The sequence below is a fragment of the Ictidomys tridecemlineatus genome, chromosome 11 (genome assembly GCF_052094955.1).
Source record: "Ictidomys tridecemlineatus isolate mIctTri1 chromosome 11, mIctTri1.hap1, whole genome shotgun sequence".
NCBI lineage: Eukaryota > Metazoa > Chordata > Mammalia > Rodentia > Sciuridae > Ictidomys > Ictidomys tridecemlineatus.
Window position 1 is genome coordinate 119,543,136 of NC_135487.1, and position 138,934 is coordinate 119,682,069.

The 138,934-nt window shown below is 48.5% G+C and overlaps 6 protein-coding genes and 1 long non-coding RNA gene across 19 annotated transcripts in view; 3 read left to right on the forward strand and 4 right to left on the reverse strand.

The window, feature by feature from the left end:
* Positions 1-1,395: 1,395 nt before the first annotated feature.
* Positions 1,396-13,007, reverse strand: Casq1 (calsequestrin 1). Its single transcript, XM_005339372.5, has 11 exons — positions 12,747-13,007; positions 10,630-10,714; positions 9,764-9,864; positions 8,713-8,824; positions 8,313-8,386; positions 7,835-7,965; positions 5,962-6,007; positions 5,395-5,449; positions 5,073-5,173; positions 3,990-4,064; positions 1,396-2,036 (listed from the first exon to the last, which is right to left on the reverse strand). Exons 1-11 carry the CDS (start codon positions 13,005-13,007, stop codon positions 1,878-1,880), a joined length of 1,200 nt encoding a protein of 399 aa, XP_005339429.1. The 3' UTR covers positions 1,396-1,877.
* A 375-nt stretch (positions 13,008-13,382) lies between these two features.
* On the forward strand, positions 13,383-37,648 carry LOC110599555 (uncharacterized). Of its 3 annotated transcripts, none has more exons than XR_013428140.1 (6): positions 13,383-13,542; positions 17,267-17,448; positions 25,200-25,322; positions 27,628-30,039; positions 36,953-37,063; positions 37,236-37,648. It is a non-coding gene; the product is annotated as an uncharacterized LOC110599555 (long non-coding RNA). The 3 variants fall into 3 exon arrangements; XR_013428141.1 differs by lacking the exon at positions 13,383-13,542 and adding an exon at positions 13,609-16,118; XR_013428139.1 differs by lacking the exon at positions 13,383-13,542 and having other exon boundaries at positions 16,959-17,448.
* Positions 16,659-50,162, reverse strand: LOC101966280 (sodium/potassium-transporting ATPase subunit alpha-4). Of its 3 annotated transcripts, XM_078027192.1 has the most exons (22): positions 49,920-50,161; positions 49,298-49,357; positions 48,344-48,547; positions 47,436-47,549; positions 44,469-44,603; positions 43,855-43,972; positions 40,624-40,892; positions 38,295-38,493; positions 37,951-38,060; positions 37,611-37,745; positions 33,848-34,037; positions 33,539-33,711; positions 28,804-28,940; positions 28,288-28,438; positions 27,718-27,886; positions 26,079-26,233; positions 25,811-25,934; positions 24,292-24,437; positions 20,686-20,816; positions 20,476-20,577; positions 17,223-17,314; positions 16,659-16,964 (listed from the first exon to the last, which is right to left on the reverse strand). In XM_078027192.1, exons 1-22 carry the CDS (start codon positions 50,070-50,072, stop codon positions 16,936-16,938), a joined length of 3,096 nt encoding a protein of 1,031 aa, XP_077883318.1. In that variant the 5' UTR covers positions 50,073-50,161; the 3' UTR covers positions 16,659-16,935. The 3 variants fall into 3 exon arrangements, with proteins under 3 accessions (XP_077883318.1, XP_077883317.1, XP_077883319.1); XM_078027191.1 differs by having other exon boundaries at positions 16,659-17,314; positions 49,920-50,162; XM_078027193.1 differs by lacking the exons at positions 40,624-40,892; positions 43,855-43,972; positions 44,469-44,603; ... (2 more) ...; positions 49,298-49,357; positions 49,920-50,161 and adding an exon at positions 38,893-40,473 and having other exon boundaries at positions 16,659-17,314.
* An 8,845-nt stretch (positions 50,163-59,007) lies between these two features.
* On the reverse strand, positions 59,008-84,763 carry LOC101966570 (sodium/potassium-transporting ATPase subunit alpha-2). The gene is made up of 23 exons (XM_005339375.4): positions 84,607-84,763; positions 79,852-79,956; positions 79,610-79,669; positions 77,556-77,759; positions 76,755-76,868; positions 76,370-76,504; positions 75,557-75,674; positions 73,388-73,656; positions 72,386-72,584; positions 71,910-72,019; positions 71,594-71,728; positions 70,533-70,722; positions 70,222-70,397; positions 67,619-67,755; positions 66,741-66,891; positions 66,478-66,646; positions 66,107-66,261; positions 65,774-65,897; positions 65,278-65,423; positions 64,937-65,067; positions 61,989-62,090; positions 61,771-61,862; positions 59,008-60,823 (listed from the first exon to the last, which is right to left on the reverse strand). The coding sequence occupies exons 1-23, from the start codon at positions 84,616-84,618 to the stop codon at positions 60,795-60,797; spliced, it is 3,063 nt and encodes a 1,020-aa protein (XP_005339432.1). The 5' UTR covers positions 84,619-84,763; the 3' UTR covers positions 59,008-60,794.
* Positions 84,764-99,292: 14,529 nt separating this feature from the next.
* On the forward strand, positions 99,293-106,199 carry Igsf8 (immunoglobulin superfamily member 8). The gene is made up of 7 exons (XM_005339376.4): positions 99,293-99,539; positions 102,487-102,864; positions 103,492-103,953; positions 104,313-104,720; positions 104,945-105,358; positions 105,632-105,762; positions 105,949-106,199. Exons 1-6 carry the CDS (start codon positions 99,491-99,493, stop codon positions 105,745-105,747), a joined length of 1,827 nt encoding a protein of 608 aa, XP_005339433.2. The 5' UTR covers positions 99,293-99,490; the 3' UTR covers positions 105,748-105,762; positions 105,949-106,199.
* Positions 103,294-115,578, reverse strand: Kcnj9 (potassium inwardly rectifying channel subfamily J member 9). 8 transcript variants are annotated; one of them, XM_021736002.3, is made up of 5 exons: positions 115,350-115,566; positions 114,176-114,274; positions 113,797-113,816; positions 112,260-113,227; positions 103,294-109,725 (listed from the first exon to the last, which is right to left on the reverse strand). In XM_021736002.3, the coding sequence occupies exons 4-5, from the start codon at positions 113,107-113,109 to the stop codon at positions 109,394-109,396; spliced, it is 1,182 nt and encodes a 393-aa protein (XP_021591677.2). In that variant the 5' UTR covers positions 113,110-113,227; positions 113,797-113,816; positions 114,176-114,274; positions 115,350-115,566; the 3' UTR covers positions 103,294-109,393. The 8 variants fall into 8 exon arrangements, 7 of the variants coding, with proteins under 7 accessions (XP_021591677.2, XP_021591674.2, XP_021591678.2 ...); XM_021735999.3 differs by having other exon boundaries at positions 113,797-113,948; XR_013428142.1 differs by lacking the exon at positions 113,797-113,816 and adding an exon at positions 111,385-111,536 and having other exon boundaries at positions 109,639-109,725; positions 115,350-115,578.
* Positions 115,579-126,288: 10,710 nt separating this feature from the next.
* The window catches only part of Kcnj10 (potassium inwardly rectifying channel subfamily J member 10), a 33,325-nt gene continuing 20,679 nt past the window's right edge, over positions 126,289-138,934 (forward strand). The window contains exons 1-2 of one of the 2 annotated variants that reach the window (XM_040287264.2): positions 126,289-126,541; positions 128,776-128,950. In XM_040287264.2, the coding sequence (XP_040143198.1) occupies positions 128,924-128,950 (27 nt within the window). In that variant the 5' untranslated portion in view covers positions 126,289-126,541; positions 128,776-128,923. The remainder of the gene's footprint in view (positions 126,542-128,775; positions 128,951-138,934) is intronic. The other variant, XM_005339378.5, reaches the window with a different exon arrangement.

A 138,934-nucleotide genomic window follows, 5' to 3' on the forward strand; every position in this document is an offset into this window, starting at 1 on the left:
CTCCATGCTCCCATATTACAAATACTTCCTGCCAGTATTTTTTGTTTGTTTGTTTTGTTTTTGTACTGGGAGCTGAACCCAGGGGTACTTAACTACTAAGCTATATCCCCCAGTCCTTTTTATTGTTGAGACAGGAACTTGCTAAATTGCTGAGGCTAGCCTCAAGCTTGTGATCCTCCAGCTTCAGCCTCCCAAGTTGTAGGAATTATAGTGGCCTGCCAAAACATTGGCCTGCCAATGTTTGTGATGTATCCATTGACTTAAATGTCCACTTTCCAACTCCCTTGCTTCCAACCAAGTCCCATTCTTCAATTTAATGCTTAGAAAAGGCTTGCTTCCTTTAGGAAGTCATCAAGTCCTGAGTCTTTTTCTTAATGTTTCTTCTTTTTTTGGTGGGGGAGGGGTAATATCAGGTACTGAACTCAGGGGCCACTGAGTCACATCCCAGCCCTATTTTGTATTTTATTTGGAAACAGGATCTCACTGAATTGCTTAGCACCTCACTTTTGCTGAGGCTGGCTTTGAACTTGTGATCCTCCTGCCTCAGCCTCCCCAGCCGCTGGGATTACAACATGCACTACTACACCTGGCTAATTTTTCTTCTTTTAACAAATGTTACGGAAAACTTTTTATGTACAGGCCTTGTGGAAATAAAGAAAAAGCCTGGGTTTGTCCTCATAGCGCTCATAGTTTAGTGGGGAATACAGAACTGTAGTGAAGAACTATAATACCACGTGTTGATTACTAGAATGGAGATATATAGGAAGTGCTTTGTGAGCCAGGCTCATTGACACAGGCCTGTAATCTCAGCAGTTTGGGAGGCTGAAGCAGGAAGATTGCAATTTCAAGGTCAGCCTCAGCAATTTAGAAAGATCCTGTCTCAGAAAAATAGAAAGGGCTGGGGATTAAGCTTGGATACAATCCCTAGTATAGCCAAAAAAGAAAAAAAAGTGCCACAGGAAAAGTGCAGATAGGGGACTGCAGGGGGGGGGCAAGCTTAGGAAGGCCTTATGGAAGAAGAATAATCAGGGTTCAGTCTTGATGTTCAAATAAGAGCTGCAGGGAGGGCGCTATCAAGCAGCACATAATTGCTTAATTACATATTGCTTTGTGTTTTTTTCCCAATTGTTTAGTGTGCTTGTCTTACTTCTTGGGGAGGCTAATCAGCTCTAGAGTAGGGACAGGCCTGGCACTCTCTGTTCTCCCAGAGCCCAACAACAGCCCTGGACAAACACCATGTGTTCAGAAAAGGCTTGTTGACTCGAAGCTGATAAATAATCCAAGTTTCTCTGGGATAACTGCCTGGAGGGAGCCCCAACCCCTCCCATCATTCCTCCCAAGGCACCCACACCTCAATCTCCCATCCTGCCGCAGGGGTGAGACTTCAACACTTGCTTGTGCTGCCCCAGATCTCTTTTATTAAGTCCTTGTATTTGACCTGAATACATTAACAGGAAACAGCTGAGATACAGCCCCAAACAGAGTACCCTCCCTTCCTCCTGGCCAGGGACAGGACAGTCAGGAGGATACAGGATAAGGGAGAGGGTTGGGGAAGATTGTGCATAGATGGGAGGAACGGGAGAGATAAGGCAAGGGGAGAACCCCAAGCAAGAAAATGGAGAGTATTGGAAGAAACAATAAAATTCGGGTGCGTTGTAGGATAAGAAACAAGTCAGATGAGAGAGGTGGGCTGGTGTTCGATAGCTGCTTTCCTCATTGGTTGAGGGGGATAGAGCTTAGCACCCAGTATTTAGAGCCCAGCTAACCCTGTGGTAGGATGACCTAGTTAGTGTCCCTGGAGGAACTCGGGGAAGGACAGGGAAGACAGGAGGGTACATGAAGAGCAAGGTGGGGCTGGGAGATGGTTGCCATAGCAACTAGTCATCATCATCGTCATCATCATCATCATCATCATCGTCGTCATCGTCATCCTCTGTGTTGATCTCACCCTCCAGCACGTCCTCTAGCCAGTCTTCCAGCTCCTCAGCGGAAGGCAGGTCCTCCTCATCGTCCATCTCCATCCATATGCTATCCGCCTAGGATACGGCACAGGTGGGGGATGGAAGCTAAGCTGGGCCCAGGTCTTTGAACTTGTCCTCCCACTCACCAGACACTGAACATCCTTCTTACAGCCTCTGTCCCTTCCTTTCATCTTTCAGTGGCCAGGGGAACTGTCCAGGTGAACGTGTAGGTTAGAAGAGCCACGAGTGGGAGTGGAAAAACAAGCTGGATTGGCAGAAGAACTGCCTGCAGTCCACCTCCCATGTTCTTGTTATACTGAGCCCCCAAAACCAGACCTCTCTATCCTGTCCTTGCCACAAAACCACTGCGGCTTTTCATGGCCAATGAAATCAACTAGCAACTCTTCAGCATTCAAGTTTGTTTGTTTTTGTTTTTTTCCTCCAGTAATAGGAATTGAACTCAGGGGCACTTGACTACTGAGCTAGTCTCCAACCGTTTTTCTTTTCTTTCTTTCTTTCTTTTTTTTTTTTTTTTGAGAAAGGGTCTTACTAAATTGCCCAAGATGGACTTGAACTTGTGATCCTCCTGCCTCAGCCTTAAGTCACTGGGATTACAGGCATCTGCCACTCAGTGCTGAGATATTCAAGGTTTTTCCTGCTTTCTCAGTACCGTCTTCAGTGATCACTAAATGCTAAAATCATAATAAGGTCTTGCCTATTCCCAAACCTGGTATTCATTGTTCTACCTTTGACCTTTTGAGCTTTTTCCTCATTTTACAGATGACTTCCCTTCACCATCACTTATTGAAATCCTTTACATCATGCAATCCCCCCCTCTTTTTTTTTTTTTTTTGGTACTGGGGATTAAACTCAGGGGCATTTGATCACTGACACATCCCCAGCCCTATTTTGTATTTTTTTTAGAGACAGGGTCTCACTGAGTTGCTCAGCACCTCGCTTTTGCTGAGGCTGGCTTTGAACTCGTGCTCCTCCTACCTCAGCCTCCCGGCCGGCCGCTGGGATTACAGGCATGTGCCACTGCACCCATTTTACAATCTCCACTTGTTTTGTTTTGTGGTGCTGGGGATGGAACCCAGGGTCTTGTGCATGCGAGTCAAGCACTGTACCAACTGAGCTACACCCCCAGTCCTACAACCTCCATTTTAATGCTACTCTCACTCAAACTGCTCTCTGATTCTCAAGCAGAAATCCCTTTACTTTCTCTTTGCCTTCCTAACATTTTAGTTCTATCTTTATTATGAAGTTCATTACATTCAACCTCATTACTAACAGAATGCTTGCCTACCTGGATAGATTAATTCTGTGAAAGCAAAGATTATGGTTTACTCAGTTCAACTCAATAAATTTTGAAATACCTAGTACATGTGCATGAGAATATTTCTGCCCACAGAACTTAAAGTCTACTGAAAGAGACAGGCAGGATACATAAATAGCCATTTAAAAGCCTTGTTTTTCACTGGGCCCTGTGGTACACACTTGTAATCCTAGTGACTCGGGAAGCTGAGGCAAGATCACAAGTTTGAGGCCAGCCTCAACAACTTAGTGAGACCCTGTCTCAAAATCAGAAGGGCTGAAGATATAGCTTAATAGTAAAGCACCCCTGGGTTCAATTCCCAGTACCAAAAAATTTTTAAAAAGGCGGGTGGGGGGCGAGGCTAAGGATGAAGCTCAGTGGTAAAGCACCCCTGGGTTTCAATCCCCAGTATTAAAAAAAAAAAAAAAAATCATGTTCTCAATCTAGGTAAGCTCCAACAGTGCCATGCAGGGAATGATTCCAAATGGAAGACCTCATCATGGAGAAGAAAGCATGTGAACTGGGCTTTGAGGGATGAGCAACTGATTCCAATGGTGAGGACAGGGGCATGTTCTGATCCTGAATCTCCCCCTCCATCTAGCCGTCCGACTGGGCAGGTCTGCTTCTTCTGGGAAGGGCTCAATTTCTAGCTAGCAGAGGAGAGGAGAGGAGAGGAGCTGGGGGTCAACCAGGGAGGAGGAAAGGAAACTCACATCAGTGACATTGACGACTCCGATTTGTGGGGCTGACAAGTCGATGTCAAATGTCTTCTCCCAGTACGGCACCAGCTGTGGAGAGATCCAAATAGGGCAGCTCAGTGGGATCCAGGACTCCAGGAGGGTGAGTGTGAGGGTCAGCCCAGGGATGAGGAGAGGGGATCAAGTTAACTGTCAGTGGATGGGGAGGGGTCCAGCAATAGGGCCTGAAAGCAGTGGGTAGAGCTAAGCAGAGAAAGTGGAAATTCCAAAGGGAAAGTATCAGGAGGGTCAGCTAGACACCTCCTTTTCAATGAAAAGTTGATTGGAAACCCCTGTTCTGATCCTGGATCTGCTCTGGTTGACCTCTGACTTCAGGCAAATCACTTCTCTCTAGCTCTCAGTCCCTGCATATCTACACTAAGGTAGTTTTGTTGTAGCTGTTGTTTGTTTTATTTTGTTTTTTTCAATACTGGGGATTGAATTCAGGGGCCCTCTACCACTGAGCCCCAATATCCCCAGTCCTTTTTATATTTTGAGACAAAGTCTTGCTGAGGCTGGCCTAGGAGTTGGGATCCTCCTGCCTTGGCCTCCAGAGTTGCTGGGATTCCAGGCATGCGCCGCCATGCCCAGATAAGGTAGTAATACTTGGCAATCACGGATGTTGCTACATTTCTGTTTCTTCATTCAGTTATTTATCCAGCTGTGAGTGCTAGGTGCTGGAGATTCTACTGAGGATAAAACCACCCGGAGAGTCGTGGAATCTCTGCTATGATTCTGTGATTGAGCGTGTACACTCATGTCCAGGGTTATGGTGCCCAGCTGCTTGTGAGAACTCTGCTTTTCTGGGAGTCAGTCTCCTCTTGAGAGCTACCTGTGTAGCCTCTGCTCTGGGAATTGTGTTATGTCCCCTGACATTACTTTGGGTCCTCCTCTTCCCTTTCCCACATCACCCTTGAACATACAATACAACAGGGGCAACCTCCCAAGCCCCCCAGCTGGGAGATAGTAATGGGGTTTCTGAAACAAAGCCCCCACTCAGAATGTGCCACAATGCAAGGTCCCATGTTAGGGTAGCAGTGGCTGAGCAGGGCCCTTTACCAGAGGGAAGTCATCAGGGTCAATCCAGATGATGCTGAGATCAGGGTTGTCAGTATTATCTTGGGCCACAGACTTGAGAGTCTCTAAGAACTCGAAGCCATCTTGAAAGGAACAGAAATGAAACGAGTGAGATGGGACAGAGAGGAAAGAGATACAGGAAACAGGAATCCAGATCTGTTTCCCCACCTACCACAACTCCACATGTCTAGCCCCAGGCTGCTTGCAAGCTCTCTGGAATGCCTCCCACAGGAGGCCTGTGCTCCTGGAAGCAACTTGCCACCCCCTGCCTGCCCCCAGGTCAATCCCAATGTTTCTCCCTCACCAGGATCAGCTTCCTCTGCAAAGGCCACAATGTGGATTCCATCCAGGTCATCTTCCTGTTGGGGACAGAGAGGGAGAGCAGGGGGGTGGAGGTACAGAGAGGAGATCTTACTGTACTCTGTAAGGTTGGAGAGCCTAGACAGACCCCAGATGTTCCTTGAGCCTGGATCGCATGGACCCAACGCTAGGGACCCCAGCCCTTTCTATTTATTTTGAGACAGGCTCTCAAAGTCACTCAGGCTGGCCTCCAACTTGCAATCCTCCTGCCTTAGCCTCCCAAGTCACTGGGATTACAGGCACTGGACCCACACATTCTTGTAATAATGACTCTTTTCCAAGTGACACTGTCCGTTTTGGTTCCAGAACCCCCACACCTCCTCCTCTTGTAACCCCTTGGGTCTCTGCCCTTGTCATCTTTATCCACTTAATGTCGGTCTCCTGATTTCCTGCCACAGTCTTCAAAACACAACCACCACCACCCCTTGCTGGCGCACTGTCCCTAGGACTTGCATCTTCAGCTATCCCTGCCCCCTCCTCCCAGAACCTGGTCCTAGCCAGGGACACTCACCCAGGTCTCGTACATACTCTCAGGCTTCAGTTTCCGAAGGGTTGACCTAGAAGAGACCGAAAGAGAGGTGCTACTCAGTGGGTGAGAAGGACCCGGAGGGTCCCCTATGGCAGAGGCTGCCTGTGGGTCAGGCCCAGGGCACAGACAGCATGAAGTCCAGAACAAAGCCATCTGGCACAGCCTAAGCCCTGGGCAATAGGCCCAGATCACTGTGGGGTTAAAGCGGTGGGGGAAGGGGTGTCAAGGGGACTGAAGAGAGACCTTTGGAGAAAGGTAAGAACTGAGTATCAGGGAATCCATTCATTCATTTATTCGCTCATTTACTCATTCAGTCAAATTGAGGGTGTGTTATGTTCTAAGCCCTGAGCTAGGTGCTTGGTAGAGTCGACCCAGGCAGACGTGTTCCTGCTCTGATGAAGGGGGCCGTCTCCAGTGGGAAAGAGTAAGTAGTATTTATACTGATGAGTGGGTATTTTCAGTTGTGGAGTACTGTGACGGAAGAGAATTACGTGGGGGTACAGGGCAGCATTTCCCAACCTCAGTCCTTCTCACTTAGGTTTTAGGGCCTGGTGATTTTTGTTTTCTTTTCTCTCTCTCTCTCTCTCCTTCTCCCTCTCTTTCATTCCTGGAGATTGAACCCAAGGGCGCACGACCACTGAGCCACATCCTCAGCCCTTTTTAGTTTTTATTTTGAGACAGGGTCTTGCTAAGTTGCCCAAGCTGGCCTGCTACTTGTGATCCTTCTGCCTCAGCCTCCCGAGTTACTGGGATTAGAGGTGTGTGCCATTGTACCAGGCAGGTCCTGGGTCATTTTCTGTTGTTGGTGGCTGCCTTTTACACTATAAGATGTTAAACAGTATCCCTGGTTTCTAACCAGGAAATACCAGTAATACACCCAGCACCAAATCTAACGGCAGATATTGCCAAATATCCCCTGGAGGGCTAAACCCTTCCCCCACCTCCCACATCCTTCATCTCCCAGGAGAATTAAATGAGCAAAGACTTGGGACAGCTAACTGTGGTGGCATGTGCCTGTAATCACAGCACCCCGGGAGGCTGAGGCAGGAAAATTCCAAGTTTGAGACCAGCCTCAGAAAGTTAGTGAGGGCCTAAGCAACTTAGCAAGACCCTGTCTCAAAATAAAAAAATAAAAAGGACTAGGTAGTAGCTCAATGGTAAATTGCCCCTGGGGGTTCCATCCCTCAGTAACACCCCCCCACACCCTGCCACGCACACCCCCCACACACAAGAGGACATAGCACAGATCAGGGTAAAAATCCCAGTTTTGACACATACTCCCTGTCACTGAGGTTGAAAAAGGACTTAAATATAACAATAGCTACAGAAGATACCTTGCAATTTTCAAGCCTGACCACACACAGGCACTCAGCATTCACTTATTGACAGAGATTATTTAAATCACAATCAATGAATTACATCACAATGAACTATACACATTGACAGAGGCCCTTATCTGTGTAGGGTGCAACTGTGGGGTTGCAAAATATTGTAGGAGCTGGGTGTGGTGGTGCACTCCTACAATCCCAGCAATTTGGGAGGCTGAGGCAGAAGGATCACAAATTTGAGGCCAGGCTGGGCAACACAGTGAGACCCTGTCTCGATAAAAAGGGTCAGGGAATATACCTCAGTAAGGAGGGCCTCTGGGCTCAATCCCCAATGCACCACACACACACACAAACACACACAGTGCAAAATTACCAGTGTATCTATCAGTGAGCAACCAGTGCTCAGAAGTGTGTTCATCCAGGGGAGACCAGCTTGCCAGTTAACTGAGGTCCCCCAGCCCGTCTCATAGACTGGGGCTCTAGCCTCAGAGGACCCTACCCTGCTTAGAGGGAGCACCAGTCCTCACCTCCTGTGCTCCTCCACAAAGTTGACAATCTCCTCCTCGCTGTTGGGTTTGTCTGGGATGGTCACAGGCTCTTCCATGAAGGCCTCATAGAAATCGATCTCATTCAGCTTCAGGGTCAACTTTTTTGCCACCTTTCGGGAGCAGATGCAAGGGGAATAGAGCAGATGATGCGGGGTCACAGTGGGAAGCAGTATTATGGGGGTGACAAACATTGGTTAGAGAACCTGGGACTTTGTCACTGCCACTGTGACACTGGACAAGAGTCTTAACTTCTCTGGTCTTCAGTTTGAAGGGTGGGTTAGACAATCTAAAGCCCTCTTCCCTTCAGCTCTAAAGTCTCTAGGGAAAAGAGGAGCTGGGTTTGGGGTGGGGTGTGCCAGCATGTAGGAGGGGACCAGGTCCCCTCAGGACTGGGAGAGGAGGCTGGGGGGCAGCATAAGGGTGTAGGGAGACCCAATATGGCCGCGAGGAGGAGAACCTTGCTGTCGAAGGTGGCAAAGAAGGGGATGTAGGGATGAAACTCTTCGGCCGCGTCCTCGAAGGCTTTGTAATCTGAGGGGGGAAGGTAGAGTCAGTCTGGAATCAGAGGCCGCCAGGGCCTCTCCCCAGTTCTTCTCTGGTAGGAGGGTTCACTCCGAGACCCACCCCCTCTAGTCCTTGGAGAGGGGGTGGAGCACAGAGGGCTTAGTCAGGGTGCTGCAGGGGCCTGTCTGAATCCCTGCCAGGGAGGTGAGGGCAGATGTTGGAGCCCACCATGCAGGAGGAAGATGAGGGCAGGGAATTAGGAGGCCAAGATGCTGGGAAGACGAGAAGTGGGAGGCAGGTCGACAGGTGAGACGGGGGCCAGGGAGGGGAGTAGGAGTGTGAGGGTTACCCACGCTCTGAGTCTTTGTTCTTGAAGTAGCCAATGAGTTTGATCTCGTCCTCGATATTTTCAAATGCCTGCAGCTCTCGTTCACCCTCGATCAACTCCACAGGGTCCTCCAGGACCTGGAAGAGCAGGGACATGGAAGGACAGTGTTTCTGTCCTCAGTGACCAGAGAGGGATGGAGGGAGAAGGCGGGGACGTGAAGGAGGGACGAGAAGTTGACAGTGTGTGAACTTGGGTGTTACGTGCTGTATGTTGTGTTGTGCACTGTGTGATGTGATTGGTGTGTTTTTTGTGTGATATACATATATGATGGGTATATGTTGTGTGGTGTGTTTGTGGTGTATCTGTGTGTGGTGTGTGTCATGTTAGATGCATGTGTGGTATGTTGTGCGTGTTATGTTGCATGTTTGGTCTATGACCTTGTCTGTCTTGTGCTGTGTTGTATGGTCTATGTGTTGGGTGTCTGGTGTGTATGGTGTGTATATGTGATGTGTGTTGTGTGTCCTATGGGGTGTGTGGTATACATGTGTGATGTGTATTATATCTGGTATGTGACATGTGTGATGTGTGTTCAGTGTGTGTTATGCATGAAATTGTGTTGTGTGGTATGTGCATAGTGAGCCATATGTGTTGTGTGTGTTGCATTGTGTGTGTTGTGTTCTGTGTTATGTGTGCTGTATGTTGTGTGTTGTGTTGTGACTGGTGTGTGTGGTATACATATGTGATGTGCGATGTGTGTGGTGTACATATGTGATGTGATACACATGTGTTATGTCTGGTGGCTGATGTGTGATGTGTTTGGTGTATGTGGTATGCATGATGTGTGTTGCATGATATGAGTGTGATATGTGTCATGTGGTGTGCATGTGTTTGTGTTGTGTGGCATGTGCTGTATGTCGTGTGGTGTGTTGTGTCTGGTGTACGTGGTATACATACATCATGTGTGTTATGTGGTATGTGTGGGGTGTGGGGGTAAAGTTGGGGTTAGCAAGGATCATCAAGGATCATGGGGCAGTGAAGTCTTCAAGCAAGGTGATCCAGTCCAGGGGAGTCCTCACATCAAGCAGAAACTCCACCAGGGTGTCAGCTGAAAACTCGCCATCATACTCAATGACTTCGTCTCCCTTGAACACATAAACGCTGTCCTCCTCCACGAGTCCTAGGGAGTGGATGGAAGGTGAGCCATGACCCCGGTCTTCCCACGGATTCCTGAGTCCAGAACCCGGTCACAGCCCACTCCACCATCCCATTGGACTCTGCATCTTCCACCTCTCCCTTTCTCTGTCCCACCCACTTCCACTGTCCCTTACTGCTACACCCCTGGTGTCCACAATCCTGGCTTGAACCAGGAGGCTAGCCTGGCCCCAGGGATCTCCAGGGAGAAGATGAGGGGATCAGCTAGGGTGTAAGGGGAGGCAACAGGGAGATATAGATTCTAGCAACATTGTGGTGCAGTCCAGCTATCTCCTCTGAGAACTCCGGTGGCTAATTCTGTGTCCTGCCCTTTAACATTGCTATTACTGACCAGATGACTTCATTATTACTAACCACCCCTCCCCCACCCACATCCGGAGTCTGGTCTCGAACGTGTGCTGCCCCCTGGTGGCTGGGCACTGTAACACCCAGCTAAGGTTCTGGAGCAGGAGGGGTTGGAAGAGGAGATTGCATGGTTTCCCCAGCCTTGCCTGGATTCCTGGCTTCCCCTTTCTCTCCAGAACCTGGCCCTGTGTCTAGGGGAATAGAAAGCCACCCCACCTCCTGCTGGGATCTGAGTACAGACTATAAGAACAGGCTGGGACTCACCAACACAAGTAGAAGAGTTCTCCAGCCCCTCAGATCCCAGGGCTGTCCCCAAGTCCTCCAGCCTAGGCCTCCCCATCCCACAGGCTGCTTCCCCTTCTTGCTCCTCCCTCCCTTCCTTTACCTAGTTTCTTGGCCACGGCTGCGTCCTTCTCAGAGTCCACCAGCCCGAAGCCAACACCCTTGTCTTCTAGGACTTGGGCTGCTAACTAGAGGGAGGGGTTAGAGTTAAAATTAGTCCATGGAATTTTTTCCCCCTGCAGTCCTGGGGATTCAACCCAAGGGTTAACCACTGAACCACATCTCCAGCTTAGAGTCTCATTAAGTTGCTGAGGCCGGCTTTGAACTTGCGATCCTCCTGCCTCAGCCTCCTGAACTGCTGGGATTGAAGGCCTGAGCCACTACACCTGGCTCTTGGAATTCTTATTACCTCTTCTCCCCACCCCATGGGTACAGGAAGTCTAAGAGTTGACCTTGGCCTTATGCTAAGATCCAGAGTATCCCCAAATTCCCTGCAACTTCACCATTTCTGCATTTAGTTCAACTTTAAGTTTATGAGTATTTATTGCTCAATTGTAGCATGCTTGCTATGTTGAACTTGAAAGCACTAAGCTTGACAATGTACAGTTCCTGAGGAATGCTGGGGAATCTGGCTTTCAAGTGACTGAGGGACCCTTTCCTCCTGTACTCTGTTCCAGTCAAAGGTCAAGCTCAGCGTGGGGATAATGTTAGAATCCCCAGATCTTTCCAAGTAACTACCAACACAAGAATTTTTGCTGGTGGGTGTGGATGGTCTGTTCATGTTGCTGAAGAGTGGGGAAGGCCAGGGAGTTGAGAGTAGAGGTCACCAATTGACGAGAGACTGGCAGAGACTAGACAGTTTCTTTCACACTGAACTTTGGCCAGTCCTTAGACTGTGGACAGTCCCTGCTCCCGTAAGCCTCCTCAACACTCAATCCTGATTCACTCTTCTGTGGGCACAGAATGCAGCTTTACCCCACCCAACATTCAGGCACCACTGTGATTTTTAGGGGGACGGGGAAAGGAGGCAGATGGCAGGTGGATGGCCAGGGATACTGAGAGCTTAGGATAAAAATACTTGCCTCATTAATCAGAGGGTGGGGGGTGCTCTGACATTCAGCAGAGGCAAACAGAAACGAGAGCCTGTGGTCTCAGCGTCTCACCCTGAAATGCTTCATGCTCTGGTCAACCCGGGGCCCATCTGCACTGCCAGACCAGAGAAGGGGCTGAGGAAACTTGGACAAGGAAACTCAAAATACATTCCAGCTCCTAGAGGGGTATGTGCCACCACATCTCCAATTCTTAGGTTTCTTCTAGTTATTTTCCATTTTCATTTTAGAGTAGTCATCTCTGCTTTGGATCTGAAGTCAGATTGGGGGTGAGGAATCTCATTCTACAAAGAGAAGATATTCTGAAGCCTCCTTCAACCATAGATTTTTCCATTGAAGATATCCAGCTTGATCTAATAGAGCCAGATAGGGAACTAGGGGTCAGGGAGGAAGAAAGAGGGGTCAGGGAGACCAATGGGAGGCATGGTGGTCTCTAGGAGACATTGAGACATTTAACTTTAAGTGACAGGTGAATATGATATCAGTAGCATTTAATTTTTTAAAAAATATATATATATTTTTATTTTTAGTTGGACACAATGCCTTTACTTCACTCATTTATTTCTATGTGGTGCTGAGGATTGAACCCAGGGTCTTACACATGTGAGGTGAGCACTCTACTGCTGAGCCACAACCCCAGCCCCAATTGCATTTAAATTTATGCTCAGTTTGGATCTCATTGGAGTGCAGCCCATTTATGTATGAAGAGTGAGCATGTTCTGGTTAGGAGAGTATATTGGTGTGCTGGGGGTGCAATACATAGTACTGGTCCTAGTTCTTCCCTTGCCCCCAAGTACCTCCCTTTCCCCTTTTCAGCCTCCTTCTGAGCCAAACCTAGATTCACCAGCCTCCTACAACTTGGGGGGCAATCACCCCGCAGCGTCTCTTCTGCAGTTATCTAACTGTGGTAGTACTTTTGGGTTGCTGAGTCTGTTTCTCATTTGGCTAAGGCCAGAGGCCAGTTGTATCCTGTTGGTCAAGACAAAAGGTCCTCCTACACTGCCCCCCCACCCCCCCCATCCCACCCCTCAAAAGATCTCCCTGGGGTTGTGCCATAGGACTTGCAGAGAGGGGCTGGGCATGCGCCACAGGCCTGCAGTCTCCCACTCACCTCTAGGATCAGCTCCTCCATCTCAAATTGTCTTTGAGAGGCCTTGTCATCCTCAGGGGGTTCGTGGTAAAGGAGCGCCAGCACCTCGTACTTCTTGAACACGTTCTTGTAGTTCTTTGCGTTGACATTGATCACACGGTCCACACCATCGTACTCAGGAAAGTCCAGCCCTTCCTCCCCTTGGACCCCTGACTTGGGTGTCCCCAGCACCAACAGTAACAGCAGTGCCTGTCTCAGACCTGGCACCATCCTGGCCCCCATCCTGTCTGTAGTACTCCTGGAGGCAGAGGATCTGGGCTGCTTCTTCTGATCCAGAGGAGGTTAGCTGGGGACAGGGAAGGCCCCCTAGGTACCAAATCCTGAGTTAGGGGCTCCACGTGGGGGTGGGGTAGGGAGTGGCCCAGAGCAGTGGACACTGCTGGGTCCTGGAGAAACTGCCCAAAGAGCCAAGAGAAAAAGGGTCAGGAGGAGGAATAAGAGCAGGGGGCGGGGAGGGAACCGGAGCTGCCCCCTGAAATTGGCACCCCTCGGTCCCCACCTGGTCCTGTCTAAATATGTCCCCGAGGTTGGCAGGAGAGACAGATAACCTTCCCAGGCTAGGACAACTCCATGCGGGCCGGAATCCTCCCACATCCTACACCTCTCCACCAAGCTCCCAGTCTCTCCTTCCCTCCCCCTCCCCCATGTCCAGGGCTCCTCAGCCCCTGTCCCCATGCAGGCCCTAAGAGCTCATCACCATATTAAGAAAGGAGAAGGGAGAGACACTGATCTAAAAATAAGACCAGATGAGTCGGAGGTAAGTGAAGCTGAGGCTGGAGGAGGGGGGCAGGGGGGTAACTAGGGATCATGGAGGGTGGGGTGAGGGTAACAGAAGGAAGTGCAGGTGGAGGGGAGGTGTGTTCTGGGGCAGAGGCTAAACCGATAGTAGAGGACCAAAGGGACAAGTGTAGGACTGCTTCCACACCCTAAAATCTGGGAATCTTCTAGGGGTGAAGTCTGTTTCTTTGATCCTGTGAGAGAGAGTGGGGGAGGGGGCAATAAAACACAGCCTGGGATGCAGGCAAGAGACCCCCTGCAGTTCCCTTTAAAGAATCAGGACCAAGGATGAGATCATTCTCTGAATAAAAGATGGAGTGGAGTCCAAGACTGGCGACCTGGCTTAGCTCCAGCCAGTTTCCTATGCTTCACTCAACATTCCTGACTGGGGAATGCAGGGGAAGGACAGGGCTGGCCCAGATCCCATCCCGTAGGATGCAGATTTGGGGTTTCTTTACCCAGATGGCCCACCATGAGGAGGGGAATGTCATTTGGCTGCCACCTCCCGTGTGCACTCACTGCCCTGAGCCTAGGGGACCGTTTTTTTTTCTGGGGCACAGTGGGAGGGGAGGATTCCCCAGGCTGAATGATTCTAAAGACAGCTAATAGCTACGGTTTATTCCTGTGTCATTGGCAAGACAAAGACAGGATTAGGCATAAACACTGGTGAAAAAAAAAATGAACAGGAGGAAAACCTGAAGAGGCGGGCCCTGTCAGTTGATTCTGTGCACCTGAGACCTAAAGCAGCTTGGGGAGAAAGGGCTGTCAATTCTGGATTCCAGCTTGGAAGTGAAAACAGAGTAAATGAGTTCAGCTCTGGGTCCCTAGAAGGATAATTTCCATAGCTCGCCAAGGCTGTTATCAGGCACAGGTAAACTGAGGCATGAGGGAGACCATGCAGAGACCAGATCAGAGTCAGATGACCCTACCCCACTCCCAAGGTGTCTCTCATTTTGGAAGTACCACGTTTATTTTGCCTTCAGGCAAGGGCATGGAATTGTATTAGCAGGATAATTTTTGCCCATTGCCATGGGGCAGACCTTACATAGCTAAGTGAGGAAGGCCACAGAAAATCTCAAGAGCATGGCAGGACCGAGTCCAATAGGAACAGCTGTCACGGTTGCAGGAGAGGCCAAATCTAGCTCAAGCATGGCACATTACAGCTGAAGAGATCTCAGAATTCCACCTCCTGCTCTCCCAGGAGAGCAACTGACATGCTAGAGCCAAGAACCCTAGCCAAGATGGTGAGGAGCAAGGGGCAGGCCTGCCCAGAAGGAGATGACCCAGATGATGACCAGCCCCGATTTCTGTCTTCTGCAGCATTCTGGGGAGGGGGAAACATTTGAACAGAGACAATGGGACATCAGACTTATTCCATGATCAATGGGACCTTTTGCACACACCCCTTTCCTCCCAAAAAGGGCGTGAGACAGGACTCTGAGGTGACCCTGGCCTGCTCCTTCTCCTCATCCTCTCCTGCAGTCACTGCTCCCTAGGGGTTGCCCTTTTTTGGCTCTAGTTCTACCCTTACTCTCTCCGGCTCCTGTACCCGCCACCCCGGCTCGCTCTCTGATGCTGGGCTCTCTATTTTCTCCTCAGTCCCCTTCCCTCTAGGCCCCTTGCCTTCAGGCTCTTTGGACTTATCACGCCTCAGCCGCTGGTATCAAATGACCCTGAGTTGGGGCCTCTGTATTTTTAACCCACCAGACACCCAAAGCTCCTGCTACTGAAACCCGAGGAGCCAGCCCCTCGGCACTCCCCCTCCCCAGCTCACACCCATACCTCCTGGTCCTCCCATCTTCCAGAGTCTGGTTCAGCCATGTCAGCAGCCAGGGAAGGACCCCTGACGGACACAGCCCTGTCCCTAGGAGCCCTTGTATTGGAAGAGAGAGCCTGAGGAGGGGCTGGTGGAGGGGAAGAGAGGTGGGCTACCCCTGTCCCCTGGGATTGCCTTCTCTTTGGCAGCCCTTGGTCCCTCATCCTCCAGATCCACCCACGGCCTCTCCTCTTTCACCATCCTATTTTGTTAATGTTTTATTTTTCTGTTTCGGCCCAGCCCTTACTATAAGACTAGGCTGAATAGTTGTTAAAGGCACAACTTCTGGAATCAGACAGACCTTGGTTTCCTCATCTACGGAATGCTGTGGTAGGACTACATTTGCCTGAATTAATTGATGGTGTGTGTGTAGCCTTTGTCCCAGTGCCAGGCCTAGAATGCAGTTACTTATTACATGTGTTTTGTTTCTGGTAACAGCTGATGGTTCCCCCCAGCTTTTCTTAGCATTTCTGTCTTGCTACTTCTGGGCGGACCCAACCCTTTTCTCTCTCTCTTTTTTTTTCCCTCTCAGTAAGTACTAGGGGGTGAACCCAGGGGCACTCTACCATTGAGTTATAGCCACAGTCCTTTTCTATTTTGAGACAGGACCTCAAAGATGCCCAGGCTGGCCATGAACGTGCGACCTTCCTGTCTCAGCCTCCTGAATTGCTGGGATTCCAGGTGCAAGTCACTGCACCCCGCTGAGACTCTTCTAGTGCTACAATTCTATGGTCTGTAAGGTAGTTTGAGGAAATCCAAGGCAGAAACTAAGTGAGTGGCCTCACCAGCCGTGGGCCTGGGGGTATGTGTGCATGCTGTGGCCCCCTTTACAGAGTGCAGCTCAGCTGATCACCTCTCACCCTCCCTCTTCCAGTCTCTGATCACAGCTAAACTTTTGGGGGCAGTTACTAGTCCCTTGCTCTCCAGGGGACAGAGAGTTAAGATGCGGGATATGGATTGGGGATGCAGTGATAGAGGGCTTACGTAGAATGCTCAGGTCCCGGGGTTCAATCTCTGGTTCCAAAAGCGGGGTGCTTAACAGCCCTCAAGGGGCAAGGATGCTTGATTCTGCCATTTTCTTTTTCTTTTCCTTTCTTTTTGTGGTGCTGGGGATTGAACACAGGGCCTTGTGCCTGTGAGGCAGGTACTCCACCAACTGAGCCAGCCCCTAGAGATCCCCTTCCAACCTCAACTTAGTTTGCTTACAGACCATCCTTCCCTGGTTACCATGAAGATGTAGGGATCCCCACTCCCCCAAAATCAGATGGAACACATTCAGCTTGGTGAGAGCTGTTCTAAACATTTACTCTCTAGACTGGCTCCTGGATTCTATAGGACTATGTCCCTCCCTGCTGGGCTCCAGCCAGATGCAGGCTGGGATTCCCCTAACCCACCCCACGATGCCCTCAGTCCAGCCTAGGATTGCTCTCTCTCTCATCCAGGGTCATTTGTCCCAGTATCTTCTGCCCCCAACTCATATGCTCGCTCAGATATTGTGTCACACTCATAGTTGGGGCTTCAAGCCACGCCTCTCTCATGTGTCTTCTTCTTCTGAGTTTAGTAGTACGTCTCCCTCTCCAGCCAGCCTGCGGAGGAGGAGAGATCAGGGTGAACTGCGAGAAGGCAGCAGGGGAGCCGGGCAGAAGGGGAACCAAGGGGAAGGTTGGGGGCCTGTGGTCTGGAACATGAACAGGTGGAGTCAGGGACAAGAGGGCTGGGGTCCAGGCATAGTAAAGTGACATGGGAGGGGGGGATGCCAGCAAGTCCTGAGAAGCCAGGCCTGATGGGAGAGCTTATTAGGGGATGGTGACCCCCTGCTGTAGATGAGGGCTGGGGAGCCTCACCGCCAGGCCGTTGACGGATGATGAGTTTCCTGATCTCGTCGTAGGCGAAGATGAGAATGCTGTAGGGGAGGGCGCAGAACCACCAGGCCAACCTGTGGAGGGCAAGATTTGGCCAATGTGGCTGACGTTACAGAGGCCGGAAAAGAACACGCTCAGAGACAACACGTGGGAGTCGCGTGTTCCATGTCCGTGCTCACGTGTGGCTGAGAGTGTGCCGAGACAGTCGGTGAGTAAGGTAAAGTTGATCCCCACCTTTGAGGAGGTCAGAGTCTGGGGGGTTAGTGATTGGGCCAATGATGGGGTTAGTGATTGGGCCAATGATAACACAATAAACGTCATATTCAGAGGTATATCCAGTGTTCGCAGGGATTGTCTGTCGACTTCCATGGAACTGCAGAGGGAGATTCCCTTTGCTTTCTTTATGCTCTAGATCTCGAACTTAACAAAGGGGAGGTTGCTGGAGCAGGATGGGTTTATCTGAAACAATCCCCAGACACCCAGTATGGAGATATTCTACCAAGAAAACAAAATAACAAACACACTCCCCCCCACACACACCCCTATACACATATAGGATTCCATATACATTTGTAAGAATATATACATATATATGTATATATAATTTCATATTGCAAAAACAGGGATTTTTTTTTCTGCCTGTGCCTCTTTCTTTTTTTTTTTTTTTGGTGGTGGTGCTGGGGATTGAACCCAGGGCCTTGTGCATGCTAGACAAGCACTCTACCAACTGAGCTAGATCCCCAAACCCCTCTTCTATATTTAGAGACCAGGAAGATGCACTCTGGGAAAGGGTGGAATCAGGATCACAGTTGTTCTCTTGGGTGACAAAGTAAAGAGACGACCTACAGCCTCAGCAATTTAGTGAGACCTGTCTCAAGATAAAAAGGGGCCAGACAGGATGATGCACACCTGTAATCACAGCAATTAGGGAGGTTGAGGCAGGGGGACTGCAAGTTCAAGGACAGCTTCAGCAAGTTAGTGAAGCCCTAAGCAATGTATAGAGAGGTACCATCTAAAACAAAAAATAAAGAGTTGGGGATAGAGCTCAATAATAAATTGCCCCCTGGGTTCAATCTCCATCACAAAAAAGAAAAGAAAAGAAGAAAAGGAGTAGTTAAAACCAATGGCACTGTCCCATAGAAATGTAATAGTTTACCGTGTGTGAAATTTCAAAAATTTTAATAGCCAAATTAAGTAAAAAGAAACAGGTGAAATTAATTTTAATAATTTTATTTAACTCAACATATCCAAAATATTATGGTATTGACATGTATAATAAATATAAACATTATTGATGAGAGAATGAGCACTCTTGATCCATGTATAGGTATCTTACATTATAGGACATCTCAACTCAGATACTGAATTTTTTTTTTTTTAAGAGAGAGTGAGAGAGGAGAGAGAGGAGAGAGAGAGAGAATTTTTAATATTTATTTTTTAGTTGGCGGACACAACATCTTTGTATGTTGTGCTGAGGATAGAACCCGGGCCGCACGCATGCCAGGCGAGCGCGCTACCGCTTGAGCCACATCCCCAGCCCCAGATACTGAATTTTCAACAATTAAAGGGAAGTTAGTCCAACTAGAATAATAAAGTCATATTTAATAGACAAATATTTAATGTTGCTTTAGTTTTCAACTTTAAATGAACTGAAATTAAAATTATAATTCAGTTCTTCAGAATTAGCCATATTTCAAGAGCTCAGTAGACCATCCCCTGTGGATAGTGACTGCTGTATTGGATAGTGCAGGCCCAAGCCATGGCTCATTCTCCACACATGGACACAAGTATAAACTTGTAACTTGTTCACCCATTCATTGAATCACAGTCATATATCTACTCTGCATCTCTATTAGGAATTGGAGAAATAAAAATGGTTACATGGTGGTCTTTGGCCTCAAGGAGATCAAGAGAATCAGAGAAAAGAGGGCGAAGGCTCACAAATAAAGAACCACAATATCAGGTGCTAAGTACTACAGTCAAGGTATATACAGAGTATGTGGAAGCACAGATAATATTCACCTGCGGGTTGTTATTACTTCCACATTGACACTATAACAGCCAATATACAGCTATTATTGACAAAGCATCTGAGGCTGGCGTTGGGGCTCAGTGGTAGAGTCCATGCCTAGCACATGTGAGGCACTGGGTTCAATCCTCAGCACCACATAAAAATAAATAAAGGCATTGCATCCATCTACAACAACAACAAAAAGCATCTACCATGACCCAAGCATGCTTCATGCTTTATATCCATATCTCTGTGTAATTCTCAACACTCTGCCAGGTATGTGTTTAGTGATTTAATTATTTGCAGTGTTGTGGATCAAATGTAGGACTTTATATTGGGCATAAGTTCTACCACTGACCTACATCCCCAGCGATGCCAGCTATGAATTACTAAGACCTAACAAATGAGCCGGGTGTGGAGGCACATGCCTATAATTCCAGCTACTTGGGAGGTTGAGACAGGAGGATTGCAAGTTCAAGGTCAGCCTCACTAACTTAGTGAGACACCCACCCCACCCCCCAAAAAACAAAAACAAAAAAACAACAAAAAAAGCTGGGGATGCTCAGTGGCAGAGCACCCCTGGGTTCAATTCCCAGTACAGCCAACAACAACAAAACCCCTACAGTTTACCAAGGAAAGGTAGCAGATAGTAAGAATTTTATGCACATTAAAATATATTTGTATTAATATAATAGGAGGGGCTGGGGTTGTGGCTCAGTGGTAGAGAGCTTGCCTAGTATGTGCGAGGCCCTGGGTTCGATCCTCAGCACCACGTAAAAATAAATAAATAAAATAAAGGCAATGTATCCAGCTACAACTAAAAAATAAATTAAAAAAAATACAACAGGATTTAGCTAAGCCTAGATATTATGCTATTTTTATGATTATTTCAGCTCTAAGAAATATGTATTTTTGCACAACTGTGCCTCACTCACATCATTGGAATAAAAGAGTCCACTCGGTTAAACACTGGTAAGTCTGCTAAATTTGCACCTCTTGTGGCTTGTGATCACTTGGCACAGTCCCTAACACCTCCCTAAGTGAAATCTATTTATCAGAGAACAGATGACTCTCTCCCGAAGTGACTGAGTGTAGCCCCATTTATCCAGCAGCCGCTAGTTGGTGACTGTCCTGTTCCAGCACACCCTTCCTCCCACTTCCTCTCACATGCTCTCCCTGTGCCCGGAGAATCAATTCCCTGCTCCAATCCCTTTCTTTACTCACTTGAGTGGGTACATTCGCAGGGCCACGTCCATGCCTGGAGTGTAGGACAGAAAAGCCGCCAGGAGTGTCTCCTCCAGGATCCCGAATATTAGAACCTTGTTTCTGGGAAGAAACATTTATGACTGATCTGGAGACAAGGAGGAAAAGGCAGGGGAAATGGCCGGTCTCTGTGTGAGTTTGGGGTTGTTGGGGCATTTGGTGGATGCTCACTTCGTGCCCTGCTGGAAGAGGGAGTTGCGGCGGGTCTTGCAGATGATGAGGTCAGCCCACTGCACAATCACGATGCTGACGAAGAAGGCCGTCTGGCAAGTAAACTCCACCACCTTGCGCTGCTCGTAGGTCTGGGGGAGGGCAGCAGAGTGACACCTCAGTGTCAGAGGTGCTTAGGTAACCCAAGACTCCTTTTCTCTCCTGCTTTCAGGACCCATAGGCTGAATTACTTTCTTTCTCTATAAACACCACTTTTCTCTGCCTTAGCACCTTTATATTGTCCTGTGATTTGTTAATGTGCTTTCTTACTTGACTGAGAGCCTCTCAAAAACAAGGACCTGGGAGCTGGGGACTTGGCTTATGATACAGCACTTGCAGCATGCACAAGGCCCTGGGTTCAAGCCCCAGCGTCAATGGGGGAAAAAAAGAAAGACCTGGTCTTATTTGTCTTTTCCCTCCCCATGTACAGTTCATGGCTCGATAAATATTTATTAAATTATTAAGAGACTGGGGTTTTGGCTCAGTGGTAGAGTGCTTGCCTAGCATGCATGAGGCGCTGGGTTCGATCCTCAGCACCACATAAATGTAAAATAAAGATATTGTGTCCACCTAAAACGTAAGAATAAATATTTTAAAACAATTATTAGAAGTGTCTTGTAGGGCTGGGGATGTGGCTCAAATGGTAGTGCGCTCGCCTGGCATGCGTGGGGTGCTGGGTCGATCCTCAGCACCATATAAAAATAAAAAAATAAAGATGTTGTGTCCACCGAAAACTAAAAAAAAATAAAATTAAAGAAATTCTCTCTCTTAAAAAAAAAAGAAGAAGTATCTTGTAGAGGAAGAGGAACTTAGGACAGCAGAGCCAGAAAGGAAGGTAGGGCCAGAAAAGCAATATGAATGCAGAGAGGAAAGGAATGCCCCAAATAGTGGTGGATAAGAGATATTCACTTATTCATTCCACGAATTTTATATACACAAATAACTTAGAGACTCTGGGTGCAGGGGCACATACCTACAATTCCAGAGACTTGGGAGGCTGAGGCAGGAGGATTCCAAGTTAAAAGCCAGCCTCAAAAACTTAGAGAGATCCTATCTCAAAAAAACAAAACAAGGGGACTGGGGATATGGCTCAAGCGGTAGCGCGCTCGCCTGGCATGCGTGAGGCCCGGGGTTCGATCCTCAGCACCGCATACAAACAAAGATGTTGTGTCCGCCAAAAACTAAAAAATAAATATTAAAATTCTCTCTCTCCCCTCCCCACCCCCACTCTCTCTAACAAAAAGAAAGAAAACAAAACAAAACAAAAATGGGCTAGGGACCTAGCTCAGAGGTAGAAACTTCCTGGGTTCAATTCCCAATACTGTAAAGAACTTAGAGACTAGTGGGAGACATTAAGTATGCTAATGATGCCAGTACTATAATAGAGCATAAAAGAGAAAGCACACAGGGCTGCAGAAACCCAGAAGAAGTACATCTAAATTAGACTCAAGGAGAAAAGAAGAGTATAATTAAAAAAACAGCATGTTTATAAATAACTCATATATCAAATAAGAAATTTGAGAATATATAAGACCACACAAGAATGAGATACTACATATCAAACCACATGAGATATGGTTGAACTTGTGCTTGGAGAAAAATATAAAACTTTAAATGGTTGAAAATGAAGGCTGAAAGCTGATGATCCATGCATAGAACTTAGATAAGATCAGTGGGCATGTTCACGTGCACCGGATGACACACAGCTATCCTTCAGGGTAGTCATCTTTCTCACCTATATAATTCCCCATCCTTTCTTGTTTTGTTTTTTCAGTGCATGTTAGACAAGCCTCAGCCTCCCAAGTTGCTGGGAGTAGAGGTGTGCACCACCACATCCAGCCACAGTTAAACTCTTAGAAGCCAAGGTGTATGAAGGGCATCTTTCCAACAACTCAGATTTGAGCAGACTTTTGAGAAACCTTCAGTTAGCTTAACTGAGGTGTCATGGTGAAGTGGGAAAGTGGAGGACAGGCATCAACAGTTCAGATGTCTAGTCCCGCTCTTGTAGGGCTTCTCTGTAGGACACCGAGTAAGTCATTACACTCCCTAGATTCAGTTTCCTCACTTATAGACCAAATCATAGACTAAATATGCCTTGAGATGCTGTAATTCTTGTGCTTATTGGTGTCACATGTCTTATGGTCTTAGGAGTTGGAATGGGAGTGACCACAGTTGCAAAAAAAATAAAAAAGCAATAACCAGAGTCTATTGTTACATTGTGGGCAGGTATGAATATGTAACAACAGAGCCCACCATTGTATATAATTACAATGCACCAATTTTTTTTTAAAAGAGAGAGTGAGAGAGGAGAGAGAGAGAGATAATTTTTAATATTTTATTGTTTAGTTCTCGGCGGACACAACATCTTTGTTGGTATGTGGTGCTGAGGATCGAACCCGGGCTGCACGCATGCCAGGCGAGCGTGCTACTGCTTGAGCCACATCCCCAGCCCACAATGCACCAATTTTAAAAAATCAGCATGTTTCATAAAATTCTTGAACGGGGATAAGGCTTCAGTTTGAGCCTCATTCATCTTGGATATAAGGGGAAATTACTACAAAGCTATCCTCTAGATTTAAAAAGTTTGGAAAGATTATGTGCATATATGAACATAAAATCTCACTTTTATGCACAATTATACTGTATTAATAAAAAAGAAGAAAGAAGTTTAGAATGATGAGGAATGAGTATACAAAGAATATAGGTTTTCAGATTTCAAGTCATATTATTTGAACTCTTATGGTGGGAGGGATTGAAACAGGAGAGGACCCACATTTAAAATTCTGGTTAAAACCTGGAAATACAGAAATTGGCCCAGAAAAAAGTTGATATGACAAAGAAGATCTCCAGCTCCAAAGGAGCCCAAAAGACTAGGAAGGTAAGGATACACAACAGATAGCAGGAACCAACAGAAATTGTAGCATTATAGGACTGGGGCTCAGTGGAAGCGCACTTGCCTAGAATGTGTGAGGCACTGGGTTCGATTCTCAGCACCACATAAAAAAGTTAACAAATAAAATAAAGGCATGCTGTCCACACACAAAACTCCAAAAAAAGAAAAAGAAAAAAAAAGAAAGAAAGAAAGAAAGAAAAAAAGAAAAAGAAAAGAGAGAAAGAAAGAAAATAAAAATAACTTTAAAAAAATTAGGGCATTATAAACAAAGAGAAGACGTTTGCTGTTGTGATTGGAAATATGGTCAAACAGATCACTAAGTCAGGACTGGAGATGAGGTATCAACTCTGTTTGGTGTCTCCCCTTCTCTCACCCTTCAAAGATGCTCTTCCAGTTGGGTGCAGTGGCTCATCCCTATAATCCCTGGGACTTGGGAGGCTGAGGCAGGAGGATCATAAGTTCAAAGCCAGCCTCAGCAATTTAGTGAAGCCCTAAGGAACTCAGTGAGACTCTGTCTTTAAATAAAACAAAAAAAGTGCTGGGGATGTGGATCAATGGTTAAGTGCCCCTGGATTCAATTCCTGGTACCAAAAAAAGAAAAAAAGAAAAAAAAGCTCTTCCCTGTCCCTTCCTCATTCTTGGTCACTGTCTACCACCCCACCTTGTCTACTCACCCACTGCTGTCCATAGCTGTCCTCCAGGTCATTTACGGAGCGATCATCCCATTTCAGGCGGATACCCAGCAGATCGAAAGGTTTAAAGCCATTTTCGGCCAAGATCACGAAGTAGGTGAAGAATCCTGCTAGAGCCTGGATCATCCCTGTGTATGAAAGAGTCACAGGACTGGGGAACCTGGTTCAGAGGACCCCCAAAGGCAGACCACAGAAGGGGCAGGGGCAGAGGTTGACTTCCAGCTGGGTTGATAAGTGTCTATGCAGTAATGAAGATTCTTGCCACCAACCATCTGATCCTATCATCCCTGTGTGGCTTGTTGCCAAACCCTGACATTCGTTTTTAACAGATTCATTTTTTTAAAAATATTTTTTAGTTGTAGGTGGACATTATGCTTTTACTTTATTTATTTTTTATGTGGTGCTGAGGATCAAACCCAGTGCATCAAACATGCTAGGAAACACACTGAGCTACAACCCCAGCTCCAGAGTCATTTTTGAATCATATAATCTTAAGACTAATAAGGACTATTTGGTGATGGCTGGACTCCTCCTTGATCATTTCTCTTGCACATTTGGACACTTCCCAAGTTTTATTCTCTTCTCACATCTCTGCCATCCGCCCTTTGCCTGTCCCTTCGTCAAAACTTCTGTCCTCCATGCCTGGACCACAGTGATAGCTAACATTGATGTTTACCTCCTAACAACAGGGCTGTGCACTTCCTATGCACCTTATGGATACAGATCCTCACACCAATTTTGAACTATTGTCTATAATTCATAAGTGGGAAACTGAAACACAGAAGATTGTCATTGTCTAGAGTTCATTCAGGTAGTAAGTGGTGGAACTGGGATTCAAACCTACGTCTGATTGCTAAGTCTATGCTTTTTCTCCATCTCTCCTCCCCTAGGTATTGGGATGATCTCTCTCATCCCCAATCTCTTCCCTGTCCATCCCTCACACTACCACCTGAAACTCTCGACTATGGCAACTCAAGAACAAAGACGTCCCATGCACTCAAATGTCTTTCAAGGTTTGTCGCAATATAATGCTTCCTATGTTTGCAGCCTTATTCTCTATGAAGACTAAGAGTGCCAGCAAACTGGTTTAATTCACTCTTCTCTAACCATACCACGTGAACTTCCTATCTCTGCTGGTCCCCCGCACCTGACCACGTGCATATGAGTCTAAGGGCTGGACTCCAATGCCAAGTTAAGTTCTATTTCCTCCATAAGACTTCTATCTCATAGTCAGTCGCTGAGTTTGCTTGCTCGTGTTTGTTCCTGTAGCCTGGTAGGGCTGCGCTGTCCTGGTTACTCAGCCCATGGAAAGGTGCTATCATCTTATGTAGATTTGCTCCTTTTGTACTAGGCTCTAAGTCAAGGGCGGATCAGCACATGAGCCATCCACAGTTCTTGGTGTCCCCAGGGCCTTCTAGAGAACACATCTCCCAGACTGGCTCAAATGGCGAGGTAGAGGCAATTGCTCCCTCTCCCTTCACCCCTCACTCCTTGGGCTCACCAATCTGTCCATAAGCCATGCCAATGAGACGTTGGTTCACCAGATTATCAGTCTTCGAGTTCCGTGGGTGCCTCTTCATGATGTCACTTTCCGCTGTCTCATAAGCCAAGGAGATAGCTGGGACCTGGAGGAAGGGAATGACAGGGCCCCCAAGTTCAAAAGGAGACTCAAGTAACTCCATCTCCACCCTCCTCACTTGACATGGGTTTTTCCTACTCCTGATCCGTCTCACAAGAGTCCCAAGAGCTGCGTCCCAGCTGGTCCTCACCATATCAGTGCCCAGGTCAATGCATAGGATGGTGATTGTCCCTAGTGGCAGCGGAATACTGAGGATGATGAACAGCAGGAAGGGGGTGATCTCAGGGATGTTGCTGGTCAGGGTGTACGCGATGGATTTCTTCAGGTTGTCAAAGATGAGGCGGCCTGGGGGGGGGGACAGTGAACTCTCTGTGAGAAGCACAGAGAAAGGACAGACCTCCCCGTAACCAGATCCTAGTCAGAGAGACCATTAAAAGAAGTGCTATGGTCCCTGAAAAAGATTGGGAGTTCAAAGTAGACCCTGGTGGTCCCAGTTTCCTTTCTAAATTGTGTGACGATTATTTATTTACTTATGTATTTCTGTGGGTTTCGTAGATGACTCTTCATGATGTGGTACCTGGGATTGAACTCAGGGCCACTCTACCACTGAGCTACATTCCCAGTCCTTATTTTTAAAATTTGAAACAGGGTCTTGGCTAAATTTCCCAGGCTGGTCTCCAATTTGCAATCCTCCTGCCTCAGCCTCCCAAATTGTTGGGATTACAGTTATACACCACTACACAGAGTTCTTGTGTGACTATTAATTAGAATCATGATTTATTTGCGCGCCCTTAATATGTACTCTTTGTTCTTGGATTCAAAATGGTTGATGTTATCTGATCTTTGAAAATTAAGCAGGGTTGGGCCTAGTTAATCCTGAATATCTGAGAATGCCAGTATTAAAGACTTTAAAGGTCTAAGGCGAAAGTGGAAAGAGCCCAAGTCTGGGACAGGCTTGGGTTTGGGTCTCATTTTCTGACATAACTAGCTCATGACCTTGGGTGCCCCTTATCCCTCTGAGCATGATTCCTCTTGCCTTGCAAGATTGCTGAGTCCTTCTCTGAGTTCCTGTCAAAGATTGTAATCCTTCTCTGCTGTATTTTTTTATGTTTATTTTTAGGACTGGGAACTAAACCCAGGGGTGCTTACCACTGAGATATATCCCCAGCCCTCTTTTAATTTTTTTTTTTTTTAAATTTGAGTCAGGGTCTCTAACTTGTGATCCTTCTGCCTCAGCTTCCCGAGGAGCTGGGATTACAGACGTGTCATTGCACCCAGAAGATAATCACTATGATTCTGTGGATCATCATGTTTTAGTAAGAGAGCTTCAGGCAGAGAGCACAGAGGCTGGGGTTCAGCATTCCGGGGTTCTCTACTTCACCGATGGGCATTCTTTTTAGATTTCTCTGGGAAAGGGGGAGCTTAATTAGGTTCATGAAGTCCGTTCATAGGTAGTCTCTAACCTCTTGATGTGTCATCATCACTCAGGCAGGAAGTTCTTTCGGGGACCCTTCTGGAGATTGTAAAAAGAGTACAGCCTCATCTTGCTGCAAACACACTTGAATTCCAACGATAGGACAAAAAAATTACTTTGCTATAGTCTCTCTGGCAAATCTGGACTTTATTCCAATCTCATTTAAAAAGTGACATTCTAAGTATCAGCTGACTCTAATTTGCAAAAATATTATCATACAGTGATTTTATTTATATTTATTTATTTATTTATTTGCATGGAGAAGAGATGATGGGCAAAGGGAATGAGGTCATATACACCAACACCTATCTGAGTCTAAGGGTCAGTTCCAACCCTGGGCATCCTGCCTCCTCACCCTCCTCCACGCCTGTGACGATGGAGGCAAAGTTGTCGTCCAGCAGGATCATGTCGGCCGCCTGCTTAGAGACGTCGGAGCCAGTGATGCCCATGGCGATGCCAATGTCCGCCTTCTTCAGAGCAGGGGAGTCGTTCACCCCGTCGCCTGTCACCGCCACAATGGCTCCCTGGAGAGATCCAGAAAGAGGAAGTGAACTCTCTACTGTATTAGATCTAGGACGAATCCCAAAGTGCAGTTTGATGTCGGCACCTCATTTCTTTTTCTTTTTTCCTTTTTAAATGGGGGATCTTGCTATGTTGCCCAAGCAGGGCTCCGACTCACTCCTCCCACCTCAGTCTCCCAAGTAGTTGCAATTACAGACGAGAATCCCATGGCTTCTTGGACTCCTGCCTGATCTAGGCATCTCAGCCACTCTCTTTTCTGTTCCCCTGAGATATTTAAGCCCAATCCAAAGGCCACTGTGGAGGTTCAATATGGGGATTTACTTAAAGGAGTTTTTCTCTAGCCCAGCCCACAGGTTCCCCTGCTTCCCCCATGATTTCTGCAGGGTGCCCCAGGGCTCCTTACCAGCCTCTGACAACCCTCCACAATGTTGAGCTTCTGCTGAGGGGAGGTCCGAGCAAACACGATCTCCGGGTGGTTCTGGAGGATCCTGTCAAGCTCTTCTGAGCTCATGTTCTTCAGGTCTGCGCCATGGACCACTATGGCTGTGACGTTCCTGCAGGAGAGGATTTCAACAGGCTCGTTCTGGGTTGGAAATTCACCATGGGGCTAGTGCCCTCTAACCAACCCTTCCTCCAAATGCCTCGATTCTTTTGGCCCAGTCTCTTCACTGGTCGCCAGCATTCACTATCCCCCGGATGACACATTCCATCCCCTCTCCCTTTCTGACCATTTCTCCTTTCTTCTTCTTTTTCCTTTTTCCTGATCCCTCTGAAAACTCACTGACACATTCCCTTGGTGGTTTCCTTACTATATTTTCCCACAATCCTACCAACTGAAATTGACTTCAAGAACTTTAGGAAGTGGGATCTGGGTGGGGCAAACTATGGAGGGCGGATCTGAGTCCCAAAGGGGTCTCACCTGGTATCCACCTGGCTGACAGGGATGTTAAGCCGGGCAGCAATGTCCTCTGCTGTCTCTGCACCTTCTGAGATGATGCCCACACCCTTGGCAATGGCCTTGGCTGTAATGGGATGATCTCCTGTTACCATGATCACCTGGGTCGGGGACGGGAGGGAAGAGAAGCAGAATCATCTTTAGAGAAGCCCTGGATCCTTCTTCTGGCTCCCCCAGGAATAACCGTGTTCTACTTTCATTCAATAAGGGTTTTGGTAGCTCATCCCCGAAGAACTTGTTATATAGACCTTGCTTCTGTGACTTCAACCCTTGGGAGTGAGTCAGGGCTAGCAGACCATAAAACACAGGATGATTCAGGTTCTAGAATTCCCAGGAATAAGTCAGAGATTTGGGTGTAAACCTATATTCAGAATTTCATTTAATTTCTGCAGAAGCTACTCTGCTTCCTTAAGCACCAAGACGGGAACACCTACCCATAGAACAAGTGGTAATGGAGGAAGGTCTGGAATAACCCACCTGCCTAGCAGAGTTTCAGGTGCATTCAGGTCCTCACTCCTGCCTCTCTCTGTCTCCCACTACCTCACTCTGCCACTGAATTTCAACTCACCTTTGACTACCTGGTACCTAGTCCTGTCCCACTGCCACCCAAAGATGACCTGCCCATGCTCTGTGGTTTGGTGGCACTCTGTTCTTTCCCACATTTCAGCACTTATCACTTTTCTAGGACATAATCACATGTTCTCTTTCCATCACTGGACTGAGAGCTCTGCGAGGGGAAAACGCTTGTTAAGTTTTTTGCTCCGGCACAATGCACAGCACATAGTAGGCCATCAACCAATAACCCTGGACTGGGGGAATGAAGGAATGATGGGTACCTGGGGAGACCACAAGAGCCTTCCAGGCACACAAGTTTTCAAGCTCTTATGGGAGGTAAGAAGAAACCATCTGATTGACTAAATCGTCCACCGCGTTCAAGAATGGAGATCCTGCAGAGGCTAGTCTATTTGCTTTCAAAGTATGGAAATAAGACTTGCAGAAGCATTCCCCCAAGGAGGAGGGCTTTGTGAGCCCTCATCATTCCATATTGGCACCCCTGACTTCCTGGAAGAAGACAACAAAGTGCTAACGAGGCTGTGGTCGCCACACACCGTTCAATTGCACTGAGCTTTAACCCATGACCACCCATGTCAAGTATCCTGGATCCTCACAGGCTTGGCCTGTGGGAGTGCCTGATAGCAGGTGAGACCTGGGACAAAGGTCGGTCCTTGGGGGCTGGGGATATACCTCTGTTGGTAGAGGTATATCCTAACATTCACAAGGCCCTGGGTTCAATCCCCAGTACCCCCACCAAAAAAAAAAAAAAGTCTGTTCTCTATATGTGGTTCAGAGGGAGCCCTTAATGATGCCATTCTACCTTACAGGGCCCTGCAAGCTTCCCAGTGGCTCCCAAGATCTGTTGGACAAGGTGTAATAGCATCCTCATACAATCCTAGAACCTAGCTCATTTGATCCTTTAAATGGACTGTTCTTAGTAACTTGCAGCAATACCACACCTCCATTCCAGGCCTGAGAAATAGTAATACTAAGTCAATCACCCCAAGAGTGAGTTCCTGGGACACAATTCCACCAAGCACTGAGGTACATTCATACAGCAGAGGCATAGTTCTGGGGAAAATGTCTCATCTAGCAGTTTCTGGAATTCATCCAGTACTGAAAGAATTTCATTTCTAACTTCTTGGTACTGACCCTACCTCTGATGTTCCCCTTCAGTCCCCCTAGCTGCCTCTTCCTTCTCCTTCTACCCTCTTCCCTCGGATTAGATCTATCTGAGGAAAACTACCCAGTGTTGGTAAGGAAACCAGAGGTTCTCACAGCAACGTTGAAAGCCTGGCTGTAGTTCTTAGAGAGGGTCAGGTTCTTTGCAAGGGCCAAATGTTCATAGTACTGAGATCCTGCTATACAGAAATTTAATGAGAACATTTTCAATTTTTTCCTCTTTTTTTGTGGTACTGAGGATTGAACTGAGGGACACTCTACCTTTGAGTTTCATCCACAGCCCCCTTTTCATTTTTTGAATTTTGAGACAGGGTCTTCCTAAGTTGGCAAGGCTGGCTTTGAACCTGTGATCTTCCTGCCTTTAGCCTCCCAGGTTGCTAGGATTCTTGGCATGTGCCACTGTACCTGGCATTTTTTTAATTTTTAAAAATCACATTGATTCTCAAGTTGTGAGCACAAGGCAGCCTGGGAGACTCAGTCCCCGAATCATGTCCTTGTCAAAACTTTGCTATCATGTGAACATGATGCAACCACTTTTCTTGAACAGCCCTGTATCATCCATCAGCCCAGCCGTCAGCACCTTTTCAGAACCAGCACCCATGTGTTTATTCCACGTCATCCTCCCTGTTAGCACTATGCATATGTCTTGTACTTTCCTATATGGAAGATGATGCTCATTTCCTCAATGATTCTGCCAGTTTAGGGTCCAGAAGAAAGTAAGAAACTGCAGTGGGGACCTGTAAATTTGTGACCAACAATTGGCCAGAGAGCACTGGGGTCTCCTGCTTCAGCTGCCAGCTCACAGCCAGCTCTGGGAGTTTTGAAGACCATCATGCACTGAGTGCCTCAGGCTGTGACAACATCCTGATTTGCTAGACATCCTGACTGTTACCCCTGTGTTCCTTGTTAGGGCCTCCTCACCTGTCAGCCCAGTTGTGACTGTTCTTGCTAAAAGGATCCGTAAACTCCCAGATGAGATACATTTTAGGTTTGTTTCATCCACAATGTGATTTCTTATTTGAAGAATCTCATCACAAATGGGATTAAAAAAAATTAGAATTTTTTCCCCTGGATTGCAGATTGAACTCAAGGACGCTCTACCATGCAGCTACAGCCTCAGCTCTTTTTGTTTTTATTTATTTTGGGGGACTGGGAATTAAATCCAGAGGGGTTTTACCACTGAGCCATTTTTATTTTTTTATTTTGAGACATAGTCTTGCTAAATTGCCCAGGATAGCTTCCAACCTGTGATCCTTTTGCTTCAGCCTCCCGAGTCACTGGGATTACAGGCATGCACCATTGCACCCAGCCCAAAGCTTAGAAAATTCAAATCAACCCCAACTTCCACAATGAAATGACAGTTTATAGAACCATGGGGGAATAGCACGGTAATCTGGTTATTCCATGCAGACGTGCCATAACAATGCTATCTCTGCAAAAAACTTACTACCTCAGAAACCTTAGAGTGATTCATTCACAATAATTTCCCACATCCTTTCTTTTGTTCCCACTCTAGCGACCAGTCATTGAACATAAACATGGCCCCAGCTGACCCCTAGAAAAACTGCCAACAGTCAGAGGTCTAGTATGAATCTAGTTCCAACAGGGAACATTTAATCCATCTTAAATACCTCCAGCCCCTTTACGCTAACCTGCCCTCCCCCCCCCAAGAATATGTAAGTGATCTAAAACATAAGGTATGAGCAGAAAATATCTAATCTGTGAATGCGTATGTGAATCTTTGAGCCAGAAAATGGGGGATACACAGCATTTCAGATAGAGGAATTCTACTGCTGTCATCCTATATGAAGTCCAAGGCCCACCCTGACCAAAGAGGACTTCTCAACACTTCGGTTTGTTTTGCAGCTGAGTTTCATCCTTGGACCAATTAATTTTCATTTCTGGCTTTTACTCCTGGACATAAACCAGTTAGGACAGCTGCTTACTCTGAGTCAGACCCACTGAGTCCCCCTAGATCTCATTATCTCATCTCACTATTGCCTGCTCCAGACTCCCAACCCCCTTAGCCTCACCCTCTTACCACCCATTCCAGAAGTATATTTATACCCCATCGTCTAGCACTTTGCTCCTCTTAGTGCAGTTTACAGACCGGCGGCAGCAGCAGCAGCAGCTTTGGGGAGTTTGTTTAACATGTAAAATGTCCAGGTGCCCTAAATCTATGAAATAAGATCTGCATTTCAAAACAACCCCTAAATGATTCACATGTACATGAGTTTGAGAAGCACATGCTGGAAACTTGTCTGCTCAATGTTGTTTTGGTACCAGGGATTGAACTCAGGAGTACTCAACCACTGAGCCACATCTCTAGCCCTTTTTAGTATTTTATTTAGAGACGGGGTCTCAGTGAGTTGCTTAGGGCCTGGCTAAGTTGCTGAGGTTGGCTTTGAGCTCATGATCCTCCTCTGCCTCAGCCTCCCCATCATTCAGGTTCTGAAGAAAGATTTTTAATAAATAGAGATGCCTAGTGCCTGGGATCCATCCTGAGAGTTTCTAATTTAATAGGTCTGGGTGTGGCCTAGATTTGTCAAGCTTTCCTGGTGATTCTAAATGCTCATTGTAACACAGAATTCTAGCTACAGAGGCAACTTAGTGTTACATAGCTCTTAAGACTAAAAATCACTGAAGTTCAACTGGGCATGGTACATGCCTGTTATCCAAGCTACTTGGGAGGCTGAGGCCAGAGGATCACTTGAGTCTATGAGTTCCATATCAGCCTGTTAACAGTGAGATCCTGTCTCAAAAAACAAGCACACACCCACCCCTCAAACAACAACAACAACAACAACAACAACAACAACAACAACAAAAATGATAAGCTCCAGGAGGCAGAGCTTATAATTAAATCAAGATCATGAAACACCGATTCTGTGCAAGGCTTTCTACTAGCTGCTCCAACTTGTGACAGGTGAGGGTCTTCTGGAGTGGGCAGGTGTTTATTTACCTTAATCCCTGAACTACGACACTTGCTCACAGCATGTGGAACAGCTGCCCGGGGAGGGTCGATCATGGATATGAGCCCCACAAAACACAAAGTGTCCATAGGAAAATTTATCTCATCTGTATTAAATTGGAATCCCTTGGAGAAGTTGCTAGGCAGGTTGCAGAAGCAGAACCCTGGAGAGAGACAGGAGACCAGTAGTTATCTCTCTATTTCCCTTTTCCCACACACCCCAACATCCGAGCCTGTTCACTCCACAAAAATCATCTCCTGATGCTATTCTTTCCAGGAAGGGTCCTCCCAGCGCCTCACCCAGCACACGTTCCCCCATGCCTCCCAGTTCTAAGTAGGCCTTTTGGAAAGCAGTCCTCATTTCATCATCTATTGGGTACTCTTGGCCATTCAGGAAGAAAGTAGAGCACAACTCCATGATCTTCTCAGGAGCACCTTTCATCATCAGTACGTGGGCCTGGGAGCTGTCCTCCCGAAGGTGGATGGACAACTAGGGAGGAGAGAGGAAGCAGAGAAGGGATAGGAGAAGAGAGCCAGGGTCAAGGGCAAAAACCAAGAGGAAGGTTTAGAAGGTTAAAAAAATTAAAAATTAAAAAATATATATATACACACACACACACACACACACACACACACACACACACACACACACAACTGGTTTCACATGATATTTCCTTTGGCCCCCATTGCCCCTGTCAAATTGGGCTCAAAATTGAGCCCAGCTGCCCTTTCAGGACCCCCCACACTAGTACTATTTGTACATGAATCTCCATTACAGCAAGACTCTGACGTTCCCTCTCTCTTTTACACAGGGTCTCACTAAGTTGCCCAGGCTGGCCTTGAACTTGTGATCCTCCTGCCTCCTGAGTAGCTGAGATTAGAGGTGTGTGCCACCGTTGTCCAGCTAGACTGGACCTCTCTGAAGGGCTCTTTTGCATTCTTCCTGATTCCTTGCTGATTGGATGGCTCAAGAGCAGAAACAGCAGAGCTGTCAAAGAAACACAGCCAGGTCGTCAGAAAACTTCTAAGAGTCCAAAGACCTGTGTTCTAGGGCCAGCATGCATGCCTTATTAATAGCTTCATGAATCCAGGTCAACCTACTTGACCTTGCAAAACCTTTGTTCCTTGCATAAAATGTAAAAGGTTCTGCTTTGCCTGCTCCAATGAGTTTTTATGAGAGAGAGTTATGAACAACATTCGAGTTTCAGCTACGAGGGAGAGTGAGGCAGGACCATCACAAGTGAGAAGCCAGCTTAGGCAATTTAGCAAGACCCGGTCTCAAAATAAAATAAAAAGGGCTGGGGATAGAGTTCCCTGGTAGAGCACTCGCCTGGCATGATAGAGGCCGGCCCTAGCTTCATCCCTAGTATCAAACAAAATAAATGAACCCACATAAAAAAAAAATAACAATAAGAAATAAATTTTTTTTTTTAGAAATAAATTTTAAAATTATGAAGATTTTTAGGTTAGGCATCCTAGTCCTGAGGCTTGCTGAACTAAAAGTGAGAAGTCCCCTGAGAGGGGCTACTAGAGATGGGATGTAGGGTGAGGTGGGGCAGAGAAGGGGCATATTCGTGAGGTGAACCTGAGGAGATTACAGCAACCAGGAGAGACCCATAAGATCAGCTTAGATTTTGCATTTTCTCTTGATCTCTGATGTATGAAAAGGAACTCTCTCTGGGGTTCCTCTTGTGAGTGATAGGAAATGCTTGCTATATTGCCTGTTGGGAACAAAGTCAGCCCATTTTTTTTTTTTTTTTTAAAGAGAGAGTGAGAGAGAGAGGGGGACAGAGAGAGAGAGAGAGAGAGAGAGAGAGAATTTTAACATTTATTTATTTTTTCTTAGTTCTTGGCGGACATCTTTGTTGGTATGTGGTGCTGCTGAGGATCGAACCCGGGCCGCACGCATGCTAGGCGAGCGCCCTACCGCTTGAGCCACATCCCCAGCCCCAAAGTCAGCCCATTGAAAGGAACTGTGGGAGTGTGGGGGAGGCCATACTGCACGCTCAAAGGACAAGCAGGGTGGGAAACCAGTGTGTAGAGTGTGGTTACAACCGTTCAGTTCGAGACTGCTCAGTTCATGTCAAAATACGCTTAAGCAGTTAACAGGAAAACCCGTGTTTAAGCAGAAAGCTATAAAAGGATTTAAAAGCTCAATTTTCCGAGTGCGCAATAAATATTTGTTGAATGAGTTGAGAGGTTCAGAGGTGAGAGCAAGACCTATTTAAGCTAGTAAATTTGGTCACAAAAAATTAAAGAAAAAAAATCACTTTTTTTTTCTCAGCAGGGGTCCTCTACCACTGAGCTGTACCTGAAGCCCTTTTTATTTTGATTTCTTTTTTCTTTCTTTCATGGTGTGAGAGATGGAATCTAGGTCTCACACATGGTAGGCTACATCCCCTTACTTTTCATTTTGAGACAGGGTCTCACTAAGTTGCCCACGTTGGCCTGAACCTTTGATCCTCCTGCCTCAATCTCCCGAGTCGCTGAGATTTTAGGCATGCACCACCACACCTGGCAAGAATCACATCTTGAGAGAAGATGATAGATAGAGAAGATGAAGGGAGAAAGCTGGAAATACCAGGGCAGAAGGTCTGTTTCATATCATCTCCATCTCAGGGAGGGAAGGAAACCAAGCTTTGCAAACGACCAGCAGACTGAGATGTTCTTTGCAAAGACTAGAGTCAGCTAATTGAAACAGCTAATTCAGAGCCTCCCAGAGAAAATTGGCTTGTCACATGGGGTGTACCTCAGAGGACCGTCCTGCTATTTGAATTTGATATTCAGCATCTCAGAAGAAGCTAATAGTAGTCATTTTAGGGAACAGCGCTATTTGTTGAACACACAACATTGTTTGTGAATAGGTTTTGATTTTATTTTGGATCACATTGGAGGGAGAGATACTTAATTCTTTTCCAAAGGATTTACTCAGGCCCTGCCAAGCCACAAAATTCCTGTCTGGTTAGTGAGGCCATCAAATGCTAGGTAAAAAAAAAAATGGAAATGATGCTTGCAGTTTGGGCCTGGGAGACCTATTTTATTCCACTGACTGAAAACCAGTCAAGATGGGAAATATATGGATCCATATAACTTTTATTTGATCCGTGTTCAATATGAAGATATGGATAAATTGGGTTTTAAAAATCTATGTAGATTGTATTGTTTTATTACTATTATTATTTATTTACTTACTTATTTATGGTATTGAAAGTTGAACCCAGGGACACTCTACTATGGAACTCTATCTTCAACTTTTAAAATTTTTAAAATTTTGAGACAGTCTCATTGAGTTGCCAAGGTTGGCCTCAAACTTGTGATCCTCCTGTCCCAGCCTCCTGGGTAGGTAGCTACTTGCATGTTTTTAAGACAGAAAGACATAACTGAATTTCATCTCTCCGCCTCCAGGTTCTTCGCACCTAAATGGGCTTTATGGCAGTACGGAGAGTTGGGGAACCTGTTCCTTCAAACCAGTCAGGATAGTGTGCATAGAATCCAGACCCAACTAGGAGAATCATGGTAAAGCCACCCACTGTTCCCTGCTTTCTACTGGAACCTTCTCTTCAACATCTGCCAGAATTCTCACTTGGCAGAGAAATACTCTTTCCTGTCCCTCTGTGGGTTCTATTGTTTGTGCCGTGACTGTCCCTCACTCAGCCTTTCCTTTCCTATTGTTCACTTCTCCCTGTAGAATCGATAAAAATGTTCCCAGGGAATGAAAGACTTCACCACAATATTGGGGACGCGATGGCCCACCTGATGCTGCAGCAGTCATGGAGTGAATGGAGGAATGGCTAAGGAAACCCAACACCTTGCAAGCACCACCTTATTCTACAGTGGGAAACCTCGTAGCGGACCCAGGTACTTCCACGTCACAGCCGCGAGTGACTCCCACGTGACTTTCACCCAGCAGCAGCAGCCTTTGCTACTTCCTCTGCTCGTGATGCTGGTTCTCCTGAGCCATTCCGCTGCTCAGAGGTGAAGTGGAAGGCCAAGGCCAAGCTCCCGGCCGTGCCTCCCTCACCCGTCCTTCACCACCATTCTCCTACCTTGGTTGGTTCTGTACCTGGTACTTGTTGGTAGAATTAAAGGGAATCTCTGCTACTTTGGGGTACTTCTCTCTCATCTCCTTCACGGAGCTGTAGGACTGCTCGATGAACTTGAGGAGGGCTGACTCAGAAGCATCCCCTGTTGTTTCCCGCTGCCAGGACGGGTGGTACAGTCAACCCCAGGAACATGCCACCTGGGCACGGGGCTGGCCTGAGGCCACAGGGAGAGGGGCAGAGTGGGGACGGGCGGGCAGGTGTCTGGGGGAAATCACCGAGTGCTAAGAAAGAGATTTGGGGGTGGAGAGGGCAGGGGATACCCTGGACACCGAGGTACCTCTTCCCCCTTAGGCTTGACACCTGAGCTATGGGCAGGGTTTCTTGATGAGCTTTAAAGTCTGCCCGATTGCAGAGGCCTGCGATTTGGGCCAAGATAATCCAAGTATCAGAGTCCTTGGCAAATGTTTCCCCTAAAGAAAAAGAAGGAAAGAACTGTGAACAGGGCACAGTTAAAAGCAGGGGATTACTCACATCCTGTTCTGTACCCAAATACTGCCCCAAAGTGACATTTCTTTTCCTCTATCCCTCCCTTCTCTCTGCTCCCCTCTCTTGAAGCTCTCTCCTCTTTGAGCTCAACATTCTCTGAGCTCACTCATCACCTGCCCTCATCCTTCCATGCCTGGTCTACCAATACCACTAGTCACCAAACTGTCTTTCATTGGTGTCAGCCTCATGCACGTTGTAATCAAACCACAAGTGGGCTACGGTCATGCGGTTCTGGGTGAGGGTGCCCGTCTTGTCCGAGCAGATGGTAGACGTGGAGCCCAGCGTCTCTACCGCCTCCAGGTTCTTCACTAGGCAATTTTTCCGCGCCATGCGCTTGGCTGTCAAGGTCAAGCACACCTGTAGCCACAAAGAGGGGAGAGAATGGACCCAGAGATGGATGACTTACATGACTTTATGTTTTGGATATTTAATCTATTTTATTTCCCTTCTGTTCTCACCTACTCCTTAGAGTGTTCATCTGTGGCCCCGGCAAAGGAAATTAGGAAAGTAATTTTTTTTTCACTGCTGAGGATTGAACCCAGGACCACTGTACCACTGAGCTACATCCCCAGTCCCTTTTTATAATTTTCAATATTGAGACAGTATCTTGCTAGGTTGGCCAGGAGTTGCATTTGAGATCTTCCTGCCTCAGCCTCCTGAGTCACACTGGGTTTACAGACTTGTGCCACCACAAATCCCGCTAGGGAAGAGATTTTGATTTGTGCTTTGTGGCAAGAGTTTTGGTGTATTTCTTACCAGAGTCACAGAGTGATCATCTCCCCAGGGTCCTTGCAGGGTTTTCATCCAGCAGCCTCTTCTCCATTCGAGTCCAGGCCACATCTCTGTCTTAACACCCAGCCTTTCTACGACTGCATAGATAGCTAATATTTTGTGGTGGTGTAGGATGCTATGTATGTGTGGATGGATTGGGGAGTGAGACGCTGTACCAATAGTCGAAAAAGTAGATAGGATGAAATGAAGACATTGGGAGGGAATACTACAACACTGAAAAAGGACTTGAGAAATCATTTAAACCAGAAGATTTTTGTTGACCAAAAATTCAATGTGAACTGACTGGGGTGGCACATGCCTATAATCTCACGGACTGGGGAGGCTGAGGCAGGAGGATTCGAGGTCAGCCTGGACAATTTAGTAAGACCCCGTCTCAAAATTTAAAAATAAGAAGAGCGGGAGGTGTGGCTCAGTGTTTGAGTACCCCTGGGTTTAATTCTCAGTGCCACCACATTAATTAATTAACTAACTAACTAAAAGTAAGCCTGGTGTGTGGCAAGGTTTTCGTAAACGCTAATAAATTCTTAGACTGTGGTTATGTCCGTACAGGATTCTAATCATGAGGTGGTAGTTTATTTATAATCACCCGTCTCAATGTTTTCATGCCAGTCCAAAACACCCCAGGTATTATTCTCATTTCTATTTTAAGACTATTGATAAACTGGAGCATACCCCAAATGGGTTCTCAGCAGCAAGGCAAGATGTCTGAAAACCTTGTCACAGGAAGAATGGCTAAAGGAAAAGGGATTATTTTTCCTCCCACTGGGAGAGTTTGAAGGGATGGAATGGATACCATCATTAATCTACAGGGTTAGACTGTAGAAGAAAGAGAATCAACTTATTTTGTATTTCTTTAGGTGTAAAAGAGAGAAGATGAAAACGCAGAATCACATTGCCGCTTAACACAGGGACATTTAACTACAGGAGCTGGGCGTGGTGGTGCAGGCATGTAGTCCCAGAGACTCAGGGAGTTGAGGCAGGAGCATCACAAATTCAAAGCCAGCCTCAGCAAATTGGGGAGAACCTGTCTCAAAATAAAATAAAAAGGGCTGGTAGAGGGCTGGGGATATAGTTCAGTTGGTAGAGTGCTTGCATGCACAAGGCCCTGGGTTCAATCCCCAGCACCACCACCAAAAAAAAAAGGGGGGGGGGCTCTAGTAAGGCACTCCTAGGTTCAATCCCCAGGACCAAAACAAAATAAAAAACAAAAACAGACGAAAACTTAAATTATAGCCATCTAATAGTTAAATGCTAGAGACAGTGAAAATGGAATAGAAAAAAAATAATCTTCCATGGATTTTATAGAGGATATTGAACATTGGTTCAAAGGTTGGAAGTCCTTTCCGGTAGCATTCTGTGATTCTCAATTAATCTTTCTCTATAAACTGATGAAGTGAGGCCTGGAGATGTGAAACCCTTTGGCCAAGTTCACCACTAGTACACCCAGAAACTCGAATTCAGACCAATGCTTCCTCCATCACCATTCACTTCCTCTCACTGAGGCGAAAGAGAAGATGCCAGAAAATATGGGCAGAGGAAGTGACGTCACATTGGTAGCTGGATTCTTTCCCGCACCCATATGCGTATCAGGAATACCGTATGTGAAAGGTTCAATGACAAAGAGGTACAAGTGATTTCATTTCCCCGGGGGTGATTGGTCTGCCTCCAAGGCTCTCCTCCACCCTGTCTACTCACAGTGACAGTGGCCAGCAGCCCCTCAGGCACATTGGCCACAATGATGCCAATGAGAAAAATGACAGCCTCCAGCCAGTCATAGCCCAAGAGAAGCGAGAGCCCAAAGAAAGTGACACCGAGGAAGATGGCCACCATCGTGATAATATGGATGAAGTGTTCGATCTCCTTAGCGATGGGCGTCTTGCCAACCACCAGGCCTGATGTTAGCGTGGCGATTCGGCCCATCACCGTGGAGTCTCCTGTAGCAATCACAATACCCTGGGCTGTTCCTGTGGGCGAAAGGAGAGGGACAACGTGATATAGAGATATAAGAAATACTGTTGTGGTCTCTGCTCCCAGTTCCTGGGATTGAACCCAGGGCCTCGTGCATGATAGGGAAGCACTCTACCACTGATAGCCCTAGCTCTTGCCCACAGTTCCTGACAGAGAGCTCCTAAAACCCTTATCTGCTAGGAGAATCTGTTGTTTTTCTTTTTCTTTTCACCATCCCCCACCCCTGACTTTTTTTTTTTTTTGAGACAGATCTGGCTAAATTAGCCAGGTAGGCCTAGAACTTGTAACCCTCCTGCCTCAGCCTCCCGAGTTGCTGGGATTATAGGCATTTGCCACTGTTCCCAGCAAACTTTTCCTGTTTTATATGGTGCTGTGGATTGAACCCAGGACCTGGTGTATGCAAGGCAAGCACTCTACCAACTGAGCTACGTCCCCAGCCCCAAACTTTTCCTTTTTGGAAGTAGCAGTTAACCAAGGCAAATTCAGTCATTAAGGTTCTCCTCAATTCATTATGCAAATAAGGGTCTCCAAGTTGGAAACGTCTCTGAAGAGATCTCACAGTTATCCAGTGATACCCAACTTTACTGCCTAAAGTGCCTTGAAGAAGGTCTTCGTGCCAGGTGCATGGTGGCATGCGCCTATAATCACAGTGACTAGGGAGGCTGAGGCAGGAGAATTTCAAGTTTGATTAATGGTAGCCTCGGCAATTTAGTGAGCCCTAAGCAATTTAGTGAGACTCCTTCAAAATAAAAAGTAAAAAGACCTGGAGATGTAGCTCTGTGGTAAAATACCCGAGTAATAAATAAATAAATATTTTTCTTTTAAAAAAGAAGGGTCGTCTTCATTTCACTTATCTGAATATTTCCTGTTGCCTGTATATTTCCTCCTCCAGCTGCTGAATTGTTGTTACACCCCCAGGAATGGTTCTCAACTGGAAGCAATTTGCCCCCCACCCCTCACGCAGGGGACTTTTGGCAATGTCAGGGGACATTTTGGTTGTCCTAAAGAGGCTAGGAGGAGCTGCTATTGGCATCTAGTGGGTAGAAGCCAGGGATGTTGGTAAAGGTCCTGCAGTGCCCAGGACAACCAACCTTCCTCCTCCCCCAACAAAGAACTGTCTGGCCCCGAATGTCAGTAGTTAGGAAGCTCTGCTTAACCTGCGCCCATGACTGGCTTTGCTGACTAGAGCCAGTCTGACCTCTGCTGGGGAGCACAGGCCACAACAGCTGGGCTGCTGTGCCTACCCAGGGCTCTTCCCTCCACCAGCACTGCTCCAGGAGCCGGAAGGGCAACTGGGACATCAGGTGTGGCTGTACATACACATGATGTGGGCATTCTCCACATGTCTTAAATGAGGGGCCTGGCAAGATTCTTGACTTCAAGTAATTCTTCCTGCTTTACCATAACGACTGGAATTTCTACCATGAAACTCAGAGTCAGAATCACTCAGGAAAGAAACATGTTATGGAAATAGCACTTATTTTAAAATTCAGTGTACATTTAGACTTATATTCAGAAGTTACTCTTCTTTCTTTTTTCTTTTTTGGATGGGGAGGATGGGGATTGAGGTGTGCATGCTAGATAAGTGTTCTACCACTGAGTCATATCTTCAGCCCTGTTTTTAAACTTTATTTGGAGACAGGGGCTCACTACAATGCTCAGAGTCTTGCTACATCGCTGAGGTTGGTCTCAGATTTGTGATCCTTCTGCCTCAACCTCCCAAGTCACTGGAATTACAGGCATGTGCCACTGTACCTGGTTAATGACCTCTCTAGTACTGGATTCAATCCTCAGTTTCAGAGAAGGGAGGGGAAGGGAGAGAAAGGTGATCAGCAATCTTTTAGTTCAGATCAAAGTCTTGGAAAGAACATGGGCTTTGGCAATAGACCTGAATTAGAATACATGATCCTCTTTCTTCTGATGAGTTTTACCCCTTGGATAATTAATTACTTTGAGCCTTCATCTTTCACGGGTAAAATAGGGCTAATACCCACTATATAATATTGTGAGAATCAGAGATTATATTGATAGTATTTGACATGGTGCATCCAATAAAATGAATTCATGCATCCAATAAAATGTAGCTATTTCTAGATACCATTTATTCTTAAGCATTAATAATGGTTTTCAAGTGTGTTCCAGAGAGTCTTCAGGCTACTTTAAAGGAAAGGGCAAAGGAGAGATTGACATAATGCTATTGAGTCCCTTATTACCACTTTGGGTCAGAATTGCCTCCTGGTTTAAAGATGCCCTAGATTCTAGGAGCAAAGTTAAAGTCTGAGGAGTACGTCTGGTTACTCAAATTCTCAATGCCAGTATCCTCCCTGGACAAGGGATAGTTAGAAGTTAGGGCTTCCCTAGGAAAAGAATGATCTAGCAGGGATGAATAATTTTTCCTCCTTCCTGTGTTGTTTTAAGCACGTAGAGGGTAGTCATTCACTAGCTAGAAAAATAGCTTATAATTATAGGGTACTTACAATGTATCAGGCCTTGTGCTAAGAACTCAATACTTTTGTCATCCACAGAAAAATCTAGGCCAAACGACTTTTAGTATCATCAAATGTGGAAATGTGCAAGTGGGGGTCTTTTGTGGTGGTGGGAATGAAATTTGGGAAAAACCCCAGAGGGTGCTTTTCCACTGAGCTATATCCCCAGCTCTTTTTATTTTTTCTTTCGAGACAGGGACTTGCTAAATTTCCCATGCTGACCTCAAACTGGTCTTCTCCTGTCCTAGCCTCCCAAGTCTTGGGATTATAGGCACGCACCACTGCACTGGTAGAAATGGTGGTTTTGACCTTGAATGAAAAGGTCACACAGCTCATGAGCCATGGCTAGGTTAGGCTAGGCTGTTCACCAGTTCTTCCTATCCCAATCCCGTTAGAAGACAGAGCGCTCTTGAAAATCTGTCTGTTTTGGTTTCTGCTTTTGAATCTATGCTACTTACGATCCAATATTCACCTTCGACACAGTTGGTGGAGAAGAAGCAGATATTTCGTGTCTCCAGAGGGTTCTCATGGGTGAAGTCAGGGGAGCGGGATTGGGGCTCTGACTCTCCAGTCAGGGAGGAATTGTCCACCTGGGATGGGAAGGAGGACAGGTCATTAGGTGAATGTGGGGGGAAAGGCAGGTACATTTGTATCTCTACTTACCATCATTTACATATAGACAGAAACAAATGTACATAACCAGCATCTTATTGTCTAACCTTAGACTCACACTAGTAACTTCTCAAGGTTCTGAATTTTTCTTCTTCTGTGTGTGTGTGCATGTGTGTGTGTGTGTGTGTGTGTGTGTGTGTGTGTGTGTGTTTGATACTGAGTGTTGAACCCAGGGGCGTTCTGCCACTAAGCTACATCCCTGGCCTCTTCTATTTCTGATTTTTTGGGGGGTCTTACTAAGTTGTCCAGGCTGACCTCAAACTTTCGATCCTTCTGCCTCCGCCTCCTGAGTCATCAGGATCACAGGTAGGTGCTACCACACCTGGAAGGTCATCCTTTTTCTCACTGAGCCTAGGTCTCTACCATACCTTCAGACCACCTTAGCCCCCTCCTTAGCTCTCCACCTCTCCTCACCTTACATCCTTGTGAAGAGATAAGCCGGAGGTCAGCAGGGATTCGGTCTCCACCTTTCACCTCTACCAGGTCTCCCACCACCACGTCTTGTACATCAATTTGCATCTTCTCTCCGTCTCGAATCACCAGAGCTTGCTACAGGAAGACAGGGCAGAGTTGTTTCTAAAACTTTTGGTTTTCCCAGTCTTCTGCTTCCTATTTTTCTAACACTTTCTGTTCCTGACTCTTTCCTCTGACTCCTCTTTTTTACTGTCACCCACTACAATATTTCTGAAGGAGTCTTTGGTAGATTGCATATTGCTGCCGGGTGTAGTGAGGTCACACCTGTAATCTCAGCAACCTGAGAGGCTGAGGCAGGAGAATTTCAAGTTTGAAGGCAGCCTGGGCAACTTAGTAAGACTGTGTCTCAAAATAGAGTAAAAAGGACTGGGGATGTAGCTTAGAGGTAGCATACTTGCCTGGTACAGCATGCTCAGGACTCTGAGTTTAATACCCAGAGTATAAGGGGGGAAAAAAAAGATTGTACATTCCTATAGCCACTATCTGCAAGACTCTTTGCAATGAGACTTTACTGGTCTTTCCATCAAAAGGTGAGGTCTGTCTTTTTATTCCTAAGTCTAGGCTTAGCCATGTGACTTGCTTTGGCCTTAAGATATTAGCAAATGTGATGCAAAGTATAGGCTTCACAAGTGCTTTTATGTTGGGCTTTGTCCTGTCGTTAAAGGAACCCACTGCCCCCATCTGGACAAGCCTGAGCTGGTTTTCCAAAAGAACAGAGATCATGAGGAGAAAGGCCCCTGTTGTCCCAGACCTCTGAGCCAAGGCCCCAGATAAGTGAATGAGGTCATCTTAGAGCATCTAGCCCCAGCTGAGGTCAGCCCAGACCCCAACAATATCCCAGCCTCAGAACTGTCAGAAAGAATAGGTTGTTTTAACTCATTAGATTTGGGAGTGGTTTGTTAGGCAGCAAAAGCTAACTGATAATTTCCAATCCTAGTTCAAAACTACCAAAACACTTTCTTTAAACCTCTTACCCAAAGACAAAAATTTTATTAAAAATTCTATTTTCATGGTTCAGGGGATCGGATCCCAGAGGAACTCTCCCACTGAGCTACACACTCAGCCCTTCATTATTATTTTTTAAAAAATTGAGTCAGGGGCTGGGATTGTGGCTTAGAGGAAGAGCACTCGCCACACATGTGTGAGGCACTGGGTTCGATCCTCAGCATCACATAAAAATTTAAAAAACAAAATTTTAAAAATAAAGCTATTGTGCCCACCTATAACTAACATATATATATATATATATATATATATATATATATATATATATATATATATTTTTTTTTTTTTTTAAATTGAGGCAGTTTCTAAATTGTTCAGGCTGGCCTCAAACTTGTGATCTTCCTGCCTTAGCCTCCCAAGTCACTGGGATTAACCCATATGCTCAGCTGAAAACATGAAATCATATTGATACCAAAAAGAATCCTCGGCAATAGTGCTATTACATTGTCAGGAAATTTTGCCACCTATTCTTTTACAAGTTTCAAGGCATATGCCTAGGAACCTCTGTTTACTGTCTGTTCTTTTCAGGTATCTGTACAAAAAAACTTATTTGAAAATAATTTTAAATTTTAGAAGAATAAAAATAGCATCGATGCTTGTAACCTTTAACCTACATTCGTTCACCTATTAACATTTTATCTCGTTTGCTTTATTACTTTCTGTGTGTGCGTGCACGTGCATGCAAATGCTTTTTTTCCTGAATTATTTGAGGTTTTGCTACATATTTCACGATCTTTTATCCTAAGTGTTTCAGTGTGCATTTCCCAAGAATTTGGGATGTTCTCTTATATAACAATACAGTGATTGATTTTGGTAAGTTTCACATTGATATAATATTTTACCATCTGCATTCCATTTTTGTCAATTGGCCCAAAATATCTTTTAAAGCACTATTTTCGGATTGCAGGTGTAGCTTAGTGGTGTGCTTGCTAGCATGCAAGAGGCCTTGACTTCAATCCTCAGCACATACATACAAATAAAGGCATTATTTTTTTTCGTCTAGCACTGCATCAAATTTAGAGGTGTAAGTACTGAATTTAGTTGTCATCTCATTTTTTTTTTTTTAATACTGGGGATTGAACCCATGGCCAGTTTTCCTCTGAGTTTTATCCCAAGGCCTTTGTTATTTACTTTTAAATTTTGAGACAGTCTCATTAAGATGCTTAGGGCTTTGCTAATTTGCAGAGGCTGGCCTTGAAGTTGTGATCCTCCTGACTCAGCCTCCTGAGTTGCTGTGATTACAGGTATGTGCTACCATGCATGGCTAGTAATATCATATCTCTTTAACCTCCTATAATCTGGAACAATTCCACAGCTGTTCATTTTGTGTGTGGGGGTGGGGTGGGGGGTGGGAACTGAACCCAGAACCTCACACATGCTAGGTGAATGTTACCATTGAGCTATTCGTTACCTTTAACATCACTGACATTTGAAAAATCTAGCCTCCGTACCAGTTCTTGTCTTTTATTTTTCTTATTATTATTCTGTGATGCTGGAATTGAACTCAGGGCCTTATGAAGGCCAGGGAAGTGCTCTACCACTGAGCTACATCCCCAGCTCATTTTCAGACAGGGACTCACTGTTTTCCAGGTTGGCTTTGAACTTGTGATCCTCCTGCCTCAGCCTCCCAGGTAGCTGGGATTACAGGCCTGTGCCACTGTGCCTGGCTCTATGCATTTTTTAAAAATAGAATGCTCTTTTTTGGAGGTGAGGATGCAATTTCCTCATCAGATTCCGATTGTGCCTCTTAGACTAGACTACTTAGTGGTAGTGGCGTCTCTTTTGCAGAGGTTCACAGTTTTTAAGGCCTGATAGAGTTGCCCGGTGCCTTCAACACTAGCCTTGAATAATTCTCCAGGGGACTTACTAACTCATCTGTCACATTCTAAACACTCGTCCTACCTGTGGCACCATGTCCTTAAACGATTCCATTATCTTTGAGCTCTTGGCCTCCTGGTAATAGGAGAAGCAGCCGGTGATGATGACCACGACAGACAGCACGATGCCCAGGAACAGCTGGAGACAGGGAAGGGGCGCATCGGTCGGTGCTTTTCTTCCTCTCCATCCTCAGAAAAGCAGCTTCCAGAAGTAACAGCCTCGTGTCCGGGTAAATACCCCCAGGGCTGAGCTGGAGGGCAGAGGGGCTGAGGAGAATCAGGGCAGCACCCGTGCCTTCTTGGGGAAGGAACCTTGAAGTTTGGTGAGTGGTCAAGAAAATCCAATCCAAAGAAGGTCTAAACCTCCCTCTCCAGGAAGACTATTCACAAGTGGGCCGTGGGTAGGACGGACAGTAAGGATACAGGGGCGGTGAAGAGGTTAAGATTCTGGAGAAGAGGAAAGGCCTGCAAAGTATTTTGATGATCAGTTGGAAAGATCATCCAAGGAGAGAAAGTTCTCCTTCCCCGCCCCTCGCCCCGCAGTACTGGGGATAGGATGATCCAGGTGTGCTCTGCCTCTGAGCTATATCTCCAACCCTTTTTATTTTTTTGTTTTTTGTTTTGCGACAAAGTCTCACTAAGTTGCCCAGGTTGGCCTTGAACCTGCAGTCCTCCCGCCTCAGCCTCCCAAGCTGCAGGATTACAGGCGTGCGCCACTGTACCCCGCAAAGCAGAGAAAGTTTCTGAGGGGAATCCTGCATCTCAGACAGCTGGACCAGGAGCTTTCTAGATAAAGGCAAGGAGAACTAAGTTGGACAGGGGAAAGTGCTGGTTCTCCTAGAGACTCAGGCCAGAGGACTTCAGGAGTGTAGACAGAAGAGTTTCAGGGGCTGAGCAGAGACTGGACTGGCCAGTATTCGTTAACAGACTCACATTATCTTTGGAAGGTTCCTGATGGGCATAGAGCTGAATGCAATAGGCCAAGAAGCATAGGATGGCCCCAGTCCACAGCAGGAGAGAGAAGCCGCCAAACAACTGTTTACAGAATTTGACCCATTCTGGAGTGGTGGCAGGAGGAGTAATTGCGTTGGGTCCATCTCGAAGCAGGTTTTCCTTTGCTTTTTCGGGGCTAAGACCCTGAGTGGAGAAGAAATAGGGATGGAGATGGAGATGGGGCCGGGGGCCGGGGGGGAGAGAGAGGGAGAGAGAGGTGAAACAAGAGACAAGTGAGCCACACCCCCACCTTTGTGGGTTTTTAGAGACAGGATCTCACTAAGTTTCTGAGGCTGGCCTCAGATTTGCAATCCTCCTGTCTCCGTCTTCTGAGCTGCTAGTATTACAGATGTGCCCCCCTGCACTGGCTCTTTGGGGTCCTTGGTAAATGAGAAGAACTGTTACGGGATCCTAAAGACAAAAAGTTTTGAGAGACACAGCCCTGGACCATCCTTACTTTCTTAAAGTGTCCCAAGCTTTGTTGGGGTAGTTCCATGGTGTCCTGTGGAACTTAGCTGAGGGGGAGAAATAGGGACGTGGGACTTGAGGTTAGGGAGCATGATTTCTAGAGCTAGAAATCATCAGTCAGGGCTTTTCTCCCTCTTCATCCTCAGAAAAGCAACTTTGAGAAGTAACAGCCAGGTGTCCAGGGGGAATACCCCCAGGGCTGGGCTGGAGGGCAGAGGGGCTGAGATGAATGGGGCCGCCACTGTACCTTCTTGGGAAAGAACCCTGAGGTACCGTGAGCGGTCAGGAAAACCCAATCCAAAGAAAGGCTAAATCTCCCTCTCTAGGAAGGCTACTTATGGTGAGGACAGCAAGGATACCGGGGGCGGTGACAGCCTTAAGGTCAGAGTTGGGGACCGCTGCGCCCTCCGGGAGCTCCTTACTCACTTTGTTCAGGTCCACAGAATACTTGGCACTCAGCTCTTCCAAGGTTAATTTGTGGTCGTCCTGCAGGGACAGTAGAGTCATTGAGCGGGCAGGTGGTGGCCCCAGGTTATTTTCAGGGAGAAGGGGAAGAAGCATCCTGGGGAAGAAGACAGCTCAAGCCTGTGTGATTTGCTCTCTGCCTTTTTTTGGGGGGTGGGGTGGGGGTGTACTAGCAAATGAACCCGGGGAGGCTCTACCACTGAGCTCCATCCCCAGCCCTTTTTATTTTAGTCAATCAATTTATTTTCGTAACTTTGTTTTATGCATTTACTTTTATGTGGCACTGAGGATGGAACCCAGGGCCTCCCATGTGCTAGGCAAGTGCTCCACCCTCGAGCCACAAACCCAGCCCTATTTTTTATTTTATTTTATTTATTTTTTTTTTTAATTTTTGAGACAGGGTCTCACCAAGTTGCCCAGGCTGGTGTGGAACTGGGGATCCTCCTGCCCCAGCCTCCTGAGTCACTGGGGTTGCAGGTGTGAGCCACCAGGCTGGCCCGTGTGATGCCTTGAAGGCGTGCTGTTGGGAGGCAGAGTGGGGCTGAGGGCTGTCTCAGGGCCACCTGCGTTGGGCACAACTCACCATGACCACCTCCTTCTTCAGTTCCTCTAAGTCTTTCTTCTTTTTTTTCCTTTTCACTTTTGGTTTCTTGCTCGTTTTAAACCTCATTCTGGGTCTCGGGCTTGGAGTCCTCTCTCGAAAACTCATTGTCCCTTTTCTCTCTCCGAACCCCATGGTTGTCCCTGGAGAGAGAGCGAGGACCCAGATCAGCAGGTGGGAAGAAGCTAAAAGAGGGAGCGGGGTGAGGAATGCAGAGGAGGGAGGACCATGGCTGCCGAGGGGAGGAGGGTGTGGGGGGGCCCTGTGGAAGGGAGGGAGGAGGGCGGAGGAGGCCGGGAGGAGTGGAGCAGAGGGGGGGGTGGGGGTGGGGGTAGAGGGGGGGTGGGGGGGTGGGGGTAGAGGGGGGTGGGGGGTGGGGGTAGAGGGGGGGTGGGGGGGTGGGGGTAGAGGGGGGTGGGGGGGTGGGGGTAGAGGGGGGGTTGTGTGGTGGTGGTAGAGGGGGGGTGGGGGGGTGGGGGTAGAGGGGGGGTGGGGGGGGTAGAGGGGGGGTGGGGGGGTGGGGGTAGAGGGGGGGTGGGGGTAGAGGGGGGGTTGTGTGGTGGTGGTAGAGGGGGGGTGGGGGGGTGGGGGTAGAGGGGGGGTGGGGGGTGGGGGTAGAGGGGGGGGCGGACCCAAGGGAAGGGCTGAGAGTAGTTGGCAAGGGAAAGGAGAAGAGGGAGAGAGAGACCTGAGCAGTAAAGCTGAGAGGAGGAAGTTTCTAGAATGAAGGAGCTGGGTGGGAGGAGCCTGGGCTTCCAGAGCTAAGGAAGAGGTGGAAGGCTGAAGAGATGGAGCTGAGGAAATGAACAGCGAGGCCAGGACTTCCGAGGCCTAAGTGCTGAAGATGCCCAAGGCGCCCAGCAGGTGGGAAGTGCAGCAAGAATGGAGAGGCCTGAGCGGGCTTCAGGGCGCTGGGAGCCCCCAGCCCCAGGCCCTGTGGGTGCCCTGGCAACCGCCCGGGGCCTGGCATCACAAAGGCCTTGTGGAAGTTCCCACCTGGAATGCACCCCTCTCAGTCCTGGGGTCTGAAGGTGACCCGAGCAGATTCTGCTGCAGAGAGCCTCTGGGTCTGAGGGCAGAACTGGAACCAAGCCCGGTGTGGTCCTGAGACCTTTGAGGCCTCCAGAGACCCCAGGGGGAGGACAGGAAAATAAAGCAGGTCCTCTTGCGTGTGCACTCCTCTTCACCAACACGGAATCGGATCCTTTAATTCTAGAGATCAGCTAGCCAAACAGACCTGATGTGGAAGAAGACCTGGTCTGATTTGGAGTAAGTCTTGAGTTTGAATCCTGACTCCTCTGCTTGTCGGCTGAATGGTTTTAGGCAAGTTCACTGACTTCTCTGTGCCTTTTCCCCCTTTACTGGAAAGGAGGAAGCCATCTGCCTCCTAAGATGGCGAGAGTAAGGGTCAAAGTCAGGTGCTTTACAGAAAGCACAGTGTCTGGCGTATGTGGGGTGTGCTTGAATTTGGTATCAGTCTTTTTTTTTTTTTTTTTTTTTGGCACTGGGAATTGAATCCAGGGGTACTTAACCACTGAGCCACATCCCCAGCCCCTTTGTGTATGTTACTAAAGACAAGGTCTTGCTGAGGTGCTTAGGGCCTCGCTAAGTTGTTGAGGCTGGCTTTGAACTTGTGCTCCTCCTGCCTCAGCCTCTGGAGCCCCTGGGATTACAGGCATGCCACACCATGCCCGGCAGTGTTAGTCATTTTATTTGTGGCTTAATATACAGTTCTTCTCAGAGTAAAGCTGTATTCTTTTTTTTTTCTAATTTTTTATTGGTTGTTTTTTAGATACACCTGACAGTAGAGTGCATTTGACATACAGACCTGACTATAACTAATTAGGATCCCACTTAAAGCCATCCTCTTCCATGTGAATATCACAGTATTCCCTCATTTTATTTATTTGATTGATTGATTGATTGATTTTGTAGTACTAGGAATTGAACCCAGGCACATTCTACCACTGAGCTGAACCCCCAGCCCTTTTTATTTATTTATTTTAGTTTTGGGGGGTATACTGGGCATTGAACCCAGGGGCACTTAACCACTGAACTACACGCCCAGCCCTTTTAAAATATTTTATCTAGAGACAGGGTCTCCCTGAGTTGCTCAATGCCTTGCTAAGTTGCTGAGGCTGGTTTTGACTCATGATCCTCCTGTCTCAGCCTCCAAAGCCACTGGGATTATAGACATGCAACACCACACCCGGCTGTTTCCTCATTTTAAAATGATGTATTTATCTCTACGTTCACCTTTGACAACTCAGTAAGTGCTCTGACTTTAAATGTTTTATGTGCAAATATTTTTTATCTCCTTTCAAAAAGGATCTGCAGTACTTACCGTTTTTTCTATCAATCATTTATTTACATATTTTTTTCAGTTATGCATATCACATGCATATTTCATTTCTGTTGTTTGGTATTTATTTAATTGCATTTTGGTTGGACAAGATTTTTTAAAATATGACCATATCTGGAAACATCCATCTTGGTACTGATGCAATTCTCCTTCGAAATTTACAAGTGAAAAATGATTCCTTCCCAGCTAGAATCAGGGTTAGTCTGTTTCCTTAATAGATTAGATTTTTCTTCTCTATTATAAAAAATGTATAAAATAGGAGTTTCTGGAGAATAAAATTGATCAAATTATGTTGTGTACATGTACGAATACATCACGATGAATCCTGCTATTATGTGTAATCATAATTTACCAATAATGTACATAATGTACCATGATATACCAATAAAAATGTAAAATAAAGATTCAGAGTCCCATTCCCCTTCCCTTCCGACTCTCCATGGCCAGAATGACTACAGTCAATACCCTTCAGTTTTTTTTCTGTATTTATACAAATAGAGACCTAAGTGGAGATATATTTTTAAATTTTATACAATCATGCAATCTTGCTTTCATTAATCAACCTGTCAGGTGCATAAAGCTTATGGTTCAGCAGCTACAAAGCATATTCTGTGTTGACCATGGCCTCTTCGATCATTCCCACTTCTGATGGATTTATAAGACGCTTTCCAATTTTTTTTTAACTATTAAAAACACTGCCTCAGGGGCTGGGGTTGTGGCTCAGTGGCAGAGAACTCGCCTAGTATGCATGAGGCACTGGGTTCGATCCTTAACACCACATAAATGTAAAATAAAGATATTGTGTCCACCTAAAACTAAAAACAAAACAAAACAAAAAACACTGCCTCATAGCATCTGTACTAGAGGTAGCTTTAGCTTTTATGTCTACAGAATTATTTCTGTTGCTGAAACATAGGAAACTCTCATTTAAAATCTTAAAATATATTTTAAAAAATCTTAAAATAGTTTACCAATTGTTTTTAGGGCTTTTTTTTTTGTCTAGATCCCAGCAAGTAGATGCAAGAATGTGTACTCTCCATACTGAATGACCTTGATCACTTACATTTTTCACTATTACACCAGGCAGAGATTATCTTGTTATCTTGTAGTGGGTTTTTTTTGTTTGTTTGTTTTAATCTTGTAGTCATTTTTTAGGTACTGGGGATTGAACCCAGGGATGTTATACACCCCCCAACCCTTCTTATTTTTCCAATCCTTCTTATTTTTTGAGACAAGGTCTTGCTAAGGGGCTGGGATGTGGCTCAAGCGGTAGCGCGCTCGCCTAGCATGCATGCGGCCCGGGTTCGATCCTCAGCAGCACCACATACCAACAAAGATGTTGTGTCCGCCGAGAACTAAGAAAAAATAAATAAATGTTAAAATTCTCTCTCTCTCTCTCTCTCTCTCTCTCTCTCTCTCTCTCTGTCCTCCTCTCTCACTTTCTCTTTAAAAAAAAAAAAAAAAAAAAAAGGTCTTGCTAAATTGCCCAGGCTGGCCTTGAACTTGCCATTCTCCTTGCCTTAGCATCCCATGTCACTGGGATTATAGCCATGTGCCACTGTGTCCAGCTTACTTTGTAGTTGTAATTTGCATTTCTTTATTGTCTTGTGAGCATTCTCTCTTATGTTTGTTTTGTCTTTTCTCAGTTGATGTGTAGGAACCCCTTGCCATGTACATTGCAAACATTTTCTCCTGTCTTGGTGTTTAAGATCCATTATAAAAATCCTTAAGAGCAAGGTCAGAATTGAAGTTAAAAATGCTGAATTCATCTCTGCATCCTCTCTGTGACAACACTTAGCCTTGCTCATAGAAGGTCCCCAGAAGCAACTCTATGGAGACACAATCAATTGGAAGTATTTTTGGAAACCCCTTTCAGATCTGCAGACCTAAGCTCCAAAGTTCACCTTTTCAGAGAGACCTTCTCTGAGAGCCAACCCAGAGCAGTCCCTCTGGCCCCAACCCTCGTCACTTTGTGGTGCTGTTCACCCTCTGAAATTGTCCTGCCCACGTATCTGTATTTCTTGCTCATTGCCTCCTTCTCCGTGACCTTTCCTGACCTCCAGAGGAACACTTGGCCCAGAGCAGCTTGTCCTTAACCGATGTTGAATGATAAGTTTTCTGATTTCCTTTGGATGTCACAAGATTTTGATAATGAAGTCACTTTGGTTTGGAGTGCCTCAACAAGATCTGTGGAGGTAAACATGCAATCATAGTTGTGTATTCATTTATTTCGTAATTACTTATAAAAATATCCCTCAGATTCTTGCCTGATTACTGTTACAACCAACATGTTATGTTTTATGAAAAAATAATGAAGATTTTAATTGATATTAGATTAGCTCTTTTATAGAGTCACATTTTTTTCCTGGGGGTGGGGACTGGGAATTGGACCCAGGGGGCACTTTACCACTGAACCCTTTTAATTTTTAAAAAGACCTTTGTTTTATTTATTTACTTTTCTGTGGTGCTGAGGATAGAACCCATAGTCTCACCCAGCACTCTACCACTGAGCCACAATCTCAGCCCCTGATTTTTAAATTTTGAGACAGGATCTTGCTAAGTGGCCTGGGCAGTCCTTTAAAAGGACTGGGGATGTAGCTCAGTGGTAAAGTGAATTTGCAAGTTTGCCACCCACTCAACTGCAGTATATATATATTTTTTTCTTTCACAACATTCTGTCTTCCCAAAGTTTTGCTCTCCATGTATTCATGCCATGTGCCACACACACGAAACCTTGATTATAATTTGTTCTGTTGGAAAATAGAAGCCATTTGTGCTGTATCTTCTTTAATAAGGATACATTTATTTGTTTAAGAACTGATATGTTGGTGCCCTATAATTTTGAACTTATGTTTCCAGGAGATACACACACACACACACACACACACACACATACTGCTGTTGCTTTGTTTGGTTGTCTTCCTTGCATTTTGTAGGCAGTCATGTCATTTACAAAAAGCAATACATTTTTATTTATTCTAGCCGGTTTCTTTTTTAGAATTTATTTATTTATTTTTATACTGGGGGATGGCCAGGTTTGCTCTACCACTGAGCTACATCCGTGGTGCTTTTTATTTTTTGAGACAGGAGCTCAATTTATGCCCAGGCCAGCCTTAAATTTGTGATCCTCCTACCTCAGCCTCCCTAAATCCATTCCCTGGGATTACAGGCATATGCCCCCAGGCCAGGCTAGTTTGTTTCTTTTAAATGCTAACTTCTTATCCAAGATTTAGAATATTGTTGCTATTGTTGTTGTTTTTTTCTGCAGTTGCTGTTATTATTAGTGTTCTAGACTCCATGCCTTCTCCTCTGAACATGATGACATTTTTCCCAGCATGCTTTTTCCTCAACAACCTGAATTAAATATAGATGTTGATATCAATAGCCTTCTGAACATTATTTGAAATAATTAATTGAATCATTTTTTCTAGTCAATACAAGTTATAACATTTTCCTTGTAATATACTTGCACTCCACTATGTGGTGGTAATCAAGCTAATTATGTATGATAAGATTTTGTCAAGCAGGACTCAGTGGTTCACACCCATAATTCCAGTGATTTGGGGGGCTAAGACAGGAAGATCACAAGTTTAAGTCCGGCCTGGGTAACTTCACAAAGCATTGTGTCAAAATATAAAAAAAAAAAAAAAGTTTTAAAAGGACTGGGGATGTAGCTCAGTGGTAAAGCATCCCTGGGTTCAGTCCCATACAATAGGCCAGGCAACACAAAATTCTTTTCTATAATTTACTACAATATAAATAATATGAGGATATTCTTTGAGGAATTTGGAAAAAAAAATATCTCCATTGAATTCACTGGAGCCAAGGATGTTTTTGTAAGACTCATTTTGTATTAAATGTCTTCCTTTGATATTGATCTAATCACTTCCTAGTTTTTTTTTGGTTTTTTGTTTTTTTTCCTGTCTCATTCTCCTGAGTCACCAGGGTTAGAGGCGTGCACCGCCATGGCCGGCTTCTTTGTAGTGTTTGTTTCATTCTTAGTATTTTTTAATATTTAGCATATTTTGTCTCTCCCTGGTAGATGATCACATCTCCTATTTTGTAGATAAAGGGGAAACGCTGCTGGGCTCAGTGATTCGTGCCTTTAATCCCAGCAGCTAAGGAGGCTGAGGCAGGAGGATCGAGAGTTCAAAGCCAGCCTCAGCAAAAGCGAGGTGCTAAGCAACTCAGTGAGACCTTGTTTCTAAATAAAATACAAAATAGGGCTGGGGATGAGGCTCAGTGGTCAAGTGTCCCTGGGTTCAATGCTTGGTATACCTCCACACACACAAAAAGGGAAATGCATGAGAAGCATCTCTTCTGGGTCAGGGGTAGGCCTCGCCTTCTCACAACACACCCAATAGTAAGATTCTCTTATGTCTTTGCTAAAAACTTCTAGCGGGGAGTTGGGTTTCTTTGCATCTCAGCCTCTTCTTGTATCTTTAAGATCAGATCTTCTTTCTCTGCTTCTAGTCACATGGATCTGCCCAGCCCCTATGTTCCAGTGGCCTTTGTCCCCAAATTCCTGGCTCCTTTCACAGCCTCCACACTTCACTAAGCCTTTGGATTGATCAGGGCTTTCTGCAGCTGGCAGGTCAGGTGAGCACGGTGGCTCAGGAGGCTGGTCCTGAGCCAGACTGGCCTAGGTTTAATCCTGCTTCTGATGCTGACTACCTTTGAGACTCCTGGCACATAATTTAACCTGTTTTATCTACAGACTGGGGATAACAGTCGTCTCCATCTTTTTGTTTGTCTGTTTTAATTAGTTATACATGACAGTAGAACGTCTTTATGAACTTTGATGTATCATACATAAATGGGATATAACTTCTCATTTTTCCTGAGTATACATGTTGCAGAATCCTATAGTTATCTCCATCTTACTGGATTGTTGTGATGATTTAACAAATATTTACTAATTGCCTAACGTGCATGAGATATGGTTTTAGGTAAAAGGATAAAAGTAGTGAACAACAACAACAAAAAAAATAGAAGTCCCATCTCATTGGAACTGGTTCTAGAAGAGTCAGCTGAATTAACAAAAGTATAAATAAACAAACAGTATACAGACACACACACACATAAAACTTTCTCTTTCTCTCTATATACATATGTATACATGTACACATGTGTGTGTGTGTGTGTGAGATGCTTGGGATTGAGTCGTCCAGGGTCTTACCCATGCTAGGCAAGTGCTGTACCACTGGACTACATCCCCAGCCCTATGTGCATATATTTTTATATATCACATCTATTTACATTTGAGATAGTAAGTATTTATGAATAAAAATAAAGAGAATGGAGAAAGAGGTACCAGGAGCGTTACTTTATTTGGGGTGGGCTCTGAGGGCCATTCTGAGGGGGTAATATTTAAGGGGTGATCTAAATGAAGTAGGGAAGCCGGGCAGATGAGAAGACGGTGTCCCTGTTGGAGGGGCCATTGAGAATATAGGCCCCGAGGTGAGATAAAGGGACTTCGATCAGTTTCCTTTCATCAAACTTTTAGGGATAAAAGTCTGACATAGCCATGACACAAAGCAAGCTGCAGTTATTGCTCCTTCAAACATTCCTAGGAGGACCAACATCACTCCGCCAGTAGTTTTAATAAAGGGGTCAGAAGTGACTTCTGTTATTCTGAAATCCTGGTATGGGCTGTAAGAGAGGGTGTCTCCCAGGCCCCAACTCCCAGCTTTCCTTGGAGGAATGCACACCACCCATCCACCCTCCAACTCCAAGCACACAAGTGTCCCTCCCTACTGCCCATCACACTCTGCCCACAAAGGTTACCAACATGTCCTACTCAGGTGAATTTCAAGGCTGTGGGTGTCCCCTAAATCTGGCATCCAGAACAGGATTCTGCATATGGTATAGACTCTTGATTGGTGTGGACCTTGAGACTCTCAGCCTATGACCTCTTTCCCCCAACTGGACAGGTGGAAAGTGGCCTGATTTTGGTCTAGACCAGAAAAAGTCAAACTGGCCATGAGGTCTGGGTCCTCATAGACATACAGACTCTTTGCTGTCCTGGAAAAACTACTGTGGCTCTTGGAGTGGGATTGGCTATGAGGAAGGGACCCTCTCTATATTTTCTGGTTATTTTGCAATCTAACTTCTTAACCTCTTCGCTTTCTCCATCAGCCCCACCTGCTCTCAGATCTTTTCCCTCATACCCTGGATATTGTGCTCTCTCTGTTGACCCCTCTACAAACCAAGACCTGCCATAGCACACATTTTAATACAGCCATTTAGGAGGGAGACAAGTTTGAAGTATAAAAATCAATTATGAGGGGCTGGGGATGTGGTTCAAGCGGTAGCATGCTCGCCTGGCATGCGTGCAGCCCAGGTTCAATCCTCAGCACCACATACAAAGATGTTGTGTCCGCCGAGAACTAAAAAATAAATATTTAAAAAATTCTCTCTCTCTCTCTCACTCTCTCTTTAAAAAAAAATCAATTATGAAAGACTTTTTTTTTCATAAAGAAATGCAACTTTATTATTTTCAAGTACATATGTAGTACCTCAAACTAATGCCTTACAAAAGGTCACCAGTAAAGACCTTGTAGATGTTTCTTTAACAGTTATGTCAGGATTGATGATAATTAGCCCATGCATTTGCTACTTCTAAATGGATGTTCTTAAAGTGCCTGAAAAGTATTGTTTTAGGGAGAGTAAATATGCCACTCCTAGCAATATTATTGATGCTCTTAATTTACTAAACAAAATGCCGTATTTATTGATTGTGCAAGATGAACTTTTGTCCACAGTCAATAATTTCAAATTAATCAGACCCAGATAAATATGGTTTCCCATTCAGATTTCCAAGCCCAAGGCCATGACTCACTTATTTCAAGGTGCTTCTGATAAAACAAACTTCCAGTGCAATGAAATGGCAGCCGTTGGCAGTCTGTTTACAGGCCTGACCTAATGTTTGTCTTTTGTGCTTCCTCCCTTTCTGCCTTAGGCCGCTCATTTCCCCTAGGCATCTCTCTCTCTCTTTTGCGTGGCTCAGGTAGGTGACCCTGTGCATTCCCAATGCCTTCTGAGCCAGGCTTAGAGAAGGGGCAGAGGTGCCTGCAGAGCAAAAATGTTAAATGGGGAGGGAGTAAAGAAAAACTCTACCATAGAAACATTGAAACCAACTCCCTGTCTCCAGGGCAGTGGGCCCAGTGATCATCAGTGTGAAGGGCGCTTGCCTGGGAGGAGTGTCCCTGCCAACCAAGAGGTCAAAGGCAAGTTTCTTAATATTTTCCCTCTTGATGTCCAAAGGTTCTGGCCATGTCATGAACTATGCTGATTCTGTGTGTCCCCGAAAGACAGGAATGTTCTGGGAACTTGTCCACCCCAATTCCAGCCACTGGCCAGGGAATGCCTCTTCCAGGGCTGGCTTGGCAGGGCCAGGGATGACATGGTTTCATCAGGACGGGCAGAAGGGGCAGAGAGTGGAAAGGCTGGGAGAGAACTGGCAGCTGTCTGTGGTCTCAGAGCACAAGCCGTGACCAGAAACTTAGGGGGGATATCGCTGTGTGTGTGTGTGTGTGTGTGTGTGTGTGTGTGTGTGTGTGTGTGAAACAGCTGGAGTTTCTGTGACATCTGGGCCTGCTGGACTGAGAAGACCACTAGCCAAGAGCCAGTAGGACACACAGTGGCACACAGCGTGGCATCCTCGGAGCTCCTCAGTTTGCCTCCTGGTCCTGCTTCTGCTGCTACTCTGAGGAGCTGTGAATTTGGTCTGCTGGCGGGGTATTCTGGAAGGTCAGGACACAGACCTGGAGCCCACCTGTCTACCTGAGGACTCAAGACACATCAAACAGCTGCCGTTGGTGCTCTCCTCTTCTGCCCCTCTTCCTTCGCTACCTTTCTCCTCTGGCCAGGACCCTAGTCTCCCTCTTGCCCACCCAGGTTCCTAACTAGTCCTGGGGACCAGGCTCAACCTCTCCAACCAGCTTCTCTGTATGGCCTCAGGCTCTTGTGCTCACAGGAGGAGACTTTGATTTCAAGAGCTGAGAGAAAGCAGGGGAAGAGAGCAGGAAAGATGTGAAGGAGGGCGAAAGTGGGGGGATGGGCGAGGCTGGAGCCATCAATGGACCCAGGAAAACCTGAGAGGGTTTCCTCCTCTCGATTAGACAGCCCCCTGCCCTTGGATGTTGATCTGTTAGAGTAGGAGGTGGGAGTGAAGGGACAGGGCACCAGGAGGGCTGGGGCAGCCTCAATTCCTTGGGACAAAATAGACAACATGGTGGAAGGGAACGAGAAAGTACCTGGGGAGGGGACACTGACATGCAGTGTCTCGTCCACATGTTCACAGTCAGGTCTATGGAGCAGTCACCCTAGGCTTACCTACCTACCCCGCCAACTGAGGCTACTAAGTTGTCTCATTTTCTCTTCTCAAATCCCCCAAATACCACCCCAGTTTTTTCCATCCGTCCCCATCACCATCTCTGCAACACCTCCGAAGCACCCCATCTCTCCTGGGCCTGGTTCTTCTTCCAGTGGGCTTAGTAGTACGTCTCCTTCTCCACCCAGCCTGTTGGAGACAGTGGGGTGAGGGTTGCTGTCAGTTCAGAGGGAAGTTAGAGATCAACTGCCTAAGGGCAGGAGGAGGCAGGGCGAAGGAGAATTTGCCTGCAGGGGAGACTTGCATTTAACCCACTGGTGGGTCACACCGCAAATTCCAGCTGGGCTGTTCAGGGAGCAGGTAAGTCAGAAGTAGCTGCCCCCTGGAGCTGTGAGCAAGTCTGTCATGGGATCGACAGTTCTTCTGATTTTTATGAAGTCAGAAATTCAGATTTCATGTCAAAGTCCCTAAGTTTATATATATATATATATATATATATATGAACAATTTTAAAACCACACACACACACACACACACACACACACACGCACACATACACACACACACACACGCACGCATACACACACGCACGCACGCACGCACGCCGTACTGGACACATGAAACCAAACACTATCCATGAACTGTAGGTCATTCATTTTTAACTTAATAAGCCATCAAAAATGCCCATAAAAATTCTCAACTTGTTGGTTGATGCCTGGGTATTCAGAGACCTAGTTTCCAGCGCCAGTTCTGCTATTCCCTGCTTTATCACCCTAAACAAATTCACCTCTGTGTCTCCTCTCTTTGTAAAATATGGAGGTGAATAGGTGACCTCAAAGGGCCCCTCTGATTCTGATGTTCTGTGATTCCAGGTGGAAGGTGGGAGTCTCAGAGACAGATGGGGAATTAGGCAGAATGCGTTAGGTGGGATGTAGAATCCCAGAGGTCAGGGAGTGGGGGGGTTCCATAGAGTCAGGGCTTCTGAGACCTGGGACCCCAGGATCTGGGGGCTCCGAGGAGCAGAAGCAGGGATCTTGGTGGGGTGGAGTCTGGGTGCATAGCCCTGGAAAGAGGAGACCAACCCATAGTGGGGGACGGCTATGCTGGGGGCCCAGGTGGGGCATGTGGGTACTTACCCCCAGGATATCTCCGCAGGATGAGCTTTCGGACCTCATCGTAGATGAAGATGAGGAGACTGTAGGGGAAGGCACAGAACCACCAAGTGACCCTGAAACAACAGAGGAGAGTGTCGGGAGCATCAGGGTTGGCAAGGTGTCACACAGAGTAGGATTCAAGTAGATTCTAAATCTGGAGGGGCCCAGTCCTCCTTCAGGCCTCCCAAAGAGACACTTACTTGAGCGGGTACATGCGGAGAGCAACCCCCATTCCTGGGCAGTAAGACAGAAAGGCAGCTAGTGCAGTCTCCTCCAGGAGCCCAAAAATCAGGATTTTGTTCCTGAAAAGGCAAAGAAAGGAGCTTAAGAAGCATTTTTTTAGAAATACTTTTTTAGTTGTAGATGGACTCAATACTTTTATTTTATTCATTTATTCTTCTGTGGTGCTGAGGATGGAACCCAGTGCCTCACACATGCCAGATGAGTGCGCTACTGAGCTACAGCCCCAGCCTGCAGAAGGGAGAGACCCAAGGATACCCCTGGGGATGGAAGAGGAGAGGAGAAATGTAATGGAAGGGCTATAAATGACAGCTTCCTGTGTCCCCTTCAAAATCCTCATGCTTTATAAAACCAAAGAAAGATTTTCTCTTCTCCAGGTGTGGTGGCAAACGCCTGGCTGAGGCAAGAGGATTGAAAGTTCTAGGTCAGCCTCAACAACTTAGTGAGATCCTGCCTCAAAATGAACAACAACAACAATATATACATTTTTTTTCTTTTTCTGCTTACTGAGTTGACCTGCACTGGTTGTCTATCACACACTTATTCCTTCATTAAATAATTGTTTCTTATATGCTGGATGACACGCTCTGTGATGCAGTGACCAACACGGGGCTGCCCTCAGGCAGTATAAGTCTTATCATTGCTCCAGGCACATGGTCTGGGAAAGTAGCAAGCTACTCCTTTGATGCGGAGCCTACGTGTGTCCTATTGGATGAAGAGGATGTTGTAGAGTCCTTAGCCCAGGGGAAGCTCATGCCCACTACATCAGGACTGAAAAGCGGGACAGAATAAGGTTTAGATGGCAGTTTCTGGAGTCACAAAGGTGGGGTCTATCCCCAGCTCTGCCACTTCCTGGCTTTGGGTGATAAACAAGGCTTAACTTCTGAGTCTCATGTTCTTTCTCTGTAAAACAGAATTTTTCACCTTTATATCATGGAACTTCTGAGGAAAATAAGAGAACACTACCTGGAAAGCTCTGGAACATAGAACGCTTGGTCATACTGTCACTCCCTCTTCTGTAGGCTCATGCACAGTACCCTTCATGGCTTGAGGACTCCCCAGCTGTGTGATCACCAAGGACTATCTTGTTTAATTCTTCCATAAACCCCACATTTTAATTAATCTTTGTCTCTTCAGTTGCATTAGTTAATAAGTAATATATTTCCCCACTGAAAACTTATTAGACTTAGTCATGGCTTCCAAGCAGAACTGGGGATTAACAAGCAATCAATGAACATCATGATATGTTTTTTACTTTTGATTGAGAACATGGTAGCAAGCCTGGTAGCCTTCTTATAGGTAAGCATTTGATAAGTTTTTTTTTTTTAAATTTTATGGTAACTGTGGATTGAACCCAGGGATGCTCTACCACTGAGCTATATCCCCAACCTTTTCTATTTTATTTTGCGGGGAGGGTCTTGCTAAGTTGTAGAGGCTGGCCTCAAACTTGTGATCCTCCTGCCTCAGTCTCCTGAATAGCTGGGATAACATGTGTATGCCACTGCATCTGGCTCGATAAACCTTTTAAAATAATGCAAACAGCATCTCTGAGGACTCCCAATGGTCTCTGGACCTAAAGTGAGGCCAAGTGCTCTGAGAGGCCAAGTGCTCTGAGGCTGCCAGGTGACTTGTTGGTAACAGTATTTCTTCTCTATACCCAGCTGGACTTTCATTTTGTTTCTTTCCCACTTGCCCCTCGGATGGGCCGGACTTGGCCAGTCTTATGGTTCACCTTCCTGTATCAGCCTGGGGCATAATAAGTTCCAAGCCCCAGGACTGTACTCAATTTCTTAGACTCTCTGGGACAAAACTCACTTGGGGAATCATGACAATTAATTACAGTAGAAGAAAATGACCATCACCAGACTGGTTCTTCGAGCATTCCTCAACACCCATCCACGCTGGCATCACAAATCATTGAGTTCTGAACAGGTGCCAGGCTCTGTGATGGATGAGAGATCTCAACGTGAACTGGGAGCCCAGAGTTTGGGCTTGGTGGGTCTTTACCAGCTGATGGCCTTAGGCCATTTAACTTTCTTGGGGCCTCTTGTCCGTTCAATGTAAGCAATAAGATCCCCTTCCTAGATCTATTGTGGAGCTAAGAGTGTGAGAAACTTTGCGTAGTGCCAGGCGTACGGTCTCACTGTGAGAAGGCCAGGGTAGGCTTTCAGGTGGACAGTGGCACCACAGGGCAAGTGCTGTACACTAGACGACTTGCTGAGTGGTGGTGGGAGCACAGAAGACCCTGGATTTAGGGCTGGGCAAAGGGGGAGGGTGGGTAGCACTCAAGTAAGAGATGGGGAAGGGAGCAGGGTATACAGGGATTACAAGGAGCATGCCTGTAGTTCCAGCTACTCAGGAGGCTGAGGCAAGAGGATCACGAGTTTGAGGCCAGCCTGGGCAATTTAGTGAGACCCTGTCTCAAAATTAAAAGGAATCAAATTATGTTATCTGCATGTATGAATACAGCAAAAATGAATCCCACTATTACATATCATTACAAGGCACCAATGAAAATAATTTTAAAAAATAAAAAGGGCAGAGAATGTGCTCAGTGGTAGAGCCCCCAGGGTTTAATTCCCAGTACCGTAAAAAGGGAGAGAGAGGGGGGAGGGCGGGGGTGAGAGAGAGAGAAACTGGAAAGGAAGGAAGGTGGAAGAGACTGTAATTTTAGGAGCAAAATCTGAACTCATTGGAAACAGTCCTATCATTCCTTCCTCGTCTTTCATCTATTTCAAATCTGGCTATGGATAATCTCTGGGTAATTGAAATTGGATGCCCCCTTGGCAGACCTGGGCCCAGGGGTTTGAGTCACGTGAGCTGGCGTTGGAAGCCTGGCCTGTGGCTTGGAGAGCGAGCCCAGCGCACTCTGCCTGGGTGGGTGGGTGCCGGTTGGGGTGGGGCTCACTTCATGCCCTGCTGGAAGACGGAGTTGCGGCGGGTCTTGCAGATGATGAGGTCAGCCCACTGCACAACCACGATGCTGGCAAAGAAGGCCGTGTGGCACGTGAACTCCACCACCTTCCGCTGCTCATAGGTCTGGGGAGGGCAGCAGAGAGAGGTGACAGTGTCAGAGGAAGGGGTGGGGCCAGAGCACGACAGGCCTCGGGCTTCACAGGGCCCTGTTAAACGCTGGCATCCAATCCACACTCTGCCCCCAGTCCCCGTGGGTCTCTGTGGCCACTCCAGCCAGGTGTTCACCACCCCGGGCCTCCGGACGTGTGCATCCCGTCACACAGCCCCACTCACCCATTCCTGGCCATAGCTGTCCTCCAGGTCGTTCATGGTTCGGTCATCCCAGTCCAGGCGGATCCCCAGCAGCCTCGATGGCAGGAATCCGTTCTCTGCCAGGATCACGAAGTAGGTGAAAAAACCACCCAGGGCCTGGATCATCCCTGTGGGTGGTGGACAAAGGGCAGGGCCTGGGTCAGAGAAGGAAGCAAGAAGGGGCCAACGCCTCAGGGCCAGAAATGAAGAACCTCGGGCTGGGGTTGGGGCTCAGTGGCCGAGCATTTGCCTGGCACATGTGAGGCACTGGGTTCCATCCTCAGCACCACATTAAAAAAAAAAAAAAGAATAAAGTTATTAAAAAAAAAAAAAAAAAAAAAGAAGAAGGAAAGAAATGGAAGTCCCTGACTCTAGGGGAGCTGGTCCCTGTCCTGGAAATTTTCTTGAGGCTCATCTCTCCTGCACACTGGAAAAAGAAGCCTTTGAGCTTCGCTCCCCAGTCCCAGGCCCGACGCACCAATCTGTCCATACGCCATGCTGATAAGCCGCTCGTTCACCAGCTTGTCTGTCTGCGGGTTCCGTGGCTGCCGCTTCATGATGTCACTCTCAGCAGCTTCATAAGCCAAGGAGATGGCAGGGACCTGAGTGGGTAGGACGGAGGGAAGGGAGGGCATTTGAAGGGATGTGGGAGATGACTCTGAGACACCATTCAGCCCACATGTATTGACACCCTATGATCCTATGGCCTGTGCCCGTCAGCCTCCTGAGAGTACCTCTCCTTCATCTGCACCGAGCCACCCACTGCGGTGACATGACTTCCTTGTCTGCCCCCTACTTCCTTTGGCCTCACCATGTCTGTGCCCAGGTCAATGCAGAGGATGGTCACGGTGCCCAGAGGGAGGGGGATGTTGGCAATGATGAACAGCAGGAAGGGGGTGATCTCAGGGATGTTGCTGGTCAGGGTGTACGCGATGGATTTCTTCAGGTTGTCAAAAATCAGGCGGCCTGTGGAGAGGTCCGGGGGGCGTCAGGGGGATGAGAGGAACCCTTCCCACCCCTATCTCCTGAGGGAGGAAGGTTTTATGTTTGAGGGCACCTAAAGCAGGCTGGGGCTGCCTTCTGGAACCCTGGGTTGACCCTTTCGTGGGGGTAAAAGGTACGAGAAGCAGAGATGCTGGCTTCAGACGTCAGGTGCTGCCCCAACACGTTCAGCCTCCTCACCCTCCTCCACGCCTGTGACGATGGAGGCAAAGTTGTCGTCCAGCAGGATCATGTCGGCCGCCTGCTTAGAGACGTCGGAGCCAGAGATGCCCATGGCGATGCCAATGTCCGCCTTCTTCAGCGCAGGGGAGTCGTTCACCCCGTCGCCTGTCACCGCCACAATGGCTCCCTGGAGAGAAGGTATGGCCGACGCTTGAGGGCCAAGTCCGTGCTGGTCTGACCCCTGACTTTCTCCTGTCCCCGTCTCCTGCCACCCCGCTCACCTGCCTCTGACACCCCTCCACGATGATGAGCTTCTGCTGGGGAGAGGTCCTGGCAAACACGATCTCCGTGTGGTCTCTGAGGATCTCATCCAGCTGCTCCGACGTCATGTCCTTGAGGTCCGAGCCGTGGACCACACATGCTTTGGCTTCTCTGGAGGGTAGGGGAAGCAGGGACTGAAAGCTTGTGCCCAAGCCAGTCCCCCTCCACCCCCTGGCCACCTCTGGGCCCCAGGCTCCTGCTAAGTTGGGCTCCCTCGTTGTTTCAATGCCCCTCTCTCTGAATGCTCAGTTCCCCCATTTCTCTCTGAGGAGGTGACACTACATCCTCATGCAGCATCACCATGGGCATAAGTCCAGTGTGCCAGGTGTGTGCTGGTCCCCTCGTGCATATCCCACTCCTGCAGTAACCCTGAGTGTAGATGCAGTGGTTTTGTTGTTGTTTTTGGTACCAGGGACTCACACATGCTAGGCAAGTGCTCTACCACTGAGCTTCACCCCCAGCCCTTTCTATTATTCATTTTGAGACAGGATCTCGCCAACTCTCCCAGGCTGGTCTTGAACTCGGAATCCTTCTGCCTCAGCCTATGAGTAGCTGGGTTACAGGCAGGTGCCACCATGCCCTGCTGGCACCCTCATTTTGTAATTGAGTAAACAGAGGTTCGGGGAGGTGAAGTGATGCCTTCAAGGTGACACAGATTGTTAGTGGAGACGTCTGGACCCACACTAAGGACTGAGGAACCAGTCACAGAGGTCAGAGGTCAGGCCCTCATCTGAAGGTCCCAGAGATGCTGTGCACACACTCACTCCCAGGGGAACTCCAGACCTCCGTGGGAGAGGACGTGTTGATTAGGAGCAAGGGGTTCCGGCAAAGGCCTCACCTGGGGTTGACTTGACTCACGGGGATGTTGAGCCGGGCTGCAATGTCCTCCACCGTCTCATTACCCTCTGATATGATGCCCACACCTTTGGCAATGGCCTTGGCTGTGATAGGGTGATCACCAGTTACCATAATCACCTGGTGGGAAGGATAGGAAGAAAAGGACAGCATTGTTGACATTTTCACCCACTAGTCCTTTTCCAAACTCGGATAAAGACAGACAATTTCATATCTGAAGCTGGTGGGTCCCAGTGCAAATAGTGAAAGTCGGGGGCAGTGCATGGGGGAGACCATGACTCATTGCATAGTGTTCAGGGGAGCTGAGATAGTTTGTTTAAATGGGGGAAAGCGTCCACGACAGAGTGCAAGTTCAGGAGGATCCCCTGAAAGAGAAGCCTCAGTTCTTTAGGATTGTTTAGATTTTTTTCACTTTTTCTTGTTTTTTGGATCTGGGGATTGAACTCAGAGGTGTTCTACCACTGAAGTACATCCCCAGCCTTTTTTTTTTTTTTTTTTACATTTTGAGACAGTGTCTCTCTAAATTGCTCAGGGCCTTGCTAAACTGCTTTGAACTCATGGTCCTCCTGCCTCAGCTTCCCAAGCTGCTGGGATTACAGGTGTGAGCCACTGCACCCAGCCAGCCTGTTAACCGGTCTGCCCGACTTCAGCTCTCCCCCCAATCCAGTCCCTCCTGCGTCTAGTAGCCTTGAAGCCAGGCCGGTGACATCTGGGCCCTTTGTGACATACAGGATAAAGGCCAAATCTGGAATCTAAGTAAAGTTGTTCCAACTGGTCCTGATCCAACATTCCCATCTCAATCCCCAGGGCTCCTCTGCCATCTCTCCCCCAACCCTGCCCCCTCCACCTGCTCTGGTCCCCTACAATGTAGCCATGTCAGGGCACATGCTGTTCCCCGGCTCTTGCCATGACTTCCCTTCTCTGACTGCCTTACAGAACACCCTTCAGCCTTCAAGGCCCAGATCAAGTGTCATCCCCTGTGTCGAACATTGTCCAGCTCTCTGAGTTAACTTCTCCCTGATCTGACCTCCCACGGAGTCCTTGCCCAGGCCACCATGATTGAGGCTTCTGAGCCGGGAGGAGGAGCAGGGCTTCCAGACAAGCCGGCCACGCTTCACATTCTCCAATCCACCTCTTTCAGCAGTTCTATTTTGAGCAAGCTATTTAGCCACTTTGAGTTTTCATTTCTTTTTTAAATGGAGGTAATGATGTTTCCCTTAGAGACCGAGTGTTCAGGGTGAGATTCAGAGTCTACACACACACACACACACACACACAGTACCAAGTCCTCCGGTGCGATGGTTGGGAAATAACAGGGGGCGCTGGGGTTGTGGCTCAGCGGTAGAGCGCTTGCCTGGCATGCACGAGGCACTGGGTTTGATCCTCAGCACCACATAAATGTAAAATAAGGATATCACGTCCATCTAAAACTTAAGAATAAATATAAAAAAAATAGCAGGATTTGCCTTGGTTCAAATTCTCTCTCTATGACTGTCTGTGTGACCTTGGATTTGTTCCTTTCCACCTCAGTTTCCCTTTCTATGAAAAATGGAAAACACTGATGGTTACTCAGAGAGCTATTATGAAGATTAAATGAGATCGTGGAGGTTTATTGCTTATAATAGAGCTTGACTCATGTAAAAATTTAAACAACTGAATTTTTGCAGTGCTGGGGATCCAGCCTAGGGCCTTAAGCACTCTACCACTGAATCCCAGACTCAGCCCTAATTGACTGTTTTTATGAGAGTACCTGACCCATAATAGGAGCTTGATGACTAACTGTTCTGCTTGTCCTGTGATGGGCTGTAAATGCATCTGACTCCCTCGAGGGACCAGAGATTGGAGGCCAAGCCCTCCCTGAGTCTCATTCATCTTTGTATCACCAGTGCCTAGCACAGGACCTGGCACTCTGTAGATGGCCTAAGTGGCATTCATTTGGGAGCATCTGAGATGTTGAAAGAAGAAGAGCGAGTGATAGTACCAGAGTGGAGGACCAGAAAAGGGGGATGGTAAACAGCTGTCTTGGAAACAGGAAAGTGAGAAGGTGGAAGAAAGGTTTCGGTTGTTGACTCCAGCGCCTTGCACAGTGCCTGGTATACAGTTGGCAAACAAATATTTGTTGAGAAGAACAAACATAGCACGGAGGAGGGAGTGGTCCGTGAGAGGCCAGTGCAGTTGGGAACGGTATGGGGATATCTATGGGGTGACGGGCTCAGTGACTGGGGGCAGACAAGAGCCTGCTGATCCCAGTGCAGACGGTTCGAGAGTGGGCAGGAGTGGGGAAAGGCCAGACAACCAGGGCTCCAAGGGAGGGGAGCCTGCCTGTGCTTGCAATCAGGAGGGCAGTCTGTGGGACATGAGCTGTGCCAGGGAGGCAGAGGATGGCTCGGGAAACTGACCACTCCCAGCAAAGAGAGGGCAAGAGCTCCAGGCCGGGGCCTACTTCTCCCTCTGGAGGGACAGCTCCTCTGCGTCAGTGGGAAGGCGGCCCCGTGGGCTGTGTCTCTCAGCGCAGCAGCTAACTGCAGTCCCTTGACCTTGGGCAGGAGGGCGGTGAGGACAGAGGGGAGGAAGGGAAGCCGGTACCTTAATGCCTGCACTTCGGCACTTGCCCACAGCATCTGGCACAGCTGCCCGCGGGGGATCGATCATGGACATGAGCCCCACAAAGCAGAGCTTCTCCGTGGGAAAGTTCAGTTCATCTGTGTCGAATTTGAAGCCCCGAGGAAACTTTCCAGAAGGCAGATTCAGATGACAGAAACCTGGGGGTGGGCGGAAGGGAGGAGTGAGGGCCGCAGAGTAGCTGCCTGGGCACCCCCAGGGGTCCCTGCCCCAGGGACACCGCAGAGGCTTGGGAGTCCCTTTCTCAGCCCTGGGCCCCTTTTCTGCCCCCTCACCCAGCACACGCTCCCCCAGTCCTCCCAGCTCCATGTAGGCATTTTGAAAGGCGTCTTGCATCTCCTTGTCGAGAGGGATCTCCTTGCCCTGCACCAGGATGGTGGAGCACCGGTCCAGGATGCGCTCTGGGGCCCCCTTCATTACCAGCACATGGCTCTGGGGGCTGTCTTCTCGCTCGTGGATGGACAGCTGGAAAGGGGGAAGGCAGTTACAGTATGTGTCTTGGTGGGCTCCACTGCCCAGCACAGGACTTGGTTCAGAGCAGTGAGCTCTGGTAAGGAAATCTCCTTTAAAAAATCCAATCAAAGAGTGTCCACACAGGGAGAATCTCTGTGTGTAAAAAAGGATGCTTATAGTCCCAACTCTTGTGATCTGAGAGTTGCTTCCATAGGACAGTCATTCATTCAACAAATAGTTATTAAGATTAGTTAAGAAGCCAGGCATGGTGGCACACACCTGTAATCTCAGTGACTTGGGAGGCTGAGGCAGGAGGAACGTGAGTTCAAAGCCAGCCTCAGCAAATTAGCAAGGCCTTTACTCACTTAGTGAGACCCTGTCTCAATATTAAAAATCAGTTAAGACAGGCACTGTGCTAGCAGATAGATGGGCTTCATGAACACCCCCCCATCCTGCACCGGCCCAGGGGGCTTTACCTTCACGTCTCATAGACAATATAGCTGAGGCTGTTCTTGGCATGTAGCAGATGTCTAAAAACTGATGATGGCTACCATAAGGGAATTAGAGAAGCGTGCTTCAGTTAAATGGGATGGCAGAGCTGGAGGACTTTGGACATGGATGGGGAGCTATGGGAAGACGAGTTGGGAGAGTGACAGTCTGCATGTGTAAGGGATGTAGGAAGGTCTGGGGGTTAGTGGGTGATTGCAAGCAGACATGCCGTCAAGCAAGTGGTTCTGGGAGTGAGCAGGGATGAGAGGACACGACCTTCAGAGGCCTCGACCTTCAGAGGCCTCATTCATTCTTCCTATTGATCCCCTTTGGCTATAGCCACTCTCCATAATTTTTCCCTTTCTCTCCCTCTGTCCCAGAAGCCCATCCAGACCTGGTACTTGTTGGTAGAGTTGAAAGGAATCTCTGCCACCTTGGGGTTCCTGTCCCTCATCTTCCTCACTGAGCCACAAGACAGCTCAATGCACTTGAGCAGAGCTGACTCAGAAGCATCACCAGCTGTGTCCCGCTGCCAGAGAGAAGAGAATTTCGTGTCACAGTAGGGGGAGGAAGGGAGTGGAGGACTAGAGAGGAGGGCACTCAGGTCCCCAAGGCAGCCCCACAGGGTGTGGGGGGGAAAGCTGGGCACCACAGGGGGACTCTGGAGACATCCCCCCACACACCTGCTGTGTGGCTGGCTGACTCCCTACCTTGGACACAGAGATGTTCTCCTGTCCAGCCTTGAACACAGCGCGGTTACAGAGACCAGCAATCCTAGAGAGGGCTGTCCACGTCGGGGATCGTTTGTCAAAAGTGGCCCCTGGGAAGAAATGAGGGAGAATCAGTATCAGTAACTTGGCTCCCGTGTGTGTGTGTGTGTGTGTGTGTGTGTGTGTGTGTGTGTGTGTGTGTCTGCGTGTCGTCCTGGGGACTAGACCCAGGGACACTCTATCTCTGGACTGCATTCCAAGCCATCTTTTAAAATGTTGACCCAAGGTCTGGATAATTGCCAAGGCTGGTCACAAACTTGCAATTTTCTTGCCTCGGGCTCCTGAATTGCTGGGATCACAGGTGTGCACCACCATGCCTGCCTTTGCCCCCCTTTTAGAACCCGTATCTCACCCCCAGCCACCCTGCCGTTGTGACGCCCTCCATCCCCTTCCGTCCCCCAGGAGCGCCCAATCACCAGACTGATCCTCAGTGGTGTCAGCCTCATGGATCTGGTTGTCAAACCACATGTGAGCGACGGTCATGCGGTTCTGGGTGAGGGTGCCCGTCTTGTCCGAGCAGATGGTGGACGTGGAGCCCAGCGTCTCTACCGCCTCCAGGTTCTTCACCAGGCAGTTCTTCCGTGCCATGCGCTTGGCTGTCAGGGTCAAGCACACCTGATTGAGAGAGAGGAGAATTAAAAAGGGTTAAAGTTTGGAGCTATGGATGTCCATGACCTTGTCCTAGACCATGGCTCTATTCTGTCTTCCTTCCTCCTTGCAGCGAATAGTGAATGTGTTCAACTTCAGATGCGTTGAGTTGGGATCATAGGTGTATGTTAGGGTTAAGTGCCCAGCAGGGGGTTGAAGATATCAGACTGAACTCCAGAAAGGGAGTGGGGATGTGACTGCCATCCTCACAGAAGGTGCACTAGAAACTGCGGGAGGAGATGGGTTCATGCTGGGGGTACAAGGAGAAGAGCAGAAGGCTGAAGCCCGATAATCAGAGTAGGGGATGGAGGAGAAGAGAACCAGGAGAGTGACCCACAGAGGACAGGATTCTAGGAGGATGAACAGCAGTATCCATTTCAGCTGCAGAGTTACGGATGGGAGCTGAGAAAAGGTCACTGGATCTGCTTGTTAGTCATTTGTGACCTTTGAGAAAGCCTTTGCAGGCAAGTTGGCCAGGAGAGCCCCAGCCGGCAGCAGAGGGATGAGCACATGGTGAGAAAAGGTGACCATAACAAGCTCCAGAGGAGAAATCCAAGGGCCCAGATATACTCCAACTCGAGGCTTTTCAGACTCAAACTCTGAACCATGAATCTATCACATGATCTCTCAGAACAGCACCTGATATGGGACTTTAGGCACTCGATATTAACAAAAAAAATGCTGAACGCTAATAAGCACTTGTGTCTCTGTCATTTTGAGGACAGGGTCATGAGGGCTTCCCCTGGTGGTACTTCCGTCTGATTACTCACAGTCACAGTGGCCAGAAGCCCCTCGGGCACATTTGCCACGATGATGCCAATGAGGAAGATGACTGCCTCCAGCCAGCTGTAGCCCAGGATGAGGGACAACACGAAGAAGGAGACCCCCAGGAACACAGCCACCCCTGTGATGAGCTGGATGAAGTGTTCAATCTCCATGGCTATCGGTGTGCGCCCAACCTCGAGGCCTGAGGCCAGAGTGGCAATGCGGCCCATGACTGTCCGGTCACCTGTGGCGATCACCACACCCCTGGCAGTGCCTGAAACAGAGGTAGGGACGCCAGGATGATGCCTTGGGGCTTCCAGGGATGTTTCTGAGCAAAGAAAACCATGAGCTCGAGAACTCAGATCCTGGAGCCTGTTTTCAGTAGGTGGTTCCTCGCACAGGCTTACGGTCCCTGCCTAGGTCACCAATCCCAGACTTGATACAAGAGCAAATTATTTTCTCTTATATTTGGGCCCCAGGATCAGCCTTACAAATCATTCTGAAGTTCAAAGGGAGGAGATCCGATAAATAAAGTAAAACTTGCCTGCAGCATTTTAGTAAAATCAATCTTGATACTATCCAAAAGCATATTGTGAACACAAAGCACTCATTATGGATTTTTTGTGTGTGTGTGTAATCTCAAGATTTGATTTCTTGATGTTTGTTTCACGTTTCATGAATTTCTGTAAAAGGAGCTAGGTAATTATTAACTCTTATGTGATATTACAGGGATTCTTTGGGGAAAAGAAGTGTGGTATAGTGTAAAGGATATGAAAGTTGAAGTCAGCCAATTTGGGTTTGAATTCCTACCTAGAGGTTGTTTTAATAATTAAATAAGATAATGTCACGGGCTGGGGCTGTAGCTCAGGGGCAGAGTGTTTGCCTAGCATGTGTGTGGCACTGGGTTCGATCCTTAACATCACATAAAAATATAAAAATAAAAATTCTGTCCATCTATAATTACAAAAGAAATTTTTTAAAAAGATAATGCCATCATGTACCTAGGTCAGTGACTGGCACACAGTAGGCAATCAACAGCTGTCAATTCCATTCACTTCCTTTCTTCAAAGCCAGTTGCAGAATCAACAATATGAATATCTTATCAAGCATTTCCGAACAAATCAATTGTGGGAAATGTAAATTTCAGAATCTCAGCATATTAAAAATTCAGGAAATTTAATGCATGGTTATTTTTATTGTAATCCCAATTTGCTGAAGGAGGAAAACAACCCCAGGGAAACATAATATCCTGAGGAGAAATGAGTGATCGGAAGGGAAAGGTGTGGAATTTGGACACAAGGTCTCCTTTGTCCCACTTTCAGAGGCCTGCGGTCTAGTTGGGTCTCTTTTCCCCCCTGTCTCTTACTGCCTGCTCCTTCCCTGAGTCATCCTGACTCAGCTCACTGGCTTGACCACAGAGGGCACAGGTTTCAATTGTGCTTGGACCCCTGCCTTTAAGTAATGGCAGCTCCCAGAGTTCTTATTGACTTTTGCTGTCCATCTTTAGAATCCCAAACAGGGATGGGGCAGAGTGGGCAGCCTCTTCAAAGTGAGTCCTAAATGCAGCCTGAAGAGGGACCCAATGTTCATCTGAAAGCTTTCCTCAATCTCCCCCAGTCTGGAGCTCTGGTCAAAGTGAGGAGATGGAAGCCACTAGTCCACAACCACAATCAATAGAAGGCATCATTAGTTGAATCCAACGATGACTAGGAATCTGTATGCGCATGTATATGTGGTACTGAGGATTTAGCTCAGGGGTAGAGTGCCAGCCCTTTTTGTGTTTTAGTTTGAGATAGTCTTGCTAAGTTGCCAAGGTCAACCTGAAACCTGCAATCCACTTCCTCAGTCTCCCAAGTAGCCGATGCTACAGGTGCGTACCAGCATACCCAGCCATGTGCAGGTAGGTGTGGGGGGTCCTTGACCCAATACCTGAAGGCTTTGGAAACCACTTAGTGTCAGGATGGACAGGCCAGAGATTTTCCTGTGGAGTCATACTGCCCCAGCCAGTGTTCTGAGAGCACTCTGGAGGGTGCTATTTCTATAATATTCAGGGCCTCCAACTCCTCAATGCCACTTTCTATGGCAAAGTTTTTACCAAGTAAGTGACATCACAGGCCCCAGATTTGGGACTCCGTTGTGCTACGAGGAGCTCCCCTAGCAGGTCAGCTCCTTACCTTCCACGCAGTTGGTAGAGAAGAAACAGATATTGCGGGTCTCCAAGGGGTTCTCGTGGGTAAACTCAGGGGAACGGGTCTGGGGCTCTGACTCGCCTGTTAGGGACGAGTTATCCACCTGAAGAGGAAAAAGTGTGTAGTCATCAGCTGGGCAGAAGCACTCGTGTGCACGCAGCTGTCTCCTGAACCTGCTCCAACCACCCTTAATCTTCACGACAGGAGGAACAAAATTACACTTGGCCTCATCACATATTTATGGCATTACTCAGCTATGGTCCCTGCTCTGATCTGGAATCCTGGCTCTTACTGACTTCTTATGTGACTTCGGGTTATTTGCTTAACTAACAGAGCCTCCATTTACTCATCAATAAAATGGAGAATGGGAACAAAATCACTACATTGCCTACCTCCAGGGGGCACCACTAACACTATTTGTAGTCTCTGAACATGGTGTCTCCTGAGGTTTCCCAGGGCTTAACCTGTGGGGTCACATGCACCATTTTTTCATACTGCAGTCAAATAGCATGTGTGAACTTATGTAAAGAATCTGACACATAATTCGTACTCAATACATGATCACTGTAAAGGGGCAATCAAATAAATACCCAGGGTATACAGCATTCACAACACACAGAAACAAGGCAACAGTGCAAAAGAACCATCTGCCATTAGAAGGTTCAGCTGGGAGACCCAGGGGAGGAGTTGACATTAGGAATTACGTTTCCGAATTTTTAAACCTCCAAGTGGGCCACTCTCAGTTCTGTACGGTCTGCTTCTTAGATCTAACCACTTGCTCTGCTGTGACCTCCTCACCTTACAACCATGAGAAGAGATGATCCGGAGGTCAGCAGGAACACGGTCTCCACCCTTTACTTCCACCAGGTCACCCACCACCACCTCCTCCGCGTTGATCTGCATCTTCTCTCCCTCCCGGATCACGAGGGCTTGCTGAGGAGAGGCCATAGGCATCTCATGAAATGCTTGTCTCCATCCCTGCTCTCACCTCCTGATGGTCCCCTCCAACCCCACCAAGGGTGAGGAGAAGCCCCCACACTCTTGACGACAAAACTAAAGACCTAGGTCCTGGTGTAGGGAACTGGAGAGTCTTTTCTATCCTTTTCCATCACAGAGCACAAGAGTTGAGAGGGGCATAAGTTGGACCATCCCAGAACCCTTATGCCCCGGCCTTGCCATCTACCTGAGGCACCATGTTCTTGAAGGAATCCATGATCTTGGAGCTTTTGGCCTCCTGGTAATAGGAGAAGCATCCAGTGACGATGACCACAGCTGCCAACACCACACCCAGATACAGCTGATAAGGAAAGAGATTTTTTTTTTTTTTGTACTGAGGATTGAACCCAGGGGAACTTAACCACTGAGCATATACTTAGTCTTTTTTATTTATAAGACAGAGTCTCACTAAATTGCCCAGGCTGTCCTCAAATTTGCAATCTTCCTGCCTCAGCTTCCGGAGTCACGGGGATTACAGGTGTATGTCCTGCTCCTGGCAAGGAGAGGGCATTGGAGGGATCTGACCTTCTCCACCCTAGAGGGGCGACTGTCACTCAGAGTGGATACTCAATTTCATCCTATAGGAGAGCTCGGACTTCCACCTGTGCCTGGGAGTAAGAATGGCAGGGGAAAGTCTTTTCAACCTCCTTAGATATTCCGACTCCCAATCTCCTAGGATAGAAGGGGCAGGGAACATCTCAGAGAGTTCCCAGGGCTGAGATTTCTCCAGGGGTGAAGACCCAGGGAAGAGGACAAGCCCACATCCATGGGGGAGGAACAGAGAGAGGCTGCAGGATTGAGTCTGTGTGTTGGGGAGAGCGTTATAGATGCGCACTGAAGCCTCACTCCTTTATCTGCCTGAGGTTCAGGGTCAGCTACGGATCTGTGATGCGAGGCTCCTATTCCCTGCACCCTCCCCATCACTGTATTGGGGGTTTAGAGTGGGACACAGGGCCACTAGCTGGGCCAGGGGTCAAGTGCAGCTTACGTTGTCATTGGACGGTTCATCCTCCATGGCAGCCTGGATGCCATAGGCCAGGAAGCAAAGGATGGCCCCGATCCATAGCAGGATGGAGAAGCCCCCGAAAAGCTGGCGACAGAACTTGACCCACTCAGGGGTTGTGGGGGGAGGAGTGAGGGCATTGGGCCCGTCCCGAGCCAGAATGTCTTGAGCCCGCTGGTTGGTGAGGCCCTAGGGAACAAGAAAGGTGTGGAAGCATCTGGAACCAACAGGCCCTCCCCACAGCCCAACAGCTCCTTGGCAGGGAAATGATGTCCATCTGCAAAGGAAAAACCCCACCTGGTTGGAGGGGGCCGGGGAACACGAGCAGAGACCCCACAGAGGAGGTGGCATTTGTGAGGGGACTGGAGGCCTTGCAGGCTCAAGAGGATTTTGGCTGTGGCTCCACCTCTGGTTGTTTTGGGATTGAGACACATTTTGGTTAGGACCAAACATCTCCCTGGAGGCAGGCTGGAGATAAGCCCCCTGGAAGGAGACCTCATCTGGATCTTCCTCACCGCTCTCTCTCTCTTTTTTTAAGTTCCCCCTTGTTACCAAGGCTACAAAGAGGGCTATACATCACTGACCATCAGTATTACTCAACTTTCCACCGAAAACCTGGCCAGGCGCTGTTCCCCTGGTGCCAGGCTCATGGGTCAGATGCCCTTTTCTGTATTCCCATAATATAGTAATAAAATTCTGTTTGCAATTCTGTTTATTTGTTTGTTGCTGCTAAACTTTGATCAGGAATTTCTCCTTTTTTAATTTTTGGGATATACTTGTGATTGAACCCAAGTACCACTTAACCACTGAGACACATCCCCAGTTCCCCCCCGCTTTTTTGAGACGGGTTCTTGCTAAATTGCATTAGGGACTAAGCTAAGTTGTTGAAGATGGCTTTGAATTTGTGATCCTCCTGCCTCAGTCTCCCATGCTGCTAGGATTACAGGCGATTTCTTTTTATTTATCTTTGTGTCTATCATTCATTCATTCATTTACTAAATGTGTATTGAACACCTACTACATATCAGGAACTATGCAGAATCCAGCAATGGACAAGACTAGCAAAGTCCCTACCCTTGTGGAGCCTGTGATCTAGAGAGGTTATGAGCACAATAAACAAATGCATATTAATGCCAAGGAGTGCAAAGCGTGGTTGAGGAAAATAAAGTAAGGTAAAGGTATGGGGGCATGGAATTTTAAGAAGGGCAGCTGATGGCTTGGGAGGCTGTGGCAGGAAGAGCTCATGTTTAAAGCCAGCCTCAGCAACTTAGGGAGGCCCTAAGCAATTTAGGAGACCCTGTCTCAAAATAAAAATTTAAAAAAGGCTGAGATGTGACTCAGTGGTCAAGAGCCCCTGGGTTCAATACTTAATACCCCCCAAAAAAATTTAACACTTTATTATTATTATTATTTTTTTTTTTAGACCGGAGGGTCTCACTATGCTGTTCAGACTGGTCTTGAACTAAATCTCAAGTGACCCTCTGGTAGCTGGAATAACAGGTGTGCAACGATGAGGCCCAGAAGATTAACAAAACTTTAAAGATTTCAAAATGATGAACTTGACCATCTGACTGTGCCACTTCCTTGGTTATGTGACCTCGGGAAGTTACTCTCCCTCTCTGAGTTGCCTTGCTTTAGAAACCAGTCCAAAAGGGCATATTTCCATAGGGTTGTTGCAAGGATTAGAGAAATGTCACTGTGCTATGTCTGTAACAGGACTCAGCAAACTACTGTCCTAACAGGAATGGGCCACCTTACTATTCCACTCGGCTCTGTGAGAGTTTGTGTGTCACTGGTTTCTTGGGGCCAAGGAAAGAGCCCTGCCAAGAGGCCTGTGTTCTAAGGAGTCCTGGCTTCCAGGGGTCACAGGGTAAGAGCTCTGTACTGGGAAGCAGGGGTCCAGATTCTGGTTTGGACTCTGCCACCAACTAGCCACGTGAGACCATGGGCAACTCTCTTATCTCTGGGCCTGTTTCCTCACCTGTCATTATAAGAACAGTGCATTATGGTCTCAAGGTTCTCCCACTAGATCCACTCACCTTGGACAAGTCCACTTGGTATTTACGGCCCAGCTCATCTAAGGATAGCTTGTGATCATCCTGGGAAGAAAGGGAAGTGGAGTTACTTTGAGGAAGGAGGCTGAGGGAACTCGGGGCACAGGGGTAAGGTGAGGAGCGAGGGAGAGGGCCCGGAGCTTCTCTCTGGGTGCACGGGGCTATGGGGCAGTTCTCCCAGCCCAGGGCCTTCTCTGTGACCCTGCTGGCTGGGCCGTGGGCCTCACCATGGCCACCTCCTTCTTCAGTTCATCCAACTCCTTTTCTTTCTGTTTCTTCTTGCCGCCCCCATTCTCTGCAGTGGTGGCGGCAGGGGAGTACTCCCGGCCATCCTGCAGGAGGAAGGAGAGCACAGGGGGTCAGTGAATGTCTTTGCCCAACACCATAGTTACTGTATTTAGACAAGAGGAGAGATGGTCAGGGATTTGGAAGAGCAAATCTTGGGGCAGAAAAGGGGAGAAAAAGTTTGGTGGTAGAATGGTGCCGGTGGAAAGGGCAGAACCGATGAACTGAGACCAGTCTGTGATTGGACGGCCAGCATGTGCCCAGGAAATGAGAACACAGGGGTGGTGGGAGCACCGTCCATCCTGCTGGCCAGGATTTACTGGTGGGGTTAGGCAAGAGAACCAGGCCTGCCTGAGACTGGGAAAGGGACTTCTCAGGTCTCAGTGTCCCAAAGCACAATTGGGTTAAGTGGGAATTTGGTTCCACTTGTCCCAAAATATAAGAGATGGCATTTGAGAGTAAATCGAAAACTCAGATTCATGTAACTCTTAAACCTAGCCACTTCCTGGGTCATCTGTGAGATTGGATGGACGTTTTAACTACAGACTCATGAAGCCCCTATTTCCTTCTTTCTCTTCAGGGTCATTTCCAGGCCTCCAGGGTCTCACAGGAAACTTCTGGGGAGAGTGGGGGGTCCAAGAGCAGGCCATTTTAGAGGATAGGTTAGGGGGTGCTGGGTGGGGCCTGGCATTTGTGGCTAGTGCCCAAGAATAGTGGGTGGTAGAGCACTCCTGGGTTCAATCTCTAGCTCTGCAATTAATTAATTAATTAATTAGAGGCTGACTTGGGGAGTCATTTTGTTTGGGTTCACAGTTAAATTGAGTAGAAAGTCAAGGACGTTCTCACACATTCCCTGTCCCCCAGTTGTATAGCCTCCCCCACAATTGCCATCCAGCACCAAAGGGCACTTTTTTTTTTTTTTTTAGTTGTTGATGGACCTTTTATTTTATTTCTTTATTTATATGTGGTTCTGGGAATCGAACCCAGTGCCTCACAAGTACAAGGCAAGCACTCTACCGCTGAGCTACAACTCCAGTCCCCAAAGGGCACATTTTTAATCAAACAATGTCCACAACTTACATGAGAGTGCATTCTTGGGGGGGGGTATACATTCTATGAGTTTGAATGCATGTATATTCATACGTATCCACCATTGTGATGTAACAGGGAATTGGTTCACTGTCCTACATCCTACATCCTCTGTGCTCCAGAATAATGCATTTGATGTATGGGGGTGGGTACCAGGGATGGAACCCAGGGTCACTTAACCACTGAGCCATATCCCCAGGCCTTTTTAATATTTGAGACAGGGTCTCTCTAAATTGTTTTAGTGTCTCACTAAGTTGCTGAGGCTGGCTTTGAACTTGCGATCCTCCTGCCTCAGCCTCCCAAGCTGCTGGGATTACAGGTGTGCATCACCATGCCCAGCAGAATGATGCAATTTTTAACCATCAAAGAATAGTTAGGAGCAGTCCCAGGAATATGGCTGCTGCCCTGATCATAAGAGGTCACAAAACTAGCCCTTTGAGAAGCAGAAGTCTGGCCACAGGAGCAAGGTCACCTGCAGGAGGTACAGTGCAAGATGGATACCTGTTCCCAAGATGCGGTGACCTAAAAGCATATGAGCTCTTGGTGGCGTGTTGCTCAGAAGTGATCCTCTCAGAAAAAGTGACCAATAAATTATGCATTTGTCTTCATCTGAAACATCTTTGAATCCAATCCATTTCTAGCCTTCTAAGGGATGATCATATCAAGGAGACAGAAGTAGCTCAACAGAAGTGGGGAAGGACTTGGGGCTAGTTCTACTTCTCTTTTTCCTAGGTGACTTAAGAAGGTTCATTTTGGGGTGGGGAGTGGCACTGGGAGTTGAACCCAGGAGTGATCTCACCCTTTTTATTTTTTGAGACAGGATCTCACTAAATTGCTGGCCTTAGACTTGCAATCCTCCTGCCTCAGCCTCCTGAGTAGCTGGGATTACAGGTGTGTGCCACCGCCCCAGGTCAGAGGGTTCATTTAATTGGATGAATTAAAAATTTTTTGAATTTAGTAACTCTGTCTTTGGTGAGACAGGGTTGATAAAGGATGGAAACCGGGGCTGGGGCCGTAGCTCAGTGGTAGAGCGCTTGCCTTCCACGTGCAAGGCACTGGATTCGAGTCTCAGCACCACATACAAATAAATAAAAAGATACTGTGTCTAGCTACAACCTAAACAAATTTTTTAAAAAAAGGATGAAAATCAATCAAGGGACCAGAGGCAAGAAAGCAAGAAATCAGACCAGAGAATAGACAACCCCACACCCTGGAGCTTCCAGGATGGGAACAGAGCCTGGGCATGCGTCAAGGGTGGGCTGGGGTTGGGAGCCAAGGAGCAAAGACCAGAGAAATTTTAGTACATTCAGACATGAAATAAAGTAATACAAATTAGAATCAAATACATGCTTCCTAAGTCGCTCCATGCAGGGCGTCTTTTCCCTAAGCTCCCACCCCATTCTCCCACAGACCCAGAGCTTGGGACATCCCCCTCCTCCTGCCCTGGCAAAGATCTCAGGCTCCACAGCCAGGAGCCTGCGGAGATTTGGGGCCAGAGGCTACCCAGGCAAAAAAGAAAGAGGAAGCAAGGACCCCCCCCCCCCCTTCTTCCCTCTCCTCCTCCCTCCCCCAACCACAAGTCCCTCTCTCTGGGTCTTGAATGCTGAAGGAGAACAGAGAGTTCTTTTTGAGAAAGCCAGAGGCTGGGACAGAGTGGGGGCAGCTGGAAATCAGCCAGCTCTCCCCACCCCCTCCAGCCTCCATGGCAGCTGGAGCAGGCTGGGCTCCCTCCCACCAGTGTCGTCCCTTCTCCTAACTCCTACACCGTCCTTCAGGGCCACCCGGTGATGGACTGTGTTCGGCCTTGCTCTGCAGTGGAGAGGCAGGGAAAGGACAGAAACCCGAGAACAGGGTGTGGGTAGTGGGTGCTTTCCCTCTTTGGGGGTCTCCTTAAGTAGGATTCTGAGCTCTAGGGCCGAAGTCCTCCCACTTCACACCCAGCCTTTGATGCCAAAGAGACCAGGTCTTCTTCTAACTCATCTTTCTGTTGCTTTACCCGTAACTACTGGGGGTGACGGTTCAGGGGGCTGCAGGAGTCCCAGGAGAGAAGAACAGACTGGAGAAGTCAAAATCAAATAGCTTCCCCGGCAGGACTCTGAGCGAGCGGGGATGACACTGTCTAACGCAGCACAGGGTAGGGGGGTAGCTTCCTTCTTTCTACTTGAGGTTTGCCTGACTCCATCAGCCCTGGCCTCTCTTCAAAGGCTCTGCACCTCATCTGGGGACTCCCTTTCCATAGGGAGCTAGAGATGTCAAGGTTTAGCTGAAGATCCTGGGGTTGTGACCTCTTCCTCCATGAAACCCTCACCCCACCTCACCTCAGCTCCCAAGGGCGGGTTTACAGACCCACACCTGCTCCAGCCCACAGCAACGTCTATGCGCCCAAGGCTTAAAAGTTTGCACATTTCATCCGCTGAGACACAAGTACAGGTTCTCATCCTGAATATCTGCAGCACTTCAGCCTAAGAGGAACATGTGACCGTGGACACATGCACGTGCACGCACACATACGCATGCACGTACACACACACAGGCACGCACACGGCGCACATTCATGCACTGGTTCTATTTCCAGCTCCCACCCAGCTCAGGAACCCTGGTGTCAGGCTCAGAGTTTTCCCAGAAGCTCAACTCAGTGCAATAACACGTCCTTGCCTTCCTCTGCCAGGGACCCAGAAACTGGCCCACAGCTCCCCACAGGCTCCGTCTTCCTCATACCCTCCCACGGCTCTCCGTGCCCTTTCCCTCTGTGCCTTCTTTTGCCAGCGGTCCACAAAAGGAAAGCAGCCAGGCACAGTATGTAAAGGCACTGGGTCACTTTCCTCCATATGGGAATTTCATTTCCAAGAAATTCGAAGCCCTGTCCCTGCCTGCCCCACATGGTGTTAATCTTCCCCTTGGCAGAGCCGTAGCAGGAGTGGACTGGAACTGGGGCCGGAGGGGCACAGATCTCACCAGCCTTTGGGAAAATCCTCAAAGCCCATGGCCTGGAGGGGAGGACAGTGCTGCTGGGGACATCCAGAGGAGTGCAGCGTGGGGACTGGGGACACATCATTCCTCCTCCTCACACCCCTCCCAGTTGTCCCTGGCACGCAAGGCCCCTGGAGCTGGTGCTGGGAACTGCTTGGTGACTATGGGAGAGCGGGATGCTCCACTGCTCCTCTCCAACCTCAGAGGGGACCCCCGCGGTCTCGGGCTGGAACTCCCAGAGGAGTGGATGTTTTCAGAGGGAAGCAGAGGCAGGGAGATCTAACAGTGTCCGCTTTAGGCCCCCAAATGGGGTGAGAGAGGGAGACTGTCCTGAGGAAGACATGCACAGAAATGTGGGGTCGGGGTGCAGGGAGAGCTGGAGGGGTGCATGGTGGCCTCCACGGCCAGTCCTGGGAGGGAAGGGAGGGACAGAGGCAGGTTGAGAAGAGGCATTTAGGCCCCTGAATGTCAGTGTCTGGGATCTGTCCGTGTGTGTGGCTGGGAGACTCAGTTCCAAGTTCAAACTACCGCACTTGGTCAGCTTCTCGCCCCCTCCCTCCCACTCCTATTTCTCCTTCTTTCTCGGTTGCCTCCCTCACCCTCTAGAGAGTGGCCCCTGCTCTTTTGGGGATACTCACCCCACGACCCATCTTGGGGCAGAGTGGCTGAGGGGACCTAGGCTGGAGAGGTCACCAGGAAGATCCCAAGCCCACACCACCCGTCTGGGGCGGCCGGAGACCCTGGCAGACAGACAGAGACAGCCGCAGCAACAGGGTAGCTTTAAATAGGTCCCTCTCCCCCTCGCCCCCGCCTTCCCCTCCTCGAAAAAGAAACGTTTGTTGAAACAGGATCCCTGAGGACTCCTCCCCTCCCGCCCCTTTAGCAACTGGTCTGTTGATGGTCCGTTTTGTCCCCGCTGTGGAGTGCCCCCCTGGCTCCCCTCAAACCCCCACCCCCACCCTGGCCTGCGGCAGCACCAGGGAGGGAGGGGAAGGGAGGGAGCGGGGTGGGGGAATGTGCCCCTCTGGGAGCACTGAGCTCCGGGTGCCAGGATGCCAGAGGCCATGTGGTGGCCTAACCCTTCCTACTTTTCCAGGTGAGAAAACTGAGGCTTAGAGGAACTGAACAATTTGAGCTGAGAGTAAAGAACCAGAACTCAGGTCTCCCGAGTACACATCCATCCGTCCAGAAAGGGAAGCAGAGACTCTGTCCTCCACTGTAGAGGCCGCGAGGATATTGAAGCCCAGATAAAGCAAGAATTGGAACCCGAGGATGGCCCTTGCATTTGAGGCATCTGTGGGGGGGCGGGCTTGTGGAAGTCAAAGGAAAGCGGGAAGACAGGAATGGAGGGGAGAGGGTCTCCCTGAGCCCCAGACTTGCCGCTCTGAATCCCAAGTTTTCCAAGGTAATCAAGCCTCTGGGGTCAAGAGGCAGGTGAGGAGGAGCAGGCAAGGGATATGGGACCCGAGGGGCTGCCTTCCTGGAAACGGCATCCAAAAGTAGCAGGTATTTGATGACATATCTGCATTTTGCTTATGGAATGGACATGACTCTTCTTTTTTCTAAATGTCTTTATTTGTGTTTATTTATTTATTTATTTTTTACCACTGAGCTACGACTCCAGCCCCTGGACATGACTCTTCTTTCATAGCTGTTGAAGAGGTTGGCAAGTCAGCTGCGTCCTTCCCTCAAGAGGTGAAGGAAGGCAAATCCGCAGCATGCAGGATGGAAGTCAGACAGAAAGAGGCCTCCTGCAGTGAAGTATTGGTCAGTTTCTGAAGGAAGCCTTGGGGCGGATAGAGGGCCTCATCTTGGGCTGAGAGTGTTGTCTTTAACCTTATTCCAGATGGAAATGGGTAGAAGAGATGACCAAGGACGGGGCCAGCTAGTCCGGGGGGATCGTTGCTACTCACTTGAGGAAAGAGTCACAGAATGGGGAGCAAAGAGAAGGAGAAAACAGAAGGGGCAGAGAAGAAAAGTGTCCTGCCTCTGCTTTCTCCTAGGAGCAAAGGACACCTGCTGGAGTATCCCCCCTTTCTCTGGACACAGGGGTGGAATGAAGGGAAGCCAGCAGAACAGGGGCAGTTCTGGAAGCTCTGAAGAAAGGAGGAGGAGGACCGGAGGGAGGGGATGGGGCTTTGGCTCAGAGGCCTAAGGTACCCGCTGGCTGGGCTGGGTCCCTCTCTGGCTCCGGAGGGAACTCCCTGCAGAGGGATTATCGACTTCTCCCTCTGCAAATCCACTCTCAGGGCCCAGGGCTCACATCTGAATTCCCTAAATAACTGACCCCCTCTGAGGCCTGCAGCGGAGATTTTCCATTACAGGGACCCGGAAGGTCACATCCCATTTGCGACCTGTTTCCTCCTCCAGGGTTCCTGCAGGAGGGTGGGTAGAGTGAGCAGATAGTCCCTCTCCAGACCTTGAAATTGGGTCTGGAGCATGATGGATGCAGCTGAAGACTGTAGCTGCAAGTTCTGTGGTTAGACACCAGGAGAGGCTGCCTCTGTCACTAGAAGAATGGCCCAAAGGCAGTGGAGCATTCAGTGCAGGGCAGACTTGCCCTGGGGCCGGGTGCGCATGAGATGATAACTTTGGGTTTTAGGAGGCACCTGCGCCTTGGGTTCCTGGCTTAGAATTCCTGGGTTATCTTTGGCCCAGGGGGGACAAAAGAGAAAACTTGAGTTCCCGAACCTGAATGTGGCTTGGACTCCAGCCATTGGTATTCCACCCCTCTCATCCCTGCTGGCACCTCCAAGTGCTGCCCAGTCCTTCCCAAGCCCTGGCTCTGGTCCCTGGAGCCAGGCTCAATACCGGAAAGGGCTGGCTCTTCCTCTGCCCGTACAGCCTGCTGGGCTTCTTGCCATGCCCTGCCATGCCCTCAAGGTTACTGCTGCTCGAAAACTTGAGGACCCAACAAGTGAGAGGTGGACAGGGCACCCCAGGCTCACTTTTCGCCCAGGCCTCACTGACAACCCCCTGCCCACGAGAGCTGAGGCTCTGGGAGGTCATCTGCTTGCCCACCATGAACCCCATGCCAGGACACAAGCTGCCGCAGATACCCGGTGCTTTGATCTAGTGCCTGGGTCAGGCTGCTGCTTCCTGTGAACCCAGACAGAGGTGCCCATTTGGATCAAGGCCCTGTTGTTGAGAGGAGCAAAGGAAGGAGACAAAAAGACTCTAAGGCAGGATGTGGGAAGCCAGGATGACCACACTAGAGAGAAAGTCACAGATCAGAAAGATTGGAAAGGGGTCCGCATGGAGCAGTATGGAGAATAGCTTGGTTGATAGAGGGAGGTTTGGGAAGTAGGGATGTGTGCATGTCAGAGAGCTGGGACAGTAATGGGGAGTCAGAGAGGCAGAGGAATGCATTTGGCTGTGTCTGTGCTAGTTAATGAGTGAGGGACACAAGAGTCCTGTCTGTGGGTACGTTCCAAGTCCAAAGAAAAGGGCAGTACTCTCTTGGATGAGTGATCAATCAATTACAGATCAGCTATCTGTGTATGAGTGTGTGGCCTGCCACGTGTGACTGGGCGTGCATGCCTGTGTGTGGGCCAGCGAGGAACTCGGTGCAGCCGGGCGTGGGCGTACGTGAGCGTCCATGGGAGAATGAGTCTGTGCACGGGGGAGGGGTGGGCGCTGCTCAGCTGCAGATGGGCTGCAAGGTCTCCAAGAAACAGTTCTGTTTCCTAAGTGACTGGCCTCCTGGGGCTTCCAGCCCAGACTTGAAGGTTGTTTCAAGATCATGAAAGGAGAGTGGGAGGGATGGAGGGAGGGAAGGAAGCCCGGGAGGCTCCGTCACCCCCACAGTCCCCCCTCCCACCCTCACCCCGCTCCTCTGCCCCAGTCCTGGGTTGAGCCAGCACTACTCCTGGGCGCTGCTACCTCTGCGCCAGGCTGCTGGGCACCCTCTCCCCCTCCTCCTCCACCCTCCAACCTTTCCTTTCCCTTTCTTCTTTAAGGGCTGTCATCTTGCCACTGTGACCAGGCTTCTGGGCCCTGTGAGGACATAGTGGGGCCTTCTGCTTCCAAGAGGAGGCCATCTTTAGGGGATGGGTTAGGTGGGAATCTGGGAAGGCCAGGGGAGGCCTTGATTAATGTCCAAGAGAGATGCCTTCTCGTCCCCCCTTCCTCCCTGTCCTCTGCCCTCCCATGTCCTCAGACTGTCGAGAACTCTTGGTGGGCTCAGAGCCACAGAGTAGCTGTCTTAGCCCGTTGCTGCCTCAGTTTCCCCACTGGCCCACCAGGATGGCATCGGATTTTCTGTCTGTCTCTTCCTTTACGACTGTCCCTGTTTTCTTCCTGGTCCTTGATGTTTTAGTCCATCAAACTAGATTCTAGAATATCTCTTCCTTTGTCTCTCCTTAGGTCTGTCATTTTTCCTATGTCTCTCCTTAGGTCTGTCAGATGATTTTTATTGTCTTTTTTAAATGGTGAAAGCCATATTACCTAGAATTTAGAAAAGAGGAGGAAAAGCCAGATGTGGTTGTGCACACCTGCAATCCCATCAGCTCTGGGGACTTGGGCAGGAGGATCGCAAGTTGGAGGCCAGCCTCAGCAACTTCGTGAAACACAGGCTCAAAATAAAAAGGGCTGCATATGTAGCTAAGTGGCAGAGCATCCCTAGGTTCAGTCCTTGGAGGTAGGGTGACCTGGGAACGAAAACAGAAGGGGAAAAAAAGCACTCAGGAGTATTTTCCTCAATCTCTCTATTTCTGCTCCTTTCCTTACTCCTTTCTGGGTTTGGAGAGCTCCATGTTGTGTTCCCACCTAGACACGCAGCTGGAAATGCAAGGGAGAAAAAGGAAAGAGTCTTTGGTATCAACCTCTCTCCCCAGGCATGAAGGTACAAGGTTGCTCTGCGTTTCTGTTTCCCACCTGGCCCTCTATAGGGTTCCCCCCATGATCTTTTACAGTCAGGTCAGCTGAGGTTGGTCCCAGCGAGGCCACAAGTCACCTGAGCAAGCTTGGACAAGAGGCTGCTCGACTCTGGCTTTGGTGTCTTCATCTGAGTGACAAGGAGCAGCACTGGGAAACCTTGAAGGTCCTCTTCCAGCACTGATGATGCCCGACTTCCTGTTCTCGGCTGCCGTCTCCTCAGCTCAGGGAGCAGCAAAGTTACCTGCGTGAGAACCGTTACCTGGAGACCTGGCTGGGAAGGGGACCAGGGCGCAGTGCTCTTGCCTTGTTACTAGCATGTGCCCCTCGTTTGTTTAGTGTGGCCCACAGTAACAAGCCTTGTCCCTTTAACTCTGGGCATAGAATCCAAGAAAGACTTAGGACTTGAGCTAACACTGCCTTGGTCTCTTACAGGGAGATACCATGACAGGGGGGACTGGGTCTGGGGAGAAGGGCTCTTGGCTGGTATCCACTGAGAAAATACCAAATAAGAGGATGTTAGGGCACAGGAGGAGGAGGGGGGGGGCGGGGGCAGTTAATTGGGTCTTGCTGAGTATGGGGGGCAAGGGTCACAGCTGGGCCCTGCAGGGTTCCTGTTTGCCTTTGATTCCATCTGGGCAGGGAGGGAACTGGCCCCTAAGCCCCTGAGGAAGGTTTGCTTTGGCCAGAGATCTGACCCAGGCCCTGGCCCGGAGCACCCCGCCTCCTTGCTCCCCCTATCAAGAGGCAGCCTGGCTTGGTCCCCAGCCTCCTCTTTCCTCCCTTACCAGCCCCTTCCACTTAGCCCAGGATGTAGCTCTGTTTATCTGCCTGTTCCCTTTGGCCTCTGGACACCCAACTAGGACAGGATGCCCTGCAAACATCTGGCACGCGAAGACATGGCCCTCCTCCCACAGAATGGACTCTTCCTTGAACTCCAGGGAGCTTGGCCTCCTCGGCACCTCAGTTTCTCTGAAAGTCCAGGATCCTTCTGCTCTAGTGCTCCTGTCTGGAAGTTCCCATCACTTCCCGGGTGTGTGTGTGTGTGTGTGTGTGTGTGTGTGTGTGTGTGTGTCTTCGTCGACAGTACATTCTCTTTCTGACAGCTAATGCATCATTCAGACATTCAGTCTATGTGCTGAGCACTTACTGTATACCATGTTCTATGTAAGTATTTGAGAGACAATTACAACCCAGGCAAGCAAGGTTCCCACTCTCATGGCTCTTTTGTTCATAATCCCATGCCATTGGGTCACCACATCCCTCCACCCCATCCCTGAGCCTGTCTTCTCAGGGTCAGCTCCTAGCTCTTGAGGACTCCCTTTCCCCAGTTCCTTAAGCTTGACAGGCCTTCAAGGCCTATGATATGGCCCCAGTATCCTCTTCCAGTATCTCCGTGTTTCTCCTCTGGGCTCTGGGTACTGTAGTGTCCTGGTCAACTAACCATTAGCTAGAGATCTTGGATCCAAGGGAGCACTGAAGGTACAAGGCCGCTCCATGTCTCTGTTTCCCACCTGCCCCTCTCTAGGGTCCCCACCATGATCAGATACAGCTGAGGTTGGTCCTCGCCTGACCCAGGTTGGTCCTGAGCAAAGATCCAGCCCTGGCACGTTGGAAGTCACTCTGGACTGGAGGGACAGTGGGCAGAGGCTTTTGATGAGGACTTGTTCCACCACAAACATACCTTGTATGCTTGACTGAATCCTTTACCTCACATTAATTCAGTAAGGTAGTTGGACTAGCTAAGAATTCTCATCTGTAGCAGCATCTTCGTGCCCCATGCCTGGGTCTCACCCCTAGGGATCCTATTTCAATTTGTCTGAGGTAGGGCCCAGGCCTCAGCAATTTTCAAAGGTTTCCCAGATGATTCAATGGGCAGGCAGGGTTGAGAGTCACTGAGCCTGATTGCCACCGAGATATCTAGCTCATCACAGCTAATGGTTAGTTGACCAGGACACTACGTGCTTGTCCCCCACCTCCCCCGGTTGAAACCTTAACCCCTAATGTGAGAGTGTCAGGAGGTGGGGCCTTTGACAGGTAATTAGATGATGAGAGTGCAGCCCCCATGATGGGTTTAGGCCCTTAAAAGAAGAGGGACAGAAGACAGCTTGCCTCCTTTCTACTCTCTGCCATGTGGTGGCAGAGAGGGGGGCCATCTGTAAACCAGGAAGTGATCCCTCCCTCACTAGATATGGGATTTGCTGGCACCTTGGTCTTAGATTTCCCAGCCTCCAGAAGGGAGGGAGACAGCATGCATTGCTTAATTTGGTCCTCATAAAAACAGATGGGAAGCGGAGACACACAAATTCTAAGTAGTTCTAAGGGGGACTGGGATTCAAACCTAGTCAGTTTGATTCCAGAGTCTGAACACTGAATCTTCATGCTGTGAAGAGAAGGATCCACTCTGGGTCCTTGTCTCCAGGAGCACATGAGCAGAAATCCCTGACTTCAAAGATGACAGGAGGAGTGTACCAGAAGTTAGAGGAGAGGGAAGAGGGCCAACCCCCAGGAGCCGTGAGCCAAGGCCCTGCCAGGTGCTGGCTGCACACTGTTTTTAATCCACAGGAAGATGGCGAGAAGGAGAAGATGGCTCTCAGTTGGAAGATTCAGGAAAGTCTTCGTGGAGGAGGTGACATTCTAGTTTGGCCATGACAGAGATCTGGCTCAGAGAGAAAGAGGAGAGGGAACAGCCTGACCACAGGCAGACGGTGCAGTACCCAGAGCCCAAAGGAGAAACATGGAGATACTGGAAGAGGATGTTGGAGCCAAATCATGGGCCCTGAACGCCTGTCATTTTAAACACTTGTGATTCCTAAAAGGTTCTGATGATAAGAGTCACCTGGATGCATGTTAAAAATATAAAACAGCAGGCACGTCTCTCAGAGATTCTGATTCATGAGGGTGGAGGTGGGCAGTGGGAGTCTATATTTTTACCATCAAGCAAGTTTGAGAAACATCGCTATAAACAATATGGAACCATTTAAAGTTTCTGAGCAGGGGCGTAATCTCATTCAAACTGTAGCCCAGGAAGGCTCATTTGATTGCTCTGTGTGTGTGTGTGTGTGTGTGTGTGTGTGTGTGTGTGTGTACACGGGTGTGTGGGGGGCTGAAAGGGTGGGACAGGTGGGGACTATAGATGGTAAAGCTCTGGAGGTCAAGATGGGACGATGACAGAGAGGAGACAGGGGTGAATGGGAAGGATCTTCAAGGAGACAGGATTTTAGGATTTGGTAGCTGATTGGATATGAGGGTAAAGGAGGAAGGAGTTGGGGGTCGGGGAGTTGGGGATGTAAAGTCAACTCAAACAAGGTAGGGAAGAGAGGAGGTCACTCAGGAGAGAAGCCACAAGTTGTGTTTCGGGTTGTTAAGTTTGAGGTAGCGCTGGCAGGTAGAGAAGGTGACCAGTGAGTAATGGAAATGGAGACTAGAGCTTGGGAGAGAGCAGTGGCCACGGAAGTCACCTCCACAGAGGTGACCACTCAACAGGAGGAGATTTGCCAAGGTTGAGGAGCCAGAGGACAACAGGTCAAAGGTCTTGAAGAGAACTCTGGGCAACACCTAGGGTAGAACAGAAGGTCTGGGATATGGAGGGGCAGAGAGATGGGAGAACTAGATGAAGCCATGGGAACTGACAGCTGAGAGAGGAAAAGGATTAAGGGGCAAAAAGAAACCCTATCAGTTTCAGATTTCAGATGCTAAGGAGAAATGAAAGTTGGTCACTTTTTTGACCTTTGAAAGAAAACATTTCCATGGTGGGTCAAATTTAGAAATCAAATTGTGAAGAGTTGAGGAGGGATTGGTGGGAAGCAGAGGGGTATAGGTTATCCCCTCCCCAGGGGATCACAGGAAATGGAAAGACCCATTTAGAAGGGTCTCCTCTCCTGGTCACGGATCCCACTCTACCTCTGAGCCCCAGCTTTTTTCATCATTTCTCTCAACAGCAATCCTCAGAAAATGATGGACTCAGCACTATGATAATTCTCATTTTAAATATGATGAAAACTTAGGTGAAACTAAGGCTAGAGAAAGCCAGTAATGGGATCCAGGACACAGAGCTGAAACCCAGCTCTGTGCAATGTTTTGCTGCTTCGTTCTGAAGTCCCAGCTCCACAGATTTTTTAAAAACTTAATTGGGTACAAAGAGACGTTATGTCTTGCACCTAAATTCTGGATGGGTAACATGCCTTATCCCCTAACTTTTAGATTTGTTCTGTCTTTTCCCCTTTCCCCAGGAATACTTTGGAACTGGGGTCCTCCTTGCCAGTTTGCAGCACTTGAGAGGTCAGTCCTGCTATCCTGGATTCCCTATCACCTTGGGCTTGCAGCTGACTGGACCTCCACCCTCTTGTTACCCGCTTCCCCCACTAGCTCTTTCTTCCTGATTTGAATTAGGCAAGATGAAGCTTTGTCACATGGCTAAGAACTTGTGCTGTGGAGTTAGAAGTGCCTAGAAAAGAAATCTTAGGCCGGCCACTAATTGGACATTTGTTTGTTTTTAGCTTTTCTGAGCTTCAATTTCTTTGCTAGCTCTAACTCATCCACTTGTGTTGAGAACTGCAACGCTTGATGAATGTTAGCCATTATTTTCTGCCCTCTATTTCCAATGTCGTGGCCTTTGGACTGCAATTTCTTTTTCAGCTGGATCCGATCTCCCGCACCTTCCCTCCCCAGAGGACAGAGCCCAGCCCTTCCTCGGCTGCCCAGGAAGCTGGCCTGGGTTATTTCTTGAGGGATGGAGAGTTTGGGTTCTGAAAGAAGAGAAAGGAGAAACTTTCAGCTGCGGGTAGAAGTGGCCAGTGAAGATGGGCTTGGGAAAGAGCGGTGCCCACTGTGGAGGCCATATGGCCACCAAAGAGAAAAGGCCCAGATTCCCTCTCATGTCCCCCACTCCCTGCTCATTCCCTGGCTCAGCCAGCCATTCTGTAAATGTCTGGGGAGATTCTAGTCCTTGCCAGGCAACTGGGCTAGGCATGGGGACAGAGCAGAAGAGAGTTAACCGTGGCCTTGAGAAGCCAAGACGGAGAGGCAGACAGAAACAAGCCTCCTTAGTTACAACTCAGAGTGGGAGATGCAAGGGCCAAGGACAGGGTGCTGTGGGGTGGGGGGAAGTGAGCAAGGGGACAGTCACTCAGCATCAGGACGCTGGGATCACACTCGCTCCCATGGCCCGCTCATTCACCCCCACTGTTCCATCTGTTTCTTTGTTTTGCAATCTTTATTTCTGGCTTTGTTTTCCATTTACTTTTCTAATAGAGAGGCTTTGGAAAAATTCCACACTTGTTTCAGTTGGACGAGGCAAAAAGGGAATTGTCCACTCTTCAGCCAGAATAGCCTAGGGGTGCCGGGTTCCTGCAGGGTCCAGGTGGACAAGTGGAGGAAGCAAGAGCTGGCCACAGGGAGGCCAGGAAAGAGTCTGCAGCCCCCAGGGAGGCTGAAAACACAGGAGGAACTGAACTTAGCTGAGAAGTCTGGGGTGACCATGTCCCCCATCTTCCCAGAGCTCTCCTCACACCCCACTGCCTTCTGTTCTGATTGGAGGGGAGAGTGGAGCCCCTCCTCCTCAGAGCATCCCGGGAAGCTGGGTTCCATTGCTCTTTCCCCACCTGGTGAGTTTGAAAGGCCTCAGAGTTGGAAGTGAGTCTTCAACATTATCCAAGGTGGAGGGCTAGGTGTGTGTGTGCATAAAATCTTCCCTAGTCTTTCTCCCTCAAATCCACCACATGACCCAACTCTCATTGTGTCCTGGGTCTCTGACACTGTTCATTGATTCATTAATTCAACAAAACATTTATTGAACACTCACTATGTGCTAGAAATTGGAGCACATTAGTGGGAAGAGATAGTTATTTCAAAAGGTCGTATAGACACCAGGAGAGAGAGAGAGAGAGAGAGAGAGAGAGAGAGAGAGAGAGAGAGAGAGAGAGAGAACGCACATGAGCATATGTGAACATATAAATAACTGTGTGCAGGTTAGGGAAGCAGGAGGAAGAATGTTCAGAAAACTTAAGTTTGGGAGTCAGTTTGCATTTGCATCTAGGTGCTTAACCATTTGGGGGTCAGGGTACTGGGGATTAAACCTAGGGGTGCTCTCCTATTGAGCCACATCCTGAGCCCCTTTGTATTCTTTATTTTGAGACAAGGTCTAGCTAAATTGCCAAGACTCTTCTGGAACTTGCCATCGTCCTGCCTCAGCCTCCTGAGTTACTGGATTACAGACATGTGCCACTGTGCCTGCCTGGGTGCTGCCATTCACTCCCTGTATGAACTTAAGGTGAATTATGAAACTTGTCTGTGCCTATTTCCCATCTGTAAATTAGCGATAACCACCTGGGGTTGTTCTTACCACCTGGGTTTTATGTGAAGACTAAATGAGTAAATGTATGCAGAATGTGGGTGACAGTGTCCAATACAAAGCGGCCTTTCAGTAAGTGTTAGTTATTATCACTTCCTTCTTTCTTCACTCAGAGCTGTGTCTAGGCAAACCTATGAATGACCTATTCTCCAAATCTGCCTCTTGCTTAACCTCGGTATGACTCAAGGGGCAGTCACCTGGTGCTAGCCACCTGTCGCCCCCTGAGGCTCATCTACAATACTTACCCTTAGACTTTTGTCTAACCAAACTGTTGCCATCTGCCACCCTCAACTTGCCCACCCCCTCCCAGCTGCTCAGGTTGGGGAAGAAGCCCCCTGCTCCCTCCAGACACTTCTGCTCCAGCCGTTCCCTCTTGGCTGGCTGGGAACAGAGGACAAGAATGGGGAAGGAGCCCAGGCACCCACCCCATGGGCCTGGGGAAACAAAAGAACTTGTCAGGGGAGGGAGGTCCGAGGGGATTCCAGCCCAGAGGGATCCATGCATGGCATTCCAGAGTAGGTGGCAGCTGGCACTAGACTTGGGTGCAGAAATGGCAGGGTCCTCTCCAGGGTCAGGGCTAGGTTGTGCCAAGGCACCAGTGGCATTGTGACTCCCCTATTCTTGAACAACTGTGCCACCCCCTTGGCATAGGCCTTGAGAACTGGGGCAGGAGTGTGGGCTCAGCGAGGGTAAGGGGAGGGTTTAGAGAACACACACACACACACACACACAGGGTCCACCATGAGGTGCAGATCTTGGTTCTGGGGAGGAAGGGGGAAGAAGGTGTGGTGCAGATGTGTGTATGGGTGGGGGTGGAGGTGGGGGAGATGACTTTGTGGTTCCATGACTATGTTGGGGGGGGCAGTGTCTGTGTGTTTATCTCTGCCCTGGTTTGTTGTCCAGGTGAGTGTAGGTCTTTGCTTTACCTCTGACCCTTTGCTTGAGCCTCTCAGCAATTCGGCAGTGAGAATTTTCTCTTTGGGAGGGTGGGAAAATCCAGTTTCTCAGTGCAGTATGGGTCAAAGATTTATAAACACACACAAACAGGACATTCTTGTGTGGGATCCTTAGCTCCCCAAGAAGCTGGGTTTGTACTCATTTGAAGGAGAGAGCTGAGTATTCCTAGTGTGTCTGCATCATTTCCATATGTGTTAGTGGCTGTTATGTTTGTCATTTTGTCTCCACAGTAATATCTGTGTCCATAGCAAGTACTTATGAATGCTGGGCTCAGATTTAAATTTGTCTTTAGTGATGTTTGCCTTTAAGAAGCAATGTAACAGGGGTTAAAAAAAATCCTGGGTTCAAATCCAAGTTTGGACAGTAACTAATCCATTAACTTTGGACAAGTTCCTTAGCTTCTGTACGTCTCAGTTTTCTCACGGGGATAATAATAATAATAGCACTAACCTTACAAGGTTCTGTTGAGGATTCAATGAGATCATGTTACACACCTGGCACAGGTCAGGATATTTTTAACAGTCCAGTCTTTGGGTGTGTTCCTCTTTGAGGGACATGACTCCTCTGTTGTGACTGCAGTATGTGACATCTCAGCCAGATTATAAACCGTTTTAGGGGAGAACATGGGTTTTAATGGTTGTTAATAATACTCATGAGAACTCAGTACCAACTTTGTACTATGTAGTTTGGAGGTGAAATGAATTAAATTAACATGTAAAACAAGACTGGTGTTTGACATATGCCCACATCTGGTAGTGGGGGGGGGGATGGGGGATGGGAAGCTGGTGATGGTATAGTGACAACACAGCCCAGCCGGTGCCAGGGTCCCCACGGTCACTACTGCACCTGTGTCTCTCTGTAATCCCAGACTCCCTCCTCGTGAATGTCCTAGTCTGGCCTTGAGGCTCACTTAAACCTCCTTTTCTCCTTCCTGCACTCACCCCTGCCCCAGTGCACCAGCCTAGGTAGCCTGTGTTTTCTTGTGGATGTGACAGATGGGGACAGAGATGCCCTCCAGTCTACACAATATATTCCTCTTTTGCAGAGTGTGCGTGTATTTGTGCATCACTCTGTTGGGTGTATGTGCAGCACCTTTCTGCGTAAAATCCCTTTCCATTACGGTGGGTACATGCGTCTGTGTGTGTGATGAGCCTCGTGCCTGCCATTTCCTCTCCTCCCCCAGCTTTTCCAGTTACATAAGCAGCTGAGGGGCGAGTCAGTCCTGGGCTGTGGGCTCCCCCTGCTGGCCACCTCTGGAACCCACATTGGCGGGAAGGGCATGTGGAAGAAGTTTTGCTTCAAGCCCTCTGGTCCTCCATCCCTACCTGCTCTTAGCTCCTTTCCAGCCCCAAGCCATGGGATGAGGACTAGTCTCTCAGATCCCTGAAGAACTCCCTCATAATGCCCATAATGAGGTTTGGTTATTATTTGTTGACAGTATGTTCCCTGCAACACAATGGCTACTTTCCCTGAGGGAAGGGGACCAAGATAGCCTTGACCTTGTTTATCAAAGCACTGTCTTGCTTAGCACAAGGCCTCCCCAATCAGTATTTGGTGTATGAATGAGTGTAACAGGATAGAAAAAGGCTTGGAAGGAGAGTCAGTGCAGTATAGAAAGATTTGGGGACAGGCAGGCCTGGGCTCAAGTCAGGCCTTGATTACTTGAAAGCTGTGTGGCCTTGAGCAAGACGCTTTAACCCTCCTGAGCCTCAGGTTCCTCTTTTGTTAAACGATACCATCTTGTAAAACAGACTGTAAAGGCTAGAAATCATACCCCTTTGAGTACTGCCTTATTGTGCAAGCATTCCATAAATCTATTATGATGATAATGGTATCTTAACATCTGTCAAACCATAAGAATCAGGAAGGCATTAAATCCATTCAGTTTCTAACTAAAAGGAGAGAATGGTTTTCCTCTAAATGCCTCCCTGGGCCTTTCGTTTTCACACAGCTCAACAAGGACTGTGGATGATTTAGAGAAATGGATCTGAAGAAACCAGTCAAGGCAGGTATGGTTTGGCTTCTGCCACTTCCTGCCTCTTGACCTCAGTTTTCTAGTCTGTAAAGGATGCCACCTAAGTAGAAGGGTGGAGGGGGGTATGAGAAGAGACAGGTAGCAGGGTGGAGGGTGAAGGGTGCTGGAAAAGCTCTGGGGTCACAATCCCGGGCCACTTTGACAGCCTTGGCTTTGCAGACCTGCCTCACCCTTCCTGACCCTCCCTCCTCACTCTCCATCTGCTCCAGAGTCCAGGGAAAGACAAAGAACCTAGGTAGAATGCCTCCACCATATCCAGGGCAGGTCCCACACTTCCAAACACAGGGCTATGTCCATCTCTTCTCACTTAATATAGAAACTTCTTCAGCTAATTCCCCTAAGTTTTAGGTCTAAACTAAAAACTAAACTACTTAGAAAGCAGTTTAAATATGAATTCATTTCGTGTTAGTTGCCCTGTGCCAACCAGCTTGTGTACATTACCTCAGTTAATCACCACTGTAACCCCTTGAGTGAATGTCAACAATTTCAGCTCAATTTGTGGTTGAATGAGGTTAAGCAACTGGTGCAGGATCCCTCAGCCAGTCAGAAACGGCTCTTGAGTGGTCCACTTGCCCAGCACATTTTCCTCTGGTTTTGCCCTCTGAGGGACTGGCAAACAGGTCTCCCATGACCTTCCGGGCCCTGAAGCACTCTGGGACCCAAACCCTTCGCGTTCCGAGCTCCTCTGTCCCTCTGACCCCCACTTAAATCAGCAGGGTTTGCAGCGATGACTGGCGGCTCAGAGAACCTAACTGGATTCTGAGAGCTGGCACCCGACTCCCGGGGCAAGGCCCACAGGTGCTCGGCGGGGTGAGGTCTCGGCGGGGGTGGGTGGAGATTAGCGGAGGCGAGGCGGGGCCAATTCTGCCCGCCGCGGAGATTCCGAGTCCGCCCGAGTCAGGGGATTAGGGAGGGCGGATCTTGAGGCGGGGACCGAGCCACGGCTGGAGACTGGCCGGGCCTCGGTAGGGCGGGGTCTGGGCGGGGCCCTGTTTGGGGCGGGGCTAGGGCTGGAGACTGGCGGGGCCGCAGTCTGGTCAAGCTGTGGGCGGGGCCGAGGCGTGGGCGGGGCCGAGGCTGGGGCGGGGCGGGAACGGTCTCCCGAGCTCCCTAGGGCTGGAGGGAAAGCGGTGGGAGGAAGGGGGGAGGGAGGGGACTTGGCGCCTCCTGCTCCGCTCGGCTCCGCGCACCCACGCCTCACTGCTCCGCTTCCTGCCCCCCACCTGGGCATGCGCCCCCTGTACCCCCAGCCCTCCAGAGCCCGCGCAGCCCCCCGGAGCCTCCTTAAAGCCGGCCGCGCAGGATGGGCGCCCCGGGTCCCAAGCCGACGCTGCTGCTACTGCTAATGCTGGGTAAGCTGGGTCCCCGCCCTGTCCTGGGCACCGCAAGGCAGGTGCCGGCCACCCGGCGCCCATCCGGGCCCGCCTTCCCAGCATTTTGGAGCTCTTCGCAACCCCCCCTTCTCCGTCAGGTGTGTCTCCAGTCTCCCCGGGCTTGGCGCCCAGCTTCCCTTTGCGGCAGCCCGCCGAACCAGTCACGCGGAAAAGGGGCTCCCCAGGGCTAGTTCCGTAGCCGGGGGCACAGTGAGGACCCACGGAGGTGCTGCCCGAGGCACCGCCAGGTCTTCGGAGGCAGGCCCTACTTCTCAGCCTGCAGACCCAGTTGCTGGGGTCGTTGTGTCCATTTGGTGCGACTCAGTTGTGTCTCACACTCAGCTCCAGGCCTGGCCTTGGGTGCCTGCCCTGTGTGGGCAGTGCCCGACGGTCTTCATAATTGCCCCAGAGTTGGCTGGAGGCCCAGAGGCTGGTTCTACCCACATCTTTGAAGTAAGTCTCCACTAATTGCTCCCCATACACTTCATCATTTGAGGCTCCCTCCCTTACCCCGATCTCAACCCTTGGTTGAGTTCCTAGGTGCCCTTCTTCCCCTCTGGCACACAGCACTTTGGCCTGTTGTGAGACACCCCCGCCCCCTTAGTCCCAGTTTCCCTGCCTCAAGAGACACCAGGTTCAGAGAGACGATCCTGAGATCTCCAAGTTCCCAGTGTCTCTGGGGTGGGTCCATGGTGGAGTGTACTGGAGCCAACCATGCATTGGGATAGTGACAATGGCCTGAACTGGAGGGTTCCCTGTAGGAGGTTGTCTTGGGAAGAGTGTGGCATGGAAATAGTTAAACTACCTGTACAGATTTTAGGAGACTGAAGCCCTTGAAATAAGAGTGCTGCAAGGGAGGTGGGTGGGACTCCAGAGCTTCTGTAGTCCAGGCAGAGGCCTGTGGTGCCCTGAGCTACACCGTGGTGCCAAGTGCAGTCTTCCCCTGTTGCAGGTCCCTCGGCCTCACATTCCGAGTGAGACCTCTCCTTGGGGCCCTGGGGGTGGGGGTGTGGAGAGGCAGTTCCATGTACCAAGAGGAAGGAGCTGTGGGGATTGGTTGCCTAGCGCTTGCTCCTTTTCCATGGAGCAGGGAGGAGCCCAGGGATGGTGCAGAGAGACAGGAGTCTGTTGGGATCTGAGTGCCCACTGCATGTGACGCTGACATTCATCCACAAATGAGGAAAATGAAAATGAAGTAACCTGCTCTAGGGAGCATATCTAGTGAGTGTTGGGGCCAGGATTCGAACCCAGATCTGACTCCAAAGTAGGTCTCTGCTTTCCTGGCTAGTGCAGGGGAGAGGACCTTGCTGGGAGAGGGAACTGAGCAGCAGCTGATTTCCTAAGGTTGTGGGGGTGACTTTCCCATGGGGATCTCCAAGCATCAGCAGCTGTGGAGCCAGGAAGGTGGGAGGGGGCCTTCTGAGCAATCTGCCCTAAGGCAACCTGGGAAGATATCTGCTGGACTACCTTGCCTTCACCCTGATTATGAAATGTGCCTGGAGCTGGGTCCTCCTGAGTCACACCCTCACTAGCTGCTAGCTGGCTGTCAGAGGTAGAAGCTCTCAGTTCTCTTTTAGTGCAGAAATTGAAGCCTGGAAGAGGAAGGGACTGGTTCCAGACCAAACCACTGGGGATGAGGATGGGCCCGAAAGCCAGCTCCTGCTAGCTTGTGGCCTATCTAACTACTGACCATGTGTTACTCCCCGTGACTCAGCCTGAGGGAGAAGAAAGGGGCCTAGAGCTGGAGGGTGGAGCTGACCCCTGGGTATTTTTCTACAATCCTAGCAGAAAGGCTCTAGAATACCCCTGGGAAGCCTGGGAATGACTGTGGTTGGTAAGGTCCCTTTGGGAGCCTCCCCTTGGAGTCTCCTCATCTTTCTCCCTGGTTTTGCCCCTCTGCAGAGGACTTTCCGGGATAGTAGGATATTGATCAAAACACTGTATTTCTCCTGCCTTACTTTTCTCATCTGTAAGCTGGGAGCAAAGCAGCCTCCTTACATCCTGGGGTTCTTTGATCATATCTGATAGGAGCTGCGGAAAGGTGAAGGGAGAGAAGGAAGCAGTTGAGTGATCCAAGGCTGTCTAAGCTATCTCCTGGGACAGGATGGAGTCTGGTGTAGAGGAGAAAAAATGGGCTGCTGGGGGCTTAGGGCCTTCCAAAAAAGGAGCTATATGTAAATGATGCATATCATATGCAAATGAAGGCTTTGTTAGGGAGTTGTGGGGGGAGGTGCAGTGTACATCAGCTGGGCTAGCCAGAAGATTGGCAGGCACTGGGGGAGGGAATCTTCTGCCCCAGGCAGGGCAGAGCCTGGTTCTTGCAGCAAAAGCCCCAGCTGCCTTGGCAACTCTGTGGGGTAGGAGAAGCAGTGAGCTCATGGCACAGCTGGGGTGGGGAGGGCATTGTGTGATGAGAACTGACTGGGTCTGTGCCCTGTCCAGAGAGGGCCACTGGCTCCATTGTCTGGCCTAGGTGACATAGCTAATAAGCCAATAAGCCCTTCTGAGCAATACTTTTTGGATCCCCTCCAGCAAAGGAGGTCTCGGGATTCCTGAACCAGAAGGCTCCCCTGACTAAGTCCTAAAAAAGTAGAAGCAGACATGGAAGTGGGGAATGGGGTAAGAGAGGTAAGGTCTACATGGAAATGAGACGGGTAAAGTCAGGGAATGAGACGCTTGCTTATAGGTGCTCTGTTTCTGGCCAGCCAGAAATGGGTTGTATTTGATTTCTAAGGCAAACTTGGGCCTATGTCACTTTCTTGAGACCCAGCATCCCTTCCCTGTTCTTGATCAGAGGCTGGCCCTCTGTGTACCAACCTTCTCTGGGTTTCCCTTCCTTTCACAGTCAGGGTCAAGAATGGTGCTGGTGGTCTTGGACATGGAATGGGGACCTAGATACCTCCTACTCCTCTGCCTTTCCCTACAGGAGTCGTGTGTTGTGCCCGGGAGGTGCTGGTCCCCATGGGGCCCCTGTACCGAGTGGCTGGCACAGCTGTCTCCATCTCCTGCAATGTGAGTGGCTACGAGGGCCCTGCCCAGCAGGACTTTGAGTGGTTCCTGTACAGGCCTGAGGCCCCAGAGGCCGCACTGGGCATCATCAGCACGAGGGATACACGATTCTCCTATGCTGTGTTTGGGCCCCGTGTGGCGGCTGGTGAAGTGCAGGTGCAGCGTCTACAGGGTGATGCCGTGGTACTCAAGATTGCCCGCCTGCAGGCCCAGGATGCTGGAATTTACGAGTGTTACACTCCCTCCACAGATGCCCAATACCTGGGCAGCTACAGTGGCAAAGTGGAACTGAGAGGTACTGGGCACTGGGATGGGATGGGCCATATTCACCCTCAGGTTTTGCATTTGAAGAACTTAAGGACCAAAGTATGACTTCAGAGTCACCCAATGAGTCATTGGCTGTTGTGGGACCAAACGTAGATCTCTTTTTTCGCAGTCCATTGCTTTTCTTCTATCAGACTACTTTTCGGGAGAAGAGTAAGTGTCCTTCACTATCTAGTCCCACTCTTGGATTGGATGGGGAAGTCTGATGGATTGAATACTCTATTCCTAGAGAGTCCAGGACCCAGATTTGGGGAGGGAAAAGTATAGATGGGTAGGAATTATGCCATGGGATATTCTTATGCTGTTAAGTTTGTCCTCTGAGAAGGAAAACAGGGCTAGTTTTCCAAGTATTTCAAATAGGTGCCAGTCTTTAATACAACAGGGAGAGGCAATGGGCTGATTCTGGGAAATTCAACAAGTATTTATTGAGCGCCTTGGTGTGCCCAGCACTGTGCTTGGCACCACTGAGTTACAAAAGAAATAATATAACATGCAATCTTTGCCTTTTGGAGCTCAGGCAGTTCAGGGGATGGATTGTACACAGGAAATAGTAACAAGCCAGTTCCCAGCCTTCCCTCATGCCAGCTGTCCTCTCCAGTTCTTCCAGATATGCTGCAGGTATCTGCTGCTCCTCCAGGGCCACGAGGCCGTCAAGCCCCGACCTCACCACCACGCCTGACGGTGCACGAGGGGCAGGAGCTGGCCCTGGGCTGCCTGGCTCGGACAAATACAGAGAAGCACACACACCTGGCTGTGTCCTTTGGACGAGCTGTACCTGAGGCTCCAGTGGGTCGAGCCACTCTGCAGGAAGTGGTGGGACTCCGGTCTAACTTGGCTGTGGAGGCTGGACACCCCTATGCTGAGCGGCTAGCTGCAGGGGAATTACGGCTTGGCAAGGAAGGGGCTGATCGGTACCGCATGGTGGTCGGGGGTGCCCAGGCCGGAGATGCAGGCACCTATCACTGTACTGCTGCTGAGTGGATTCAGGATCCTGATGGCAGCTGGGCACAGATTGCAGAGAAAAGGGCTGTCCTGGCCCATGTGGATGTGCAGACACTGTGTGAGTGCCACACGTCTTGCCACAGGAGGGGGCATCTCAGTGGGGTCCCAGAGTTAGTAGATGATCACTGCCTGACTCCAGGGAACTCATCTTGCATAGATGAGTTCTTCGTCTTGCATAGGGTGAGCCCCCCTGTTGGCACTGCTCTCCTCTCTGCCCATGACAGATTTTCTTTACTTGGAAATTGAGCATGGAGATAGAAGGGCCATGGGTGAAGGGCAGGATTCAGGCCGCTGGGCAGGGGAGATGGTGGACAGGAGGCCTGCAAATTGTTGCTATCCAGGAAGGAATTATAGGTGGGGAATCAGGTGCCTTTGGGTCCCCGCCCCTGAGACGCCCTTCTTCCTCACATGTTTCAGCTAGCCAGTTGGCAGTGACAGTGGGGCCTGGTGAACGTCGGATTGGCCCAGGGGAACCTTTGGAACTGCTGTGCAATGTGTCAGGGGCACTGCCCCCACCAGGCCCTCATGCTGCATACTCTGTGGGCTGGGAGATGGCACCTGCAGGGGCACCCGGGCCTGGCCGCCTGGTAGCCCAGTTGGACACAGAAGGCGTGGGCAGCTTGGGCCCTGGCTATGAGGACCGGCACATTGCCATGGAGAAGGTGGCGTCTAGAACCTACCGTCTACGGCTAGAGGCTGCCAGGCCTGGGGATGCGGGTACCTATCGCTGTCTCGCCAAAGCCTACGTTCGAGGGTCTGGGACTCGGCTTCGAGAAGCAGCCAGTGCCCGCTCCCGGCCTCTTCCTGTGCATGTACGGGAGGAAGGTGAGATGGGGTTGTGTTCTCAGCAGGGTTTGGGGCTTCTAGGACCCTTTCCTCCTATTTCTGTGCCCCTATCCCAGTTCATTAGCTGTTGCCGTTCTTCAGTCTCACTCTTCCATCAGGATTGTGGGAATAACCTGAGTTTTCTGGATACTTGCTTCAACACTAACCCTGACACCATAAATCCTGACTCTTTGCTCTCTGATCCCATGTCCTTCATTTTGCAGGAGTGGCACTGGAGGCTGTGGCATGGCTAGCAGGGGGCACGGTGTACCGTGGGGAGACTGCATCCCTGTTGTGCAATATCTCTGTGCGTGGCGGCCCCCTAGGGCTGCGGCTGGCTGCCAGCTGGTGGGTGGAGCGACTAGAGGAGGGGGAGCTGAGCTCTGGCCCTGCCCAGCTGGTAGGCGCTGTGGACCAGGATGGTGTGGCAGAGCTGGGGGTCCGACCAGGTGGAGGCCCTGTCAGCGTGGAGCTGGTGGGTCCCCGAAGCCATCGACTGAGACTGCACAGCTTGGGGCCTGAGGACGAAGGTGTGTACCACTGCGCCCCCAGCGCCTGGGTGCAGCATGCTGACTACAGCTGGTACCAGGCAGGCAGTGCCCGCTCGGGGCCTGTCACAGTCTACCCCTACATGCATGGTGAGTGACTCCCCTCCCTCCACCTGCCATACCTCTGCTTCCTCCCAGCCCTTGTCCTGTTCTTCCCTTTCCATCTTCCCAACCTCCTGCTGCTATCACTTCGCATGAAGAGCCCCTGAGTGCCCATCTGTGCCATGGCAGAGGGCAGGCAGGGAGCAGGGAGGGCTCTCTGTGCATGTAGGGGGTGAGTCCAGAGAACCTGAAGGCGAGAGTGTGACGGAGGGTGGGGAACGATGGCACTCCCCCTGAACACAGCCATCCTCTCTCACTCAGCTCTGGACACCCTATTTGTGCCCCTTTTGGTGGGTACAGGAGTGGCTCTAGTCACTGGCGCCACCATTCTTGCCACCATCACCTGCTGCTTCATGAAGAGGCTTCGAAAACGGTGATCCCTTGCTCCACAGGTGAGCGGAAGAAACCTTAGCCCTGTCTTCTTTAGGCTTCCCCAAACTGCTGCGTGGCTTCCTCCTGGGCCCCACCTGGAGGAGTAGCAACCAGCGTGGTTCTGTAGGATCCTGTTAGTGGGGCGAGGGCTGAGAGGGAGCTGCACTTAGGGCTTGTCCTCAGTCCACGCTGCATTCTCTCTCCAGTTCTTGCAGGTGTCAACTGTCTTCCAGCCAGCTCCAAGTCCTCCTCTGGTTGCCCGGATACCCTCTCCCTTTGGCCACCCTTCCTTTAATTTATTTGACCTACCCCCATGCAAAGTGGGAGACATGGCCCCATGTCCCACACTTTCCTGCCCCGGCTCCTCCCTCTGGCCTCTGTTCTTGGTCTTATAAAAAGGCTATTCCATGTCCTTGAACTAGTTTTTCTAAAATGTGAATAAATTTGTTTTATAAAATCCAGGCCTAGCTGTTTTATAAAATCCTTCTCCTGCCACGAGGCTGTAAAAGGCTGGGGTATGCAGTAGTGAGGTTGTTGGGGGCTGATAACCTGGACAAACCACGCCTCTCTTCCCACCATAAACACCATCTGGCCTCCATGGGTCTTGTCACCCACCCCAGGAGGAGACACCTGGGTCCCATCTGCTGCCTGAATTGTCAGTGCCGAACCAACTCCTAAGGGGGCTCCTGTTTGGGGAGGGGACCCTTCTCCCACATTATGGGCAGGGACTTCCAGGGGCAGTGCCTTTCTGAGCTCCCCTGACTTGGCCACAGCCCCCTGCCTGTCTTCATTTTCCTGTCTCCTCCCTCCAGGCCCTGGGGCCTCAGTCTTTTTCCTCCTGACCTTAATTATGCTTTCTGGCACAGCAGAATAGGTTTCCTAGAACAGGGACAACAGCATTCGGGGAAGGGCCTCCATTGACTATGTCCATCAAGCTGCTACCCCTACATACCCGACCCTGCTGGCTTCCCCACCCTGCCTACTTTCACCCTTTGCCTAAGGATCCTCTGATCTTAAACTTCTGGCCTGTTCTGCCCCTATAGAGGCATCCAGTCTACCTCTTTTAATTATTTAACATTTATTGAGCATAGCTGGTTTGCTAAGTGTCGTTTTTTACAGATGAGGAAACTGAGGCCCAGAGAAGTGATGAAACTTGATGAGCATCACTCCTCTGGGATGTGAACAAGTCGTAGAGTGAGTCAGTGACGGTGTCGGCACTAAAACCCAGGTCTCCTGACTCTTTGCACTGTACAGTGGTGTCCTGAGTGGTGACAGTGGTGAGGACAGGTGTGGCCACAACTTGGTGATTTCCAGGAGAAGGAGGGATCTGTTTTAGCCTCAGTTTCTCTTTCTGTTCAATTACAGTGGTTTCAGTGCTGTGTGTGTGTGTGTGGACCAAGAAGACCCCCACTAGAGACTTCACCTGTTCCACTGAATTAAACCCAGATTGCTCCCCATCCCCTACCCCAATATCTATTCTTGGGAGAATAGCTGTCATCAGCATTCTAGGACCTTGTCTCTGACTGAAGGTGACCCAGGTGGCCCTGGGACCCAAGGCAGACACCCATGCCTAGACTGAAGGGAAGGCATGGGGCTTAGGTCTTCCTTCTTGCCTCTGGAAGGTGCAGTGCCACTGGGATCCTGGCTTCCCAGCCTGAGATGGAACAGACTAGGGTGTCTGCCTCCCCTCAAGGGGCTGAGACTTGTTATTCAGAGACGTGAGTGGGGAGCAGTCAGGCTGGGAGACGAAGGTCCTGGTAGGTCCCTTCAGGGTGTGCTCGCCTGGGCGGTACTTTTCTCCAGGAAGCCAACCTCAGGTTCTCTCAACCAACCTTCTGCCTTTTTTTCAACTTGTCATTGCTCTCCCCTTGCCATCCTGGGATGACTGGGGTGAGACTGTGCATCTCCAGGGATTCCTGTTCCGGGGGGCCTGACAGCAGGCAGTCAACACACCCAGATGTTTGGACTCTCGTTTCCTCCCATGTTCACTTCTGCCTTTTCAATTCTACAAGGGATTTGGTCCTTTGCCTTTGAAGCCCTTTCTGCTTCAGTTCCCCATTACCTCTTTAGGGGTCTCCAAGAGGCCTTCCTTCCAACTACTTTGTCCGATGTGTCTTGCCCATTTGTCTTACCAAACACCACCTCAGTTTGTCATTGACCAGTTCCCACTGAATCCCTAGTCCCAAAATTAAACCCGTTAGCCTGGGCTTGGGTCTCTTTTCCCATACACAAAACTCTACCTCTCACATTTCTCGGCTCCCCCAGGAGTCTCAGTTTCTTTTCAGCTACTCCCCAGGTTATTTGACCCCTTAAAGTGTGGTTCCCAGTCCAGCAGCATCAGCATGACTTGGAAACTTGTTAGACATGCACATTTTTGGTTTCCACCCCAGACCTATTGAGTCAGAAATCTGGGAGTGGGGCCCATCACTATGCGTTTTAACAAGCCCGCCAGGTGATTCTAATGCCCAGAAAAGTTGTACAACTTTGGCCTTTCATCATTCTCTCTGCCTGACCCAATTCCTACTATCTGATCACCAGACGCCGCCCACTCCCTGCTCCAAGAGACAGCATAGGTTCTCTGTGCCAACGGTACCTGGTTTGGTTGCCATAGCTGTATGTGTGCTCGTTCCATGTGTCCTGTGTTCTGGCTATAGGAATGAGATCTTTGAAGGTCTACCGCATCTAGCACTCAATCAGTGATTTGGACAATCTGCCTAACTGCCTCAAGGACAAACTCTGCTTCCCCTAGAACCACCATCTCTCTCCAGGACAACACTTTCTAGATCTCTCCCCTGGCCCTTTGCTTCTGAATCTCTCCCATCCTACCTCTGCAGTAGTACCCGCAAAATCTTATCTCTTGTCAGAAAATAGCCACCCCTGGATCCCCCCTCCCAGGACCTGCTCCAGAGCCCCAGCTCCAGCATCTGTCCTCACTGCCTGTTGTCCTACACCTGAGTACCAAGGCCATTGAAATTTGCTGAGCTCTCACAGCAAGTTACCTCCTCCTGAGTCTGTCCAGTGGGAGGGTGGAGCTGGGGGGTGGTCCTCATCTGTGCCTGCACCTGTCTGGCTTTCTCTCCTCTGGTTCGGCTTGGGCTACTCCATTCATTTGAGATAGGTGTGTCACACACAGAGAGGATGCCGAGGAGGTGAGTGGGGACTGCATTCCATCTCACACTGTTCCTCAAGCCAAGCATCCTGGTTTGGGGCTGCATGTGTCTGGAGGAAAAAGATGCCTTTTTAGAATTTGCACAAAGGTGTGCTATGGTAGCTACAGCCCTGAGTGCACCAGCTGTCCAGATAAATGGTACCAACTGATTGGTTCATTTACCTGTCCATCAGTTGCCTTTTTGTCACCATCTTCCCATCTAACCCCCATAATACCATCCTTCTGCCCATCTATCCACCCATGAACAGATGGCGAAGGTCAAACACAGAGAGATGGTGTGTTTGCCCATCCCCATCTTCCATTCTCCTCAAATCAGGGAACTTCCCTTCCCTTGTATTCTGGACTCAAGGTTCTCAAGGAACCTCTCTAACTTTAGCACCTTCTCTGGGACCTCACCTGGCTCCTCTTCCACCTCCAACATCCAGCTCCCTATGTACCTGTGTCTGGCCCCTGGTCTGCTACAGGGGTTTGGAGGAAACTGGTCACACCTTAGACTCACTCTCTGGGGGTGGAAGGCAGCCATTCTGTTCCTTGTCAGCTTCAGCTTCCCCACCTGCCCCTTCCACTGCCCCCTCCTCCTCCACCCTCTCATCCAGCCGACTGGGGATAGACCAGTAGAGATGGGCGTCAAGGCGGGCTGCAGCCTCTGCCAGCTCCCGGGCACTGCATGAGGGCGTGGGCACTTCAAAAGTCTGGTGGAAGCTGGCATAGTCCACCTCGTAGAAGCCATCCTCCAGGGTCAGCACTGATGTGAAGCGGTGGCCCCATAACACCTCATCCACCAGGTAGGAGCTCCGAGCTTGGCATGTCATTCCTGGGGAAAAGGAGCATGGGTCAGGGGATCCCAGCCCCAGGCTTCTCTCTCCTGTCTCTATCCCACAGTCCCATTCCTAGCACCCTTCCTGCCATCTCTCCCCCAGGCCCCCACCTCACTTTGGTCCAGCCTATTTTCTTCCCCGTTCCAATTCCTGTTCTTGTCTACCCACATTTCATTTCCTGGCTCATGCTTCCCCCTTCTTAACCTTGAAACTCATCTTAAGGATTGTCTATTTCAATTTCCCACTCCGCATTGGGTTCCCAACAATGGGGCATCTACTTGATTACCTCCCAGGATTGATGGCCTACCGTCTGAGAAGAAGCCCATGTCTTTGTGTGATTGCTCTAATACTTGGGTTGTTTTTCTTTATGTAAACTAAAATCTTTCTCTTGGGATTTCTACCCCTTGGTCTCAATTCTCTTCCTACTTGACACTCCTTTGAGTATATAAAAATAGGATTCAGGTTCCCTTTTGTTTTCTTCCAACTAAATATCCCAAACCTGACCTGTTGGCGAAAAATTTTACTTTCTTGATTGCAAACCAGTAAGGCCAAAGAGGACTCTTGAAGTGTCCCTTTGAGTGCGATAAATTCTCCAGTTGTGGCCTGAATCATGCATAAAAGAAGGCTCACTATCTCTTGCTTCTGGCCAGGATGCTGCAGCTAATAGGGCCTGTGATTACATTACATAAACGCTTCTGGAAGCTGCATCACATTGCTACATCAAGCCTGTGGCCAACTAAATCCCCCACTTCTTTTTTTTTTTTTCACCAGAGCTCCATGCTGTGCTTACATAAGTGATTTTTTTTTAAAGCCTAAATGTAGAATTTTATATTTATTCCTTTAAAATGTCATCTTGTTGAGTTTTGGCTCATTATTCTTGTTTTTCAAAAGCACTTTAAATCCTAAAATATTACCATCCTTCCTAGCTTTATTGCTCTAGAAAAATCAGACAAGCTCCCATCCCTATCATCTCTACCTCACCCTCCCCAATTCTCCCTGTTGGGCTATTGCACGCCCAGGGCCAGTCAGTCTCCTCCTACACCGGGGTCTCTCCCCAATTCATCTCCATACAAGGGGGAAACAGAAAGTGACTATTAACTAACCAGAGACTGGTTCTAACTTTGAAAGTCTGGCCCTGAGACATCTTGGGGGAAGGCTAGAATAGGAAGAATCCCTCTGGGGAGGAGAAAAGGCACGAGAGTCACTGCAGAAAGGGGGGCTGATAGGAAGAAAGGCAGGTACTGAGGTTCAAAGGGAAAAGAGAGCAGGTCAGGAGGTTCCCAGGGTCCTGCCTGAGATACTGGCTAAAAAGGAGTGACAGCTAGAGGTAAGGAAAGGGAATAGGGTGAGTGGGGAAGGGAGAGAGCTGAGTGAGCCCAGTCTGAGTGAAGGTGGAATAAGAACATTGAGAGGGGAGTTAGTAAGGGTGGGGTGGGGCTGAAGCCTCATCTCAGTTCGAAGGGGCCAAGGAAGGGGTCTGAAGGCACCAGCTTGTCATAAAATGATAGCAGGGAGCTACAGCCCTGGCCCTAGTAGAAGGAGCTGCAGCGCCCCCTAGGGCCTTTATTCCTCACCTGCATTTTCCTTATTCTCATCCAACTTCTAGATCTCAAGTCCTAAGGAAATTTTCTGCTCCTATATTATTTTATTCATACCTGCTCCCAAACACATCACTGGGTAGGCCCCAGCTGAAGATACTGACATCACATGTGAGTCTCCAGTTCCTTCTGGGAAGGGGCCAGAATCGGTACCATAATCTATTTCCTTGTCAGTAGAAGTTGAGAGTCTTGGTGAGTTGATGGGATAACTGAGACAGAAGTGAAACTAGGTATCAACCTCTCCTTCAGGTCCTCTTCCAGGAATAACTCCGGCCAGGGAAAACCTTCACCATCCCATTCAGGGAGCCCAGTCCTCTTGGCAACAAGAAAAATTCTGAACCTAAACTTTCATTCCAACTAGGGATCACTAAGCACTGAAGCTAGATCTCATATGTCCAGTCCAGGCACAGCTACTTATTGGCTTATGACAGTGGAACACGTACTTAAACTCTTTTGGGGGCTATCTCATCTCTGAAAAATGAACACAATAAGTTACCTTCAGAGGGTTCTTGCTATAATTAAATGAACTGAAAGGTATAAAGGGCTTTGAAGACTGGGGATGTCCCTTGGTGCTAGAGTGCTTGCCTGGCATGAGTGAGGCCCTGGGTTCCATCCCCAGTGCCACACACACACACACACACACACACACACACACACACACACAAAGGTATGTGTGTGTGTGTGTGGGGGGGGGAATGGCGCATCACACAGAGCAAGTATTACCAGTGTTATGGATTATTATTACTCTTCTTACTCCATGTGACACATTGCTCCAGTAGGGGTCCCCTGGCCCTCACTTTGTTCATACTTCTAGCTTCCACCTAGGTGCCAGGCTGCACTATCTCACCTCGATGTCTGACCTCACCATCTTTTGCAACTTCCCAGGCCCTCCTTTTTCGCGACCTCCCTCCCCTCCTAGAGCTCGCCCGCACCCGTTGCTTCCACCATGCCCTCTAGGATGACCACGATCTCGAAGTCGTCTCTCTCCATAGCACGTCGCGACGCCTCCCAGAAGGGGCTGGCAGCATCGATCTCATGGCTGATGACAAGAGGGGAGACCAGGAAGAGGCGATCGTCACCGGTATCGAAGCCCACGCTGAGATCGGTCTGGTGCAGCGGGATGAACTCGCCCTCCAGCGTCTGGCGCGAGCGGATGAGCTTGGCGCGGATGGACGCCTCCACAATGTGCGAGGAGCGCAGGTCGCCCACGCGGAACATGAGGCAGAGGCGCCCGTCGCGCAGGGACACCACCGCGTGAGAGGAGAAGACGAGCGTGGCGGCGCGCTTGTTGGGCTGTGAGATCTTGACGAACATGCAGCCCACCATGAAGGCGTTCACCATGGAGCCGAGGATGGCCTGCAGCAGCAGCAGCACGATGCCCTCGGGGCACTGGTCGGTGATGACGCGGTGCCCGTAGCCGATGGTGGTCTCGGTCTCAATGGAGAAGAGGAAGGCGGCCACAAAACCATTGAGGTTGTTGACGCACGGCGTCCACGCCGTGTCCTCCAGGTGCTCCAGGTCCCCGCGTCCGTAGGCGATCAGCCACCAGATGGCGCCGAAGAACAGCCAGGTGAGCGCGTAGGCGAGCACGAAGAAGAGGAGGCTGAGGCGCCACTGCAGGTCCACGAGCGTGGTGAACAGGTCGGTCAGGTAGCGGTACGTCTCGCGGACGTTGCCCTGCTGGACGTTGCACCGGCCGTCCTTCTCCACGTAGCGCTGGCGGCCGCGACGCCGCGGTGGCTCCTCCGGCCCCGGTGAGAAGGCCGCATTTTCTTGCGCCATGACAACGCTGGGCGACAGGCGACCGTCGACAGGCTGCAGGCGTCGTCCTCAGTGCAGGCACAGAGCGAGCCTGGAGACCGCCGGGGGCCCCTCGGTGGCGTCGGGGGTCCTGGAGGGGCTTAATAAAAGTTTACCGAGTTAATGGACCTTCCCGGCCAGCCCCGAGTGGAGTAGCCCTGAGGGACTCCCTTTGTGTTTCTTTGCCTCAGTTTTCCTATCAGTACAAGGGGAATAATGCACACAACGCTATCTGCCCCTAAGCTCAAAAAGTTGTATTGATTAAATGGTAAATGCACATGAACTGGATATAGTTCATAGTAATGCAAGTTCAACGATTATTTTTCAGGAAAAGGAGGTACTCCAGGACCTAAACCTTGGGTCAACACCTCTAGCTGGAGTGTTCAGCACCTCACAGGAAAGTCCCTAGACAAAACACTCAGGCCATAAGGGAATTTCTGAAATCATTAGACGTGGGCTCCTTGGGGGCAGGCAGTTAATTGGCCTCTCTTCTTGACCTAAGGACTTGGTCAGTGTAACCACCCACTGAATTCTCTACGGTTCAACCTGAAGGCTCTTTTGAAGTTCAACTCAAGATGGATGCACAAAAAGCCTTTCCCATTCTTCCCTCCCTGGACCTCACTCTATCCACTCCTCCCTATACTCCCCGCCCCCCCACAACAGACTTACCAAGGAGAAAGAAATGTAAGCTGTAGCGAGCAAGGATTGAATATTTCCATAGTAGGACATTCCCATTGGAAATGCCCCTGGAGGCCTAACTATGATCATTGCTGCTCTAGTGTCACGCCATTTTCCCTGGGTGCTCTCCCCCTGGAGACAGCCTGAAAGTAGAGGATGAAACCCACTGAGCTCATCCAGAGTTATGCCCTTGGCACACTCTTCCTCATGAGAGATGAAATCAGACCAAGTGAAGCACTGAGCACCTCATCTATTTCTCTGCCTGCTCTAGTTCTTTTCTCACAGCCTCCTACTTCCCATTCACTATCCTAAGCCAACCCCACTCCCACCTGCCATATGCCCCAAAGCCTACATTCCAAGCGAAGCCCACCTGATTTTGCTTCAAATTCTTCCTCTGAGGAGCTCTCTGAGCTGCAATCTGCCCGGAGAGACAGAGGTCTGAAGTCCTTTCTTAGTCACCCAGGGACTCCTAAGCAGTATGAACCACAAAAGGAAAAGTCTAGAATAAGAAGTTAGGAACAGTCAACCTTTCCTCCTCTTTCCTGGGAACTGTCCTCTACTCCCAATTCCAAGGAAGCCTGGGCTGGCTGTGGGGGAGGGAAGCAGGAGTGTGGCAAAAAAGATCACAGATGGCCTGGATGTTTGACCAGTTCCTGGGGAGAAACTGGCTGGACATATAACTGCAAATCCAACACCCTGGATTTTAAACTCTGGAGCCAAGTGCTTTGCACCCAGACCTTTGGAGAGACTATGTATGTGTTGGGGTAAAGGACAGAAGGAGAAATGAAAAAGAGATGACTTGGAACTTAGAGGCACTCCCACATTTATTTTCCATGGAGTCATGGGACAACTAACTCCATGGAGGATCCAGGGTCACCTTGGCAATAGCAGATTAGGACCTTTCCCCCTCCCCCAACAACAGGCTTCTTCTCCCTTCCCTGTAGCTCAGGATGTCCTAGAAGTGATCTGGCTTGGAGACCCCAGGTCATGCAGTAAAGTAGCCAGGTAGGATGCATCCTAGCTTTAACCCAAAGTGGCTTCCAGACATTCTCTCAGGGTTTGGGTAAATCTGACCTCTATCTCTCTGCCCAGGCTTGAGCAAGGGACCCCAATGTCTGATAAACCCCAGAACTCTCTTGCTCTCCATTGTCCTAGGGATATAGTGAGCCTTCTTTTGAATGTGTCCCATGTCCCGTCTTCCTGAGTGAGGAGGGGCTGTATTTCTGTCATGGGGAAGGAAAGGTGTGTAATTGTTGCCTCTGTCTCAAGATCAAAGACTTGACTTTTGCATCTTCCCTCCAATAATTCTAGTTCCTCCAAATCTACTCCTACTTCCTGGGCATGCTATGACCCCTTTCTAGAATATCCCAGCACCACGTTTTCCTGGGCTCTTTTTCCTTCCCCTCGAGGGTGCTGGGCAGCAAGGGGACTCATTTTTTGGAAGGAGATCTGGTAAAATCTCCCTCAGAAACCAGTTCCTCCCAAACCCCCACTTGCCTTGGATACAGGGGCCCAAACCCCAAGTCCCCCACAACTCAACTCACAGCTCGTGGAGAAGAGAGTAGCCAGCAGCAGAGACCCTGGGGGGGGTGCCGTCCATGCCCCTGACACCGCCCCCACCCCGATGGGCCCCCTTGGAGAATGGGAGCCGCAGACACTGCTGTTTCTCCTAAAGGTAGCGGCAGCTCCGACTAGGACTTGCTATCTGTGTCATCCTCACTTCCCAGGCTCCCCTGCTCCTTTCTCGTTTCCATGGCAACCAGTCTGGCGACAGCTCCAGAGCATCCCCCTCCTTCCCCCAGTCTTGGGTACCACTAGGGGCTGATCTACACGCCACAGCTATTTTTAGTCAAAGTCCCTCCTCCTGGACAACTCAGAGCTTGCCTCCTCACCCCCTCAAAGGAGAGAGAGAGAGAGAGAGAGAGAGAGAGAGAGAGAGAGAGAGAGAGAGAGAGAGATCAGAAAAGAAAAACAAATGCTTGCATGCTGGTCCTTTCCTAGTGAGCTCCTTACTCTGGGAAACTATGGGCTTTGAGGTGTTTGGGAATAAAATGTTTGGTTTCCTGGAATTTCAAAGGGCCATTTGGGAGCTCACCACTGCCAACAGGGTCCTCTGCAGGTACTGCTCTGGGGTCAGGCCACCATCACAGCCTCTATTTTTGGAGAGGCCTCTGATCCAGAAAGAGGCTGCTAGAGGGTAAAGATATCCACTGGAGGCAGGAAAGGGAGACAGGGTCAGGATTCTAATCCTTGTCACTGATTTGTGATGTGACCCATAGGAGTCTCTTTACTTCCCTGAGACACAGTCGTTTTATCTATCCCAGAATATGTGCATGCGCAAACAGCCCCTTTCTACTTATTTCACACAGTGTGCAGGTCAAGTCAGGCAATATAAATAGAAGGGCTTTGAAATATATTTTGTTAATATCAAAAAGTTGAGAAACAACCCAGATATACAACAGAAAGAAAAGTTTAGGTTAGTACTCGTGATAACTATTTATCCTTCAGCTTTTAAAATTTTTTTTTCTTTTTCTTTTTTTGGTGGTACTGGGGATCAAACCCAGGGGCACTCAACCACTGAGCTACATTCCCAGCCCTTTTTAGTTTATTTTGAGACAGGGTCTCATGAGGTTACCGAAGCTGGAATCGAACTTGCGATACTCCTGCCTCAGCCTCCCAAATAGCTGGGATTATAGGTGTGCACCACCATATCTTGCTAAGACTTTGTGTGTGTGCGTGTGTGTGTGCGTGCATGCGTGCGTGCGTGCGTGCGTGCATGTGTGTTTTGAGAATCAAACTGAGGGCCTCTTGCATGCTAGGCAAACACTTTACCACTGAGCTATATAGACCTAAGATTTTATTTCTTTAGGGCAGTTTTAGGTTCACAGCAAAAGTCAAGAGAAAGGTACAGAGATTTCCCATGTGTCCTCTGACCCTGCACTTTATAACCTCCCCCATTTTCAACACCTCCTGCAAGAGTGGTACTTCAGTTACAATTGATGAATTTACATTGACACAACATAATCACCCAAAGTCCATTGGATTTACATGATGATTTACCCTTGGTGTTGTACATTCTGTGGCTTTTGATAAATATTTAACAACATGTATTCACCATTACAGTATCATGCCAAGTAGTTTCACTGCCCTAAAAATCCTCTGTGCTCTGCCTAGTCATTCCTTCCTCCTACTAATCACTGGCAACCTCCGATTCTTTTACTGTCTCCATAGTTTTGTCTTTTCCAGAATGTCATATAGTTGGACTCCATATAATATGTAGCTTCCCAGATTGGTTTCTTTCACTTATACATTTTTTTGATGGGAGGGGTGGTGTTGGGAATTGAACCCAGGGCCTTACACATGCTAGGCAAGTGCTCCACCACTGAGCTATCCCCCCAGCCCTAACTTGTAAAGGTTGCTCCATGTCTTTCTTTTTTAAAGTATATTAATTTTGTTTTTTTCCACCTTTGTTTTGTTTGTTTATTTTTATGTGGTGCTGAGGATCGAACCCAATGCCTCACACATGCAAGGCAAGTGCTCTACCACTGAGCCATAACCCCAGCCCCTGCTCCATGTCTTTTTATGGCCTGATATCTCATTTATTTTTGGTGCTGAATAATAATATTCCCTTGTCTGGATGTGCCACAGTTTATTTATTTATTCACCTCCTGAAGGACATCCTGCTTGCTTCTGAGTTTTGGAAATTACGAATAAAGCTGCTATAAACATCTGCCTGCAGGGTTTTGTGTAGAAACAAGTTTCCAACTCCTTTGAGTAAATAATCAAGGAGCACGAATGCTGGATCCTGTGGTGAGAATATGTTTAATTTTGTAAGAAACCACCACACTGTCTTCCAAAGTGGCTCTGCCATTTCGCATGCCCACCAGCGTTGAATTCCTGTTCCTGTGGCTCCACATCCTTGCCAGCATTTGATATTGTCAACTCCATGCTTTTTCTGCATAATGTAATAACCGTGGCATATAATATAATAGGCTAGTATGTTGGAAATCAAAGTAACAGTCATGTTTATGTATGTGAATGTGTGTATAGATAGAATGTTATGTAAACAAAGCACATCACTAAATGTTCTTATAAGTTGATTGTGTTTATATGGGAGCACTGAAAAAAATCAGGAAAAAAAAATCTTGGGGAAAATGGAATACCTCAAGGTCCATTTTCCCTCAGAGAAGTTAAAAAAATTTTTTTTTCAGTTTAGGGATTGAACCAGGGTCTTGTACCTGATAGGCAAGTGCCCTACCACTGAGCTACATCCCCAGCCCCAGTTCCAGGGAAATAATTAAAAGCAGAGTTGTATACAGATCCAAGGTGTTATTGTTGTTATCTCTATTGTTATATCCAAGATATAGATCTATTCTTTTATAGATCTTTTAAAGTTGGAAGAAAATATGAATTGGAGGAGCAGAAAGATGTAAAAATGAACACTGGCAGGCTAGATGTTTCTGGAATGAATTTGCAAGTTGGGAGGCAGTGGGGGATGCTGAATAATATAAACTTGGGGGGCAATGATGTGGGTTAAAAATCTCAACTCTGTCCTCTGATACCTGGGTGACTTTGAGAAAATTTTACTTTGCCTCTCTAGACCTCTACATATTTTTCATCTAAAAAATGAGAGGGGCTGTGGTTGTGGCTCAGCAGTAGAGTGCTTGCCTAGCACGTGTGAGGTTCTGGGCTCCATCCTCAGCACCACATACAAATAAACAAATAAAATAAAGGCATATGTCCATCTACAACTCCAAGAGATTTTTTTTTTAAATGAGAATAACTATGTTATCCATTTCTTGAGGGTTGTCACAAAGATGACATAAAGCAATGCCCAATATGTAAGTACCACATAGATGCTAGCTTCTATTTTCCTCTCTTTCTTCCTCCTCCTCCTTCTTCACTCTCATAGTCAGCCACATCATACCATCATCCCAGGGACCTTTCAATAGTCCCATCCATTTTGTGCCACCTTCCTCTGTCTTGGCACCGCCCAGTAAGACCTGCAGGGGGCACTCCTGGTGCACTGCCCTCTGCCCAACCCTTCTGCCTGTGTTTCTTGCTGTTTCAAGTGGAAATATCGAGTTTTCAGCCTGAGATTGGCATCAAGACTGCTGTTAAAGCCCCAGTCAACATCCCTGTCTCCTGGGCCTCGCCTTGTCACCTGAGCCTTGAGACTGCTAGTCTGCCCTTCTCTGTCCTGCCAAGTGGCTGCTCACGTTGGTTCCACTGTGCCAGGATCTCAGAGAGAAGAAACCAAACTCCTGGGCAAAATGAATTTGCATACAGCTGGCCCCATTTGCTGAAGGGGGGAATCACAGGGCTGGCAGTGCCCGTCAGAGGGTGTTTTCAGTCAGCCCCCTGCCTCAGTCCTGGCTGCCCTGAACCATGCTACTCTCACCTGATTGATTTACTGAGCTGCAGGTTTTATACTTTACCTGTTATCTAGCCTCAATTCCTTGTTTATCACTGAGCTTGAAGTGAGGTAGGAGAAAAATAAAACTTTTCCTAGGCACCAGGATAACAGAAAAATAGGCAATAATACTTGTAGGTACTGAGAGAATGAAGCAGCTTTGCAAGGAATCAATCCAAATATGTCAGTTATGGTGATGAGAGGTTGCAACTGAAAAATATTGAGGACAGGAAGGGCACCGTTGGGGCCACTCTGCTGGTCTATACAGAAATTTGGTGCAAACTAGAAAAAGCAGCCCACTGGGTAAGGCAGTCCTTGTGGTATGTGGCTTGGAGAAGAGGTGGGATTTTTTGGGGAAAATAAGTTCCCTTCCTCCACCAAGCCCAGCTCTGGGTTCTGGTGGGAGGACTGGCAGCTTGGTGGGGGTCCGCTCTTTTCTTGTGCCATTAGCTGTTGTTTTTGTGGCAAGCCCTGGGGTCAGTCCATCTGGGAAGATTTGCTTGGGCAAGATCTTGGGCCTTCTTGGGCAAAAGCTTGGAGACTGGAAGGAAAGCATGAAAGGTTGAGGAAATGTGCTTGGTGGAGCAGGGAGGCCAATCTAGTAGATTATATAAATGCCTATAAATTCAAAAGAGATGGAGCCCTAGAATACTCTGGACAGAGGAAGGATATGGCCAAAGAACCACAGCTGGAGACTCCAGTGAAATGTAGAGCAGCACAGCACAGCTCCAGGACCAACAGTCTTGGCTGGGCTCCTGAGGCTGCGGTGCTTCCTGCCTTTCTGGTATTTTCATCACAGCAAGAGGACCAGAAGCCTCCCCACACATGGTTCTGGGTTGGGAAGAGATAGACTGGGATTTTAACATTGACATTTAGAATGTTCCAGGAGTTGCCTCATTTACAGGTAATAAATGAGTATCCAACTCTAACTTCAGGTGTGTGGTCACTTCTTTCTTTCTCTCCCCCCCCACCCCGCCCCCATTTTTTTTTTCCTGCAACCAGGGTGCTCTACCACCAAGCTATTATCCCAAGCCCTTTAAATTTTGAGACAGGGTCTCATTAAGTTACTGAGGCCTATCTCAAACTCGTGATCCTCCTGCCTCAGCCTCCTGAGTCACTGAGATTACAGGTGTGCACCACCACACCTGGCTTCTGGTTATTCCTCCCTCCTCCAACCTTCCTTCCTCCCTCCCTCCCTCCCTTCCTTTCTTCCTTCCTTCTGGTCCTGGGGATAAAATCCAGGGGCACTTTACCACTGGGCTACATCACTAGCCCTTTTTATTTTGAAACAGGGTCTTACTGAGTTGCTGAGGTTGGCCTTGAACAGTAGAGTGCTTACCTAGCACGTGTGAGGCACTGGGTCACTGGGATTACAGGTGTGCATGACCACACTGGTCGTTTCTTAATTCCCTGTTGTTCCAATCTCTCACCACAGGGTACTGGGTATTAATGAAATGTCTATCAATAAACCCAGTTGGAAAGTCACTAGTAGAACCACATCATTAAAGACATTTTCTTTCTCTTTGAAGGGAAGAATTCTTTTACAATGTAATTAGGCATCCCCTAGTATATGTCTTATAAAATGTGTGTTTGTGTATATGACATTTACTTAAAGGAAGTGGTCTACCTAAACAGCAGTCTGTTACTGACTGTGGGGTGTAGCTCAGTCCCTCTCTTGGATCACTCCTGACCAGAGACATCCTGCTTCTAGGTGCCCTAATGGGATTTGTTTAGCGTTGTGGGACCTCAGCACCAACGTGTCAGATGGAATCCAGAAACAAGCCCTATCACTTCCTCTGTTCTTTCAGGCTAACTCCTCTGACTTGTTAACTGTTCCCTGTTCTGAGCCTCTGCCAGGCCTCCCAACACAAAACTTCCCTCCACTCTTGCTTCTCCCAGCAAAAGCCCCTCAAACTGCTGCACATCTGTGGACTCTCCTCCAATAATCTGCTCACCCCTGCACTCTTCCTGAGGGGGGGCCCTACCCCCATTATGAAAGAGGTGAAAGAAGGGAGGAGGCCAAAGTTGGGAGGAATAAATCTGAAAGGGGCAATGAACAAGATCAGGAAGATATAAATTGCCAAAGGAGAGAAGAGAGAGAGAGATCCTCAAGGACAGCGTTACTGTGTCCTTTTGTATGGTGGACACTAGATGTCATGACCCAGGGAAGTTTTTTATATTACATATGACCATAGGTCATAGCCTCTAGTTGAAAAATAAGACTGTGCTTAAAGCATACAAATTCTCTCTAGTATTACCCTAAGACAACTCTGGAGTCAAACATACATGGATTCAAATCACCAATCTAATGCTTTCTAGCTATGCTACCAGGCAAGCCACCCAAACTCTCTCAATCTTGATTTTCCCATCTCAAGATTGATCATGCATAGGAAACACAAATACTAATTTCCTAAGCCCCTATCACTGATTCCCTATTGGGTTCCTAGTGACTAATCTACATATTCTTTTTTATAAAAGAAGTAAAAAATTTAAACTGACACTTCAAATGAATGAAGGAATATTAATGATGGATATAATTGAAGAATGGAAACTCAATTTCATTCATTAATTTAAAATTGGAATATTATAAGCCAAGTGTGGTGGTACATGCCTGTAACCGCAGCTGCTTGGGAGGCTGAGCCAGGAAGATGGCAAATTTGAGGCTAGCAACTTGGAGAGACCTGTCTCAAAATAACATTTGAAAGGGGCGGGAGATTGGGAATTGAATTAGTTCAATGGTACCAGGTTCAATCCCCAGTACTCCCCTACAACAAGAACTTTATAGTATTTTAAAGCTGTCTGTGTGTTTTTCCACAGCCTTGCACCCCAGTTGTTCTAGAATATCTAAACTCTCTCTAACTGGACAGTCCCTTCCTCTACCATCTTGAGTTTTCCCAGATGACTCTTCTGCTCTGCAAAGAAGACATAGACTATCTGAAATGAATTTTTTTTCAGAGATATCTTCAAGGTTTCTCTTTCTGCTACTGCCCTTTGGTCCTTTCTTCTTTCCCCTCACAGAGGAGTCTCCTGAAGCACCCAACAAAGGAGTTCAGACTGTGAGATGTAAAAAGGGGCACTGTTTGGGCACCTATTTGATTCCATGGCCCAGGGACTGATATAATGAAAACAGGCTGCCTCTTCCCTTGAGACTGGAGAGAATGGTGAAGGGCAGAAGGGCCAGAACCTGGGCTGGTAGTGATGTTCCTGATCCTGGCAGAGGTCATGAAAATGAAAAAGGATATCCTAGAGAGATATAACTAAAGGAGACTTAACAAAACTCTGGTGGCTTAATTGGTATGCCCTGAGATGGAGCATAGGGCAAGGGTAAAGATTCAAGACTATTTTTAGATATTTAGTCTGCTTGACCAGGAGTAACACAGAAAGGAGGAAGTCACAAGCACTCCCACCCAGGAGAGGACAAGCTTGGTTTGGGGCCTGTCATGTGGACATGGAAATCCCCCGTGACTGGAATCATGAAAGTGTATGTAGCTCCAAAGAGAGTGTAGGGGTAAAGAGAGAGGTTTGGGCATTGCTCAGAGACACTGTAAGTCACAGAGGCTCCAGGAGCAGGATATAAAAAGACTGATCCATGGGTTTTGGAGGAGGAAGTTGTTCTAGGTTTGGAGGTCTAGGTAGGGTCAGTGGAAGAAGATGAGGGTGGAATGGTGCCATGTCCAGGTTAAAGCGGGCCTTCTGTCGCATGGTAAGGAACTTGCATTTTACTTATAGACTGTTGGCAATTATTGAAGGTTTTTGAACTGAGAAGTGACACAGTCAGATTTATGTTTCAGAGAGATATGTGTTATTGGTGTTAATGATCTCTACATAAAAGAATTCATGATCTAAAGGATTATTAGAGTGGAGAAAGACTGAAAGTAAAAAGACCAATTAGAAGCTGCTACAGTAACCCTGGGAGATGGTGTTCCAGGTCATTACAAAATAATAGGATAGAGAGGAAAGGGGCAATATTTAGGTGATTTAGGAAGCAGATAACTTTAGCTGGACTGGTAGCACACATCTCTAATTCCTGCTGCTCTAGAGGCTGAGGCAAGAGGATTGCAAGTTCAAGGTCAGCCTGGGCAACTTAGCAAGACCCTGTCTCAAAATAAAAGTAAAAAGTGTAGTTCAGTGGTAAAGCAACCCTGGGTTCAATCCCTAATAGGAGGGGGGGAAGAGAGAGAAAGTAAAAGTATTAATTATATAAGGAACAGGAAGTAAAGAAAAATGAAGAGCCTAGCAGACTGCTGTGTGTTCTGGTTGGGTTATATAGTATATTCACTGTGGTAGGAAATTAATGAAGAGGAACATTCATGTGAGCAAGATCACAAGTTCTACTTTAAAAGTGCTGAATTGGAAATGAATATCCAAGTGGGTTGGAGGTACTGATACATGGATGATAACTGAAGCCAAATGCTTGGATAACATTTTTGGGAAAATATAAATACAAAATGAATGTCTATTAATGATTCTATAAAACATTATAGTTCTTTGCTTTCTCTTCTCTGGTGTTGTTTATTTTATTTTGTAGTTTTTACCAAAGCCCCCAAATCTTCTCTAGCTCTGAATGTCAAGACTGTGGGCTCTTTAGGGATCTTTTAGATATTCCCTTCCTACTGCCTTCAAGATCTTAGAGCAGCCCTGCAGAGTGGCCTTTAGAACACCTTCACACAGCCCCTCATTTCTATTTGCAGGAATAGAGGGTATGGGGAGTTTGAAGAAAGCCTAGAAGACAGTTTCTAGTACATTGTCCTTATGCCTACCGTATTTCTCTCCTTTGGAGTAAAGTTCTCTGAAGGGTGACCTGTACTTGCCAACATTTTCTCACTTTCTAATGATAACCCCTTGTAATCTAGTTCCCACCTTGATCACTCTTCTGAAACTGCTTTCAAATGTCACTAGTGGCTTTCTCATTGCCAAATATTTTCACCTGCCGACACTGTTACAACCTCCTCCTGAGCAGTCTCTCCTTCTTTGACTCTTGTGACCTACTCTTTGACGCCTATCTGCCTGTCTGGTGGATTCTCTGGTACTCTTTGGGGATCCTTCTCAGCTTCCCAGTGTGAGAATTCCTCACTCTCTGTGTCAGGCTGTCTTTCCGGGGTTCAGTCTTTGTTGCAAGCTACTCGCTGTCATGGCTTCAACCCACCCTGCCTTGGGAGCCGCTTTCTCCGTCTCTCTCTGGCTCCAACCCTTTTCCACGATTCCTAGTTCTGACCTCATCGTTTCTTCTTCCCCATCACAGTCCTTTCACCAGGTTGGCTCCTCCCCTGAGCTTCTTTATGTCCATCAGGGGTCTCATAATTTTCCTGATTGCTCAAGTTCAGATTTTAGGATGATCCCTAAAGCCTCCCCTTTTGTGTATCAAGTTGATCCTTAAGTTTTTGTTTTCTTTCTTTATTTTTGGGGGTACTGGGGATTGAACCCAGGAACGTTTAGTCACGTCCTCGCCCCTGCCCCTTTCCTTTTTAAAAAATATTTTTATTAGTTGTTGATGGACCTTTATTTTATTTATTTATTTACATGCAGTGCTGAGGATTGAATCCAGTGCCTCACACATGCTAGGCAAGTGCTCTACTACTGAGCCACAGCCCCCGCCCACATCCTCAGTCCTTTTTGTTTTATTTTGAGACAGAGTCTTGCCATTCCTGAGGGTGACTTAGAACTTGTGATCCTCCTGCTTCAGCCTCCAGAATTGCTGAAAGTACAAGCATGTGCCACTGTGCCTGGCTTTTTGTCTTCTTTTGACTTTTCTGAACCCCAATATGTTTTATCCGTTCCACTTTTCATTGTTACCACTTTGATTAGGCTCACATATCTTCATGCTTGAATTACAACAATTATTTTCTATTTAGTCTACTTGCCAACTGTTTCCCCTTGATTCAAACCTGCTTGCCCTCACCTCAATACAAATGGTGCCTTAACTTTAGCCCAGACCTTCCTTCTTCCCCAGTGAAGGCTTTTTGAAAGGTACACTTACCCATATATGGCTTTAATTTCTAGTCTTTTTGGTTTTGTCTCTGGATTTGTATCAACTGAATATGGTAACACTGCTTGTTGATGAGAAGTTAAATGTCCATACTGAATGAAAATGGGAAACAACTATGCTCTTCTTCAATACATGTCAAGAGTGGAAATTGTGGATTTAAAAAAAAAAAAACTCTCAAAACAGGATCCAGGTAATGAAAGAAATCTTGATGAAGTGAAGTCCTGCTCATGTTGATAATGCTGAGAACCACTTCTCTATACGCTAATCCAATGGAACAATCTCATGCTGTTTCCCCCCTCCCAAAATGGACTTTATTTTCATTTCCCTTCAAAACTTTGCTCAGGTTGTTCCTCTGCCTTAAGTATCTTCCCCACCATTTCCTGTCTCCTAAATCCTCTGCATCCTTTGGGACCCTCAGCAGATGCCTGTCTTTTTCCCTCCACATCTGGGAGCCCCTTAAGTACCGTGGCCTTTCCCTTTCTGCAGGCTTCAAAATCTCCCACACTTTGCTCCTGTTCCAGCCTGAGCTTCCTTTCCAGGAAAAGCCGCTGCAACTGGGGATGATGTTCTCATTTCGCACCCAGCATAGCACGGATTATTTAGGAAATGGTGAACAACAAAAGTTGAGCTGAATAATATAGCCCTGTAGCCCGGGAGCCCAGGCCAAGCTTGCTCAATCTCACTCCCAGGCGCAGCCCGCCGGGCCAGTGGACCAGTCCTGAATTCATTTCCACCTCATTAACTCGCCCCCAGTCCCGCCCCCGCGGCTCGCGTTCTGGTTCCTCGTCTTTGACACGGCCGCCTCCCTTTTCTTCCTTCTCTCTTCCCCTGTCATCTTGCCAGGTCGGCTTCTATCGCTTCGCATATCGTCCCTTCATCTCTCTTTCTCCCTGACTCTGTCTGGGTCTCAGTCTTTGGGTGTTTCTGCGCCTCCATCTGTCTGGGTCTCCGCTTCCTTGCCCTCTACGCCCCGCCTCCTGGCCAAGCCCTTCCAATCCCCACCGCTCGGGCCTGGCGCTCCACTCTCCCATTGGTCGGTTCAGGGCCCCTCCGCCCCCGCCCGCTCGGCCCCCCTCCCGGCCCCTCCATTCACACAAAGTTTGGCTCCTGTGCTGCGGAGGGAGGGGGCGGCCCGGCCCGGCCCAGCTCTGCCCCCGGCCGGCCCGACCCCGGCCCCGGCCCCCGGACAAGCCCTTATCTGATCCCAGCTCCGGGTTTAAGAGTCCTGGCCCAGCCCGTCGCACGGCTCCGCTCTTCACTCCTGCCCTCCCCGTGTCCGTCCATCTGTCCCGCTGCCCCGCAGCCCATCCGAGGGACCACTCCACTTTCAACCCAAGGTAAGACCCTGGCCCTGATGAAGGAGTGCTGCCGCCCTGGCCGGGGTCCTGCTCATTTAACTCTTCAGAGACACTGACTTGATTCCTACCCTGGCTGGCCTCAGCAATACATCCAGTTCCCCCTCCTTCCACCTTGGGTAGTTCCAAATAGACCCTCCTGGGAAGGGCTCCTCATACAGCGTACTTTACCCAGGTTGGTCACCTCAGTCCTTTCTTCTAAGGACTGGCAGACCTGCAGCTCTTCCAGTTCTTACAGCAACAACCACGCATAACCATGCACCGCCCCACACTCGCAAACAGACTGTGCCCCCACCTCTCAATATGGAAAGGTTACTCTTATGTTCCCCCATATAGTGACACCCACTGAAAACCAGTTCACACAGGGGAGAAAAAAACACAGGTTAGAGGGAGACAGCCGCCTGGTGTGCTTGCCCGCCCCTTGCCTTCCACTCCAACTTGGCTCTCTCACCTAAAGACCTCTCCCTATTGCCCCCCACCCACACCCAGCTATTTCAAGCCAAGAGTTCCAGGAAAAAAGGAGCAGAGTAACTCCTTCTAGAGTAAGAGGGGAGATTGGGATCTATAAATTCATCCTCCAAGGGAGATGCCCCTTCCCATCCTATCCCTCCCCACACCAGGAACTAACCAAGGGCACTTGTATTAGGAAAGACATGAAAGTTGGAACTTCCTGATTTGGTGAAGGAGAGCTGAACCCTAGGATAGGTAGAAGGACAAAACTGGAAAAAAGTGAGGGTAGGGCCTCTGGTATCTTTGAGATTTATTCTAGTAAATGGCAGGCAGTGGCAGATGGAGAAATGGGGGTGGTGAAGAAGCCAGTTTAAATTTGGACCCCCAAAGAATCCAAAGCCTAAAGCCCAATAAGCTTGTATATCAATACAAATCCCGGCTACAGATTTCTGGCCAGTTTGCTCTTGCTGTGGCGCTTGAATTATTTTTCTCCCCACTGGGACTCCCCTCAGGTAGTCTGAGAGAGAGGTGATAATGAAAAATTTGGTGTCCTCCTTTTTAGGGGTGCTGAGGAGGGTGTGGAGTGGGTAGTAGGAAACCAGCCCCAGAATGGGCCACTAGCCACCAATGAGTTCAGTTTAGTTTTATCCTGAAACTCTCTCTCCCTGATCTCCAAGGGTTTTTGAACATGTTCCTGGCATGATGGTGGGCGCCCTTCTGGGCCAAGGGATAGGACTCATTAATTCCTCAGGGTGTAGACAGAGACCAGGGGACCAAGTCTAGAAGGAACCAGGTGTCCGGGCTCCTAGCTGGTTCTTCAGAAAGGAGAGTAGGGGGAGGAGAGGGAGGGAAGGCATCAAGCCAGGGAGAGGGTCCAGGGCAGGACTGTGGAGGCAATAGGCATGGCCCAGCAGTGCCAACTCCCCCCTGCCCCGAGAGTCCTTTGGTGGTGTGGTGAGGGAGGGAGGGAAGGAGGGGGAGTTGGGGGTGATCTGGGCCAGTCCAGCCTCCCAAAGCTCTTGCCAACCTGGGCCTTGAAAGGAGCTGCTGTTTTCTGAGCCATCCCCCCACCCCCCACCCAGAGCCCAGAGCAGCCAAGTTGTCTCAGTGGATATCAAATGGCAATGACTCTACTGACTGGGGGGTGGGGGGTGGGAGTGGCAAGGGGGGCAGGGTTATGGTCCCATTTCTTCTACAGCTCTAATGCAGAATCTCACTGCTGCCCCCTACCCCAAAAGGGAAAAATCTGTCTCCCCAACATTGCCCCACATCCAGTGTATGGGTGCATATGCTTGTCCGGGAATCACCTATCTCTGCTGGCATTCCCCCACCTCCTCTGTGTGGCCCAACTGTACCACTCTGCATGGAGCTCATTTACAGCTCCAGCTTTGCTGGCTTGGGCTAGAAGGGAAGAGACTGGCAGAGGACCCAGGGGCCTTTCTTTCCTTGTTCTCACTAGGGACCTAGGAGGCTGGGACACTCGGATCTTGGTGGGTTCAGATGAAGTTCTCTGGAGTTATCTTGGGATTGCTTGGATAAGGTGTTTCGGGTTCTTGGGGGTAAGACCTATTTCCTCAAAGGACATTCTTGGGCCTCCTAGCAAAAGATTTGGTTTCTGCGCACAAGATGGAAAAATAGGTTGAGACCTCTAACATTGGTGGAGAGTGAAGGAGACATTAGGTGATGAAGCCCCTAAAATTTTCTGCCAAAAGTTATTTAGGACGGAAGAAAAAAACTTCCATTCTTCCTTCTCTCTCCCGGCCTAGATTCTTCTCTTGCCTGACTGGTCAGTGCTACTGTCCAGGCTGAAGCCAAGCTGTCCAGGACAGTACTGAGGCCCTGGAAGGGGCAGAGAGAAGTCCTAACACAAGAGAAGTCCTAACATAAGAAGTCCTAACAAGGGACAACAGTGAGATGAAACTGCAGAAAGATTGGACAGAGGTTTGGAATCCAAATGTTGTAGCACCCAGTGAAAAGTGGTTGACTGGAGCAGCTCTGGAGAATGACAGCTTCTTGAATTTACTGTGTTATCTTGGTCTCTTTCTCAGGTTGAAGTTAAATGCTCTTTTTTCTTCAGCTGAGTTTAGTTGCTGCCACTTTTTCACGGAGTGCATCCTGAGTGGTTCTTCTTTGCCCCCTCCCCCATCAGAACCTTGAAAGGGCAAAGAGAATGGGATTGTGGGAGAAACCCTCCCGTGGGTGTCTGCCAGCCTGGAGCCTGGATTTGAGGTGGTAGGGGAAGGGAGGGGCTGGCTCTGGAATGTGGAAGAGAAGTCAGAACTGAACTGTGTGGCCTTCAGGTCTCTAATGGAGGAAGGGAGTATATGGCCCTTTTGCAGCTCTTCTAGTAGGTTAGATTTTGGGAAGCACGTCCCATAAGAAGAAAGACATTTGAAAAGAAGATTAGGAAAGAAAGAAAGAGAAACTTCCGGGGGGAACTAAATAAATAAAAATTTAAAATAAGAACAAAAAATAACCCCTAAACATAAAAACTCATCATGGAAAGAGCTTATCTGAGAGGTGCTCTGAAGCTCACAGGTGTAGAGATTATTCTGACAACTGTCAAGGGGCCTCTTATGGATGGCTGGACTACATTGCTGTCCCAGACCTCCTTTTGGGTTAAGATCACAGCCTTGAAGTCAGACTTCCTGGGTTTAAATCACCTCATCCATACAATGGGGTTAATAATAGTTTTGAGGATTAAAAGAGTCAATATTTGTAAAGGGCTTAGAAGGTAGTTAGCATGTTAAAAACTGCTCTTGTTGGCTGTTAGGGTTCTCCCACCTCTCTCTTTCTACTCTTTCATCTCTCCTGGCTTCTGGGCCTTGTCCCAGCCTGGCATGGTTGTTTTTCTTAGACTCCATCCTAGGTCTCTATCTTCCACTCCTTTGGAGTTTGGGAAGATGGAAGAATGATCAAGCAATTTAAGATGAGTTTCCTATTTTATTCCAGCAGGCTGGTTGTCACCTGAGTCTGGGTCTCCACACTCATAGTCATTCTTCCTATGAATTTTTACTAAACAGATGTCCTGTCTTCAATTCAGATTTGGTAAATGTGAATTGAGCTGTTGAGCATCCCCAAAATAGTTTCTCTCCCATTCATTCCCAGTAACTTCTGGCTTCTACCAGCTTCTCTCTATCCCCACATCTCCCGCCTGCACTCCCCACATAACTTTGTCTCTTTTTTTCCTCTTCATCCTGTCTGTCCTCTTCCTGCTCTAGTTTGCCCCAACTTGTTTCAGGTTTTAGTGTCTTCCTCTTCTGTCCTCTGATTAGCCTGTCCATCCCTTCAGCCTGCTTGCCTAGGGCAGCCTTCTTGATGACCTTCCTGAAAACTCCAGACTCTCTTTCCTTGATTCCTTCCCTTTGCTCCACCATGGAATTAACACTAGAACTGTCCTCATGAAGTATCAGTTTTTGCCCTTTCCATTGGCATCAGATAAAAGCTTCCCAATCAAGGTTTCCAAGATTGCCTTTCCCTCTTCCCTCCAGCACCCATATCTCTTGGGACTGTGTTCTTCAGCTGTTCTAGGGGACCATATACAAGGGCAGTCTCTGGGCCACACTCTTCCCCAATTCAGGATCCTCACACAGACCATTCTAAGTCCCACCCCTCCTGCAAACCACCTTCTTTCTGTTTCCCTCTCTGCTCTGCCATCTTGCTTTCCCCTTACAATATGACTTTGCCCAGGATGCCCTATGCATGATGATGTTGGAAGAGACATCTTGTCTTCCTCATCTGATTTGGGGGTTCCTCTAGGGTACAGCCTATGCCCCTTTAGGGGACTCCCTGAAGCAAGGCATCTCTTCTCTCCCCAGACTCCTTGGCACCCAGCAAAATGCCTGGCTCCGAGAACGCAGAGTGGCTACTGTCCAGCTTGACTCTAGCCAGGAAACCTTTCTGTTTGCTTATTCTGGGGGAGGACCCTGGCTTTAAAGGCTTCTTTGGGCATTCTATCGTAGGGCATATGTAAGACCCCACTTTCCAACTCTCTGGTGATCCTCAAGAGAGACTTCTTTCCTACCACTTCCCCATCCTGAAGAGATGGCTTCACCCTAAGATTGCAAACAATAGCCCCTAGAACATCCAATTTCCTGTCCTCCAAGCATTGTTGGCTCAAATACACACAAAAAGCATGTGGGTGTCCAGGCCCCACAGAGTCTTTCTCTAGGGAGGTCTGACTCCAGCCTGATGCTGGGCTTGTCAGCCAGTGTCTGGAGTGGAAACAGGGGTTAGAGATCAGAGTCTGACTTGGGATGGTTCCATTGTCTTGGACAGACCTCTGAGCAGGGGCTTGCAAGGTAGGAGATGTGGGGACACCTCCGGGTATAGGCCTTGCCTTTTAGTGTTACATTGTCTCTAGACTGGCCTCCTTAGCTCCACCCGCGGTCCCAGTCCCCTTTCTAGACCCAGGCACACACCCTCTTACCATGTCTAAATCTTCCTGGATGACCCTATTATTAAAAAAAAAAAAAAAAAAAGACACCGGTAGCTGGTGTGAGGAGAGAGCTTCTGAGGTTAGCTAGAGCAGTGTAGTGACTCTCAAACTTGTTGATCTCAGGACCCTTTCACACTTCAAAGTTACTGAAGATTTTCAAAAAATTTGTATGGATCACATCAATATTTACCATATTAGAAATGAACATTGGGGAGATTTAAAATCATTATTAATTCATGGAAAATGTAACAGCAATAACTCTACTTCCTGTTAACACAAATGACACATCTTGAAAAATACCTATATTTTCTAAAACAACAGGTTTAGTAAGAGTGATGTTGTCTTACATTTTCTCATCTGTTTAATGGATAGCTCAATTTAAAAAAGTTGGTTTCTCCTTTCTGTTGCTATATTCAATATGCTGTAATGTATGTCATACAGCTTCTAGAAAATTCCACCTAACACTCTTGAAATTATGAAAGTGAAAAGAGCAAATAATGTAATATAACATTATTATGAAGATAGGTTTGACCTCATAAAACCTCTGGAAGTGTTTCAGGAAACCTCAAGGGTGCCTAGGCTTTACTCATTTTCTTTTCTTTCTTCTTGTCGACGTCATCGTTGTCTTCTTCTTCTTTAAGACCGAAGTCTGCTAAATTGCTGAGGCTGACCTTGAACTTGTGATCCTCCTGTGCCTCCCAAGTTACTGGGATTACAGGCATGTGCTACCATGCCTGGCTTCTGCAAACATTTTCAAGGACCCTGGGCCAATCTAAATTTCCTGGCTGATTTCCCTCAGCCAGGTCTTTTGAATGTTTTCACTAGGGAGATTGTATGGGAGTAGTGGTTAATCATGTGGGTACTGGGGACAAACTACCTATGTGAGTTTGAATATTAGTTCTGCCACATACTAGCTATGTGATGTTGGGCAAAGCATTAGCGTCTTTGTGCTTTGGTTTTCTCATCTGTACAATGGGACTTTAACTAAGTGCCGGCTTTTTAGAGTTTCTGATAATGGAATGATACGACATTAGAAAAGTGCACAGTAATATGAACTCTTACTAAATTCCTGAACCTTGTCCCTGAATCCACTGCTCATCAGACCAGAGTAGAAAGACACAGAGGTGATCTTTCCATATTACACAGGGGCCTCTTGACTCAGATAGGGCAAGTGACTAGTGCAAGGTCCCAGGGAAAGTTAACAGGGTTGTGGAACTCTGAACCAGGAGTCTGACTGTGCTCTCTCAACTGGACTCTATGAGGGAGAGTTTCCAGAGAGGGAAGGAAGCCCATATATCCTATCCCCCAGCAGTCCCAGCTGACCCCAGAGGACCCATAGAGTATAGCAGAAAGCCTTGAGGATAGATGGCAGGGAAGACTTCCTGACCTCAATAGCATCTGAAAAGAAAGAAATCTAGGAAGACATTTCTAAAACTAGGAGACTCTTCTGTCTTGCCTTGGAAGAGCAACCCTGTACAGTGCTCTAGTTGTCTCTTCTGGTCCCAGGGAGAAGAAGTCTGTGATTGGGCAATACTGTAGCTCAGGTAGTGTCCATCTTCTGCAGCCCATTGCAATCATTGCCCTCTTCTCAGAACTCCTGCCACCTGACCCTGAGCCCTTTCATCCTATCTCTGCCCTTTGTGCTGTGACACTGGACAGAACATGGCACCTTGGGAAAGACAGCTGGTGTGTTGGGGGAATCTCTGGGGGCAGGGAGCAGACAGTGGGAAGGGAGGAGGCAGATGGGGAGATAGACATACACACCAAGGAAGGGCTCGTCATAGCGTATGGCCCTTGAGCAGAATCCCCCTGAGCAGTTCCCCCTTATCAGGTCTGCACGCCTTGGCAGAGGTGTAGGGGCTGTTGTCCCTAGTCACCATGCCGGCTTCCTCCTAGTGCTTTCTTCATTCTTCCGTCACAGCTTTGGAGGTCTTATAAGAGGGTGGCACCCCAAAGAAAGCAGAAGCCCCAAGATCCCCAAATCCTGACAACATATTCTTTCTGGGTTTGGGGGCTTGGATCCCTCTCCTATTCCCCAAAACCTGACAGTCTGAGACGCAGCCTCTGTCCCGGTGGTGGCTCTGGGGTTTGGTTTGAGATCTTGCTGTTTAGCGCTCCGAATTTGCTCTTCTACCCACCCATGCCCTGGACTAGATGGAAAACTAAGGTAAGAAGTAGGTGGATTCCTATGGCCCACCCACTTCTACAGATCAGCCAGGGACCAAGGGGCCTGGTCTCCTACAGCCCCTTCCCACCTCTCCTGCCCCGTGGCTGTCTCCGTTTAGAGAGTCCTCTCCTGGAAGTGGCAGGTTTGGGTCCCTCATCAAGTCTCCCTTTCCTGACTCCTGGGCAGTGCCCCCAGGGGAGCCCCTGTGGGTAAAGGTCTCCTCAGTCTCAGTCCTGCCCCACCCCCATCTTTCTTGCTGCCAGCAGCCCCCCAGCTCCTGCCCCTGGGCTGTGGGACAGCGAGAGGGCTGAGGGGCTGGCTCTGCATACTAATGTCCTGCCCATTGTCAAAGCCCCTTTGTGCCAGAGAGCTCCATTGAGGCGGCTCTGGGGCGGGCACAATGGGGGCTCTGTCCCCGAGTTCCCCCAAACAGTCACCTGCTTTCAGAGCCTCCCCCCACCACCCCCCAACCGCCCCAGTGTCCGGAGGGCCCAAAGAGCACGGGGGAGTGGGCCCAGGGCCAGGGGGAATGGGCAGGGTGACCCCCCCACTCCCTGGGCAGGCTGGTGAGATGGGCATTTGACAGGGCAGCAGACTGCGGAGGGCACAGGAGGGGATAGGCCCTGCTAGCAGCGGCGGGGGCAGTCTGTGGATGGAGTTGGAATGCAGGTTCTTTGAGACTGGGCAGGGGCACTCTCAGCCTGCCCACGCCTCCTTCTATATGCCCAGCCTGGGCCTGTGGCTGCCCAACCCCCTACTCCTCCCACCACAGGGACACCCTTAGGCTCATATATGCAGAGACACACAGGCACGCACTCATCTATGCGGCCCCATACACAGCTCCCCCAACACGCCCAAGTAGATGTGCCTAGATGCAACACGACATGCCGGGCACACAGACTGGCACGTCCACACTCCCTGCCTGCCAACACATGCACCTGCACACTTTTTCTGCCCACCTCACCCAGGCATCTCAGCACCATCCCCCCACCCCGCCCCCGTGGTGCCCCAGCTGCCCTCTTCTGCTCCAACACAGGTTATAACAAGTTTGCACTTGTTGTGACCTCAAGAATGTAGCCCTGGGGCGGAGAATGTCCTGCTGCCCCAGACCACACCTGCTTATACGTTAACCACAGACATTAACCACAGACACAGCCTCTGCTGAACTCTGAGCATGGCTCCCTCCACCCATGGAGAGAATCTAGTAGGCCAGGACCCCCACTCCAGTGCTGAGTCAAATACACTGGATGGAAGGACATGTGAATACTAACCCCATCCTGACCCAGTACAGGCCCAGGGTGACCAGCCTTTGCATTTGCCCAGCACACTCTGGCATATTCTGTTCTCTCACTGCTCTGTGAGGTAGGTGAGACAGTTAGTATTTTCCCAGGAAGGCTCTGAGAGATGAGACAATGAGTCCAGACAGTTGGTGGCAAGGCTGGGACAGACTGGTCTCTTGCCCTAGGGTTTGTGTGTACATGCATGTGCTAGTTATCTCTTGGCTCCACTCAGATGACCCTGTACCACTGTAGAATATTAACAGAACTATCTTTTACTTACCTTTGTGAAAAAATGGGGACATGGTTGCAGTTGGGAGTAGGGAGAAGAAGAACATCAGGATCTTAAATTGGTTTCTGGGTCTAGAAAGAACCTTAAAAGTTCACTTTGACCCTTCCACATGGTGCAGGCAGAGTGAGCCTTCCTCCTTCCAATTCCTACCTTCCCACCATCCCCACTCCTGCTCCGACTCTGGATCACTGAAGGGAATAACTTTATAGCCTTCTTCTGTGAGTAAGTACTTCAAGATGCCCAGGTCTGAACTTCCCAGGGACTATCCTATGTCTGTATAAGAAGCTGTGGGGAGTGTGTCTGACTCTCCTACTCTTCTAGTTTGGGCATCTTCTAGCAGCCTGGAGCAAATGATGTAACGAAGAGAAGAAGGCCCATTGGAATCCCAGGGACTTGAGGACTGACTCCACTATGGAGACCTGGGAGTGTGGATAGGTCACAGCTAACTTGATAGTAGTTTGCTCCTCTGTCAAAGTTATTGAGCACCTATCTCCATGATGTTTCCCTTACATGAAAATTACACAAAAGGGCTGCAGCATTTTTCTATTCTTTCTCTCTACTTGCATTTTTTTTATACTGGAGGAACCCAGGGGTGCTACCACTGCACCACATCCCCTGTGCTTTTTAAAATTTTTTCTATTTTGAGACAGGGTCTTGCTAAGTTGCATAGGGTCTTACTAAATTGCCTATGCCAGCCTCAAACTTGCAATCCTCTTGCTTCAGCCTTCTTAGTCACTGGGGTTACAGGTGTGTACCACTGCACCTGGCTTTCCCTGTTCCTTATCTAGATGTCCCCCCACCCCCGTTCCTGGATTCTGCTTGCACTGCATCATCCATCTATGTTCGTTTCTCTCCCAGCTTTGCTGTGGTTTTTCTGCCTCCAAATGTCCTTTTAAATGTCCCCTGGTGGAGAAAGAGGCCTGCTCAAAATAAAACTTCAACTCCCCTGCTGTATTGGGGCAGTTAGTTATTTTGGGAGAGAGGAAAGTGAGACAGTCACTTCTGAATCTAGTTCGGTATCTGGTCAGTGTCTGTATGCCACCCCTGCCCCTATCCTTCTCCTAAGTGAGGAATGTAGACAAAAAAATAAATGGAAAGCAGGAATGGGTGATGGTGGACCCTCTTGAACTTCTCTGTGAGAGGGTCAGAGGTTGGTCTCTACATACCAGACAGTAAGTCTAAAGAAGAAAGGGAGTTAAGAGGACACCTGTCAGTGAAGGTGGCTTGAGTATGAATTATAGGTCCAGAGTACCTATGGATCTCCCTCTCCATCAAGGATGCAAATAAAAATAAATTGCTTAGGCGGCCACAGATAACATTTGACTGAACAGGAAACATTTCCTGGGTTTAAGATATTTCCGGATATAGGGGAGGGACAGGAAGAGATGAGGAGAGGTCCATTTTTTGCTTCATATTGAACAAAGTTTGAGTGGTCTGGGAGATAGTTTCAGTGACTCTCAGAGCCCCCATGAACCATGGGATTTCCAACTGTTTCCGAGGTACTACTCCTTTGACCATTTTCATGGTCCCCAATGAGAACATGGTGAATGTGTCCCCTCCACTTCCCAGGGATCTCACTATTTGCCATTTATTCTAATTAGTTGGCTTATTTCTGGACCAGTTGCTGCAGGGGGATGAAGGACACCCCTGAGATCTTTTGAGTGGGAGGGTCAGATGGCTCACATCACACTGTGACTATGAATGTATAGGGGAAGAGCTCCGTGGAGTCCAAGGTTGGCTCCACATCAACTGGCACTTTGGGACCCCAGGGACAGATCTTGGAGGAAGAAGAGGTTGGGATGAAGAAGGCCAGTGTTATTACTCTGATTCTGATATAAAATAACATGCCCCACTAGTTAGCTATGGGATCTTGGGAAAGTTCCTCACCATTTTTAGCCCTTGGCTTCCGCTTCTGTGAAATGACAGGTTGGAATGACGGGTATCCATGGAGGGCCTCTGAGCACCAATATTCTATGACACAGCACTGAGCAGCAAGATGGCAAGCACACTTTGGTTTAAGTGGCCCTGGGTCCAACTTACAGTGCCACCTCTTCTTTACTAGCCATCCTCCTGGGACGGTCAGCTAGTCTAAGTCTAGTTTCCATACTTTATGTGAGAGCAATGCTATAAGCAACCTCCCTGAAGGGACAGGATGATGCACTGTGTGGACCACTTAACACAATCCTGGCACTCCGAAGAGACTGAGACAGGTGAAGTTCATGGTTACTCTAGAAACATAGAGAAGGGTGCAGCTCACATGGTGGCTGGATTCATCTTTAAAGGTTTTCCAGAGAATGTAGCATCTAAACTGAAGACTAAAGGAGAAATTAACCAGGGAAAGTGGAATGGAAAGGGGTCCAGGGAAGAGGCTCCATTATTTGCAATGTACTCTTGGGAGGAGAAAGCATGGTGAGTTCCAGGTCAAGAGAAATTTGGTGTGGTGGGGGATAGAGTATGAATATGAGGGGGTGGATGGATGGAGGATAGAGAATTATCAGTGCTGGGGAGGTCTGCAGAAAACATGTTGACGATGCACCTGTCCTACCTGTCCTTCTAGAACTTTGCAGGTGGAGTCCCTCTGCTTCTCTTCTGCCCTTCTTTCCCAACTTTTCTCTTTCTCTTTTTCCTAAGACTCATCCTTCTTGTCTTGGTCAGATAGGCACTGGAGGCATTGAGGCCCCTAGGAGGATCTATTGGTCCAAAGCAAAGCTTCAGCTTCAGTGCTGTCTGACTCTGCACTCTGTAGCTGTTTGGGCCCAGGACTGACATTTTCTGCCTCTCTCCTTTCCCATCATGAAAGATGTGTCTCCTCTGATGAAGACTCTGTATGTCTGGCACTGGGGCACCTCTGCTAACCACAGTGTGCTGACTGTGAGCCTGTTTCCCCATATGGCCATCCTCACTGTTACAGTAGGGATGGTGTGGTTGAAGTGGGGCTGAGGATAGCATGGAGTAAGAACTGAGGGAAACCAGAGAGAAGTCAGCTCCCCAGTCTAGAGTAGAGGCTGATGGGGGGAATTGGGCCGTGTCTCCCAGTGCCATAAGTTCAATGGGAAACTTGGAGGAAGGACTTCCCAAGGACAAAGCATGATACTCAGTTTGAAAGAGGGCCTAAATAAAGACAAATAATGGAGAATATCAATATCCCAGGCTCTTTTAAGTTTCAGAAATATAGCTGGGTGGTGGCACATACTTGTAATCCTAGAAACATGGAAGGTCGAGGCAGGAGGATTGCAACCTTGAAGCCAATTGGGCAACTAAGTGAGGCCCTATTTCAAAAAGAAATAAAAGGGGCTGGAGACATAGCTCAGTGGTAGAGCACCCTGGGTTCAATCCCCACAATAAATAAATAATGAAACACATAAATAAATAATAAGAAATAAAAAGTAGTGAAGAAGGAGCTCAGTGATAGAGCATTCCTGGGTTTAGTCCCTGCAATTAAAAAAATAATAAATAAATAAATAGACTAGGGACATAATTTAGTGATAGAACACCCTTGAGTTCAATTACCAGTACCTTTAAAAAAAATCCAGAAATACCAGGCACTGAGGAGGACACAAAAATGAACAAGATACAGTTAAGGATCAGTTCAGGAAAGAGTCTTCTCTTTGGGAAGACAGAATGGTCTTTCCTGGAAGGAGGAGGCAGATGCCTATGGCAGCTGCCCCAGGAATGTTTGCATTCTGGCGAGTAGCTCTGCCTCCCCATGCATCCTATACTACCTCTTGGGGCATCTGCCAACTAGGTTCAA

What these genes read in the sequence shown, in the direction of transcription:
- Igsf8 (XM_005339376.4), top strand. Translation starts at nt 99,491, where the DNA reads ATGGGCGCCCCGGGTCCCAAGCCGACGCTGCTGCTACTGCTAATGCTG. An exon ending in TGTGGATGTGCAGACACTGT is followed by an intron (nt 103,954 to 104,312) that starts GTGAGTGCCACA and finishes CACATGTTTCAG; the next exon opens with CTAGCCAGTTGGCAGTGACA. An exon ending in TGTGCATGTACGGGAGGAAG is followed by an intron (nt 104,721 to 104,944) that starts GTGAGATGGGGT and finishes TTCATTTTGCAG; the next exon opens with GAGTGGCACTGGAGGCTGTG.
- Casq1 (XM_005339372.5), bottom strand. Translation starts at nt 13,007, where the DNA reads ATGGGGGCCAGGATGGTGCCAGGTCTGAGACAGGCACTGCTGTTACTG. An exon ending in CAAGAACAAAGACTCAGAGC is followed by an intron (nt 8,387 to 8,712) that starts GTGGGTAACCCT and finishes TTCCCCCCTCAG; the next exon opens with ATTACAAAGCCTTCGAGGAC. An exon ending in AGAGTATGTACGAGACCTGG is followed by an intron (nt 5,450 to 5,961) that starts GTGAGTGTCCCT and finishes TGTCCCCAACAG; the next exon opens with GAAGATGACCTGGATGGAAT.
- Kcnj9 (XM_005339377.5), bottom strand. Translation starts at nt 113,109, where the DNA reads ATGGCGCAAGAAAATGCGGCCTTCTCACCGGGGCCGGAGGAGCCACCG. An exon ending in GGGCATGGTGGAAGCAACGG is followed by an intron (nt 109,726 to 112,259) that starts GTGCGGGCGAGC and finishes CCTTTTCCCCAG; the next exon opens with GAATGACATGCCAAGCTCGG.
- LOC101966570 (XM_005339375.4), bottom strand. An exon ending in CACCACTGAGGATCAGTCTG is followed by an intron (nt 72,020 to 72,385) that starts GTGATTGGGCGC and finishes ATTTCTTCCCAG; the next exon opens with GGGCCACTTTTGACAAACGA. An exon ending in ACAGCTATGGCCAGGAATGG is followed by an intron (nt 65,068 to 65,277) that starts GTGAGTGGGGCT and finishes TGCCCTCCCCAG; the next exon opens with ACCTATGAGCAGCGGAAGGT.
- LOC101966280 (XM_078027191.1), bottom strand. Translation starts at nt 50,072, where the DNA reads ATGGGGTTCGGAGAGAGAAAAGGGACAATGAGTTTTCGAGAGAGGACT. An exon ending in TTGACCTGGGCACTGATATG is followed by an intron (nt 25,935 to 26,078) that starts GTGAGGACCAGC and finishes CCCTTCCTCCAG; the next exon opens with GTCCCAGCTATCTCCTTGGC. An exon ending in ACAGCTATGGACAGCAGTGG is followed by an intron (nt 20,817 to 24,291) that starts GTGAGTAGACAA and finishes GCCCTCCCCCAG; the next exon opens with ACCTACGAGCAGCGCAAGGT.